We start from the raw sequence: 135,148 nt of genomic DNA, 5'->3' as shown, positions 1-135,148 counted from the left end.
AGCCAGTTTCACAATGTGCTGCACTACAGTCCCCAGCATGAACTGCAACGTAATGTGCTCCGACTCTCCTACCCCAACAACAGTCTATGGGGCAGCAATTAAACCTCAATTCTACACAATTCTGCACAATTCCACACCAGTCAGATTGCCAAAATGCATTTCAGCAGCAGTTCAACCAGCATAAACACTAAACATCAGCTCAGCAGCTCAGAAACTGAGCCCATGTCTTAATGAACTTGCAGCAAAGAAAGGATGCCAGGTGTCTAGTTCAGGTGTACAGGTAGGTTTAAAAGACTGAGCACCTGGGGACGTTTAAATTTTTAATATTTCAAGTGTCCATGTAATATTTCAAGGTCTACTAAGGGTCTGTATTTTACTATTGAGTTTTAGCATATTTTGAATAAACAATGGCCAGTTGGGGTTACAGCACAACATTAATTAAAAAAATTAAATAAAAACTTTTTCTCTGACCCACAGATGTGATGAGATTTTTTAATATGGCCCTTTTACTGGCTGAGTTTGACACCCCTGATTTAGACGTATAAAATTTTCCTTTTTTCCCTTTTCTCAGTGAGGTTCTTCTTGACAGCTACACATCCTTTTAGACCCATAGCGCTGAGTCGTCTTCTCACAGTGGAAGGATGGACAGAAACACCTGTGGATGTTTTCAGATCTGAAGCAGCTTGATTTTCTCCTCTCTCTCAAAGATGGAAGCTTTAAGCACCGTTTATCTGATGGGGGCAGTTTTTGGTGTCGACCACGTCCTGCGTGGTTGTTAGGGGTCCCATCTATTAATCATTTTCCATTTTCGGAAACTCCTTTGTTTTTCATTCACTGTCCTTTGATTTCTCCTTTATGTACGTAGGTTATCTTCTATCTAATCTCTCCAAAAAGAACCTCCTGAATAATGATTAACTTGTACTAAATGGCTGTTTAGAGTGGAAATTAGATGTTGGTAGATAGCAGATTTTTCGCCAAACTAGGCCTATTCCTTTAAAGTGTGACAGTCTGATGATGGTGACCAGTTAAGACAGCACCATTTATAAAGCTTATTTCCATGAAGGCGAGCAGTGGAATTTTCCATAAGGACACTACAAGAGACTTTTTCACAAACGCGCTTCCGGCCTCCGGAGCATTTCAGATGGAAAATCACCAGCATGTAGAACAAGTAGCAGGCCATGTCGAAAAAAAATAGCTTTGATTTAATGACAGACACAGAGAAAGCGGGAGAGAGAGGGAGAGAGAGGAAGAGAGAGCATCCTAGATGAATAATTCAAGCCCATGTCCTCCTCCACCAGTGAGAGAAAGCCTGTCATGCAAATGACCCAGCAGAGCCACTTTAGGCAGGGAAACGCTAACTGGCAGCATGGATGTGCAGTCACGGATGGGCAGGAGAGCCTGCTGTGGACGAGAGGATGGAGGGATGAGGGGGCAAAGAACAGACTGGAGAGTAAGTCATAAAAAAGCAAATGACTGATTCAGGAACGGATAAAGAAGATGGACAATAATCCATCTGTGGTAATTCCATTAGCAGCAATGCCACTGAGTTCATGTGACACCTGTTAAAATCCAAACGTGTGAATAAATGCAGTCAGTCACTGTGTGATTAGTTTAAACCATAAGGAAACATCACACTGACTGACTGAGATACACTATATGGACAAAAGTATTGGGACACCCCTCTTAATTTTGGCATTCAGGTGTTTCAGCCACACTCATTGCTAAAAGGTGGATCAAATTAAGCTCATAGCCTTGCAGTCTCGACAGATAAACACTGGGTCGTATTGAAGAGCTCAGTGCCTTTAAACATGGCACTGTCATAGGATGCTGCCTCTGCCACAAGTCAGTTTGTGAAATTTCTGCCCTGCTAAATCTGCCCCAGACAACTGTAAGTGCTGTTATTGTGAAATGGAAGCATCTAGGAACAACAACAGCTCAGCCACGAAGTGGTAGACCACTCAAACTTACAGGGCGGGACCACTGAGTGATGAAGTCCACAGTGTCTATCCTCTGTTGAATCATGCACTAAAGAGTTCCAAATTGCCTCTGGAAGCAACATCAGCAAAAGAACTGCATGTTAGGAGCTTCACGAAATAGGGTTGCCATGGCTGAGCAGCTGCACACAAGCCTAAGATCAAAATGCACAATGCCGAGCGTTGGATGGAGTGGTGTAAAGCAGGGTTTCTCAACTTGCGTGCCACGGACCACCAATGGGCCGTGAAGCACTCTCTAGTGGTCTGTGGGCCTGAATTTGGGAGGAGGCAATAGGTCGTAACGGGGTATAGAGATGTATAAACAAAAACCCCGCAACTGCAGGCTAGTTAGACGTCATCAGTTTGAGACAATGCAGCCGCCAGTTAGCCAGAGATGGATAGGTTCCTCATGGCGTTGATCCTACCTTGTTCACTGCAAACCTATCAAACTATTTTCTTTCGTTCGCTCCGTTTTGACATGTGTGAAGACTCCACCTGTATTCAGGTCTGAAACAAATAGCTGAAACCAGGGTCTCGATCTGCTTCCAACCAAACCCTGTTCGGTTCACTGCTGGTGGGATGCACTTTATGATCAAACGAGGGAATTTCAACAGTAGAGCTGGCTTTCCTCTCCTTCTATGAGCACGTCAGCACTGTACCGTCAGTATAATCTGCCTGTTTTAACGTCTGACTTATTGCTCTAATATCGTTCCTGCAGCTCAAGCTGCAGCTGATAAAAACGACAGATGAGCCATAAAATAATAGCGAAGATCTGTGTTCGATTTCTGGCCAAAGATCAGCGACCAGAGTAGCTAAACTCAGCTTGATAAACTAATGACAAAGAAGCAGAAATGAAGTAAGCCTTATTATTATTGTTGACTGTAGCGACGTTGATTCAAAAGCCTGAGTGGAGTGAGGTTTATTTCAAATGAGGCCCTAAAACCCTCAAAACTAAAGAGACTCCAGACCAAACAGTGACTCATGTGGGAAAGACACAAGAGCGTTTTCAGTGAAATCGCGATGGACTGCAGCTCCAAATCACAGTCCACATCTAGATCTACCTTTTTTCCCCCCCCTTTTTTCACATCTCTGCAAACATGTGTTTTTTTTCAACATAACTGCAAATTTTGGTTTCTGTAATTGAGGTTAAATGGACGATCTGATCTTTTTCAGGCCCTCATTCACAGGTTTTCAGTGCAAGCAATTAAGAAAAAAAAGAAAACTATTTTAAAAAAAGTTTATTTTAGTTTTTCTGTGGGCCGCTATGCTTTATAGTTATAAACAGGTGGGCCTTGGGGTGAAAAAGGTTGAGAACCCCTGGCGTAACGCACGTCGCTACTGGACTCTGAAGGAGTGGAAACTAAATCACATAGTTTGTACAGTAAAGTTTGGTGGAGGAGGGATAATGGGCTGGGGCTGTTTTTCACCCTTAGTTCCAGTGAAGGGTGATGTTAATGCTACAGCACACAAAAACATCTTAGACAATTATAAGCTCCCAAATGTGTGGCAACAGTGTGGGGAAGAACCTTTCTAGTTCCAGCAAGACTGAGCACAAAGCGAGCTCCATAAAGACATGATTTGGTGTGGAGGAGCTCCAGCGGCCTGCACAGAGCCTTGACCTCAACCCCACCGAACACCTTTGGGATGAATTGGAATGTCAATTGCAGGTCAGGTCTCGTCCAACATCAGTGCTTGACCTCAAAAATACTCTTTTGACCGAATGGGCATAAATTTCCACAGACACGCTCCACAATCTTGTGGCAAGCCTTCCCAGAAGAGTGGAGGTTGTTATAGATACAATAGGGGGCCAACTCCATATTAATCCCCCTGATTTTAGAAAGGTATGTCCAAAAGTGTATGTGTATGGGTCAGGTAACCACATACTTCTGGCCAAATAGTGTACATAAAAACCACCCATCCCCTCCAAAACACACACACACACACACACACACACCAACACACCCTTGCTTATTATACTCATACATCTAAATGCCATAAACAAAACTCTTTACTATTCACCCACACAACACTGAAGTACCCTCACACACAGACACAGCATGGCCTCACTACCCCATCACCCCATCTAAATAATAACAGCATCCACACCCTTAAATAAACAACTCACCAGAACAAAGATGAATATCTCTCACTTTGTCTCTCATGCACACACACACACACACACACACACACATGTATGGCCGCCTGTGGAGCCTTTCTCCAGCCTCAACACTCACCACCCATATTAAAAAGTGTACCAGGCCACTGCAAGTTTACCATCCACACACAGTCTCGACTACTACCAGCTCCTATTTAAGTGATTCAGGTACATGCCGGATGCAATTATAGGATAAATTGCTGTTTATCTTCCTGTTGCATTAAACAAGTACAATAGCTATTAAATACATGTAAAGTAGTAGGAGCAAAACAAACTTGTTTTATCTACACTTTATTATGAATGCATTATCTAATTTATTAGAAACCCCTACCTTGTACTTCCACTAACCGGCCACTGTATTAAAAATCCCTACCTTGTACTTCCACTAACTGGCCACTGTATTGGAAACCCCTACCTTGTACTTCCACTAACTGGCCACTTTATTAGAAACCACTACCTTGTACTTCCACTAACTGGCCACTTTATTAAAAACCCCTACCTTGTACTTCCACTAACTGGCCACTTTGTCAGAAACACCTACCTTGTACTTCCACTAACTGGTCACTTTGTCAGAAACACCTACCTTGTACTTCCACTAACTGGCCACTGTATTGGAAACCCCTACCTTGTACTTCCACTAACTGGCCACTTTATTAGAAACCCCTACCTTGTACTTCCACTAACTGGCCACTGTATTAGAAACCCCTACCTTGTACTTCCACTAACTGGCCACTGTATTAGGAACCCCCATCTTGTACTTCCACTAACTGGCCACTGTATTAGAAACCCCTACCTTGTACTTCCACTAACTGGCCACTGTATTAGAAACCCCTACCTTGTACTTCCACTAACTGGCCACTGTATTAGAAACCCCTACCTTGTACTTCCACCAGCTGGCCACTGTATTAGAAACCCCTACCTTGTACTTCCACTAACTGGCCACCGTATTAGGAACCCCCATCTTGTACTTCCACTAACTGGCCACCCCTACCTTGTACTTCCAACTTCCACTAAGTGGCCAATTTACAAGAAACCCCTACCTTGTACTTTCACTAACTGGCCACTTTATTAGAAACCCCAACCTTGCACTTCCAATAACTGGTCACTTTATTAGAAACACTTGCGCTTGTACTTTTCAATCATTTGCCACTTTCAGAGCCCAATCTACCTCATAGGTCCACTATAAAGGTGTATAATTACAGACAGTAGCCCATTTGATACTACAGTCTTCGAGGGGTGGAGATATAACGTAGGAGATTCCGATAAAGTGGTAAATTAGCACACTTGTAAGCACATTTAGTCTAAAAGTTCTTCAAGTACATTCTATTAACGCTAATGGGGATGTTTCTAATTAGATGCCACATTTAAAGCTTTGCCTCAGGCACTTGAACAGCCCAGCTAATGAGTGCAGAGCATAACGAGGCTAGCCATACTTCAATTTCTTACTCTCATGATTTGACTTGGACTTTATAATTGAATATTTCAGCCTGAAGAAAAAAGGGCAAGTTAAACGGACTGAATCAGGACTGCCAACCTTAATGCAGTGTTTCATCTCCAATTTTACATGTTTGCCTGTCAGTTTTGTTATGGACATGCACAGTCACTACTGCAATGTCCCTCACCCACAGCTCACAGTGGCCTCAGGCTAAATACAGCTTCAAATAGCAAGACTTTCATTATAGAACAAGCTTTAGTCTGATGAACAGGGCAAAGTGCTACTTGCAGAAAATGAAATATTTAAAAGAAAGAGGCAAAACAACTTGAAATGGTTGGCTAGATTGTGGGTTAGCAGGTATAGCAAGTATGTTAGCTGGCACAGTAGCTAATTTAGCTGGTTATTAGCTGATATAAGTTAAGTTTTAATAAGCTACAGATCATCTTTATCGCCCCTTTCCTTTAAACACTGTATTTGCTGCATGTAGCATTTCAGTGCTTGAAGTGTTTTCTTTAAGGAAAGGCTTGTTATTTGAAGCCACATCAAACTTGACAGGTTTTTAGTAGGAATTTACTTTTGGGCGATGCAATACCTGTATTAAGGACTACCAGTGAATCAAGACTCGACTTGGACTCACACCATAGAGACTCGAGACTCCACTCACACTCCAGAGACTCAACTCAGACTCACAGTCTAGGAACTCGATTCATACTCACACCCCAGATACTTGGCTTGACTTTACTTGGAGTCACACCCCAGAGATTGGAGAGTTGACTTGGACTCGCAGCCCAGAGGCTCAAGATTGGACTCAGACTCACAATCCATGGACTAAAGAGTCAACTCAAACCTGCACCCCAGATACTCGAAAACTTGACTCGCACCCCAGAGAACTGATTTCCACTCGCACCCCAGGGACTCCAAATTTGACTCAGACACTTACAGGGTCGACTTGCACTCACACTCCAGAGACTCAAGGTTCAATCCAGAGTCTTGAGACTCGATTCGCACCTAAGACTCAACTCAGACTTGCACCCCAAAGGCTCAGTTCGACTTATTTGCACCTCAGAGATTTGACTCACACTTCAGGGACTTGACAGTCAGCCTCGCGTTCAAATGACTCAAGACTTGACTCAGAATTGCACCCAAGAGACTTGACTCACACTCTGGGCCTAGAGAATTGAGACATGTCTTGGACCCCAGAGACTTGACTCACGCTTGCATCCAGAGACTCAACTCGGACTCACAGTCCAGGAACTCGATTTACACTCACAGCCCAGATACTTGGCTTGACTTGACTTGGACCCACAGCCCTGAGGCTCAAGACTTGACTCAGTCTCACAACCCATAGGATCAAGATTCAACTCGAACTTGCATGCCAGATCCTCGAAACCTGACTCTCAAACTTGACACTGAACTTGCACTCCAGAGACTTGATTTGCACTTACACCCCAGAGACTCAACTGTCGACTCAAAACTCTGAGATTCACACTCCAGAGACTTGAGATTCAATTTGCATGCCAGAGGCTTGAGACTCAATTCGCACCTAAGACTCAACTCAGTTTTGCACCCCAAAGACTCAGTTCGACTTAACTGCACCTCAGAGACTTGCGACTCAACTTGCACCCCAGTGACTTGACTCACACATCAGGGACTTGACAGTCAGCCTCGCATTCAAATGACTCAAGACTCGACTCAGAATTGCACCCAAGAGACTTGACTCACACTCTGAGCCTAGAGAATTGAGACTTGACTTACGTTTGCTTCCAGAGACTCAAGACTCAATTTAGACTGATACCCCAGAAACTCAAGACTACTCAGACACCAGCGACGTGACTCTCACTTCCACATGGACTGCACATTAAAAAAATGTGATTTATGAAAATTCATTAAAATGGAGATCTGTTTTTGCAAATGAACTCTTTAAATAGACTCTGGACTAGAGTAGATCAATTCATTCAAATTCATAAAAGACCAGAGTAGCTGAAGCTTTCTGGTGCACATTTAATTAAGTGTGTGTGTGTTTTAGCCTCCCGGATTGTGAGGAGTAAGCAGGTCAGTCCTGTCAGAATAAGCTCTGAGCCCTTCTGCCTGTATTTTGGCTCAGGGACATCCTGGCAGAAGCGATGAGGAAGTGAGTCTCTCTAAAGCACAACCACCCACCCACACACACACACTCACACACACCCACACTCACACTCACACACACACACACTTACGATTACATCAGTGATGGCCAGACCTTCATCTTCCACCTTTCCGTTCCTCTATTTTCTCTCACTCACTAATGCCAGGTCAGCATGCATAAGCAGATGAACCGTGACTGCCAAAAAGGGGTGTGTCGGACACACACACACACACACACATACACACAGGATGGGTGTATGGTTGGATACTCTCACGTCATGGGTCAAATGTATAAACCTGCACAATCACTGTAACCCTTAACAACCACATGAGGACTGTGGATAGACTACCGTTCTTCATATTTAACACATAAACAGCCTATAAACATTTAATTTACTGAAGAAAAAAGTTTTAACTGTCCTGTGTGACAAAGTAACTGCCCTCTTAGTCACTTAATCAACCAATTAACCAAATTTAGTTGATAATTGGGATCAATTAAACTAGACGCACCTAATCTTACCTAGGATTACCGCCAGCCCTGCTTAACCTAAATATCACTTACATTGAACCTTTCCAGGAATGTGAAGGAGGTTAAAAGGTCTCAACAAGCAGTAAACATTGCTGCATTCAAACGAAATTCCGGATAAGATGAGAAAAAAGTCAAATAAGTCAAATATATCAGTCTGGAAAGAGTTACAAAGCCATTTCTAAGGCTCTGGGACTCCAAACCACAGTCAGAGCTTTTATCTTGAAATGGAGAAAACTTGAAACAGTTGCGAATCTTCTGAGAAGTGGCAGGCCTACCAAAATTCCTCCAAGAGGACAGTGACAACTCATCTAGGAAGTCACAAAAAGAAATCAGGCCTCACACACTTCAAGGTTAGACACCGAGTGATACATGAGGGAATTGCAAGGCGCAAATCGCTGCTAACTGGTAAAAGGGAACATAAAAGCTCATCTCACAGGGGTACAGTTACATCTGCTGTAAAGCTAACACAGCATTCCATTATCACAACATCAAACCAAAAGTGAAACATGGCGGTAGTAGTATGATGCTGTGGGGATGCTTTGCTGCTTCAGGTCCTGGGCGACTTGCCACAATTAGTCATTCTCTCCAGCTGAAAATCCTCCCTAACTTAAAGGCACCTCCCTCAAATTATCAATCAACCTCCAACCCATACGTTCCCAACCACTGGGCCATTGACCAGTATCAGGTTGTGGATTGTTTGATACCAGGTCACAACAATGCAGAAGTGAGAGTGGGTGAGTGATGCAGCTGCTGAAATCCACCATTTCATTGTTAAAATTATTAATGGACTTAATATTATTACAGTATTTTTATTTATGGCCTAATTCTTGCCATTAAAATGTTCATAAAGTAATTTTATGTGTTTTTAAGTAAGAACTGATAACATTAATAAACCTTATATTGGGGCTGCAAACCCAGTATAAAGTGTATTAGATAAAAACTAAACCAAATAAAATATGATGACAGCTATATAAAATATGATGACAGCTATATGAAATATGGATTCGCAGCCACTGGGGATGCTAATGGTCCAAATTTACTGTGTGTGTTATGCAGAGAGAAGCTAGCAAATGAAGATATGAAGCCGCCCAGTTCAGAGACAAAGCATTCGTCAACAATGGCAAAACGTAGGCTAAACGTGTGCATTGCAGCACCACCCCCCACCCTCGAGCTCCCCTACCAATCTATCAAAACTGTTGTGGGCTGCGGTTTAGTCAGCGCTGTTAAAGATGTTGCTCTACCTCATCCACACTGGTCAGTGTTTGACCACAGTAACGCCAGATCTGGGCAGCGGGCCCAGAGTGGTTATAGTCTCTAACCGTACATCAGCAAAGCAGAGCTACAAGCTCACCTCTTCTAATAAAATGTCCAGTGATTGTACTTTATCATGAAAGATCAAATAAACAAGAAAGCCCAGATTTTCATTTATTTTAACGTGAGCCCCGGCTAAAAAGGCTACACACCTGAGCGAAACAGATTCCGGGCAAACACAGATGGGACAGATAAAGCAGTGTATGTGCGTGCCTTTGTGTCCAAAGCCTCGCAAGTGACCTAGCACAGGCTGACCTTCCAGCCACTAAAAACACTGTACACTCATTGTAAGAATTTGCAAAGTTGCCACTCGTTATTTTTTTTGATTTCCAGTCTATATAAACCAATCAGGCATAATATTATGACCACCTCCTTGTTTCTACGCTCATTGTCCATTTTATCAGTTCCACTTACTATATAGGTGCACTTTGTAGTTCTACAGTTACAGACTGTAGTCCATCTGTTTCTCTGCATACTTTGTTAGCCCCCTTTTACCCTGTTCTTCAGTGGTCAGGACCCCCATGGCCCCTTACAGAGCAGGTACTATTTGGGTGGTGGATCATTCTCAGCACTGCAGTAACACTGACGTGGTGGTGGTGTGTTAGTGTGTGTTGCGCTGGTACAAGTGGATCAGACACAGCAGTGCTGCTGGAGTTTTTAAACACTGTGTCCACTCACTGTCCACTCTATTAGACACTCCTACCTTGTCAGGCCACCTTGTAGATGTAAAGTCAGAGACGATAGCTCATCTGCTGCTGCACAGTTTGTGTTGGTCATCCTCTAGTCCTTCATCAGTGGTCACAGGACGCTGCCCACAGGACGCTGTTGGCTGGATATTTTTGGTTGGTGGACTATTCTCAGTCCAGCAGTGACACTGAGGTGTTTAAAAACTCCAGCAGCTCTGCTGTGTCTGATCCACTCAGACCAGCGCAACACACACTAACACACCACCACCACGTCAGAGTTACTGCAGTGCCGAGAATGATCCACCACCCAATTAGTACCTGCTTTTGAGGGTCCATGGGGGTCCTGACCACTGAATTGACTAGGCCTAGTATAAAGTATTTTAGTGGTAAATGTAGGTGCTGACACTGTGCTACACTGCTTACAGCTGTATAACTGGCTTTATTATGATATTAATGTTAAAATTATTCACTAAACGTATTTACAAACGAAAACGACAGGAAAAAATGAAGGAAAAAATAAGTAAATTGGACTGCGAGTGCAAAATCAGTGCTGAATAGTGGCATTTGTCTAAAGCTCTGCTGAACCACTGGTGGGCCGCCTGAAAAACACTAAGCAAAAAGCCAGTGGGCCGCCAGCTTTGCTGTCAGTGGGCCAAGAGTGGCCTGGTAAACTGACCAGGGTGCCCAAACTTTTGCATATGACTGTATCTATGAATCTGATCAAGAAGAACTTTTTTTCCTTTGACTTTTCCCTTCCTTATACAGCTTCCTACAGCAAATGTGAGTAACTCATGCTTAATGGCTGTTTTGACTGGATACTGAATAAATGAGGGGTTTGTGTGTGTATTTGTGTGTGTGTGTGTGGGTGTGGGTGTGTTTGTGTGTGGGTGTGTTTGTGTGTGTATGTCTGATCCAGTCTTTTCTGGAGTTCTTTCCCACAGGGATCAGGAAGGGTTCTGTGACTGACTGTCCCAGACACACATAAGCCAGAACACACCCAAATTAAGAGAAGGACAAACATTCTCAGATGCAGGAAGATCCGACTGTAAACATCAAAAACACTAAAAACACTGCAGCACTGATAAGATCACAGAGTCAAAGCTGCGGTATTTTTAGCGTTCAGGACAATGATATCAGCAGTGATGATAAAGCACCAGCCTACGTCATGCCTTAACGTCCCTAAAATGTATGTGTGCGTGTAAATGCATAAGGACGCTTCTGTTGTTCTAGAGATGATAAACATGTCATTGTTTGAAAAATGGTCAAAAGTACCCTGCATGGCTAAAAACAGCAACACACAGTGTTGGAAAGCGCATTAGCAAGTCTGTTTGAGATCACTGTACAAGTAAATGCTGTATAAAGTGTGTGATGATTAACACATGCAGTTAGCGTAATGCTAATTAGTGGCTAACAAATAAGCTCATATACCACAAATTAGCATCGTTTAGACTGCAAGCCTGCCTCAAACCATGTTCAGCTGTTAAGTAATCTCAAACAGACTTGCTGTATGACCGTTATCTATAAAAATGGACACACGTGTGGACAAACTTCACACTTCAGGATGGCTAACTACTGTTTTAGCTACGCAACAATGTCATACAGTGTCAGAATCCACATAAGCAAGTCTGAGATTACTTAACAACTCGTCACCGTTTAAGGCAAGTGTGATGATTAAGGCATGCATTTAGCACAATGCTAATTAGTGGTCATAAGCTTCCATTACTTTTTAGCTACCAGCCTAGACAAAACCATATAGACCAGCATGGCTAGTCACCAGCAAAACCAGCACATGGTGTGTTTTGGATGCTGATAACCAACAACAGACCAACATAAGACCAGTACTAGACCAGAATAAACCAGCATACACCAAACTCATCACAGTTCAAGGCAAGTGTGATGATTAAGGCATGCAGGTAGCACAATGCTAATTAGTTGTCATAAGCTTCCATTACTTTTTAGCTACCCAGTCAAACAAAACAACATAGACCAGCATGGCTATAGTCACCACAGTCACCAGCAAAACCAGCATATGTTCTGTTTTGGATACTGTTAACCAACTACAGACCAACACAAGACCACTACTAGACCAGAATATTAGGTTTTGTTCAGACAGCAGTGATATGTTGTGTTTTAGATGCTGGTAACCAACAACAGACCAGCACAAGATCAGTACTATATGGAATACATGCTGGTCTGTGCTGTTTTTTATTTTTTTTATCAAAGGCCTCAACCTCATAGCTCCAGTGACACCTAACATGTCTACATTTGGGCTAAAAGGAAATCTGATTTTCCACTGAACGTATCACTGTTCAGTGAGAAGGAGAAGTACTACAGTGTTTCTTTAGCATCCAAGACAAACATTCGCTACATCAAGCATTACTGAAGCAGTCTGTGATCTCTCTGCTTGAGATTCAGAGCCTTCTCTTGAAAACTGATTAGAATTGCATGCTTTGAAAAGCACCACATGGGCTCTTAACAGTGAAAAGCATGTTCTTAACATCAAATATGAATGTATTCCTCAACCTTCAGTGGATTCTGCGGATGATTACATATCTCAGGGTGAGGTTTTGTAGCAACATGCCTTAAACTTTTAATTGCATGTCCTAAACCCTTAATTCCTAGTTTAGTTTTGGTAGCACTTTACTTGAACCCAGATATATAACATATACATTACCAGGCCAAAACATGTCATGGTAGATGTCATAAATTGTCATAACAGGTTATATCCAGTAACATGTCCAAAAGTATGTGGACAACCCTGTTTTAGCTAAATCCATTGCAAGCCATGTAATCTCCACAGACAAACACTGTCAGTGTAATGCAGGGGTGTCCAAAGTCTGGCCCCAGGGCCATATGTGGCCCATGGACAGATTTTATATGGCCCTTGGCTTGTTTTATAAGTATGTTATAAGTGTTCATTGCAGTTCTTCCTTTCACCTGATGCTGGAAGCTCACCAGATCTGCAGCTTCATTTACTGAATGACATTTAGTCAAGGCTACAGACATAAAGCTCAGACTAAACACTTAGAACTGCCAATTTTGGCGAGATGGAAAACTTCTTATAGAGCAAATTCAGTAGTTCAGTAAATATTAACCCTTTAAGGTCGAAGAAAAATGTGGCTATGCTGCGTTTATTTGATATGTAAAGAATATTACCTAACAAAACCAAAACTTTAGATTTTTGTTTAGTTTGTCTCACAAATTATATTTTTCAACAAATAAACACTTGAATAGGAACATGATTAATACACAGACATGTTGTTTTGTTACTCTTAAACAGTTTAATTATTTATTATAAGCGCTTATCAATCCAAACTGCTCTGAATGAACAATCCAGCAACAGAAGAAGCCCCGTGCATCTTTTATACAGTGATAGGAAACACAGTAGCTCACAGAGAGCTCAGATTCTGTGCGCTGATATTTTGAAAACTTAACATTTTGGATCATTTGTGAATAATATGTCGGCCGACAGGTATTTTAACACAGTACAATCTCTTTGAAAAATGTCTGGATACCCCTGGTGTAATGGGTCATATTGAAGCGCTCTGTGACTTTAAACATGGCACAGTAACAGGATTCAACCTCTGCCACAAGTCAGTTTGTGAAACGTCTGCCCTGCTAGATCTGCCCTGGTCAACTGTAAGTGCTATTATTGTGAAATGGAAGCATCTAGGAACAACAACAGCTCAGCCATGACGTGGTAGATGATGCAAACATATAGCCTGGGCCAGCTGAGCCCTGAAGCACATGTGTACAAATGTGTTGTTACATCACCCACTACAGAGTTTAAAACGGCCTCTAGAAGCAACATCTGTACAAGAATTGAGCATCAGGAGCTTCATGAAGTGGGTTTCTATGGTCGAGCAGCTGCACACAAGCCTAAGATCACTATGTGCAATACCAAGCGTCAGCTGGAGTGGTGTAAAGAACGCTGCCACTGGATGTTGGAGCGTTAAAAAACATGATTTCTAGAGTGATGAATACCACTTCACTATCTGGCAGTCTGATAAATCTGAATGGGTTTGGTGGATAAAAGAACGCCACCTACCGGGAGTTAGTGGAGGCGGGATAAAGGTCTGGGGCTGTTTTTCAGGGTTTGGGCTCGACCTCTTAGTTCCAGTGGAGGGTAATACTAATGCTACAGTATACAAAGACATTTTAGACAGTTATATGCTTCCAACTTTGTAGCAACATGACTGTGCCCCTGTGCACAAAGTGAGATCCACAAAGACCAGTGGCCTGCACAGACCAACCACTGAAGACCTGTGGGGTGAATCGGAACAACTGCGAGACCTGACAAATGCTCTTTTGACTGATTTTCTCACCATATTCAAGCTTAAATACAGTTGTATCTACAGTGGTCTCAGCTTTACCACAGAGAAAGCCAAAGCATATTTTTCTGCAATGTTTTTGACCAAATTACAGGACAAATGTACTTCAAAATCTTGTGGAAAGCATTCCCAGAAGAGTGGGCGCTGTTATAGCCATAAAGAGCACACAACTGGGGGATGTCCAACAAGCTCATATAGATATTCATATATTTTTGTCCATATAGTGTAACAGTGCTATGCTACTATTACTTAATTGTCATATTAGTAATTGATAAATGTCACATATGTTATGTTCTACTGGCTAAATAGAGTATACATAGCAAAAATTAGCAAAAATAACATTAAACTACATTACATGTAGTGGTATCATGACACTGTTATAGTACTGGACAAAATCTGCCAGGACAGCTCTTGACAGCATATGACATCCGCCATGACATGGTTATGTCAATGTTATACAGCAGCAAGTGTAAAGTGTTACTTTAGTTTTATAACATGCATTTACAAGCCACTTTATTACAAACTGCAGCCTTGTAGCTCCACCTTGCCAAATGATATCTGGTCAGCAGAGGTCCTGTGGTCAAAATTGGACCCATAATGAACGAGGCAGGGGCGGCTGACACAATAAATGAGCCACAGTCTGTAATTGTCCGTCTATATAGTGGACCAGTAAAGTAAGTGAACCTCATAATGTGGCCAATGCGTGGAAGCTAGGTAGGTATTTCTATTAATGAGGATGCTAACAGTAGGCATGCCTAATAGAGCACACTACAGTCATTAAACAGTAGATAGTGTCGGTGGGTAGTGGTTCATTGCGGTAAGCCTGTTTGAATGCGGGCTGAAGATCAGAGGCTTCCCCCCCCACCCCTCCTTCCTTTGTGGGAAGTTGTTTGCCTGGAAAAAACGAGCGGCTGAAAACCAAAGGAATATTAAAACAGCCATGAATCATACAAACGAGTTTCCCATTCCGCCCCCTCCCTCCGCCCCCCCACTCTTTCATTATATGAACAAAACTTCTATTTACATCACAGCTTTGGTCGAGGGAACTCTTCCTTTCTTTCCAACACTTTTTCTCTCTTCCTCTAGAGCAGGGGGGACCAACTCAACCAGTGAAAGGGCCAAAACTGGGCATTGTTTATTCAAAATATGCCAAAACATCAACAGTAAAACACAGGCACTTGTAGTAGACCTTGAAATATTACAAGGTCACTTGAAATATTCAAAATTTAAACGTCCCCAGGAGCTCAGTCTTTTAAACCTACCTGTACACCTGAACTAGACACCTGGCATCCTTTCTTTGCTAGTTCATTAAAACATGGGCTCAGTTTCTGAGCTGCTGAGCTGATGTTTAGTGTTTATATTGGTTGAACTGCAGCTGAAATGCATTTTGGTGATATGACTGGTGTGGAATTGCCAAATTGTGTAGAATTGACCGCTGTTACATAGGCTGTCATTGGGGTAGGAGAGTCGGAGCACATTACATTGCAGTGCATGCTGGGGACTGTAGTGCAGCCCACTGTGAAATTAAAATACTTTTGCAGGCCGGAGAGGATTGTGTAGCAGGCCTGATCTGGCCTGTGGGCCTTGTGTTTGACACATGGGCTCTCTAGCCTGGCCGTCACCTTCTCGTTGAGGTCCATCTGTATCTCAGCTGGATTAGTTTTTGTATGGAAAGATAGTAAAAGTGTAGGTCTTCTGTAATTGGCCGGAGCTCCCTCAGTAACAGAGGGGGATAATGAATTAAAGTTATTTAAAGGTTTTTCGAAGTAACTGAACGTCCACACGAAGAACGATTTAGAAACCTTTATTTTTATTAGCAATATCTGCCAGAATTACAACAATGAAGAACATTCGGGATATGACGTTTTAATTTGTGGTGATTTGGGAGAATATTGGTGTGTTGAACTGTCAGTGAAAACTCATGAGATTACCACAAGCACTGAAACAGCTGAGTCGTAAACAGTAGTGGTAAACTTGGGCCAACTCGGTTCCATAAACGCAACATGATCATATGTTTTTTATATACTTGTGTGTTAATAAATCAACCCTCACTACAATGACGCAAATGCATCACATAACCATTGGGAATCCCTGTGGTGTCGACCAATCCTGACTGCTATCCTAGTCGTGGCCCAACTTAATTATCTTGTTCCCATGCCTTATTAAGTTATGGCCATGCATCATTCTTATTTACACAGGATGTCACCAGCTGGGCTCTGTGATCTAGATATCTAGATCCTGGGGGCAGTCGTGGGCTGGAGGTTAGAGAACCAACCCTGTGAACGGAACGTTGCTGGTTCGATCCCCTCAGCTGACAGTACATGACTGAAGTGCCTTTGAGCAAGGCACCTAACCCCCAACTGCTCTCCGGGCGCCATGGATAGGGCTGCCCACCGCTCCGGGCAAGTGTGCTCACTGCCCCCTAGTGTGTGTGTTCACTAGTGTGTGTGTGTGGTGTTTCACTGCATGGATGGGTCAAAATGCAAAACTGTGGGACTAATAAGGGTCTCTTAATCTAATCTAGGTAGATATTTAACTTTTTTAGCCAACTTCAGCTTTTAGTTTGTCCTCATACAACAGGTTAGTTCTGCTGTTTGAATAACAATAACTCTCTATTGTAATGATGAATTGGATATGATTATTATTGTTATATGGCCGCAACTGTGACTTTTGGCTTTTTGGCTTTGACTTTGGCAATCCGGCTCCAGCCCAATAAAAAAATAAAAAATTAAAACAGCCCCTAAAAATCCTTCTTAAAGCAACTGCAGTTTCTCCCAACATCAAGACACATCATCAGAAGGGTGTTTCCAAGTTTTTAACTAGAAAATGGCACTTTATAGACTTCCGCATCACTATAGGATGACAGTACACGTTAACAACAGATGTAGTGATGTTATGATTTGGTCACGTGAACAATAACACATTACAGATTTTCAGGTAAAATTTATTAACTGGTTAAAATAAGTGAGTGGTTGATTTGTATGGGATAAAGTTTCCACAAAATTCCACAGACAGTCTTTATGTTCATAACAGCATTATTATGGAGCAGGTGCTCAATGACAATAACAACACAGAGTGAAACTGTGTCCATTAGCAGATTTTGTTATTGCATTAGTCTGAGGTCAGACTACTGTTACTGAGGGAGCTCCAGGTTCAGCCAATTACAGAATTCCACAATTTTTACTGTCGGACATTGAAGATTAACACTGTGTTTCAATCAGGTCTCGTCAGTAATCATTTAAATGACGGCTGGCTTTAACAGGTCTTCAACAGTGTTTAGATCCATTTTGACCAGTTAGTCAAAACAGTCATGCGAACAATGACTATTTAGGGTAAACGCTGCATCTTTTGATAAGTGCTTGTTCAGTTTTTGACTCATTTCACCGTGTGGTGTGTCTGGTGGGGGTACTGGGTGGAGGATATCCCGACTGAGCCAGGCTGTACAAACAGCTCATTCCAACAGGAAGGACTCCCTGCCCACAGAGAGGAATTTCCCTCTGTCTCTCTCTATCTCTCTCACACACACACACACACACATACATACACACACACATTCTCCGACACCCACTAGCTCACCCTGTCTCGTACATACACACTGTCTCTGTCTCTGACACTCAGTGTCGCTCTCATAACCACCCACACACAACACACACACACATTTACACCCACATAGGATTAGTTAATTATCTCCTCTCACACACTACAGATAAAAGAGATTCTCATCTTTGTTCAACAAGAAAAAATTAAATGCATTATAAAAGGCTCCAACAAGAGATTTCATACAACGTGGCGTCTCTTCCTTAAGCCTTCACAGTAGACACCGTTTTGTCGGGCCCTCGGTTGAACTACGGCCTTTTTCTTCAAAAAGGTTGATAACTGAATAGATTTTCATCTTTAAAGGTGAGACAGGTATGACATTAAACGTGGATTTATGCAAAGATGTTAAGTAGTATAACTATAAGAAAATAACTCGACTTCTAAGGGTCATATTTATTAATCTGGACGATTGTCCTCCCAACAACTCCTAAGTAATAATGACATACAAACATATGACTTGATTGTGTATCTTGATTACACAAAAAGCTTAATGATCTCACATAATCCTTTTATTCAGGTAACCGTGTGGATAAATTACTGTGGTAAATTGTTAAATCAGGGTGGGAGGGAGGGGTGAAGGGGTGGAGGGGTTTGGTGTCAGACTTTGTTGTGCCTTTTTATTTGTTGTTACCTTCAATTTGACCACCAAACTGTACCTAAGCTTCAAATTCATTTCCAAATTGAAACCAAATTCAAAACACTACAAACACACAATATTTGATGTGCTTTTCCTTATGAACCTCATTGTTTTTTGTAAATATACACTCATTCTAAATTTCATGAAGGCAACACATTTCAAAAAGGCTGGGACAGGAGCATGTTTACCACTGTGTTACATCACCTTACCTTTTAACTACACTTAATAATCGTTTGGGGACTGAAGATGCCGGTTGATCCGTTTTTGAAAATGATATTTTTTGCCATCCTTCAGTTGTTTAAGTTTTCAGCTTCGCAGCATGGGGCCTTCGTTGTCATATTTGCAGTTCATAAGGTCAGTCCAGCACCCATTCTCTGATTATGCAGCCATGCTGCAGAATGTGCAGAACATTTCTTAGTGTTGTCCTGTGGAAATAACCATGGACGTCTCTGAAAAAGACGGCGTCTAAAAGGCAGCGCATATGGCTCCAAAATGTGTTGTGTTTATGGTGCTTTCACAGATGTGCACATTACCCTTTAACACCCCCCCACACCATGGCAGACACAGGCTTTTGAACTTTATGCTGGTAACAGTCTGGATGGTCCTTTTCTTGCCCCTGTCCCAACTGCTGCAGGCGTCATTTTCAGAATAAGTGTATACGTACCATCTTTGTACTGTTTTAATTGAAATACGGGTCTAAGTACATTGACAAATCATTTTTTTCTGTTTTTATTTGTATTTCACATACAGTCCCAACTTTTTTGGAACTGCCAAAACCATCAAAACCTGGATGCCAAAACCATCAAAACCATCAAAACCTGGAACAGAACCATCAATGTTACACAAACTTTACCCTCCAAGCGTGTTTTGTCGAAGGCCGTGACGTCTGAAACTGCTTAACCCGATGCCTTTTTGTCAGAGGCTTTTTTGCTTGACGTCTTGCTGTACGAGAGCTGAGACACAATGGTGTTTTCCCAACCCCAGGCTATCTTGTCCGATGTCTAAAGCTGGACACAGCAGTAAATTAGTTTTCACCATCACTGGGGGCTGCTGGCTCCCAGGCACAGTCCTACTATTGTTATACATGAGTCTTTTTTGTCTTAGTGTTCTGTGTGTTCTGCCTTCTACACTCTACCTTTCCTCTCACTTCGGCCATGTCACAGCAGCACCACCACCACCAAAATTCACAGTTTCATCTGTGCAACAGTGATTTCCTCTTTTAAGGTGCAACTAAATATTTTAAAGGCCATATCACCCTCTACACTTCATGTAGTGTACATCGATCTGAATTATTAAATATTTAAATATTTTGTGAGTGGTGCAACGGAGCATTCACCATAACCAGGAGGTTGTGAGTTCGATCTCCAGTGATGCCACAGCCATCCTTAAGTGGGAGCCCAAGAGGGAAAAATGTGTGGTGGGATTGTGAAATATCATTTACATAACTGAGATGCAAAACTAAAAAATGTGAATAAGGGTAATATTTCATTAAGCTATGAAGTTTGAGTTGAGTAAACTCTAGGTTAACTCAATAACAGCAGTGGAATCAGTTCTCTTATAGTTTAAATTTGAGCTGACTTTAATTTTTAACAGGTTGCATCATGAACATTACTACAGAGTCCCTACGGTGACGTGGTGATTATTTTTGGTGCAGCCACAAATTAACATCCTGTGGGCATAAATGCACATTTGTGGCTTCAATATATTAATTCATGGCTACGCCTTATTAAAAAACTATCACCATGACACCTCAGGGGCTCCGTACATTACAGAGCATTACAGATGTTGTTGACTAACTGCTGCAGTTGTATTTATTACTTTAATTGAAAACTCCAATAAACAGATCTTGCCATGTGTGTAAGCCCTATATTTAAAGCTGCTGACTGTTAAATAAAAGCACTGCACGCCAAACTCCATTCACACTCAATACATGTCCGTCTCTTCATCATTCCCTCAGCAAACATACTGCCAGGCGGAAGATACTCACTCCAGGCACGTAGCTGCCATTACAGCAACAGATGTGCGATTAACACTGGCCTAACTCACGTCCAGCAATACTGAGTAAGCCTCTGTCCACCGGAACATCAATATGGTCATTACATGTGCGAGCGCACACGATTTAATCAGAAGCGTAATAATTACAGTTCCCCATTCTGCCTCACACACACAAACATACACTGTCTGAGAGTAGTTGTTGCCATAGCAGCAGCGGCATTCCTAACGGCAGAGCGAGAGGGCATCAGAGCAGGAACAAGGTACCAAACGTTGAAGGACATGGAAAGAGTAATGGACAAAATTAGAACAGGAGACTTGATTACAAAAAAAAAACCCCTGCAGTTAAGGTTCTTATAAAGCTGAAGTTTCCACATTAAGCCCTGCTATATATACAGTTTACAATTATATGACGAAACAATTGTAAAGCATATGAAGAGACTGGAATAGCATGTGTTTGGATCTAACTGAGGTTTTAGTGTGTTTCCTTGCAGTGGTCTGATGAGAAATAAACAGTACGTGACAATTAGAACAAAATGAATGAAATAAAAATGTAATGGAACAGACCTACAGCCTAGACCAGGGGTCGCAACCCAAATGTTAAGAAGAGCCATTTAGTCCTTTCAACAAAAATCTAACCACCTTGGAAGCCACAACGTTTTATGTTCATTTTACCATCTTGGCTGTAAATATGTCTAAGTATGTACTAGTATAGGATAATATAAACAAAAACGCAGGCTTTGCTTTAAGCTTTAGCTCAGCTGTAGCCGCTTTTCTCATATCTCCAGCAGGAAACTTTTCGTCAAAAGTAGAACAGTTTCTTGTAAAATGTCTCTCAACGTTCGATTTTTATGAGGCTGAAGTCACTTCTCATTCGCCAGTTTCTTGTTCGAATTTTCCCGCTTCACCTTAAATGGTACCTGAGGCGCCAGAATGTAACTGCTGCACCATTTAAGGTGGAATGGAAATTTTTGAACAAACAGCTGGTGAACGAGAAACTGACTTCAGCTTTGCAACTTTTTAGTGTCTCGCTGCAGATTAAACATATCAAGAAACTAGCTTTCGTCTCAAAATTATCAATAGTCATCTTAAATCTTTTTCTTTGCTTCTTCATTAGTTACTAATGCTGTCTGTGTTGCTACGGTGACCAGCAGTCAGGTTAAAGGTTGGTGAATAAGTTAAAAATGTGTTAGAACTAAATATCAGCAACTACATATTATTTTTCTACAAAGGATGACTATTTTACATTTACCTACAAATCTAATTCTGCTGTGGAGCCACGACAGGGCAGTAAAGAGCCGCATGCTGCCGACCCCTGGCCCAGACGGTGAAGCAGACTTATAGACTTTAATGGGAGTTTCCCAACCTGGAGCTAAAAAATTATTAGAATATAAAGAGAAAACGACTCTCCTAACAACTGTGCAAGACCTGGTAGACACCAAAACTGTCCCCATCTGATAAACAGTATTTAAAGCTTTCGTCTTTGAGAGGAAATCAAGCACCACACTTGGTTCAGGTCTGAAAAAATCCACAGGATCTGCCCTTCCATCCACTGTGAGAAGACACCTCAACACTCTTAAAAAAGATGGTTCTTCAAGGTTCTTTCGCAACAACAGTGGTTCTATATAGACCCCTTAACACTCAAAGAACTACTGGCATATTTAAAAGGTTATTTGCATGGTGAACGTGTTATTCAGACTGATGGAGAACGTGCCTATGGCTCTATATAGCACCAATAAAGGGTTCTATTGTTACAAGCTTGACATTATAACAATAGCAGAACCTCTTTTTAAAAAAAGGTTCTATATAAAACCATTTACAACACAATTTTCCATCAATCTGAATAACAATTTCCCCATACAAAGAACCATTTAAGCATAAAATGGTTCCACTCACGGAACCATTGCCTTTACTAAACACGCATGACCACTGACAACCGTTGGCCTCTCCTCCAGTCCTGAGTCATTACCATATCTTCTTATTCTTTTATTCTCTGTATTTTCTGCTTCCATGATTACAGACAGTCACCCCCCCCCCACCCCATCCTTTTATCTCATCCCCTTCACTCCCACCAGCTCTCTCTCAAAGTCAAATTCTTCCTGGGTTAATTGGCTTGACAAAGGTATGTGATTCCAGGGCACTAAAAACAACAGGCCCCCTCGCGCAGCTCCGCGACGGGCCCCCAGCGGGGGAAGGGGGGACCGGCCCCGGCCGCCTTCCGCAGGAAATTACCCCCGTCTGGCACGTTCAGACACCGAAAAGCCCAGCTTATGTGTTTAGTGTGCTGGAGATGTGTCTGTGTTGGTGTTATAGCTGAATAAATGCCTCAGCTGGAATGCACTCTATGTGTTTTTGAGGCCAGGGTCAAATATTCATGTAACGCAAAGTGTTTCCAGGCACAAACTTTGCAATTTTGTGATACGTTTGCGTTCAAAAGTGCTTGTGTCATCACCACATGCTGTCCACAGCTTGACATCAGTCAGAAAAGTGCAGGAAAAGAAGACCTTTGGACAAACGTTGTGCTGATGTTTGGTGGCCAACATATACAGTGCACCTCTTTGACTGAGAGAAGTCTAAAGCTGTTGTTCTGCAATGCCATTTAAGGGTCACTGACACAACGTGCGACTTTTGTGTCCATTATTTTCCCAAAAATATAATTTCATAAATACATGGCATATATCAAATTATTCAACACTATCTCTTTTATGTGAAACAATTTTCAGTGCATACATATAAAATTCTTTTTTTCTCCTCAAAAAGTCTAAAAATGTTGGTAAAGTAAATTATCAAAAAAAGGTAATGTAGTTATAAAAAATTCTAATTAAAATAGTTTTTCATGCTTTTAAATTTGAAAATCTTAAAGCACGAAATGTTATCAATGCCATGCTGCAAAATAAAGCAACTTTAAAAGTACTCAGCTCACTGAAAAAAACATTTTCCGCAAGTTCTTACTTCCTCAAAAGTAGTGAGGGACAAACAAAAACGATGAACGTTTATTTTGACATGGTTTTACGAAAGAAGGGTGTTACATCATAAGGAAGACCTCAAGTGAACTTCGTGGTGCAATGCCAAGGTCAGAAGGCCTTTTAAAAATTTGGTAAAAATGCCATTTTGAGTACGATTAGAATGGTTTAGTTTACCATGTCAGGTGGGGTGACCTCAGGACAATCATGGAAATGTGTAATTATTGTAATCATGTTTTTTTATTTGAAAAAAATGGAATTATAAACTCAAGTTTAAGGACACAAATTTCTATAAGTGTCTAAGTAGATGACGTTTAAACTAAAGTTAGTCTGAAAAGTCAGGTGGCAGAACCAGTCAAATGGTGCAACCAGACCAGACCAGTACAGTATAGACCAGTTTTGATAACTGGAATAGGCAAATAAAAGCTTTGATAATACTAACTATATTTAAGATAGAAAATGCACATAGGGCAGCAGTGCTGCTGGAGTTTTTAAACAGCTCAGTGTCGCTGCTGGACTGAGAACAGTCCACCAACCAAAAATATCCAGCCAACAGCGTCCTGTGACCACTGATGAAGGACTAGAGGATGACCGACACAAACTGTGCAGCAGCAGATGAGCTATCGTCTCTGACTTTACATATACAAGGTGGACTGACAAGAAGGGAGTGTCTAATAGAGTGGACAGTGAGTGGACACTCACAGTGTTTAAAAACTCCAGCAGCACTGCTGTGTCTGATCCGCTCGTGCCAGCACAACACACACTAACACACCACCACCACGTCAGTGTTACTGCAGTGCTGAGAATGATCCACCACCCAAATAGTACCTGCTCTGTGAGGGTCCATGAACAGGGTAAAAGGGGGCTAACAAAGTATGCAGAGAAACAGATGGACTACAGTCTGTAACTGTAGAACTACAAAGTGCACCTATACAGTAAGTGGAGCTGATAAAATGGACAATGAGCACAGAAAGAAAGGGAGTGGTCATAATGTTATGCCTGATCAGTGTACCTCAGCCTACTTAAAGGCTTAGTGGCGAATAGATGTGTCTGCTTGCTACTAGCAATTAGCTTGATAAACATTTGTTTCCCTCCAGACAGTGCATGGACGAGACCTAGTGTTCCAGCAACATCTCCATGAGATACAAGTTAGAGAGAAGACAAAATGCTATAATAATAATAATAATCAAAACCAATAATCAAAATCAATTTGAATTGTGGGGAAATTGCATTGTGACATTTTACTTTAAGTTGATGTAAAATCACATCTCAGTGCTAACTACACCTTCTAAAGAGACCGTCAGGTTTGAAAAATCTATCTTTCCAGAATCCTCCACCTCCCCGAGCTGCCCATTGCAGTCCGTAACAATCACCAATCAACCCAAGAGGACCTTAGAGAAACCCAGGCTAATCCCGGCTCAGTAATAACAGCTCCACGGCCACAGTTAACTAGCAGCTACTGACCGCTGGGCCCTGTAAAAACCCTTAAAGCCTGTATTTAACTGAGGGAGAGACACACCAGCGCAGAGGGAAAGAGGAAAAAGAGAGGAGGGATTAGGTGGAAAGAGAGGGAACACAGTTGGAAAGGAATAAGGAAGGTAATAGAATGGTTTAACATGAAAGAGTGTGGAATTGGATCGAGCACAAACACAACTGTCAGACCAGAAAGACAAGACAATTCACCTGCTTCCTGAATCCCACCATTACTGCCACAATGCAGACAGGAAAAACGACAAAGAGAGAGGGGGTGAATACAAGACAAGATAAGAGAACAGTCAAGAGGAGAAGAAAATTACCGAAGCTTTTACTGCACCATGTGACCCACAAAGACACACAGACACACACATACACATACACACTCATATTACTATCTTTATGGGGGCTTTCCATTTATTATTGTGTAGGCCTGCTGCTACCTTTTACCTTAACCTTAGTAACTGAAAGGAAAGTTGTTTTACTTTTTTTTCTTTTTCCAAATGAAAATTTAAAAAAGGCGAATGCAGTTAAGGGTGGTTGACATAAGCAAAAATGTTTTAATGATACATAAAGATGCATCAAGATATTTCATGTCACATTTAAAAAAGTTTGAGGTTATGAAAAAGGTTATGAAGGTTTCATAAAGGTTATGAAAACTATGGAACAATCATTACTTATTCAACACCTGCAAAATAAACCAATTTGAAGGGCCTAATAACTTCACCCTACAACTGTCTTGTATTTTGGATTTTTCCTTATAATCTTTGTGTCTTTATTTGTCAAAAACAGTCACATTTCATTTTTGCACAACCATTTTCCAACCTCTCTTTATCCCTTGTTACTGTGCCCCTAAGACTAATATATGCAAATGACTGAAAATGTTCTGATTGGCTGGTGTATCATGCCTCATTCAAAAAGCAATCCAGGCTGAAACACTCCTTATAACTTCAGCATGAATAGGCGGGGCTAATCTGCCAGAGGCTAACAACAAACCTGCAGTGAGAATGGCGGTGGCAGTCAATCAGTCAGAATTATTAGGCTAAGAAATAATGGGAAGATGTTGCTGAGGAACATGTAATGTTTTAGACACGCTAATCAAGACAGGCAAGACTTTAAGTCCCCAGAAAGACAGTAAAACACAGTACAACGCAGCTCACCCATGCATACACATCCACACACGGCAGCATTCTGAGTCTCCGTCGTCGTCACCTTTTTTACAAGACACACTTCTTATAACTGCAGCATGAATGAGCAGGGCTAATCTGCCGGAGGTTCCCTAACCTCCAGCCCACGACTGCCCAGGGGACTGTTACGTCCCCACAAAGATAGTAAAACACAGCTAACCCCCCCCCACACACACACGGCACTATTCCGAGTCTCCGTCGTCGTCACCTTTTTACAAGAAACATTCCTTATAACTTCAGCATGAATGAGCAAAGCTAACCTGCCGTAGGTTAACAACAAACCCGCAGTGAGAATGGCGGTGACATTAAATCAGTCTGACCTATTCGGCTGAGAACTGCTGGGAAGGTGTTATATTGGGGAACACAATGTTTACACATCCTAATCAAGACGTGTAAGACGTTAAGTCCCCACAAAGACAGTAAAACACAGCTAACCCACACACGGCAGTACTTTGAGTCTCCGTCACCTTTTTACAGCAAGGTGATGAAAGCCGTCTCGCCCTCCTCTCCCCTATTCTCCCTTATTATAGAAACTCTCATTTCAATCCAATTTGCACACAAATGAAATCATTAAAGTGCAACTGTCCCTGAACACGGACCGTCCCCGGGTTATTAACTTATCTCCACTAAACACGAGACAGAATCTTAATGGAATTAACTTCATCTGCCTGCTGTCTGGTGTGACAAGCACAATCAGCGTAAAAGATATGCATGTGTACAGAAGAAGGTCCTTCTAGAGCTGTGAGGTACAGCAAGTCTGGGCACAACAAGAGCAATAAAAAAGAGAGAAAGACGGAGAGACGCTTATTAACTGTGGGCCTGTTTTCTTCAGAGGAGACCTGATCATTTCAGGGAGCTGAAAATACATGTCTGACTGTGACTGAAATCTGAAGTGACCAGCCTCATATTTGCAAGACATATAGCTGCAGGTGATTTTCACAACAGAACAAGAAAAAAAACAGGAAACAACTGGACCATGCTGGACCTGCTGCCTGTTTGGACAATAAAGTGCTCCAAACGGCTAATTAGACTTCAGGTTTAATCTTCAAGCTTAATTAACAAACTCTACACTCTATGTAGCTTCAGTTGTCGCTCCGATAAAGCTCCCTGAGGGAGTCCTGCTCCTGCGTGATTGCACAGGTATGCAGCGCATGTGAAAGTATGAGGGAGATTTTTTCCCTTATGACCCCCCCCCCACCACCTCTCTCTCTCTCTCTCTCTCTCTCTCTCTGCTTCCCTTTCTCAAATCAAATATGCCTTATTTAAATATGCTTTCTCCCTCTCTTTTTTCTCTGTCTCTCTATATGTCTCTCTCTCTCTCTCTCTCTCCTTCTAGCACCGTCTCCCCTCTGTACTCTCTCTCTCTCTCTCTCTCTCCTTCTCTCTTTCACTCTATTTCCCTTTCTCCCTCTCCTTTTTCTGGTTCTCTCTCTCTTTACCTTTCTATCGCTTTCTCGCACCCTCTCTTGTTCTCCATCTCTCTCTCTCATGTTCTCTCCTAGTCTCTCTCTCTCTCTCTCTCTCTCTCTGTCTCTTTCTCTTTCACCCTCTCCCATTCTCTCTCCCGTCTCTTTTCACTTTCTTTCCCTTTCTCCCTCTTCTCTCTCCCTCTCTCTCTCACCGTCACCCAGTCTCTCTCTGTTTCTCTATTTTTCACTCTCTCTCTCTCCTCTCTCTCTCTCTTTCACACCTTCTCCCATTCTCTCCTAGTCTCTATTTCTCTGTCTTTCTCTCACCATCTCCCATTCTCTCTCTCCTTCTCTTTCAATTTCTTTCCCTTTCTCCCTCTTCTCTCTCTCTCTCTCTCTCTCTCTCTCTCTTTGCCATTCTCTCCTTCTTGTACATTCTCTCCTATTCTCTCTCTCTCACCATCTCCTAGTCTCTCTCTGTTTCTCTATCCCCCCCCCCTCTCTCTCTCTCTCTCTCTCTTTCACACCTTCTCCCAGTCTTGTTCTCTCCTAGTCTCTATCTCTCTCTGTCTTTCTCCCATTCTCTCTCTCTCTCTCTCCTTCTTGCACCCTTTCTCTTCTCTGCACTCTCTCCTGTTCTCTCTCTCTCTCTCTCACCATCTCCCATTCTCTCACCCAGTCTCTCTCTATTTCTCTTTCTCTCTCTCTCTCTCTCTCTCTCTCTCTCTCTCTCTCTCTCTCTCTCTCTCTCTCTCTCACACACTCTATCTCTGTATGTGTGTGTGTGTAAAGTGAGAGTGTCTCTGGTTCCCAGGCAGCAGGAATGTTCAGGTAACTGAGCGGCAGAACTTTCCAGAATCCAACACAATAGATTTGAGCAGCATCAACTTACAGTCTGTTCACACACACACACACACACCACACACACACACACACACAACCACACAAGCTCGCACACACACACACACACACACACACACACAACCACACAAGCTCGCACACACACACACACACACACATAAACACACACACTTTGTTCAGTTGATTTAGTGATTATCTTTGTATTTTATGTTATTTAACAAACTACCAGTTGAGCGATGGAACTGAAAACTCACACAGCTCACAGGGTAAAAATGCGCCAGCTTTGTTTCAGCGTTCAGCTTAACATGAGACGGAATATGATACAATCTTTCCTGTCAGATTTCAATGAAATTTAAGTTGCGTCACAGCAGCTTTTTTACATAAGTTCACAAAATATATCATGACATACCTGACACACCTTACACCATCTCTAATATGCTGTAACATTACACTTCACCCAGTATTACACAGTCAACATATACACTGTATGACTGTAATTATATACTTGTGAGTATATGATATACCTGCTCTCTTAGTACAGCTCAGTAAAAGATCAAATTCACACGGTTTTCCACTTACCCAGATATAGTCGATCAGCCAAGACATGTTCAGTGTCCATATTTCACTTCTTTAGTTTAGCGCTGGAGCTACAAGGCTAACATTGCTCACAAACACTAGGAGTCAATAGTCACCCAAATCAATAAATACTGTAAGTACATCCGCCAAACGTCTCTCAACCTGTTCAAACTGCATCCATCTCATTATTAAGGCTGCACAGACTGGTGGATGTGGTTTAGGACACTGTATAACTGACTGTGAACTATAAAACTTCACTGTGTAGCTGAATGTGGTGGGCAGCCACTTTAAACAACAGGTGCTGTGCCAAATTCTGACTCCCTTTTGTGTGCAGGGGCATCACACTGACATATGGACATTCAGATTCACAATTTCTGTTTCTATTTACAAGCATATCACATAATTCAATCGTGAATTCATATGTCTGCTTGATGCACACGCCCATGAAAGGGGGGTGGATTTCGGCTTAATCTAAAGGGGCGGCGGGCAGCGTTCAGCTACAGCTGAAGTGTTGCTCATTTTAAGTAAGTCATACCACTTTGACAAGTCTGCGCAACCTTAATGAAGGCCTGGGTGCAGTTTGAACAGGAAGTTTTGAGGATGTAATTACTGAAAGGATTTGGGTGACTACTGACGTCTATTGTTTATCAACCTCATAGCTCAAACTAAATGTGAACTCCAAACATGGCTTGGCTGATTGACTGTATCTGGGGTAAAGGGAAGACTTTGTAAAACTCATTTTTCACCAAACCAATCCTATAAATAGCAAAACTGACTGAGAAATGAGACTGCCTTTCTCTAAACAAGCTGTTGGAAGGCATAAAGTTCGGTTCACCATGTAGTTTTCTGGTGTTGCTGTGTGTGTTCCAGTCATTTTGAGTCAGTCTCTGACCCTGAGGTAGTTAAAACAATATAATAAATGCCAGGGGTGGATTAAGTGATTCTTGGGCTCTAGGCAAGAGACAGGAATGGGCCCCCTGGACGCATATTTTAAATGAGCTCTGAGCTCCTGACTGGCGCAATTATCTACACTGCAAAAAATGACATAATGGCAAGTGAAGTGATCTTAAATCTAGTCGATATATCTAATATTTTTTGAGATTTTGACTATTACAAGATTATTATATAAGTCTGTGCAAAGGAAATTCAGAGATTTGTTTTCTTTTTTTTCATTTTGGCACATATGGGCAGTTGTGGGCTGGAGATTAGAGAACCAACCCTGTGAACGGAAGGTTGCTGGTTCGATCCCCTCAGCTGACAGTACGTGACTGTAGTGCCCTTGAGCAAGGCACCTAACCCCCAACTGCTCTCCGGGCGCCATGGATAGGGCTGCCCACCGCTCCGGGCAAGTGTGCTCACTGCCCCCTAGTGTGTGTCTTCACTAGTGTGTATGTGGTGTTTCACTGCACAGATGGGTTAGAATGCGGCGGTGAAATTTCCCCATTGTGGGATTAATAAGGGTCACTTACTATATTCTGCATGTCACCTGTGGAAAAGTAATGCATTGCATTTCACTGTTATGGTTGCATTTAATGAGGATCAGTTTAAAGTACTGAACGGTGGAAATCAATATAGTCAGGCCTTCATTTCCTTTCCAAGTGGATTGCATTCAATTCTGACATGAATTCAGCAGTTCGTTCTTCTAATTTAAATCCTCATGCATTGTTTTCAGTAAAGAGGTCATGTGAAGTGAAAACAATGTAACAGAGGGTTTGTTTGTCGTTTTGGCACATACTCTGCACGTCACTATGGAAAAGTGGTGTCATGTGTGCGTTGCACTTCACGTTTTTCCACTTTTCGATCTGGCACAAATTCTTCTCCATAGTTAATCACACTGAAGAACCTCATCTCCATAATGTAGACTATTGCTTAATTGCCTTGTTCATACCAGTCTGTCCTCACACTGTTGTATCATCACACAACAGCATGCACAGTGGTCCTTGAAAGTTTGTGAACCCTTCAGTATAAAACGAGAAAAAAATATTAGACTTGGTCATTAATTATTGAGGAAAATGATCCTCAGTCTGTGTATTTGTGAGTGGCTAAAGTAAGTGAACCATTAGGATAAGCAGCTAATTTGAAGCTGAAATTAGAGTCAGGAGTCCTTAATACCAAAATAGATCTTTTTGGTTTAAATGAGAAGCATTATCTTTGGAGAAAGGAAAGCACTGCATTCCAGCATAATAAACCATATCCCATCTGTGAAACATGGTGGTGGGAGTATCATGGTTTGGGCCTGTTTTGCTACACCTGGGCCAGAACGGCGGGCCATCATTGATGGAGCAATGAACTCTGAATTACACCAGCAAATTCTAAAGGAAAATGTTAGGACATCTGTCTCTGAGCTGAAACTCAAGAGAACGTGGATCATGCAGCAAGACAATGACCCTAAGCACACAAGTCATTCTACCACAGACTGGTTAGTTAATGTTTTGGAATGGCCAAGTCCTGACCTTAATCCTGTAGAAATGTTGTGGAGGAAACCCACCAACATAACAGAGCTGAAGCTGTTCTGTACGGAGGAATTGGCTCAACAGTTACCGGCAATGTTTAGTTGCAGTTATTGCTGCACAAGAAAGTCACACCAGATACTGAAAGCAAAGGTTCACATACTTTTGCCACTCACAGATCTGTAATACTGGATCATTGTCCTCAATAAATAAACGACCAAGTCTAATATTTTTGTCTCATTTGTTTAATGTGGTTCTCTAAGTTTTAGGTCAAAATTATGCAGAAATATAGAAAATTCTAAAGGGTTCGTAAACTTTCAAGGACCACTGTAATAGTCCATTATAACCATGAGCGGGGGAGGGGCTACGTTGCAAAAACTCACTAGAATCGCCACAATCGGAAAACAATTGAAAAAGCTATTTTTGAAATGTGTGTGTATATTTCAGAATAGGTTATTTAAGATGAACATGCATGGTGCATCTAATTTGCCTTTTCATGGGACTCTAGATGGCTGCCTGCCTTTACCTAGTGCAAAGGTGCAGTTCAGTAAATAGTGTACTTAAAGTACACTGTCATCTTTAATTTGCCAATGAAAGCTGACACTGTGGTCTGTGGATGTCTTAAAATGTACACAGTAACACAGGCAGCTTTTTACAGGTACTATATGTAGCACATTCAACCAGCACAGCTCAACAGCCACCTTTATAGAACAATCTCATCCCATGTCAGCTACAATAAATAAGGTAAAATATGACCCAACATGTTTGGAAGTTCAGCTATGTTCATGTGAGGGAATACTAGTGTCCCTCCACGGTTCGCATGAAATAAATCAATAAATAAACAGCATTTTTTACAACCAGTGGTCCAGCTACATGCAAAAGTTTGTGCACCCCTGGGGTCAAATGATGTTTTGTTGATTTCCTAAGTAAAAATAAGTGAACACATCCTCTACGGAATACACACTTCTGCAAGAAAATACAGGGCTGCACAATGCGACTATATTGTTGGACCTATGCAAATATAAGCCCACATACTCATAGAAGTTGTTGTCAGTAATTTATATGAATACAGTTATTCGTGAGATATTCTAACTATGTGCTTTGTGCAATATCGAACATTTCCAGATTGCTCAAACATAGTACATATGCAAATTTTTATTACATTTTTACAAGATTTTTCTTTTAGATTCTTTCTTTTGAAGATAAGTCGAACAATTAAGATTTACAATGAGTTTAGTATGTAAATAAAAAACTTCATTCATGTTATCATTTCATGACACAAAGTTTTAGTCTGTGGGCGGAGCCTTATTTTAGCCCTGTCCCTGCATTTTAGAGCAGGAAGTGAGGCTTCATTCCTGTTCCTCATGGCCACATGATGAGCAGTTAGTCCCACTGATTGAGTCCCAAATGCATCCCAATGTCTGAAAATCAGTGTGAAACATTAAGAATTGTCACTACCGAAACATTTTATTATATATTTTATGTGTGCAACTGTTCCCGGCTGTGTTTGCTAGTCGTGTACTGACTGAGTTCTGCTCAAAATGAGGTAAAACTGTCCCTAACGAAACATTCGGTAAAGTGTGGTAGTGACGAAATGGACTGTTCAATCATTTGTTTTAATAAAATAAACATAAGGTATAGAGTCACTCAAAGCAAAAGGATTTTAGTCTAAAGTCTAATTCAGCTAAAAGTCCGAAATGCATTTCGACTTTGAACCAATTCAGTAGAATGATCTTTAGCCTGATATGAAGAATTAACAGATTAAATTAACAATCATATATTATCTTTATGTGTCTTCTGCTCTGTCTCGGGGCTCTTACTCTGGTAACATGGTTTACCGTCACTGAGCTCAGCACTCGGTTAGTCTTTCCATGTTCGTTCTGTAAGCTGTTATAGAACCACTGCCCGTAAAGATTACTCTAATTAATCTAACTACTCTTAGAAAGACAAAACGTGTTAGCATACTAGCATAGCACTGCACCACAAGGCGAACTTCTGAGATGAATCGGTATGAATATTCCATGATGCTGCATCTAAAAGTACATCAAGATATCAGTAGGTCAAGTTTGCTTGATTTCCTCATTGTGAATTGTTAATGGAGATGGCTATGAATAAATACCCTGAGCCTGAGAGGACAGCAGGTCAGAGAAGCCTGATCTGTGACCTCTGAGGCTGATGAGCCAAAATTAGCATCAGAGCACAAGAGCAGAGAGTGAGAAAGTGCGAGCGAGGAAGAGAAAAAGTGGAAGGCAAAGGTGAATTTGCATAAAACCAATAATCCTAATCCACGTTTCAGGACTGTGCTTGATTACTTCAAACTCCTTTATTTCAGAAATCTCAAGGGAAATTCAGTTTTTCATGATCTGGGCCCTTTTATATAGCTGCTACTGTTTTAGCCAAGCTTCAGACACACCTTTGTGGTAATGGGAAAACTGTGTAAATCAGATTTTTCACCAAACTATCACTTTAATGAACTCTATTGAACGCTATATCTTTTGAAAGAGGACCAATTCTAACCCAGCGCTAAAAGTGTTTATGTATTTATTTGAGGCAACCTTTTGTGGTTTTTCAAACTGGCTTCGGATCAAGCCTGAACATGCCCATTCTCAGCTGCATTCACAACTCACCGACCCCCCCCACTCCCTGGAGAAAGGCAGGATTACAGAGGTGTAATGTACCTAGGGAGTGTTATAAAAAGCTTAGAGAAGAGGACGAGTGACAAGGCCAAAGGAACAAAAGGGTGCTAGTGTTGAGAACCCAACGGCCAATATCATTCTAGGACAGAAATGGACTCTATTAAACATTATACATGGGAAGTTCCCAACGCTATTCCCAATCTCTATTTGCAGCACCTGTAGCATGGAGTTGAATGTTATAGACAATACTCTTGAGACATTTTTTTCGATGTGAAAGAAAAGAAAACCTGATGGCCCAAAACAAACTCACACTCACCATGACCTTAATTAGAAAGCCATCTACTTGTTCATGCAATTATCTAACCAGCCAATCAGCCAGTATGGTGAAAAAGTCTTAGTGATTTTGACCGTGGCATGACTGTTGGTGCCAGGTGGGCTGGTTTGAGTATTTCTGTAACTGCTGATCTCCAGGGATGTTCACACACAACAGTCTCTAGGGTTTAGTCAGAATGCTGCAATAAAGGAAAAAACATCCAGTGAGCAGCAGTTCTATAGATGGAAATGTCTTGTTGATGAGAGAGGTCAGTGGAGAATGGCCAGACTAGTTCATAAGTCAGCTAACCACTTTGGACAATTGTGGTGAGCAGAAAAGCATCTCAGAATGCACAACAGGTCAAACCTTGAGGTGGATGGGCTACAACAGCAGAAGACCATGTTGGTTTCCATTTCTTTCAGCCAAGAACGAAAAGCTTAGGCTGCAGTGGGCACAGGTTTACCAGAACTGGACAGCTGAAGACAAATGGGGCCTGGTCTGATGAATCTCAGTTGGTAGGGTCAGAATTTGGTGGCAACAGCATGAATAAATGGACCTAACCTGCCTTGAATCAGCAGTCCAGGCAGGTGGAGGTGATGTAATGGTATGGGGAGTGCTCTCTTGGCATGCTTTGGGCTCTTAACACCAATCAATCATCGCTTGAAAGACAGAGCTTATTTGAGCATTGTTGCTGACCATGTCCATACCTTCATGGCCACAATCTACCATCTTCTAATGGTTACTTCCAGCATGAAAATGCACTAGGTCACAAAGCATGAATTTGATAATAAGGTCGGTATTCTAATGGCCTTCCCAGTGACCGGATTTGAATCCAGTAGAACACCTTTGGGATGTGGTAGACGGGAGATTTGCAGCATGAAAGTGCTCCTGAAAAATCTGCAGGAACTGCATGATGCAGACATGTCAACATGGACCAGAATCTCAAAGGAATATTTCCACCATTTTGTGGAATCCATGCCACGAAGAATAGAGGACAGAGTATTAATTTAGTGTTCCTAATAAAGTGCTGGGTGAGAGTATAATCAGCAACTGCCCACAGATGTCTATTAAAAGTGAAGGGAAGTCCTGAACCATCTTTTAAAACAATACTCTGACATTTTTCAATCTAATCTCTACTTACACCATCTGCGACATACTGTCGATTAATGTGGACAGTAATTTTGAGACATTTCCTGTGCTTAGTGAAAGAACAGACAACTCCTAGGCCTGAAACTCAGCAATTACTCATAGGCTTCTACTGACAGTAAATGGATCTGCCCAAACCTGAGCATCATCTACTGAACTGCCCTTTAAGAGAATAATTTGGCATTTTCCAACCTAACTTCTATTTGCAGCACCAGCAACACAAAGTCAAGTACCATGTACCATGATTTTGAGACATCTTCCTGTGCTGAAAAATGAATGAAAAGAAACCATGTTGGCCCGAAACACACTTATAATCAACTGCCCTAAGCCTCTATTAACTGTGAATGGAAGGCCCCAAAGCTGAGCATAATCAGCAGACCAAACTACCCTTTAAACGGATACTCCGGCATTTTTCAAGCTAATCTGTATTTATAGCACATATACAGTTGATTATTATGTACAATAATTTTCCCTTGCTTAGTAAAAGAACAGAAAACACATTGGCCCGAAATTCAGCAATCTCCATTTAATCTCTATTTGCAGCATCTGTATCATACACTAGATTACCACAGTAATTTTGAGACATTTTCCTGTGCTCTGTGAAAGAACAGAAAACTTCTTGGCCCGAAAAACACTTATAATCATTTCTTGCCCAAAGGCTTCTATTAAAAGTAAAGGGAAGTTCCCAATGGACTGAAATGCCTTTCAAAGGAATAACCCAGTATATCGCAACCTAATCTCTGTTTGCAGCACCTATAGAATATAGTCAATTATTATGTACAATAATTGTTTTGTGTTTAATAAAAGAAAAGACATCTTGCTGGCCCGAAACTCACTTATATTGTCCTTAGGTTTCTATTATAAGTGAATGGGAGTCACCATTGCTGAGTGGGGCTCAACGAACTGAGCCACCCAGCATAATAACCTGGCATTTTTCAACCTTCTTATAACTTGCAGCATCTGTAGCACACAGTCAGTTACCACAGACAATAATTTTGAGACTTGAACAGAAGACTTGTTGGCCCAAAATGCATCAACTACCCATAGACTTCTATTATAATTTCAAGTCAATAAGTTTTCTGATTTTTTCTAAGTGCAGTGCTAAAAAACACTGGAGTTTTCCCTTAAACTACCCAATTACACACATTACTATTCAACAAGTCTAACTCTGAACTACACTATAAAACACAAGGTGGACTAAATAAGCCAAAGTTGAAACAAACGTTCGCAAAGGAATGATGGACACCTCCGCTGCCGTTCACAGCCATTCAGAGAGAAAATGGAACTTGATCTGTTTTGGGCTTGACTCACTGCTATACTGGTGCAGGAAGGTAATTGAGAATAATGTCCCAAGGTAATTGAGAATAATGATCCAAAAGAAAGAGAGAGAGAGAGAGAGAGAGTGAGTGAGTGGTGAGTTAGTGTGAGTATTAGTCTCACCCTTGTGCCCAGGTCACCCATTGACCTTTGTTTTCCCCTCCAGGCTAAAAGCAACCTGACCCTTATTCATCTTAATGGCTCAAAGCCTACAGCCTGAGAGACTTTGAACAAACGCACTAAGTCCAACCACACTAGACCACACCAAACGGGAAGAAACGTCTCTCTCCCTCTCTCACACACACATTTACTGTCCCCAGGCATTTATCAGCCGCATTTATCAGTTTTCATCCTTTCTCTTCTTCTCTTCTGTCATCCAAACAGTAGAAAGAAAGAGGGATGACTTCATTGGGGACGGCTGTTTTGGTCTAGTCTGTCATCACGGAATGGCCCTGGGCTGCTCTCAGGGCCTGCTATCTATCCTCAGCGAAAACTTTAATAAATGCACATAGAGAGAGAGAGGGATCAGGAGGAAGGTGGGCAGATTGCGGAAATAGGGAAGGGTTTTACAGGTCATGAAGGAATAGTTTTTGAATAATCTGAAAAATCTGGTTAACGTTGTGTTAAAATGTCATGGGGCGATGCTGCTATCCAAATAAAACATTTCCACAGGAGAAGAAAGAAACGTTTTTAACTTTTTTAAATTTAATTTTAAACGTTTTTAATTAATTTTGCAAAGATGTATTATTATAGCCATGATTTAGGCTATATGCATTGCTGAAAGTTAGTTTTCATTAGTAGCAAAATAGTATTTCATTAGAGAAATGTCATTCTCCCACAGTTCCACCAGCATGATTTGGATTTTCTTTTTCTTTTTCAGGACCAATAATTGTTGCCCCACCACTTTCGGAGGTGTTGTGCTTGTAGCTTCAGTGCAAAACTAAAGAAGCAAACTTCAGACAGAAAACATCCGAGGTGACGAGGAAATTGTGTACATTTGACTTTTTGCCAAACTGTCGCTTTAACACTCTCTCATTTTCTTTGTAGTTTTTCTACTAATCTCTTTAGTGTATTGGTGTGTGTGTGTGTGTGATTGAAATAGAGAGAGAGAGAGAGAGAGAGAGAGAGAATGAGAGAGAGAGAGAGAGAGAGAGAGAGGGCTCAGTTTTCCTCATAATAACTGGGTTCGTCTGTTCGTGGCCCACCTGGGACTACGGGACACTCCCCCCCAAAAACCACCACACAAAGATGGGCAGATAATGTGGCTCTTTCAGTTCACCAGCTCATAGAAATCTCTCTCTCTCTCTCTCTCTCTCGGGCCAGCCCGCCTCTCAGCCCTGCCCTGAAACTGAACCGGATTGGTTTTCTCCAGCTGAATTTTCTCACACTCGCCGACCCCCCCCACCCTTTATACACACCAACACGCAGTAAGGTGCAGGCATTCACAAAGGTGTGTCTGAAACAATACAAATCCAAACGGAACCACACAATATGTACACACAGCACACACATCATCAAAGAGCAAGAGGTGTTTCATGTAAATTTCAAGAGAAGGATAAAGAAACTCTGATGTTGAAGTGCCTGAGCTGATGACTGGTCACAGTGCCTTTGTGAATAAGTGACAGAGTCACATCTCTTTGGCTTGTTGACCACTGTGTGTGTGTCAGATGTGAATATGCAAACTGTGCATGCGCATGTATACTGAAGTCTTAAAGGCTACAGCTGTCATTGTCACATCGTTAAACCAGCAGCATATTTACAACGATGACACAGTGATACGACCTGGATCAATCACAGTTAGGAGGAGGGATAAAAACAAATGATGCAATGATTAGGACCAATCGCAGTCAGGGGGAGGTCTCAGAACAAATGACACAGTGTTTGGAACAATTACAGTCGGGTTGAGGGATCAGAACAAATAACATTGCGATTAAAACCAACTGCAGTCAGTGGAGGCATCAGAGCAAACAACACAGTCATTAGGACCGATCACAATCAGGGGTAGGTCTCAGGACAACTGACGCAGTGACTAGGATCAATCACAGTGAGGGGAAGAGATCAGAACAAACAATATTATGATTAGAACCAACTGCAGTCAGTGGGAGGGATCAGAATGAATGACACTGTGATTAGGACCAATCATGGTCAGGGATAGGGGTCAGAACAAGGAAGGCAGTGATTAGGACCAATCACAGTCAGGGATAGGGGTCTGAATAAATAATGCAGTGATTCGGACCAATCACAGTCAGGGATAGGGCTCTGAATAAACGATGCAGTGATTCAGACCAATCACAGCCAAGGGGAGTTCTCAGAACAGCAAGGCAGTGATTAGGACCAATCACAGTCAGCTGGATGGATTAGAACAAACAACATTATGATTAGAACCAACTGCAGTCAGCAGGAGGGATCAGAACGAATGACACTGTGATTAGGACCAATCACAGTCAGGGATAGGGCTCTGAATAAACGATGCAGTGATTCGGACCAATCACAGTGAGGGGAAGAGATCAGAACAAACAACATTATGATTAGAACCAACTGCAGTCAGTGGGAGGGATCAGAATGAATGACACTGTGATTAGGACCAATCATGGTCAGGGATAGGGGTCAGAACAAGGAAGGCAGTGATTAGGACCAATCACAGTCAGGGATAGGGGTCTGAATAAACGATGCAGTGATTCGGACCAATCACAGTCAGGTGGCGGGATCAGAACAAACAACATTATGATTAGAACCAACTGCAGTCGGTGGGAGGGAGCAAAACGAATGACACAGTGATTAGGACCAATCACAGTCAGGGGGAGGGATTAGAAGGAACAACACAGTGATTAGGACCAATTTCAGTCAGGGATAGCGGTCGGAATGAACGATGCAGTTATTCAAACCTATCACAGTCAGGGGGGGTCTCAGAATAAGCAAGGCAGTGATCAGGACCAATCACAATCAGGGGAAGGTCTCAGAAGAAGCAAAGCAGTAATTAGAACCAATCACAGTCAGGGGGTGGTCTCAGAACAAATGATGCAGTGATTAGGACCAATCACAGTCAGGGGGAGGGATTAGAACAAACAATACAGTAAATAGAACCAATCACAGTCCAACGATGGATCAGAACTAAAGACGTAGTGATTAGAAGTTTAGCAGCCAACATACGACAATGTATAAACTCAAACCAGCACATTGTTTTGACCAAAAACACCTAATTTTGTCTCTAATTGCTGTTTTTTTAAAATATACTCCCAGCTTTAGATTCAATTTTCATTCTGTATCGACTGGTTCAAATTTGTACTTTTCCCAACCTTTTTTTTGTCATTCTGATCACATACATTGTGAATTCCTGGCAAATAATGGTTGGGATGGGATTTTTGTTCTGGAAAACAATCATGTCTCATCAATTTCAAATCATAAAAAACTAATAGGCCTATATTCTGCACTCAGGACAGAATTTCTCGGCATGTTTCGATTAGTTACAAGCAAGAGATAACTAAAGAAAGTGTAAAAAGAGGGTGTAGCGATGAAATACGGAATCTGGGAAGGTTAACCATGTACTTTGTTATGATTGGTCAACTCAAGCTGCTTTTTGGGAAGGTACTTCTACTTTTACATAAATAATTACTTCACCATGGTAACAGTACCTGTAGTTGAGTATGGGTTTAAGCAACTCTATCCACCTCTGTGAATATGTGTGTTTATGTTTGTGCACATAAACACACACACACACGCACTGAGCCCTCTTACAGACACACACAGCCCTGCACAGGAAAGCTGGCCTGCATCACATTATTTCCCTCTCCCCCACCAAAGCCCCAGCCGGCTTTGGACTTTATTGAAAACGTTATTACGACTCAATGCGACCATAATTATAAACATAATATCAGCTTTCTCGCCCTTATTGTGATCCTCTGCTTATGAATAGACATCCAGCCTCGCTGCAGAGGTCATAAAACGCTCCCAGACAACAGTAATAAAAGCAAGACTGAGCGACTCTGCGTTCGGGACGCTAACAAAGAAACAAATGGAGCAGTGAAGAGCAGATCACAGTAACCCATTAATGTCCCGCCAGGCGCCGAGCCATTTTTAAAGGATTCCTCCGCCCGAGGGCTGCATGGCTGCATGATTGCACTCAAACAGACAGTGGGAATGGAGAGAGCGGCCCTCTGTTTCAGCGCTGTTTTTAACATGACCTTGCTGGCTTCACCTCACAACTTGGAAGTGTGGAGCACCTACCTGGCCCAGAGGGACGGGATAATGAGGTGATTTTTTAGCAGAAATGTGCCCTTGACTAGGCCAGCCTCAGCGAGCTAATTAGAAGTCCAACCGTAAGATTCATAAACTTGAGTTTTACGTTTAGAGAACGGTGGTGGACGTCTTTTTGTTGCCTGTTGTGTTGTTGTTGATTAGTTTACTAACTAGTTTGCTAGCTAGAGTGACACTTTATGGTCAAAAGTGTGTGGACACCTTGCATCACACCTGTATGAGCTTGCTGGACATCTCATTCCAAAGCCAAAGGCATTAATATGGAGTTGGTCCCCCTTTGCAGCTGTAACAGCCTTTCCACAAGATTTTCGAGTGTGTCTGTGGGAGTTTGTGACATTTATGATGTCGGGCACTGGTGTTGGACGAGCAGGCCTGGCTTGCAATTGACATTCCAATTCATCCCAAAGGTGTCCGCTGGGGTTGAGGTCAGAGCTCTGCGCAGGCCACTGAAGTTCCTCCACACCAAACTCAGCTAACCATGTCTTTAAGGAGATCCCTTTGTGCACAGGGGCTCAGTCATGCTGGAACAGGAAAGGGTCTTCAACAAACTGTTGCTTCAAAATTGGAAGCAGATAACAGTCTAAATTGTACTTTATATGCTGTAAATATATATGCTTTATATGCTGAAACAGCCCCAGTCCATTATCCCTCCTCCACCAAACTTTACTGTTGGCACTATGCATTCCGGTAGGTAGCGTTCTTCTGGCATCCACCAAACCCAGATTCATCAGACTGCCAGATAGTGAAGCGTGATTCATTACTCCAGAGAATACGTTTCCACTGGTCCAGTGGCGGCGCTTTACACCACCCCAGCCAATGCTTGGCATTGCGCATAGTGATCTTAGGCTTGTGTGCAGCTGCTCAGCCATGGAAACCCATTTCATGAAGCTCCTGACACAGAGTTTCTGTGCTGATGTTGCTTTCAGAGGCAGTTGGGAACTCTATAGTGAGTGATGCAACAGAGGATAGGCAATTTGTACAAGCTACATGGTCTACCGCTTCATGGTTGAACTGTTGTGGCTCCTACATTCTTCCATTTCACAACACTTGCACTTACAGCTGACACAAATAAGGTCACAAATAACAGAGCTATTCACAACCTTAAATATATGCTTTCGGTTTAGAATGACAACTGTGGCGCATTGTGCTTCTTTTTCATTGTTCCTAGCTGTGTAGTTGCTGTGTGACTTGCAAACTAGCTAGCAGAGTGAAGGAGCAAAGTTACACTATATGGCCAAAAGTATGTGGACACCTGGCATCACACCTGTACGAGCTTGCTGGACATCTCATTCCAAAACCAAAGGCATTAATACAGAGTTAGTCCTTCTTTGTAGCTGTAACAGCCTCTGTTCTTTGTTCATCTTCGTAAGCTCCTAGCTAAGCGTGACTGTTGCTATGGTGACCAGCAGTCTGTGCGCCAAGCTTCAGGGTTAAAAGTTGGTGAATAGGCAGTCATACATTTCAATGTTTAAGACCATTTATTGTTAAAACTGTGTTAGAAAAATAAGCAGAGCTTTATTTTACTGTAAAGGAGGATTATTTTATTTTTACCTAAATATCTGATTCTGCTGTGGAGCCACAACAGAGTAGTAAAAGAGCAAGATCAACCAAAAACCTATATGCTGTGGCATCACAACCACAACTAACTTGCAGTCTGTCATGTCCAGTGTTCAAGCCTAAACTAGAAAAAGTGGATGTTCTGGAAGTTCTTGGCCAAAATACCAGGTCTGGACTTCAGTTCACAGAAAGTAATCGCAATTTAAATCACAATAAGTTGCAATACTAATAAGAAAAATCGCAATTAGGTATTTTCCCCAAATCATTCAGCCCTAGTTAGGTCTGTGTTTCTAAGATCTCTGGGAAACTACAGACAGTGGTGGGGGGGTTGGAATTGACCCCTTCAACCCCCGCCCCCCCCAACCAGACCCCTCCCCTCCACCACCACACCACAACACAGCCCCAACCAAACTGCTGAGGAAACTCAGCCTTTAAAATCAATGATTGAAACCACAAGACAAACAAGCAGACCCAACCCAGCTCGGGCTGTTGTTCTGGCTTACTTTTATGGACTGAGCTTGTGGTCTTGCATCAAACTCTCTCTCTTTTTTTTCCGCTTGCCTCTGTCTCTCTCTCTATCTCTCTCTGTCTATCTGTTTCTCCTTCATTGCCAACTATGCTAAGCGACACATAACTGGCAGACGGAAAACTGGTACTGAACTGTAGAACGACTCTGCTGAGCTGTAATTGAACAGAAATAGCCCGTGTGAGTAACGTTAGAAGGGAATTAGCCTGATCCATTATGGATGATAGGACAGGAAAGGTCGAACCGTCTGAGAGAAGAAAGAGAGAAAGAGAAAGTCAAAGTAACCAAAGATTTACAGGTAGAGGGTAACAAGGACATGAGAAAAGGGAGTGGAGTTATTTAAATAGGCTTTAAATAAGACCAGTGGAGGGATCCATTCATTTCATATGTGAAGGGTTTTAGAACGTCAGCAATCTGACCGTATAAGTGAGGTCACCTTGTATGAGCTTCTGTCCACCTCGCAAAATTAAAGATGTGGTTCAGTAGATGATCCACCAAGACATCTTTGTTCGAAGTGTTCTTCTTTAGTTTTACACTGGAGGCTAACAAGTAATGAATGCATGCTAATCAGCACACGGCACACTGTGTCGAGTTGTTAAGGAATCTATAAAACATCTGTAAAAGTAAACAAAGGTGACTTACAGAATTCAAACCTTCTTCTGTACAGTGTCAGAAAACCACATCCGCAAGTCTGTTTGAGCAGTTTGTTGCAAGAATGTATGACTGAGGCACTCAGTTTGCATGCCAGCCTTGTATATCCAGTAAAAACTACAACAGCAAAATGAGAGTGCAAGTATGTCTTAGCTGATCATTTAGGTTGATCACATTCTGAAGAATTTGATTTTTGGTCAAACTATCACTAATAAACATCTAATGAATGTATCTCTCTCCACTACTGTTGTTGTAAATCACTTATTCCATTGTGTTTTTCCATTTCAAAAACAAATAAAGACAAAAGTCATTAAAAAGCACTGATGAGAAAAAAATGAGAAGAGAAGAGAACTTAAAACAAAAGAGAACAAAAGAGGAGAAGAGAAGAAAACGGGGGAGAACTGGGAAAAATGGAATAGATGAGAAGAGAAGAGAAGAGAAGAGAAGAAAACAAGAGACAACACAACAAACCAGAACAGAAGAAAACAGAAGAAAACAAGAGAAGAGAAAACAAGAGAAGAGAAGAATGTAGTAGAAGAGAAGAGAAGAGATGAGAACAGAAGAGAAAAGAAGAGAAGAATGTAGTAGAAGAGAAGAGAAGAGATGAGAATAGAAGAGAAAAAGAGAAGAGAACAGAAGAGAAAAAGAGAAGAGAAGAGATGAGAACAGAAGAGTAGAGAAGAGAAGAGAAGAGAAGAGAAGAGAAGAGAATAACAGACAAGAGGAGAAGAAAACTGACGAGTACAGAACAGAGGAGAAGTACTGCAGTGAGGACTGACTGTAAAGAAGGACAATTTAGTCATTAAGGTCAAAGGTCAGACGTTAGGGGAAGCCAATAATGCACTGTCCGGCCGGCGGCTCACCCAGAGAAGAGAGTCGGGAGAGAATGTGCGGATGGGAGTAGGAGGCAGAGGCGAGGAAGGAAAAAGAACATAGAACACTGAGTAACACAAGTCCAGCCTCAGTGCTGCAAAGGAAGCCCACTAGGCGACTCGCGCCGCACAGCCATCTCTCCACTGCACTTCATCCACTCTGATCAATGAGCGCCGGGTGAAAGAGTGTAATCAGCTTAAAGACTTGGGCAGTTACGAGCCAAACGCTGACCGCACCACTCCTTCTGTCACAACAGCGGCTCAGAGCAAGGCCACTGCTGGGGCAGCGCAGGGCCATGCTGAGCTGATGTCTTGCCAAATGAAGGCCAGTTCAAGGTCAAGCGAATGCTAATGTATTAGCAAGTCAGCAGCAGCAACAGGCAGACTTTAATAGCAACTTTGTAAGATGTCGATTAAAAGCCAGCGACTCTGAGAAAGTCTAACACTGTCAGAGCAGAACAAATACAAAATCAGACGCAGCCCAAATAACAATGGAAATTTCCACAATCATATTTTAAAGGAATAGTTACAGTTTATAGTTAATAGTTAAATCTACCCCATTGTCCAGTTTACTGCTCTCTGTTTATACAGCACTTATGAAAATGTAGCTAACAAGTTATAGAGGTTTGTGCATCTCCAATTAACATTGTGCAAGGGGAACACCACCACAGGGGGAACTCCACTGATTTTTCAAAATTTCTGCATAATTAAATTGTTAATGTGTCAACAAAATCATCTAGAATGATTTGGCAGAAAATGCTTCATTCCAGAGAAACTTACTGTGTCAAAATTGTTCATAGTGGTGGTGATAGGAACCAGACGTCTGAAGAGTTTAATGCCGCTAAAAGCCAGCTTACAGAAAGTTATTGAGAAAGTTTTTACATGAAATGGTTATGAATACGCTGCCTGACGCCTGAGACATTGTTTAATAAGGTGTTAAAATCAATTTATTTTAATTGTTTTATGGTGGAATGATACATGAAGGGTGATGTAAGGCAAAATAGTCCCTAAAGAAAACTTGTTAAACTTATTTTTTTCAGATTGACCTCTATTTTACCATCAACAGTATATAAATAAAAATACATAAAAACTAAAAAAGCATGTGTAGGTTTACTGGTGATTTTGGATAGTTAATAAACTGACTATATTTGCACTGTAGACATCAGGACGTCTGGTTCCTATCACAACCACTGTAAAGAAATCTAAGTCAGTAAGCCCACCCTCTAAAATCCACCATAAAGCAGTTGTAGTCAAGACACATCATCAGAAGGGGTTTTCCTTGTCTTTAAACCAGAAAATCTCACTACAGAGCCAAATGCAGCACCACTACAGGAAGCAACTAAGTATGTTTACAAAAGATGTAACAGTGGATACACAGTGGTCATTTTATCCAGAGTGTCCAAAGATGAGGAAAACTGTGTAAATTAGATTTTTGGCCAAACAGTTCCCTTAAAAAAATCCTCAACAGCAACATTTAAGCTATGTATAATTAACAGCAACCAAACTGAAGCTGAACTGACCGGCCAGGCGTATTTGAAGGGGAAGATGATGCGGCCTCCCTCGGCCCCCTCGTGTCCATGGTGCCGTACTGTGTGCGAGTTTCCACCCAGGACGGGCGTGCTGCTCGAGCCGAACGTGCAGGAGCCCGTGGGGGCCACACGAGCCTGGTACTCCTTCAGACACACCTTGAAGAACGTGTCACACTGATCATTGGAAGGACACTGCTGAGCCCCGCCGGCCTGGAGGTCACAGCACTGACCGCTCTGTAGAATGCCCAGAGAGTTTTGCCATTGGTGGATCTGCAGCTCAAAAGTGCCCACTGCACACACAACCTGGACAGAGTGATGAAAGAGAGGAAAATAATGAGTTTAGAAACAGGCAGTGAACTGATGAGTGCATGCAGGATTACATCTGAGAATGAGAGAAAATCACTTGAGGCAACAATTTGAGAGCAGTCTAGCTCTTTTTCTGTATTAGCAAAAGAATCTCTAATCATCAGTTTTGATTATTCATATTTCATCCCATATCATTAATATACAATTAAGAAGTCTGGCCTTCTTCTAATGCTATGTATAAAAATAAATGATCGTACCAGAATCACATCGTTATGGGCAGACGGTCATTTAAATTTAAAGAAATTTATCCAAGGCTTAGATTTGACGACTAATTTTAAATCCACTGAATCATTCAGTTACACGGATTGTGAGAATCAAAAAAAAGCAACCATCTTCCAAGACTGAAAGGTGTGGAAAAGTATCCCAGCAGATTTCCTGGAAAAGCTGAAAGCAAAAAGAATGGAAGCAGAAATAAAAGCAAAGGCTGGACACTAAATACTAGTACTAAATGATTAAAAATTTGAAATTATATTTATTTGTGTATTTTTTTGTTACATATACATTTTCTGTTTTATTCTGATGTTGAAAAATGAATAACTCGTACTTAATGACCTTTTTGACTAGAAATTAAATAAACGAAGGGGTGGTCTCTGACTTTTGCACAGCACTGCATGTTCCTGAAAAGTACCGGACATCATCGTTGACCTAGAATACCCAAATCGGTGCATCCCTATGTGCTCTTTAATATCATGTTACGTTGTAAATACGTCATCAGTTCAGTACAACCACACTTACTGGCCACTTTATTAGAAACCCCAGCTCCACTTTGCTGGTGTAGAGTTAGAGACCTTTTTTTCATGCATAGTCTGTTAGCCATCCTCTAGCCCTTCATTAGTGGTCAGTTACTGACCACTGAGCTGTTCTTGCTTGGATATTTTTGGTGGGTTGGCCACTCTCAACCTGGCAATGACAGTGATGTGTGTAAAAACAGTCAAGGCTGTGCTGAGAATGGTTCACCACCCAAATAATATTTGGTCAACAGCACGTCCTGTGGCCAGAAACTGACCAATGATGAATTGGGTAGGGGGTGGACGAAAAATTGCCTACGACAACAGATGGGCTACATATGCTGTAATTGTACACCTATGTAGTGGATCTATAAGATAAGACATTATTGATCCCAGGCTGGAAATTAAGGAAAGTGGCCAGCGAGTGGAAGAACAAGGTAGGTGCTTCTTGGAGATTAAGTCAAAGCCTAGAAGAACAGATGTTCAATGACGGCTCACCACTGGAAATTCAAGTCAGTCCTAGACCAACTACGTCCAGGAAAGCAGCCCTAAAAGTGTAGTAATAAATTCTTGCTTAGATATAAACCGATCAGGCGTAACATTATGACCACCTCCTTGTTTCTACACTCATTCTCCATTTTATCAGCTCCACTTACTATATAGGTGCACTTTGTAGTTCTACAGTTACAGACTGTAGTCCATCTGTTTCTCTGCATACTTTGTTAGCCCCCTTTTACCCTGTTCTTGAGTGGTCAGGACCCCCACGGACCCTCACAGAGCAGGTACTATTTGGGTGGTGCATCATTCTCAGCACTGCAGTGACACTGACGTGGTGGTGGTGTGTTAGTGTGTGTTGTGCTGGTACGAGTGGATCAGACACAGCAGTGCTGCTGGAGTTTGAAACACCTCAGTGTCACTGCTGGACTGAGAATAGTCCACCAACCAAAAATATCCAGCCAACAGCGTCCTGTGGGCAGCGTCCTGTGACCACTGATGAAGGACTAGAGGATGACCAACATAAACTATGCTGACACACATGAGCTGCTGTCTCTGAGTTTACATCTACAAGATGGACCAACAAGGTAATAGAGTGGACAGTGAGTGGACACTCACAGTGTTTAAAAACTCCAGCAGCACTGCTGTGTCTGATCCACTCAGACCAGCACAACACACACTAACACACCACCACCACGTCAGTGTTACTGCAGTGCTGAGAATGATCCACCACCCAAATAGTACCTGCTCTGTGAGGGTCCATGGGGGTCCCGACCACTGAAGAACAGGGTAAAAGGGGGCTAACAAAGTATCAGAGAAACAGATGGACTACAGTCTGTAACTGTAGAACTACAAAGTGCACCTATATAGTAAGTGGAGCTGATAAAATGGACAACGAGCATAGAAACAAGGAGGTGGTCATAATGTTATGCCTGATCGGTGTATAACCGATGACCTGAGGTTAGAATTGACTAAAAGTTCAAAATAAAGGGGACAAAAATGGTTCTTTTAATAATGGACCTTTCAACTGATGCTTCTTTGAAGGAATACTCCAACATATCAACCCGATCTCTATCTGGTGCTTTTGTAATATATGGTCGATTACAGCAAAGAATATTTTTACTGTGTACTTAGTTCACTTATTCCAGTTTACTCAAAACAATGAGGGTTGCCAGCTCTCACGATTTGGCGTGGGTCTTTTCTCAGGTTCTCACGCTGCACGAAAAAATCTCAAGCCAGTCAACGGCCAACTAACACTGAACAAACTTGTAAGCAACTATTCTGAACTTTCTGTATGATGACATTGGCCGTGTCTCCCACAGAAATGCCTTCTTTGTGTCACGAGTGCGGGAAAGTATGTGAGCGGTGCAGAGTGGAAGCAGAGTGGCACGGTTTTTCCCACAGTTGAGGGGCTTTTTTAGAAAGCTGAAGTCCTCTCTATCTTCTCGTCTCACTCAAGGTCTTGAAGTTCCACAGCTAAGCTAAAAACATGCTGATGTTCAAGTTCCTGTTTGGTTTTACTCCTCGTCACATGCTGCTAACAGCGGCCCACGTTGATCAAGAATCTCAAAGTAAGAGAACTGATCTAAGATCAGGTCTCATCAGGTAATGGGATGTTATTCAGTGTTATATAAAAAACATCAGCTGATCGTAGATCAGTATTATTAGTCTAAGAGGTTTGATAAATACGAGTAATTACTCAAAAAAGTAAAGGTTTTCTAAGTTATTTCTAAATTTCTCTTTAAAATACATACAAATCTGAGCCAACTGGAAGGGAACCTGACTTATAAAGAGAGAGCCTGTCATAATAAGCATAATTTAAAAAGCATGTCAATATCTCTTTGAGAACCACGGGTCTACGTGCTACTGAGTGGTGTGTAAAAATACATACACATTTGTGTGCAACATTTACTCATTCCGGTCACCTCCTCAGTTTTGTAACCTCCATAACAACACTTATAATAGAAGCCAATGGGCAGTTTTAAGGGTGTTTTTCCAACTGAACCAAATGGGAACCAACAGATATTACAGTTCTAGTTGTCCTATTTGAGACAGCTGGAACTATGTAACCACAGCTAACTATCTTACTGTCTTTTGGTCATTTTACTCTGAGGCATCTCATTTGGCTACTTAGCTACTTGCAAGTAGGGCTGAAAGATTAATTGTTTTTACATCGAAATCGCAATTTAAGGCAATTTAATTTAATAAAAGGCAATTTAACTTTTCAAATCGCATAAGCTGCAATTTTTTTATTTTTTATTTTAGCACACATTTTTAAATGTGTGCACTAACAAAACGGTTGTTTTAAGTTTACAGAGGGGAAACTGAACCTAACCGAGTTTGTGAAGTGCCTGCAGACGAGTTAGACCAATCAGAGTCAACCAAATTTCCATGTGTTGTGACATCACAACCACAACTTACTGGCAGTTCAGCACGCTGCGTTCAGGGGTCGAGCCTCAAGCCAGACAAGGTGGATATTCTGGTCTTCCTGGCCAAAAAAAATCAGGCCGGAATCACCATTTATAAAAAAAAAAATCGCCATTTAAATTGCAGTCGCAATATTAGTCCGAAAAATCGCAATTCGATATTTTCTCCAAATTGTTCAGCCCTACTTGCTAGTTAGCTTAACTTTGTCAATGTACTGCATTGTACTGCAAATCAAATAAAACACATTCTTCTCAAGTATCAAGAGTGAAAATATAAGCAAAACGTCAAACTTCTGTGGAGGCTAGAATCAATGCTAATGGCATTAGCTTCCAAGCTAGCTCACCTTAGCCAACTCTTCATATCAACATACCTTAGTTTACATTCTGATGCACTTACTGGCCACTTGAATAGAGACAGCTGGAACTATGTAACCACAGTGAACTCAATCTTACTATCTTTTCATCATTTTACTCTGAGGAATCACATTTGGCTAATTAGCTACTTTGCATGCTAGTTAGCTTAACTTATTGGCTGATATGAAACAATGTAGTTCATGTGCTGCGGTCAGTACCACACAAAATTATGTGCAAAATCAAATAAAACATTTTTCTTAAGTATCAAGTGTGAAAATATGAGCAAAACATCAAACTTCTGTGGAGGCTACAATCAATGCTAATAGCATTAGCTTCCTATCTAGCTTAACGTAGCTACCCCTAACATCAATACAGATTGTTACATCAATGAAACAATACAATAACGTCACATGTTTTTTACAGTTTTATACGCTGAATTTTAGGCTGAAAGATGAGTTACGGAAAACCGGAAGTGAGGTGGTCGATATTGGGGGACCCCCATCATTCTAGCGATACTAGTGTCAAAGTAAACACATTAATCTACACATGTATCTCTCCCAAAAAAACATTGATTAGGGTGAGTAAAGTGCTTTCAGTCATTTACAGTTAGCTTAGAGAGTTTTGAGGTGGCCAGTAACAGGGGTACTTACGCTACCTTAGCCAACTCTTCACACCAACATACCATTCTAGTGTACATTCTGGTGCACTAGCTGGTCATGCAGTAGTGCTTGGTGACTTTATCTTCACATGGAAGAGTGAAATTCACTAAGGCTTTAGCTGCAAGTGTTACCTGAACAGGCACCAAAAAACATAAAACTAGAACCTTTGCTATGGACCAAAGGCCAATGGAAATAAAAAAGGCACAGCTTCAGTTTTCTGGTACCAGAGGTTCTGGTACTATGTACTAATACGGCCTATGCATATTTTGAGTCAACGGGTTTTATGATCTTTTATGTTTAAGTACAGTCAACATTGTCTAAATTACTACCCATGTGACTGGTGGTTCCTCAGGGTTCTTAAAAGGAAAAGGAATACATAGTTCTACATAGAACCATTTCATGCTTAAATGGTTCACTGTTGGGTGAAATTGCTGTTCAGATTGATGGAGAATGTAACAATGGTTCTATTTAGCACCAAACATGGTTCTTCTATTGTTTCAAATTTGACATCATAACAACAGAAGAACCCATTTTGGTGGTGTACAGAACCATTTTCAAAAAGGTATTCTCCATCAGTCTGAAGAACATTTCACCATGCAAATTTAACTATTTAAGCATGAAATGGTTCTATATAGTACTCATGGCTCAAAACAGAACCATACCCTTGACTAAAGAACCTTTGAAGAACCTTCTTTTTTAAGAGTGTATGATACAGATGTGCTACAGGCAGGCAGGGAAATGCTGGCGTAATCCTTTAAATAACTTTCCACTGAAAGGTTCTTTAGGGAACCTAAGGCGGTTCTTCTATGGAGAGTGAAGGTCTTTGTGCATGTCCTTGATGAACAGTGTTTCTATGCTCTGACTGAGAGGAAACTGCCCAGTCAAGACTGATCAAGGCCCCTAAACCACTGCCTTTGTTTTAAAGGTAGATAAGGAGGCAGGCTGAGGTCCAGACGGGGGGCGATAACACTGACCCCGCGTCCACTCTCACCGCAGAGCGGAGGGAAAAAATCGAGTTCGTCCAAATGGACGCTTCCTCTCCTCATCTCTGCTACAAGCTCAGCCTCTATCTGCTCAATCATCTCACCTTATCCGGCTCAATCTTTCTCCCCTCAGGTTATTTACCCCCCCTTTCCCCTCCACTCCCTCTCTCACGCTCTTTTTTCTCCTCTCTCTTTTCTCTACCTCCTCCCATGTGGCGGCTACTTCCTACCCTTCTACACCGCACTCTCTTTAGATTCCATTCTTTCTCTGTATCAATACCACTCCTTTCTTTTTCTCTCCACTTCTCCCCAGGGACGGCAGACACTGGGAACACGGCTCTTTCCTTTCTTTCTTTCTCTCTTTCCTTTGCTCTTTTCTTTCCCTCTCTATCTCTCTCTCCTTTGCTCCTTTCTTCTCTTTTTTCACCGGAGCTGGGAACTCTCTCCATCTCTGTTCATTGTGCAGCATGTTCTCTCTTCACTGCTGCTATTCTTCTTTTCATCTCTCATTTTCAGAGATGGGGAGGTGAGGACACACACACACACACACACACACACACGCACACACGCACACACACACATGCACATACTTTGAGCTAATAAGCTCCGCAGAGAGGCGAGGGGTCAGAGCAGGTCCACTCAGATGCCGGTGCACACACTGTCAACAGCTCATTTGCGGTAAACAAAACGAGCACAAACAGACGATATAGACTCGCTGGCCACTTTATTAGAAACACTGCCCTTATAGGAAGCCGTCTAGGTGGACAACACCATAGCCAGTCTGTTGTCTCGCACAATTCATTGGTCATCCTCTGCTTTTTTCATCATTGGTCAGTTTCTAATGATTTCATTCAACCTTTCACATACTGTACTGCATTAAATCAAATCAAACAGGAATGGTTGTGATCTTTTTGTTGTCAAACGTGCAGCTGGCCAGCATTCGTGAAGTACTGACGATGTGTACGATGTGCTTAGAAAAGCATATTGTATTGTAATTTTTCATGATAACGATAAATATCATTGTACTGCCCACCCCATCTGAAAGTATCTATTATTATTGTGATGGGCTTGTTTGCAAAATACAAGTCCTGACACGCCTCTCAGCCAAACACACTCATCTCTACAGGCTACTTCTTCCACAAGTGAAGGAAAAACTCCTCACAACAAACCTGCAGTGAGAACGGCGGTGGCAGTAAAAGAGTCAGAATTCTAAAACTGTGGCAAAAAGGTGTCAGTGGCTGTGTTTACATGCAAAGATTTCTGCCAATCCTATTGAATGCAATCCGATTACAGATTCAGACTGAGGTGTTTATATGCACACCATGACAGCAAACATCACGTGAGGTCTTTGTATATGTCCTTGATGAACAGTGTTTCTATGCTCTGACTGAGAGGAAACTGCCCAGTCAAGACTAAACTACTGCCTTTGTTTTAAAGGTAGATAAGGAGGCAGGCTGAGGTCCAGACAGGGGGCGATAACACTGACCCCGCGTCCACTCTCGCCGCAGAGCGGAGGAAAAAATCGAGTTCGTCCATATGGACGCTTCCTCTCCTCATCTCTGCTACAAGCTCAGCCACGATACATCAAACATTTTCACGATACACGATATGCATCATGATATTTAGCTTTTCTGAGATTTCAGAAAGTTAGGACAAAATATAAGCTCTACCACTAAAAGTTCCATATTAAATCTACATTCACCAACCGTTCTTGAGAAGAAATTTCGTCTTAAAACCCATTCACACAGTTTTCACAAAGATTCTGACATTCACCAGTTTTCTTATTCGGGTTTTGTTCTAAGAACAGAATCTACACACTGTAGATGTGTTTCACAAACTGCACTGCGAATAAACCCAACTAAACAGTACTAATTATACTCTCTTTGTAATGAAACATGTTCTTGAAGTACTGATGATATCCACAATATGCTCAGAAAAGTGTATTGTGACAGAATTTATCACAATGATGACAAAATATCATCATATTGCCCACCAATATGCTGCCTAGTGCCTAAACATGTCAGCAGCGGTGCACCTCTCCCACTCAACTGTCCCTACATTGAGCGTTCTCTGAACTAATCAACCCATTCCTTATATTCAAATGGTTTGACTGCATAAAACACAGCAGATTAATCTTCATAAGAAATGCTAAGACATGAAAATGCTTGGATACATGGACACGTTGTATGAATAAATAGGTTTAAGGACAGACGTTTCAGTTGCAATTAAGCTGTTTTGAATCCCTGGTGTTTAATGGAAGCGTTAATGATTATAGGGTGTGTAATGAAAAAGTCTAGGCTGCATAGAGATCTAGATTCATTTGCAACAATCAGTCAAAAACACTGTTGTTGGCAGAATTTGAGTGTTTTTTGTTCTTCTACTTCAACAAAAAAGGTCAGAGACCCCTGATATGCAGTAATAATACTTCTCGAAGAAAAAATATTTAAGCTTTTGAAATATCTTAGTGTTTGTAAGGCTGGAAGTGCACTAGATTAAAGCATTAATTGGTTGATGATAAAAAAGCTATGAATGGATCGGTTATTTTATGGTATATTTTAAAGTATATTTCAATGTAAATAGCCATTTCCAGCCGTGAGGGTAAATACTAGGGATTAGACCTGTGCCAAGGAGTCAGGGGTGCCCAACTCTGGTCCTGGAGGGCCGGTGTCCAGCACAGTTCGGTAGCTTCCCTACTCAAACACACCCACTAACCCTGGCAATTAACAGACGAGTTGAATCAGGTGTGTTTGAGCAGGTAAATCACCAAACTGTGTTGGATTACAGCCCTCCAGGACCAGAGCTGTGCACCCCTGGAATAGGTGATTGGCCTACACATGAGAAAGGAATGGGGTGTGACGAACCTTAAAAGAAACTCCAAAGAGAAAACATTACTTACACATACACACACGCTTAAGGAATTCCGAGCATTGTCGGACAGTAAGACATGGTGGTGCCTGTCCTCTCTTTGTGACTCCCCGCCCAAAAAAATCCCGGCAGAGCATCTCAATGCCCACACTGTCCTCTCACTGTTGCGCTGTGCCATACTGTCCCATTCCTGCTCCTAAAACCCACCACACTTCAAACGCTCGGCACAGATAAAGAAGCGGTCATCACTCCCCATCCTTCTTTCTTCCTCTCCTGCCATCCCCTGCCAGGCTCATTCCCTTCATACCTGTCTTTCAGCACTCCCTCTCTCCTTTTCTCTCTTTCTCTATCTCTCCATCTCACTCTATCTCCGTCTCACGGTGCTGCATCACAGGGCTTTTTTCCAGGAACGTTAAAGGGCAATTTTCAAAATTTCTGCATCATCACTGAGATATAAACAGAGGTTTGATGTGAAATGGTGCAGAGAAATTTGCTCAGATTTTCTTACAGTGGTGCTGATAGGAACCAGGGGTCGCAAAGTCTACAGCACAAACACAGCCATTTTATTTACTGTCCAAACTGACGAACCTGCATGTGTCTTCAGAATTTTTACATGTAATGTTGATAACGATCAATTCAAAAATAAACATTTTCTAATGACTATTTTGCCTAACATCGCTAAAAAGACCGAAATCTCATCTCAAAACCACCATAAAATGATGTCTCAGGCATCAGGCAGCATATTCACAAACATTTCATGTAGCAGCTTTCTGAGAGGGAGTTTTCAGAGGCATTCAGTTCTTCAGACGTCTGGTTCCTGTCACCACCACTGTGAACAACTCTCTCTTGGTTTCTCTAGAACGGCGCGTTTCACAGCAAACCACTTTGTGTAACTTTGTGGGTGGAATTCCCCTTTGAGCCCACCAGCACTGAAGACTCCAACACTACTGTCTGCCGTGTGACAGTGGACAGAGCATGACTTCTATTGATTCAGTACAATGGTTCGACTATTAGGCTTGAAAAACTGACCATATTACGTTTTTGTGCACTGACCAGTAACAGCTGACTCAATAGAAAAATAAACTCCATTTCCAGAAATACTGACCATCTCTTTTCAGAGAAAATTATCAAAGAAAAAATAATGTTCAAAAAACATTCAATTAGAATGGCCGTCGTCCAACTCTCAATGGACGACTGCTCTCCAAAGCCTGAAACGAGGACAAGAACTGTTTCAATGCTCTACCAAAAGTGGTCAATCATAAATGAGGACCATTTACTGTTCATCATGTTTGCAGACCAAATACTGTGTATTTACTGCCTAACATCTGTCTAAAGCCCTATTTGAGCTGGATTAGTTGTACCAGAGGAGGTTCGGTGATGTAATTTGCTCATGACTTGACTGGCCAAATCGTATGCAACGAAGGATCTGTGTGGTTTGCTCAAATTACACCAAATTGCCTGGATCGAAACATCACCACGAAAATGTTTATGTCAGCACTGTGACAGGCACCACACTTCTGAACAATAACAACAGGCTGTGTGGCCGAAAAATAGGGCCAAAAAAAGAACAAAAGGGATCGCTGGACGAGGGAGGAGACTTAAAATGTGAGAGGCACTTTCATTTCCCTCTCCTTTTAATTTGGCCTTCACTCAATTGTTGTGGACTTCAGTAGTCTTCTCAGGAACTTGAGGATTAAGAAATCGAGCTCCATTATAGCTGTAAGCCTCATCATCAGGTTGCAAAAAACAAAAAAAAGGACGCACCATTTTGCATAACGCAGATTTGTTAACTGTGAGGTCAATTGATATAGGACTGCAATTACTAAGGAAGCTCTGAGTTCCGTGGATTATTAAAGGTAATTCACTCTGGAATTATTCCTTAGCAGACTTGTTAAAACTATGGATACTGCAGATTCATACCGGATTAAAATCACTCAAATTAGCACTTCCCAAGATAACACTAATCCAGCTCGAATAGGGCTTAAGGCTAGGTCGGCATTATAGTGCTAAATTACGTTACAGTACAACTTTCTGAGTATATCAAGTATTTTTTCCAGCGGTAAACAGCGATTGCTGTGCCTTGAATTCAGGCCATAAATGTTAAAACTAAATAAATAAACAAATAAATAAATAAAAACACCTCAGTAATATTGCTCATTACTGCTAGCCTCAATATAGAACTTCAGTAGTATGCTAGCGCTAAGCTAATAGAGATTAACATGAACATTTTTTCGCCGTTCTAGATTAAACGCAGAGTTTTAAAGCTTGTAAAAGACATTCTATGTTTTATTTGAAAATGATCATAGTTATATCAACACATTTTTACAGACAGTCTTTCACAGCTCTGGCACAAAGCTGCCTCTATCTGTCAAAAATGCATTGGTCAGTGATGTACCTAGAACTTCCAGAAGTCCTGATGCTACATTTTTTCTCACAAAATTACTTCCACCCATTGTAAATCAACATGTGCTTGGCTAATTCTACTGTCAGTTCCTAATTATGTTAGGTTTTAATCATGTTAGGCCTTCATTTCAGCTCCTGAAGGCCTAACCAATGGGAGAAATTGCTCGGGTGTATCTACCCAGATACCACACAGGAAAAAAGTAGTTAAGAGGCTTGGTCAGTTGTACAGTACATCTGAATGACCTCAGAAATCTATTGTCTATTTTCATGTGAGGTCATTTTGATGTGAGTGTTAGGTTGCTATTAGTAAGGATGTAGCAAATATATTGGCTCCTTCATGACCATGTCATTCAGAGGATCCAGTGACATTCAGAGTAAAAATGTATGCAGGACAAAACGTTTCGGTTTAGAACCTTTTTGTTTACCGCAGAGTGTGAAAGTAGGGCTGAACGATTTGGGGAAAATATCTAATTGTTATTTTTCTGACCGATACTGTGACTGCAATTTAAATCGAGATCATTATCCATAAGGTTCAGGCCTGTTTTCAGGCCAAGAAGTTCACAATATCCACCTTTTCTGTCTTAAGGCTTGACCCCTGAATGTAGTCAGCCAAACTGCCAGTAACTTGTGGTTGTGATGTCACAATACATGGAGATCTGGTTGCCTCTGATTGGTCTAACTCATCTACAGGCAGTTTTACAAGTTCTGTGTTATTACCAATAAGACAATGTTGTTGATAATGTAGACCAGGGGTCTTTAATTAAAATTCAATAAGGTCCAGTTAGAGAAAATTTCCTTAAGCGAAGGTCCAGAACATCATAATGTCTAACTTGCATCATGACTCAGTGCCATATACTGTTTACTGAAGTAGCCTAGTAGGTATATCAACATCTTATACAGTCAACAACTGAATGTCAAATCAAATAAAGTACAATTCAGTCATATTTCAACAATATTTACTCTCAGTTTTCTGTTTTTAGATCACGGCCATGTGAAACAATCTGGCTCACTTTCTTCTCTGACTGCTGTTTCTCACCTCATCCCTCCCCTGTGTGTGCGTCACTCACTCAGGTCTCAGTGTTTCATTGTAATGCACAGATCTGATAGGCTGAGTAGCGTCGCATGATATTTACAACACATGTGATTGGTCTGTTAGTCTCCCGGGCCGCTAAACCAGTACCTTAAAGGCTAGAAAAGTTATGCTGATTAAAATAGGACCACCCCATCAAAATTAAATAATTTATAGATTATCGGTTATAGGTCCAGGTCCGCATAGGACAGTGTCTGGGTCCGGACTCGAACCGTGGTCTGCCTATAAGTGACCTCTGATGTAGACTACGATATTTAATATACTGCAATTTGAAAACTGCGCTCGCTTAAACTGTGATTTCGATATAAAAATGATTAATTTTTCAGCCCTACATGAAAAAGTCGATTTTCAAAAGTTCCATTCATTTTTCCCTTAGAAAAATCCAGCTCAGACCCGGAGCTCCAAATATGACACCAACTACAAACTACTCATATGGAAGACAAGCGTCAAGACATTTCTCTGTCCTGGCACCCAGGCGGTGGAACAAACTTCCACTGGCTGTGCGAACAGCAGAGTCCCTTGTCTTCAAATGGCAACTGAAGACACGTCTCTTCGTGAAGCACTTAAATGAACCCTATTGTGTGAACTATTGACCTTGTATTGCATTGTACTGCACTTACGCTATCTTTAATTCATTATCTTTCTTTCCAGGCATGAGGCTTTTGTTTCTGGCCATGTCTGAGCTCAAGGGGAGGTTGGACTCTGACCTATTTGTTCTAGCTAGGATATATTCTCTGAATGGACATCAAAGCACTTGGACATCAAAGATCATCTGCTACAAAATGCTGTAAATGTACAGAATGACTAATGACCTCAGAGATCCATTGTATAATTCTTTCTTCAGTTTTTTCTTAAGTAGCTTGTTGGTGCAAATTAAATTGACTTTAAAAATTCTTAATTACAGATTTTGATCATTCAATGATTTTCTTTAAATGAAGCTCCAAGTCGGCACATCCGTTTATTCAGGTTTATGGATAGAACGGCGAATGTAGTGTTTTACTAGGTTAAATTTCTCCACTTAAAAACTGTAAGGACAACTATGAATTTGAGCTCTTGCCACTGAAATACAAAAACAATGATTCATTCAGCCCCTACATATCGTCCACCGCTAATTAGTAGCTTTTATGTAGCACCGCATATATATATATATAGTGGATCAGACACAGCAGTGCTGCTGGAGGTTTTAAACACTGTGTCCACTCACTGTCCACTCTGTTAGACACTCCTACCTTGTCAGTCCACCTTGTAGATGTAAAGTTAGAGACGATAGCTCATCTGCTGCTGCACAGTTTGTGTTGGTCATCCTCTAGTCCTTCATCAGTGGTCACAGGACGCTGGTCACAGGACGCTGTTGGCTGGATATTTTTTTGTTGGTGGACTATTCTCAGTCCAGCAGTGACACTGAGGTGTTTAAAAACTCCAGCAGCACTGCTGTGTCTGATCCACTCAGACCAGTGCAACACACACTAACACACCACCACCACATCAGTGTTACTGCAGTGCTGAGAATGATCCACCACCCAAATAGTACCTGCTCTGTGAGGGTCCATGGGGGTCCTGACCACTGAAGAACAGGGTAAAAGGGGGCTAACAAAGTATGCAGAGAAACAGATGGACTACAGTCTGTAACTGTAGAACTACAAAGTGCACCTATATAGTAAGTGGAGCTGATAAAATGGACAATGAGCGTAGAACCAAGGAGGTGGTCATATGTATATATAAAAGCCTTAAATCATACGTCCTTGCAGCTCTCGTAAATGCTTACACATGCATCAGCGGTCATATTTCTTCCACTCTTCAGGGTAGAAGTGCTGACCAGAGATCATATTTTGTCTTTCCCACCTTAACGAATATCATTATCTGGACCCGGAAGCCACTTCTTTGCGTACTGATACAGCAGCTCCGTAATTCTGTGGGCTTTGCTGTGAATCAAATCTCTGCGCTTGGAGCAACAAACTGCAGACCAGCACAAAGAAGACCGCAGTGTTTCTCACGCCCTCAGTGCCGGGGCAGGCATGTCCACCCGCTGCAGGAACCTCCAGTACACACACAGAGTCTCTCAGCTCAAAGGTTTGTCCCAGTCAGGGTCTGGTCTTCACACTGTGGGCCGCAGCCCCGAACCCAAATACCTGAACCCGGGGCAGCAGGGGGAACGACTGGAGAATACAACAGGAGTTCTATGGAATTCTTTAGGGGACCAAGCACTTCACGCTGCTACTTACAATACAGTAAATCTGGCTCATGGAGACATTTACCCCAGTTACCATGGTTACCGTGATCACGAGAGTCTGAAAATTAATCAATGCTTGAAGTGGAGATTCGACGGAACTGATTTTGGAATGCTGGAATTGATTATAATTGATGCAAAATGATATCTGATCTAAAATTGATCAGAAATGGATGACTGCATAATGCTAATAAGTCCTCATAGTGCTAATTCTAGTGAATTTAGTCTCAATTTCGGTATTTAATAAATGTTTGTGTGTCAGCATTGACAGATAAACTGTGCAACAGTTAAAGACGACCATTTAGTTTCATTTCCAGGCAAAATGGCAATTAAGTGAAAGTTATTTATTTTTCAGCATTAGAAAAAAAAGCTGAAAATATATTTAACAGAAAATTACAGAGGCCTCAACAACTAAACATAATTTTCTGTTATCTAATGCTTCCATTCTTTGCATTCATTACAGCGTTCAAGTTTTTCAGCACTTGCTTTTAATTTTTCAAAGAAATCTGCAGGGATATTTATCCACACCTCCAAAGTTCAGTCTTAGTAGTTGGTTGCTGTTTCTGCTTTTCACGATCCAAATAATCCCAAACACGCTCAGTGATGTTGAGGTCTCAGATCTGAAGCAGCTTGATTTTCTTCTCTCTCTCAAAGATGGAAGCTTTAAGTGCTGTTTATCTGATGGGGGCAGTTTTGGGGTCAACCAAGCCTGGTATGTTGTTATGAGTCTCATTTTCTTTATATCTTTTAATCACTTTATGAACTCCAGTTTTGGAAACTCTCTTTTTTTTCTTATTAACTTATTTTCCTTTGACTTCCCCCTTTCATTATCCAAGCAGATTATCTCATATCTGATCTCTGCAGAAATATGAATAACTTGTACTTCATGGTTGTTAAGACTGGGAATTAAATGCACTTTATACTTTTACACAGTAGTGAATGTGCTTGTTTTCAGGCCAAAATAAAAGTTGGATGCTACATCGATCAGGCATAACATTATGACCACCTCCTTGTTTCTACACTCATTGTCCATTTTATCAGCTCCACTTACTATATAGGTGCACTTTGTAGTTCTACAGTTACAGACTGTAGTCCATCTGTTTCTCTGATACTTTGTTAGCCTCCTTTTACCCTGTTCCTCAGTGGTCAGGACCCCCATGGACCCCCACAGAGCAGGTACTATTTGGGTGGTGGATCATTCTCAGCACTGCAGTAACACTGACGTGGTGGTGGTGTGTTAGTTTGTGTTGCACTGGTCTGAGTGGATCAGACACAGCAGTGCTGCTGGAGTTTTTAAACACCTCAGAGTCACTGCTGGACTGAGAATAGTCCATTAACCAAAAATATCCAGCCAACAGCGTCCTGTGGGCAGCGTCCTGTGACCACTGATGGAGGACTAGAGGATGACCAACACAAACTGTGCAGCAGCAGATGAGCTATCGTCTCTGACTCTACATCTACAAGGTGGACTGACAAGGTAGGAGTGTCTAATAGAGTGGACAGTGAGTGGACACAGTGTTTAAAAACTCCAGCAGCACTGCTGTGTCTGATCCACTCAGACCAGCACAACACACACTAACACACCACCACCACGTCAGTGTTACTGCAGTGCTGAGAATGATCCACCACCCAAATAGTACCTGCTCTGTGAGGGTCCATGGGGGTCCTGACCACTGAAGAACAGGGTAAAAGGGGGCTAACAAAATTACTCCGGTATGCTACGTTTGGCTATTTTAATACTTGATCTAATAAACTGTCAGGAATAAAGCATTCATTTACTACAGTGTAACTAATTACCCCAGTCTCATCTGTGTATTTTTGAGTATTTCTATGGAATAATTCTTACTTCCAAATTGGGAAATGTAACCTTTAGAGTGAATTGGAATAAGCATTTATAAACATTTATGTAGGGTTATGTCAGTTGTCATGACAAGCATATCACTGTTGTTGGAAGAGAATCTCCAAAATGGTAACTTTACAGGAGAAGGAAAAAAACTGCTTTACTTTTAATGAAAGTCAATGGAACCAGACGTTTTTCCAAGTCGTTTTGGGTCGTTTCTTTTGTTCCATTCATCATGAAATTTACACACAATGTAAAGGTCAACAGGCTTTTTCAAATGATGTCAAAAACTGAAAAATGTTTTCTTCCGACAACAGAGATATGTAGGTGTCATGTAGCCCAATGAACAGCACCCAACAGTACAGTGTTACCAAAAACTGTTACTATTTAAGATTTCATGAAGCAGAGACACATATTACCCATCTACTGCCAACGTGACGAGGCTGCACCTTTACGGTACAGTAATGCTTTTTACATGCATGCTTTGGACAGTCACACAGAACCAACGTCAGAGAGCAAAACTGAAGACCCCAGGTCACCTCGCGCACCCTCGGCCACCTCCTATCAGCTTACTGTCACGAAATAACGCAGACGACCTCCGATAGACCTGAAAATGACTGCAGCAGCTCCAGTAACCCGCAATATACTGCGCATGCAGACACATCTTTGTCTGAAAGGAGAAGCTGCACTACACGCCCATGCAGGAGCAACAAGTGTAACAAAGAAAGAAGCACCAACAGGTGGTTCTAGATTGCAGCTCATGCAAAAAAACAGCTCAGACAGTGGACTAACACACCTCTGCTTTATAAAATAAGAGAGAACTGCAAGCAAAATAGTCATATTTGGAGCATTTAGGGTGTAAAAAACAATGAAAAGGCAATGGTTCTACATAGAACCATGAGTTCTATATGCTTAAATGGTGTTTTGCATGATGAAATGGTTCTTCAGATTGATGGAGAATGTGTTGTATATGGTTCTATATTGAACCTTTCCAAAAATGGTTGTGTATCGCACCAAAAGGGGTTCTCATATTGTTACTATGTCAAGCTAGCAACAATAGAAGAACCCTTTTTGGTGCTATTTAGAACCTTATACAACACATTCCCCCTATTTCACCATGCAAAGAACCATTTAAGCATGAAATGGTTCTACATACACTCTTAAAAAATGAATTCTTTATTAAAGACAATGGCTCTATATAGAGCATTTGCATGCTTGAATGGCTCTCTGCATGATTGAATGGTTCTTCAGATTAATAGAGAATGTTATATATGGTTCTATATAGAACCTTTTTGAAAATGGTTCTCTATAGCGCCAAAAAGGGTTCTGCTATTGTTATGATGTCAAGCTTGTAACAACAGAAAAACCCTTTTTGCTGCTACATAGAACCACCGCCTTTACTAAAGAGCCCCAGAAGAACCATGGTTCTAAATAGAACCATTGCCTTTACTAAAGAACCCAGTGAGACTGCGTGATTCACATTTGGGTACCACTAAAACAGACGACTGCAGCCACGTTAATGAAGAGCGGAGCTGAAAAGTGGACTTTGCAGCACTTTCTAACTGGACCAATTGGTCTTTTACGCGCCCAGCGAGAGCAAAAAAGTCTTCAAGTCACGGCGCGGCTGAAAATAGCGCGTCAATCCGCGGCTTACCTGCGCGTGCGCGGCGAGCGCAAGCAGTAAAAGCGCGCTGCCGGCTTCCCCGTGCCAAACCTTCCTCATCCTCATCCTCATCCTCGATCACCCTAAAGCCGGTGCCATCGGGCGCTGCTAGTCGCTCGCTGCTCGTGGTGACAGTGGCGAGAGCGCGCAGGTGGGTGACGAGAGCGCGCGCCCCCGGGATGGTCTCGGTCTCTCTCTTTCTCCTCCTCCTCTTCCTCCTCCTCCTCCTCCACCTGCTGCCGTTAAGAAGCTTTGTGTGTCCGGCTTGATGCCTCACTGACCTGATCTCTCATTCTCATTCTCTCATCCTGTTTTGCTCGCGCGCTCTCCCTCTCTGGGTGCTGTGTGTGTGAGTGTGTGAGAGTGTGGGAGAGCGCTGCGAGTGCGGAGGGAGTGTCCAAGAACTGGCCGGACCAAGTTATACTTTATTTTCTATGGGTAGTAACACCAGCTCCATTCAGTTCCATGTACGTGAAGGGGAACTCCACCAAAATATCTACGTGATTAAGCGGTTAAGATGTGAACAGAGTCGTTCAGAGTGGTTTGGTGTGAAACGCTCCGTTCTAGAGTCAGAATCGTTCACAACGGTGGTGATAGGAACCAGACGTCCACCTCTAAAAGCCCCCTCACAGAACGTTCTTACTTATAAGGCTTATGATTACGTTGCCTGAGTCAATGTTTGTCGACAGTTCTATGTTTAGGTTTTATCCTAAAACCTCTTGTTAATTCATTTATTTTTAATCCACGGTGGAGGGATACATGGATTGTGTTCTAAGGCAAAATAGTTCCCAAGGAAAGCGTATTGTTTCAGATTTTCATGCTTTTTTCCATCATCAACATCCCATATACTCATTAGACTCGTGTAGGTTCACTGGTGGTTTGAATAGCACATACAATGGCTCTATTAGTGTTGTAGACGCTGTGCCCCCTGGTTCCTATCACCACCACAAGGGTCTCCACAACGAACCGTTTCACATCAAACCACTCTGAATGACTCTGTTTACATCACAACAATGGAATTATGCAAAAAAAAAATATTCTTAGAAAAATTGCTGGAATTCTCCTTATTATATTTAGCACCATGACAGAGAAACGTGCTTAGCTAAAGGGGTCAAAATGAAAAACCGTTAACCGTTGCTACGTCTGCTGTAAACATACTCACCTGTTAGCTACACTGCTCAGGTAGTTTGTCTCTAAAGCAGGATTTTGATGATGTAACTTGAAAGTGGAAGTGAATTTTGAATTATTAAGTGTTTTGGGATGGATACTTACAAGTTTTGACGACCGGTTGAGGTTAGTTTCAGCACCACAGATGTATTTATTAGCATCTACACCGATCAGGTATAACATAATGACCACCTCCTTGTCCTGACCACTGAAGAACAGGGTAAAAAGTATGCAGAGAAACAGATGGACTACAGTCTGTAACCGTAGAACTACAAAGTGCACCTATATAGTAAGTGGAGCTGACAAAATGGACAATGAGAGTAGAAACAAGGAGGTGGTCATAATGTTATGCCTGGTCAGTGTAGATCAGTGGGTAGCAGGCAGGATTAGTTAAGCGCCATTTGGGTTTCCAATGATGTATGCAGTTTGGGTAGAGACAAAAACACTAAAATGCTACAAAATCATAAATGTTGTTGAGGGATGGAGCTGAGGGGTGCAGTTCTGCACCAATAATAATATTACAATAAGCATTAAATGCTAGTTTTAGGCCCCTAAATATACGCTTTATGGCAGTAATATGACCCCAAGGTCTGAAGTGGTCTTTGGTGAATTATTCAGATGTGACTTTTTCTACTGCTCCAGTATATTTTTACAGAATCTAATTTCTCCTCATTTGTTTCAGTTCTTCACTTTTAGTTCCTTTTTTGGGAGGTTTAATTTCATCCTGTTGATCTGTTTCAGCACCTGGACCATTTTGATGTTGCGCCCACTCTTCAATCTACTTTGCAGCTTTAGCGTTTTAGCAGTTTGTTGGCATTTTAGGTCCAAGGATCCAAAAAGGCAACAACTCCTAACAAACCCCAGTTCTAATGGATGGATGCTGGATGTACTAAAAAGTTCCACTCCAGTTCTGTGGAGACCTCAATGTTTTTTTGGCCTGTTACTTTTACTTCGCTGACACTTTCGTTAGCTACGTTCACGTCTGCTCGAGTCATCATTTTGTTGAAGTAACTGAACGTTTTACTTGAGGTTGTGGGCTCTTCAGTGTCCCCCTTCCCTCCTTTCCAGAAAAATGAGCAAGACTTCAAACCAATTTTCTGCTACATGTCATGTTCAATAGAGCCCTGGCCTGCCCTGTAATCTATTGTATGGGTGGCCAAATTCTCAAAAAGGGTCACTGCTGTCCCCCTTCACTTAATCTGGGGGGCGGGCGAGCTCAGAGATCAGAGGAGCACAAAAAACGAGCGGAATGCTTTCGTCATTAGGTGGTTGGGCGAAGACAAAGCAATGAAGTCCAAGCTGATCAGTCCACTGCTTGGGCCCCTTGCTGTGATTGAGGGGGACCCCCTTTTTTCCCAGTGGACATGCATGGTTAGGCATGCAAGTGACTGCTGAGCGCCAGGCAATTTATTTATTGCTTTGTTTATTCAATTGCTAACATGTGCTTGGCTGTTCAATGTACGTACTGGCCAATGAAGTTACCTCACATTGTGGATTCCATTGAAAACACGGGAAAAAAAAACACAATTACAAAATGCACACCCACGTTTCGGTCACTGTGGTCAGTCACTGCAAAGCAACTGCTTCATGCTCACAATCGAATGGGACAGTTTTATTGAAGCCCCCCACCCTCCTTTCTCATGGCAACCGGGTGTTTCCCCAAAGCATAGCAACCAAGGGCCAGAACAGAAGGCTCTTTAGCACAAGGCCAGGATTAGCATATAGTGGTCCTGACCCGGGCCATGGACGGAATTTCAATCGCTACTTATGCTGACTTCCAGACTGAGAGGCGATTCTCTGGCTGGGTGAAAGTGTGAGAAACGGGGCAGTCGTCCGTCCAGCCTCCTAAGACAGGCCTGGGGAGTGGACACCTGTGATACTTTCCACGTGCGCTCTGGATGAGGGACTGGCGCCATCTGGCTGCAACAGCTGGAACGGCACTCTGTATGTATGTTTGAGGTATCTGGATTGTTGACTTGTTTGAATGTAGTGCAGAACATGAAACCCACCGAAAACAAATCAGGATGGGAAAACTGTGGTATTTACCTTTTAACCAGTTTATAATTTCATTACTCATAACAACAAGAAAAATAATAATAATAGTCACAGTGTGAAACCAGCAATATGAACCATTTCTCCCCCTTGTAGCCCCAAACAGGCTAAGGTTTGAGACAGAACTGAATTTGTCTATGATTGTGAAAAATGATGACCTGTAATGATCATTAAAATACCGCTAGGTTTGACACATCACCACAGTTTTTACAGTACAAAGCTTTAGAGTCACCAGACCAGAAGTGGGCAGAATACCCCAAACGGAAGTGCAGTTATTTAAAGGTACATTCTGAAAAAATTAAACATGTAACTATCACTACATTTGTTTTAAATATGCGTATTCGCGTCCTTCTGTTGTGCAGCAGTGGCCTCTTAAGTTAAAATTTGCGCTTTAAAGACTAGGAAAACAACCTTCAGCACTGCTGTGTCTGATCTATTCAGACAAGCGCAACACACACTAACACATCACCACCACGTCAGTGTTACTGCAGTGCTGAGAATGATCCACCACCCAAACAGTACCTGCTCTGTGAGGGTCCATGGGGGTCCTGACCACTGAAGAACAAAGTAACAAAGTACGCAGAGAAACAGATGGACTACAGTCTGTAACTGTAGAACTACAAAGTGCACCTATATAGTAAGTGGAGCTGATAAAATGGACAATGAGTGTAGAAACAAGGAGGTGGTCAGAATGTTATGCCTGATCAGTGTATTATCATTTGGAAACTTAATTTCAATAAACTTTGTAAACGTAACCATTTACCATCCACCTCTGCACCAGACCAAACCCACGCATGAAGGGCATGAGATAAAAGTTTTGATTCAGTGAATCAAAGAGTGCAGTGTTGGTGGAAAAGGGGGCGCCAGGCCCGTTGCCAGCAGCGTGGAACAGACATATACATATCTCGTGGTGGCCCAGCAGTTAAGGTCAGCACTTTCTCAAGGCAAAAACAGAGGGGTGTGGGTAGGCCTGGGGAAACTGCAGAAGAATGCACATTTTGTGCTCACTTTTAAGTTGAATCGATGAGAACGACTCAGGACACAGTCTAACGCAACACAAGACAGTGCTTACTTGTCCGTGCAACAATACAGGCCCATTTAAAACCCATTTAGGCTTAATTGAAACCCAAATTACCTGAATCTCCTGGTGCGGCACATGTTCATTTTCCTCTGAATGGCAATCACTCAGTACTCCGTTATTACAAAGAAAGAAAGAGAGCAAGAGCGAGCAACTGTGACTACTAATTTCCTAAGCTGCTGAAAAACAGGCATTACACACAGACTTGACCAAAACACACCCCTAACTGCTTCCATCTGGCTTGAGTGGGTTCATAAAACACTAAGCATCGCAAAGAAACCCTGAAAAATAACATGCACATTTGTTGACTTGGGGGGATTTACATAAATCTCAGCATTAGCCGAGGCTGTGCTGTTCAAATGGAAAGAAAAAGGTACCGAACGGGACAAAGGAAGCGAACAGGCAGGATCACGAACTGAGGCCGCCTGAGGAGAAAAAGCTGCAAACGATTGCGACACTCGAGGTATCAGGCACAAAAACGTGGAAAACGTAGCACAAAGGGATTCTTTTAAAAGCCCCATTCTTTTCCCTTACGCAAACTTAATTTGTGGTTTGGTTTTGTGCACCAAAAACAGTTTCAGACTTCTCATTATGCCTTAGAATATCTAGAATTTAATCCAGGAGAAGAAAAAAAAACTAAATCTAAAATAAAGTCAGGGTGTCGTGTGGGTTTTTCGTGGGTTTTTCAGACCAAGTCACACATCTTTACGTATTAACATCACACACAGACTTGAAAAGAAGGCCCGGCTCGATAGATCTCAAACGTAAAATCAACATACTGATGAAGATATGATGACAATAGTAGATCATTTACTCACATCCTCTGACGTGTCCTTCACCAGGATTTCACTTTGACCGAGTTCTCTTTGAATACTATTTCAACGCACTAGCAGTCAGATTCATCCGCTCCAGGAGGGGGTCTGAAGCACAACCCATGTTACAAAATGTTCTTCCGCATAATAATAATAATAATAATAATAATAATTTTTATTTAGCTCAAAGCGCTTTACAGACAGGTGATAAAACATACTTATACAAGAAATCATGAGTATTTATTTAGAATCAGAATGACAGATCAAATTAGAACATAAAAACCACAAAATGTAGTTTTAATTAAATGCTGAGTTAAAGAGAGACGTTTTTAGATACTTCTTAAAATTGAGCTCTGAGCTTGACTGTCTAATAAAAGCTGAGCTGAGCTCCACAGTTTAGAAGCAGAATAACTGAACGAGTCTCTCCATGTTTTCTGTATTTTACTGAAGGTGGTTGCAGAAGGTCAGTATCTGCAGATCTTAGATTACGTGCTGGAACATGAACAGACAGACACTCTGTGATGTAAGCGGAGCTTTAAGGTCATTTAGGTCACACGTATGTTGCATGCAATTAGGCTGTGTCCAGACTGCCAGCCCAAATCTGATTTTTGGCACATCCATGTGGTATCCAGATTGTTTTGGATAATCTGGACAGTTAAAAACCACATTAATTCTGATTTTTGCCAAATCGGCAAAGTACATTTTTGCCTCCACATTTAGAGGTAGTTTGAAATTCCAATCAGGGGCCGGATTCACTTAAGCTCCTGGGTACATTTTGGTTTTTCCTTCTGAATTTAAATGCCCAAATCATGAGGCAAATTATTCAGTAACTGCATGAAATAAATGTAAAGTTTTGGGGTTTTTTTGTAAAAGCTCCCCTCAGATTAACAGAACATGTGTTTTATGATCATAAACATGTTGCTATATGCTTACAATTTACTGCCGAAAGCCAAAAATCTTAGACGCTCTTTGTATTATTTTATAAAAATAATTTGTACAGAGCAGATCACTGAAGAGACGCCATCTGTTTATAGTTTATAGCCCAGATTTGTGGGAAAATGGGTCAACTGAGTTCAGCTTCTTTTATTATAAGGGTTTAAAATTACATCACCCATCTATTTGACTGGAAAGAAGACAGTTACAGCTCTCATACGACCCCCACCTTCTGAATGTAGCTTATGAAATATGGAAGTTATGAAGAATATGACGAAGTGCGTTTTGGAACCACCGGTGGTCTCAAGGAGTTGAAGAGGTTAATAGTTTCCCTCAAACCTTCTGCTCCAGTAACTCTGCTGCAGAGTGTCTGCACACTCAACACTTCACTGTTTGTGGCTATGACATCACAACCATGTTGAATTCAAAGCAGTTTTTGCAGCTTTTGCTTTCGTTCATGCGCCGACAGAATTGATGGTGTATATTTAGAATCGCTAAAATTCCAGTTATTCACAAAAGACCCCGCAAAGGCCAACCAAAGCTGAGGGCAGTCCAGACGTGGGGAAACCAGGTCCCACTTCAAGGCTGTTTTAAAAGGCCGGCGGTGCAGCGGCGGTCGCGTCCTACCCCGCTTGACCCTGCTTCATTGTAAACAGCCAGAGAGAAGTGGAACAGAAAACACTCCCCGAGCTCGTTGGCCACCACTTCAAAAAGCTGCAATGGACAAGGACACCCACAAGTAACAAGGACTGGCACTTGCTATGATGACCACATAGTGGCGTGGATGCAGCAGACTTCTCTGTGAACTGGCCATGCTGGAGCTTCCAGGGAATTGGAGCACTGCCTAATGTAATAAGACCATGAGTCAGGTCAGTTTCCTAATAAATGTGAAAAATATGTTTTAGAAACCGGCCTACAAACCCAATAAGTGAAAAGGTTAGGGAGCGAAGGAAGACCGAGATCGTCTAGACAGCAAACGGGAAGAGGAATATCGCTTTTGTCCGAAAGGCCACATAAGGACACAGGGATCAAACGAAATCAGATTACGGTTTTGTTTTAAAAGCAACTTCTCAAGCCACAAAAAGGAAGAGGCCTTAAGCTACATATGACAGCAAATTGGCTCTTTTGAGTTCTCATGTCTCTCTAATCACCGTCTTTATCAAATGTTACGGTTTCAGCAAAATCAAATATAAGTTGGTGTTGCTGCAAACGGGTGTCGTGCTCGAAGCCGAAAGATGAGTCGTTTACTTAACAGATATGATGTTTTCCTTCAGAGCAACACACTCACCATGACTTTTGTTGTTTTAAGAAACTCATGATCGTATCTCCCCTATTGAAACAGTACTCCAAGCTGAAAGAGCCAAGTTTAATAGCATGTAGAACAGACAGTTTCAGTTCTGAAACCGGCTGAAAGCCTTTAAAAACCTTGCTTGATATACAAACATTCTACCATACAGATCAACAGAATTATCAACTACACCTATCAGGCATAACATTATGACCACCTCCTTGGTTCTACACTCATTGTCCATTTTATCAGCTCCACTTACTATATAGGTGCACTTTGTAGTTCTACATTTACAGACTGTAGTCCATCTGTTTCTCTGCATACTTTGTTAGCCCCCTTTTACCCTGTTCTTCAGTGGTCAGGACCCCCATGGACCCTCACAGAGCAGGTACTATTTGGGTGGTGGATCATTCTCAGCACTGCAGTAACACTGACGTGGTGGTGGTGTGTTAGTGTGTGTTGTGCTGGTACGAGTGGATCAGACAGCAGTGCTGCTGGAGTTTTTAAACACTGTGTCCACTCACTGTCCACTCTATTAGACACTCCTACCTTGTCAGTCCACCTTGTAGATGTAAAGTCAGAGGCGATAGCTCATCTGCTGCTGTACAGTTTGTGTTGGTCATCCTCTAGTCCTTCATCAGTGGTCACAGGACGCTGCCCACAGGACGCTGGATATTTTTGATTGGTGGACTATTCTCAGTCCAGCAGTGACACTGAGGTGTTTAACAACTCCAGCAGCACTGCTGTGTCTGATTCACTCGCACCAGCACAACACACACTAACACACCACCACCACGTCAGTGTTACTGCAGTGCTGAGAACCTATTTTGTAGGTTCAAATATTAATTGGTGCTGCATAAACAGTTAAATTGCTTGTTAATACAAACAATTTTTAGGTTAAACAAACCATTTTTAACAGATTTGTTCGACAAACACATCCGACTGTAAAACTATGTTAAATCTTGCTTGGTGTACGAAGTGTTTTTTGCAGCGTTTAACAACAAATTATATATAGTCTCACTCACTCATATTAAGTAACAAGTAATGATAAGCTATGCATTAAAGCGAGATTTTAGGGGATGTCATTGGGCACGATGTGAAAATAAAGGTCTTTCAGCCTTTCACTGCAGTAGGTGCCTCTCAATCCTTCACACCATGCTTCCATGCATCATGTAAATACTGACAATCAGCCATGTGTGTTTAAAAAGAACATTTTTAATTAAAAAACAAAAGCTCCAGGTACAATGTCTGGGAATCCAGACTCTGGGTGCAATGCTTTTGAACAGAGATTTAAAGCAAAATATAAGTATAAAAAAAAACCCCAAAAACAACAACATCTACTTACAAATTCCAAGGCTCATCCTCTTGACGAGGGATTGAAAACAAACACGCTGAATGTGCCGTCTGTATGAAACAGTCCTTACCTTTCTCAGGTTATCAGAACGTGTGCTCATAGGGACACTCAACACTGGCAGGACCATCAATTACGATCAGATTTACCTCTTGACCCTGAATGCAACTACACAGTAGAAGGTGAACGACCCTGGCAAGTGATCTTTTCCAGCGGTTGGTTATTTCTTGGCAAAGGAGATCTTCATGGCGTTGGTCTGAGTGATCTTAAAGCCCTGCAGTGCTTCCCGAGCTGCACCTGCCTGCACTTCGTTGTCAAACTCCACAAACGCGATGTCATGACGACCAGGAACGAGACGCACCTCTTTGAACCCTGGGAACCTTGGGAAGAGACAGAGGAGAGACGTTAGTGCTAAAGAAACTAACCACAATTAACTTTAACCAGGCCCATCACTATTGACTGTATTAGTCATTTAATAGTCTAACAATTATTCTGATTGTTTAATTGATGAAATTATCAGAGAGCAAACAAACACGAGCATTAAATAATGAACCATGCAGAGCCTTTTAAAGAATGAGACAAAATACTAAAAGGTTACAAGTAAACCAAAAAACATCTGGCTTTTCGTGGAACACTAAAGGTCACAAGTTCAGATAAACAAGGAAATATTTAATTAGATTGTTTGAGACAAAAATGCATTTGAATTTAGTCCATCAGGCTGTATGTCTTACAGTAAGACAGACTTTAAAATATGCATTACCTTCATACAAACTGGCTTCTTGTTGCCAATAATTGTGTAATAGTTAAACAATTACAGTATATTTGCAGAATTCAGCATATAAGGGGGAAAAAAGCAACCTGTGCAAAAAGGCACATTTTACTGGGTCCCAATATATTACACTAAACCAAATCACTGAGTGCACTAAAATTAGCAAAAAGGGCCATATTCGAAGGTGTTCCCTGTAGAGTATGTATTAACTTATTTCCAAAAATCAATAAAACATGTAATTTAGCCGGGGGGGGGTTACAATTTTTGCCCACGACTGTACAGATCCAGGAGCACTGAGGTGAGAATGAACAAAACCGAGTAACGTACTGATTGAAGAGCATAGACAGCATGAGCTCGTTTGTCTCCTCTGGAAGGTTGGTCAGGAACAGGATATGGTTTGGTGGGTTCTCCGAGACCTTCGGGCAACAAAAGAGAAAATATGAAAGGTTAACATCCACTGCAGTAGGAATACAGCTCATTCCCATGAACTGCGCTATGCTGCAGACACTCTCTAATGCAGGGTTTCTCAACCTGTGGGCTGCGGACCACCAGTGGGCCGTAAAGCACCTTCTAGTGGTCCGTGGGCCTGTACTCAGGGGGAAACAGTCAATCGTAGTGGGCCGGTAAAGATGTATAAGTAAAATATCGCAGTCGCTGGCTAATTAGACGTCATCAGTTTGAGATGATGCAGCCGCCGGCAGTGCAGAGTTGGCCAGAGATGGAGAGGCTCCTCGGGGTGTTTGTCCTACATTGTTTGTTGCGGACCCTTAAAACTTTTTTTCTTTAGTTCGCTCTGTTTTGATGTGTGTGAACACTCCACCCGTATTCAGGTCTGCATTAGGGCTGCAACTAACGATTGTTTTGGTAGTCGACTAATCTGTCGATTATTTTTTAGTCAACGATTACGTCTAACAAACATTATTAACATCAGCGGCTGAAGAACGAGGTGGTAGAAAACACTCTGACCTTTTCGGAGTAGCGTTAGAGCTGATTCACACATGCTGTCTCTGCATGGCGCGAGTGATGCGGCAGCGCAAGCACTACAGCTCGAACGCGCTGGCCTTTCATTCATACAGTGTTCAGTGTTTGAGCTGCAGAGCACCGACAAAGTTATATATACAGATTTATAGACAGTCCTGTTTCCAGACAGATAAATGGTCACAGTCGCTCTGATCAACAACAGTATAATTTAGAAATGTACATGGCATATCTGTTTATCCTGGACAGCGTTCTGAATTCTGATAAGGCAAAGGTTTCAAGCCTGTTAGACCAACCAGGAAATCGGTTTGCAGCACGGAATGTTTAACTAAATTTCGTACTGAATTAAATTAAATATAGCATTTTTAAGTACGATTTTCATGTATTTTGCTGTGTGGGAAAACGGCGCCGGGTCTATTCTCTAAACACTGCTGCTTCAGTGCGGCGGATCTGCCGCTTCACATGCGTAGACTGTGTGAAAGCGCTGATCAGTTAACTTGAGCGCCGAAATGAAAATCAAGACTTTGTGTCGCTCACGCCATGCAGCCGAAGTATGTGTGAATTGGACATCACGGCTCCACGTTGCTTGCGTTTCAGAAGCTCTTGCATCACCGTAGTGCTGCATTGAAATGACAACTCTGCTTTACAGTGTCTGCATTCGACTTGTTTCACTGGTTTATTTCCGCTGAAATGTTCCCAGACTTTTTAAAGTTTCAGTCTTGCTCTTTTGCCTCGCCTTCCTCAAACTCTCTCCGCCGCACCATCATTCAAGATGTTCATTAGTACAGAATGCAGTCGTGCCAGACAATGGAAGTGAAACCGGCCTCACGTCCTGTAGTGCACGTTACAAATTAATGACGTGTCGAAAATGAAATTCTAAGTCGACAAATTTTTATAACCGATGTTGTCGATTGCGTCGACTAATCGTTGCAGCCCTAGTCTGCATCAGCCGTTATTATTATTGTTGATTGTGATTATTGTGACGATCCAAAAGCCCACTGAGTGGAGTGGGTTTATTTCAAGTGAGGTGTTAAAACCCTAAACTAAAGCGACCAAACAGCTACTCCTGTGGGAGCCACAAGAGTGTTTGCAGTGAGAACACGATGGGCTGCAGCTCCAAATCACACAGTCCACATCTACCTTTTTTTCTTTGACATCTCTGCAAACATATGGGTTTTTTTAACACAACTACAAATTTCGGCTTCTGCGATTGAAGTAAAATCGACGATCTGATCTTTTCAGGTGCTAATTCAGTTTTTCAGTGTGAGCAATTAAGAAAAAAAATACACATTAAATAAAGTTGATTTTAGTTTTTACAAACAGGTGGGCCTTGGGGTGGAAAAGGTTGAGAACCCCTGCTCTAATGTGTGTGTTATGTCACACCTGCTGAGGCATCTGTCCTGGCATTTGCCCTGGCATCATCTGGCCAGGAGGCATAGCACCCGGGGGCATCTGTCCAGGGGCCATACCTGGGGGTGGCATCATACCAGGAGGAGGCATGTAAGGAGGCTGGCCTGGCATTGGCATCATACGTGGAGCTTGACTCATTGGAGGCATTCCCTTTGAAAAGACCCAAGAACATTATTAAACATTAACTAGTTAATATTATATATTAATCCCACAGGAAGTAAAAACTGAAAAGCTCTGTTGCCAATATGAACTCACAGGCATAGCAGCAGGAACTCCAGGCATGCCAGGAGCAGCAGCAGGCACAGCCTTCTTTGAGGCAGCGGCATCAGGACCTTTAACCTTCTTCTTCTCCTTCTTACGGTCCCGTTCCACATACGTACCCTTCATCTTTGCAATAATGTCTGAGTCTGTCTTGGCATACTGAATGCGCTGTTTAAGAGAAAATAAATAAATATTTTCACATTCGCATCAAGTCAAACCCACGTGATTGGATATATATGATTATCAACAGGGGCGTACCATAGGTTTATCATAAAATGGAAAACCCTGCATAGATCTCAGAGCGTTGGAGGCACTGTTGACCTCTTTGAAGATCACGAAGGCCTGACCCCTCATCTTGAGGGTGCGGGACACGAGGATGTCCAGGATTTGCCCAAACTGGGAGAAAATGGCGTAGAGTGACTTCTTCAGTTCTGCGTTAAGTCAAAAGACAAATAACAAGAAACAACTTTTAGACTCAAAAAATTACTGATAACGAAACAGGGCTTGGGAACGTACGTCACTTCACGCCACACTGGCAGGGGTCAATCTCTGCTTGCATGCTCCAAATACTCACATACACTGAGAAATCTTAACGAAAAAGCTTACGTTTTATTGTTTTTTTTAGGCTTGTCATGCTCCATATTGAATCAAATTAAAAGGAAAGTGTATGTTAACCAACTCCACAACAACTAAGGCTACATTCACATAGCAGGTAAAAGTGGCCCAAATCTGATTCTCACCAAATCCGACTTTCTTGTTTGGCTGTTCACATTATCTTTTAAATGTAATGTGTATGTGGCATCAGTCTGAACAGATCAGCTCCTAAACTGACCCACATGCGCAAAAGAACAGAGCTTCATGTGGCTCATCCAGAGGTAAACAATCATGATGGCCAGTGAACCCCAGTTGCTCCCGGAGCTTCAGTTTCGTCTTCACCAGCATCACAGGAGCGATTATAAAGTTCCAGTGGTTAACAGCTGGATTCATCACCCACAATGTGTTCGAGTTCACCGTAAAAAGGGCTCGTTATTCGGCCACGGCCACTTCTTTGGTTCGTGTCCTCAGATTCTTTAAACTGTTCTCTGATGCCGCAGCCTCGGTCTCCTCCGGCTGCGCTCGGCCGTTTCGTTCAAAACCTCTGTTTTGGTACAGAAACATCAGACTAAATGTTTATAAGTCTGAAATTACGACGAACGTCGAGTTGGATTGACGTAAAAGTCGCATGAATTCCGATCTGGCTGTTCAGACTGAGTCGCATTGCCGCAGATCGGATACGGATCAGATTTCGATACCACATATGAAAGCGTCTCAAATCGGAATTGAAAATGTCAGATTCAGTGTGTTTATCTGTTCACACTGACACACAGACACACATCTGGGTCACATACGGAGAAAAAGATCGGATTTGGGCCACTTTTACCTGCTGTGTAAACGTAGCTTAATTGACAGCCTGGATCCACAACGACTGTAGTAATGATCTGGTGTGGCTTAAATGCCTCTTCCTTTAAGTAGGTTAAACTGTTTTAAGCACCTAAAGCCCATAACTAAGGAAACTGTTCATTTCCCTCAGCCACCGTCAGATTCACTCAGCTAACTCAGACGTCTTTCGCTCAGCCACTGCCGATTTAACTGCATCACTGGTGCATTTCAGTCAACAACTTGCAGATTTAACATTATTAGCTCAGCTATGGCAAATTTACAGTAGGAGAAGATTCTTATGATCTCAAACTGAACTCTGAACTTTTAACTCTGCTCGCCTTGCCTGGCTAGTTATCAAACTAGTCACATTATTGTTGTATTAACCCCCCCATCAATATCCCATCCATTTTAGATCTCCCAAATCAAGTCAATCTAAAGTCTTTAAGAGAAGCAGAATCATAAATTCATCTGGCAGCTCAGCTAACATTAAAAGCCCAGTTGCGGCTTAACTTACTTCACCTCACACATTTTAGCTGGAAACCTGCCCATTTTGAGAAGACATTAAATTTGTTGATCGATACTGGCAGGATCACCGCATGCTTCACCACCAAATCTGCCAAAACTTAGTAAAAAAACTGTTTTTCCAGCTGTTCTAAACCAGCCTTGACTGACGAACCCTGCCGCAATGGCGGATCACCCATAAAGCACTGCGTTACGACGTCACATTCCCGAGCCCTACAGAAACACAAAGTACCAATGCTGATCGAGTAAAAAGTAGATTTGTACATAAATCACCATACCATCTTTTTTGATTTTCTCATTCAAGTTGTTGATGTAAATGGTGTGGTTCAGACGGAGCTCCGGGGCCGCCATATTCCTAAGGAGAGAAAAGAAACAACAGATTCTCAGGCCCTGTCCCATTTGACCCCTCGCCCTACCACTCAGCCCTTAGCCCTCTGTTTTGCACGTTCACGTCTAGGGGTAGGGTGTCCCGATTCTTGTTGACATAGAGGGGTAGGGTGAAGTGTTAGGGCTACATGACCCTCCAAAGGGGGTTTTTCAGAGGCTCCAAACAGAGAGTAATGAGAAAAAAGAAAAACCAGCCAGATGGCTGAACAGGAGACCAAATAAACCCACAAATGTGAGAATTTTCTCTGTTAAAAATTACAATAACCACTGTATTATCTTAGTTTAATGTCGTTTCAGTGTATTTTGGTCGTTTTCTTCATAATAAGCATAAAACAATCGCTAATGGTATGCTAATGTCTCAGTAGCTAGCTAACTTTCCCCCTCCACCTTAAATAGTCCAGCAGTTCTAACGCCTGAAGCGCCAGAATGTAACTGCTGCTCTGTTTAAGGTGGAACGGGAAAATTCGAACAAGAATCTGGAGAATATCTGACTTCAGCTTCATATCACTGAAGAATTAGTGGGGTGATAATAAATAATTGCCCCCTCTTTGAAGGCATATGATGCCCTAAATGTAACTAAAGCCCAGCAGTGAGGAGCTGAACTTTACCCTCCTCTGATATCACTGCAGACTGGCAGGGTTGCCTACAGAGCAGCGCTAGTAGCTGTTAATGAAGTAATGTTTTTTTATTTGAGGGTCCCACTTCAGAGGGAAGATTTCAACCACTGCCCTGTGACTCAGTTCCAGGGGGTTAGGGTGACACTCGAAAACAAGGGGTAGGGTAAAAGGAAGAAATGGGACTGGGCCTCAGTTAACGTTAGCTGCTAATGAATGAAACAGCCATTAGCTGCTCACTTGCTATCAGACTAACTAGGGAACAACGTGGTTAGCCAGCTTAGCTGTGCGAGTGACCTTAACACTACATGGCTTAAAATCAACTTGGCTAAATACGGAACTTTTTAGTTTACAACGACAAAATCTCAGTAACATTAACCGTAGCGAGAGTAGTTAGCCAGCGCCAGAAACCAGCCAGAAGGCGCCTTTCGCTACTAAACTAGCTAGCTAGCTAGCTAGCTAACTCGCTAAGGCCCAATCCCAAATGGCTATATAGTGAACTACCGCGGCGCACACTTCGAATGTAAAACCCACACTGCGGTGTCCTACGAAGTGCACTACAAAGGGCTTTAGGAGCCATTTGAGACGCGACCTAGACGTAGCTAGCCAACACGAACAAACGCGCTCTAACATTCATTTAACAACAGTTTCATACAACCACGCTAACATAAACAGCACCGTGTACTACATTTATGAGCATAAATGTAAAGAATACAAAAAAACAGATACTTACGCTGGCCAAAATACAAATAGCGTTTAAAGTCAGGCGGTTTGCACACCAACCAGCAAGGCGCTGGAAAGAAAAGACCTTTCTAGAAAGTCCCGCCTCTCAAAAAGTAGCCTTTCGATAGGACGTCCGTCTCCAGCCTAACTCGCTGATTGGCCAGTGAAATGGCCGAGTTTGATTTTGATTGGATGTTGAAGGCGCCGTTTGGCGCTTCTTTCATCTGATTGGTCTACTGCCCTGTATTTTTCAGCGCCGTAGTGTTTTACAGCTCAAGGAGTATTTTGAATTATGTTGATTTTTGTCGCGATTTAAAGAAAACTGCGGTGTAACTGTAGAAGTTTCTTAAGAGAAAATGGTGTTTTTAAGAGATAAGACAGAGTTTTGATGTGAGACTGTATGTATGCGGCGGCTACCGGTTCATTTCCTTATTTGGAAGAGGTTTATAGTGGTGGTCTGCAGGCTGTCGTGCTCTCTGTGTGGCCGGTGCTGGAGTTAAATGGACTCTGATGGAGGTCAGTGCAGATGTTTCGCTTTGTTTTTGAGAAGGATTGTTGTATTCGGCCTGTATTCATTGTTATGTAGAGCAGCAGTGCCTTATCCTTTATGTCCACTTCTGACATTTACGTTACGTGGGTTCATGTTCCAAAAACGCCCGGTTATCCCTTATAATTACTCAGGCTGTTTGTTTCTGTGCTGTAAAACAGATACATACACTAATCAGCCTTGTTTCTACGCTCACCGTCCATTTTATCAGCTCCACTTACTATATAGGTGCACTTTGTAGTTCTACAGTTACAGACTGTAGTCCATCTGTTTCTCTGATACTTTGTTAGCCCCCTTTTACCCTGTTCTTCAGTGGTCAGGACCCCCATGGACCCTCACAGAGCAGGTACTATTTGGGTGGTGGATCATTCTCGGCACTGCAGTGACACTGACGTGGTGGTGTTGTGTTAGTGTGTGTTGTTCTGGTACGAGTGGATCAGACACAGCAGTGCATTGAAACGCTGTGTCCACTCACTGTCCACTCTATTAGACACTCCCACCTTGTCAGTCCACCTTGTAGATGTAAAGTGAGAGACGATAGCTCAACTGCTGCTGCACAGTTTATGTTGGTCATCCTCTAATCCTTCATCAGTGGTCACAGGATGCTGCCCATCGGACGCTGTTGGCTGGATATTTTTGGTTGGTGGACTATTCTCAGTCCAGCAGTGACACTGAGGTGTTTAAAACCTCCAGCAGCACTGCTGTGTCTGATCCACTCAGACCAGCACAACACACATTAACACACCACCGCCATGTCAGTGTTACTGAAGTGCTGAGAATGACCCACCACCCAAATAGTACCTGCTCTGTGAGGGTCCATGGGGGTCCTGACCACTGAAGAAGATGCTAACAAGTATGCAGAGAAACAGATGGACTACAGTCTGTAACTGTAGATCTACAAAGTGCACCTATGTAGTAAGTGGAGCTGATAAAATGGACAATGAGTGAAAAAACAAGGAGGTGGTTTAATGTTATGACTGGTCAGCGTATTAAAAAAAAATACTGATCTGATTGGCTGCCCTGTATTGTGCCTCATTCAACAACCCATAACACTCTTTATAACGTCAGTGTAAGTGGGTGGGGCTAAACTGCAGCAGGCTAAATAGGTAAGTATATGGATTTTGTGACATCACAAAAACAATGAATAAACCAGCGATATTTGCAGCTTAGTTTCCATAAATTGGACTGTGGACAATGAATGGTCTGTTATGAAAAATGGGCCCTTTAATATCCACTGTATTACTTTCTTTCTGTCTTGTACTCCAGTGAACTGTAGTTCATGCCTATGAGTGTCTGTTCATTGCTCTGCAGTGTTGTTACTCAGAGTCTGACAGGCTGAACAGGGACCATGTCAGAGGTTCTCCCTCCACCTCCACTTCCACCTCCACCACCTCCTGCCCCTGCTCCGGCTCTGGCTCCCTCAGTGCCCAGCAAGAAGAAGCTGTACCAGGCTATAGCCGAGGGGAAGGCACCTGTGGAGGGCGACTTTGAGGAGGCCCGCTTACTGCTCACCCAGAGAGAGAGCAGGTATTGAAAAACCCTTAAAGGGAAATTCCACAGATTTTTCAAAATTTCTGCGTAATTAGATCTTTATGATGTAAAGTCATTCAGAGTGGTTTCACGTGAAATGCACCATTCTAGAGAAACTTACAGAATTGTTCATAGTGGTGATGATGGGAACTAGACATTTGAAGCCTCTTACTGCCTCTAAAAGCTATCTCACTTGCAATAGCTACCTATGAAATAGTTACGAATACACTGCCTGAGATATTGTTTTACAAGAAGGTTTTGGCCTAAAATGTGATAAAAATGTAGGCAGGTCAAAGAGGCACATTCAGGGTATTATAAGGCAACTGTTTTAACTATTAACAACATTACATATCGCTGTTGTCGGAACAAAACCTTGTATCTCCATTTTTGTCGTTTTTCAGATTTTGGCATAATTTGAAAATGTCTGTTGCTGTTTACATTTTGTGTAAATTTCATGATGAATGGACCAAATGAAACGGCCCAAAATCACTTGGAAAAACGTCTGGTTCCATTGACTTACATTAACAGTAAACTAGATTTTTTCCTTCTCCTGTAAAGTTACACTTCTGGAGATACAAGGTTTTGTTCTGACAGCAGTGATATACAAACTTGGAAGATGCATGTAGGTTCACTGGTCATATTGGACAGTAAATAAAGTGGTTTACATTGTAGACATTGTGACCCCTGGTTCCTATCACCACCACTGTAAAGAAATCTGATAAGCTGGTTGTTTCTCTGCAGTCAGCCGTTTCAAATCAAACCACTTTGAATGACTTTGTTTCCATCTCAGTGATGCAGAAATTTTGAGAAATGTAGAATTCCCCTTTAATCGGCCCAAAGGGAGATAGAGGAGGGGGGAAATAAAGGGTGCTTGTAGTTTCAGTGCAGACTGTTTTGTGGTTTTAAGAAATAATTAGCATTTTTCATGAGTATTATTCTTCATGAAGTTTCAGGAAGGACCTACAGTGGGTGCTGTGCAACAAATATGTGCCTTCGCTGATTCAGGACGGCCCCAAGTGAGTCATATTTCTCCTTTTCGAATCACACTTTCATGTTTTCCAGTTTTCAGACATTTCATTCAGTCAGATATCGTGTTCTTGAGCAGTGACCAGAGCCATGCAGTACTGATGTTTGAGAACTTCATTTTATTTCACAACCTTCTGTGTTAAAGGCAACATATCCTAAATTTTTCTTGCATTTTGTTCTTTTCTTTGAAGCCCACTTATGACATGTAGGTTCATGTACCAAAACTAGTCATTAATTTTTAGATGAACATTTTCCATCCACTCTTCATCCCTTAGAATTAAACAGGCTGTATTTGTGGCTGTGCGTCTGAGACTGATACACCGATCAGGCATAACATTATGACCACCTCCTTGTTTCTACACTCATTGTCCATTTTATCAGCTCCACTTACTATATAGGTGCACTTTGTAGTTCTACAGTTACAGACTGTAGTCCATCTGTTTCTCTGCATACTTTGTTAGCCCCCTTTTACCCTGTTCTTCAGTGGTCAGGACCCCCATGGACCCTCACAGAGCAGGTACTATTTGGGTGGTGGATCATTCTCAGCACTGCAGTGACACTGACGTGGTGGTGGTGTGTTAGTGTGTGTTGTGCTGGTACGAGTGGATCAGACACAGCAGTGCTGCTGGAGTTTTTAAACACCTGGATGGGCAGCGTCCTGTGACCACTGATGAAGGACTAGAGGATGACCAACACAAACTGTGCAGCAGCAGATGAGCTATCGTCTCTGACTTTACATCTACAAGGTGGACCGACAAGGTAGGAGTGTCTAATAGTGTGGACAGTGAGTGGACACAGTGTTTAAAAACTCCAGCAGCACTGCTTTGTCTGATCCACTCATACAAGCACAACACACACTAACACACCACCACCACGTCAGTGTTACTGCAGTGCTGAGAATGATCCACTACCCAAATAATACCTGCTCTGTGAGGGTCCATACGTCAAAGCTTATTGGCTGCCCTGTATTGTGCCTTATTCAGAAAGCAGTCCAGGCTGAAACACTCCCTAGAACTTGCGTGGGAGGAGCTAAAGTGCTATAAGCTGATGTATGACGTCACAAAAATAGTGAAACATTCATCTTCCTAACTGAATTATGTGGTTCTGTGTGATGAAATTTTGTTCAGTTTCTTTTAGTGATTAACATTTTACTGGTCATTTTTGTGGTTTAAGATGCGGCCTAGTGGCCTTATGGATGGCAACCCATCTACTGAAGCCTGTCAAGACCACGTCTGTGGAGAAAGTCCTACAGACAGCATTGGAAAAAGGCTATACTGCCCAGGGAGAGATGTTTTCGGGTACGTATTGGTAACAGGTTGAATTGATGAGTGCTATTTTATTAGTTATTTCTAGCAGTGTGCCAGCACAATAAAATCTGGGGCTTCCCTGGCCACCCTATTCTAAAAGTTGTAGATATCCCCTGGCGTGGATACATTTTTGCACCATGTACCACTGAATGCAAGTGAAAAAAAAGGGACTTTTCATAGTAAATATTGTACTATATTACATCAAAAAATTAGTCATTTTCCTTTCGCAAGGTGTAGTTTTAACTGTAACGTTTTGGTTTGTTTCTTAGCTGGAGATATGGCCCTTCTTGCAGAGGAAGTGTGTGGCTGCAGAGTTCAGACGTTATCCGGTGGCATGATGGGAGACAACGCTGCACTGGTCCTGAAACATCTCACGGAGGGACGGCCGATCTTAATACCGTATCCTGCTGTAACTTACAATCGTGTTCTTTCACAGCGACTCATTAAATGAGAAATTCTACCAGTTTCTTCATAATTCAGAGGCTGACACATAAACAAAGTCAGTCAGAGTGGTTTGATGTGAACTTGTGAAGAAACTGACCAGGGGTTGCGATGTCTACAACACAAATACAGCCATTTTAGCAGAGTCCTTATGGAAAAGTCTGTCCACTCAAAGGCCATCTTGGCAACGCCCCCAGGCAGTTATTTCCAGTCTTACAAGACCAAACTCCCCATCTCTTTAAATGGGCGAAAGACCTATAAAACCATATCTTAGGCCCAATCCCATTTTTTATTTTTACCCCTATCTTTGATTTCAAGTGTCACCAGTGGTTTGACAACCCTCAAATAAAAAAGAACATTACTTCATTAATGGGCTACTAGCAATTTTCTTTTTTTCTCATAACTCTCTGTTTGGAGCCTCTGAAAAACCTCCGTTTCGAGAGCCATGTAGCCCCAACACTTCACCCTACCCCTCTAACTCAACAAGAATCAGGACACCCTACTCCAGAGGCCGGCCCCAGGGCCAAATGTGGCCCACGGACAGATTTTAATTGGCCCCTGGCTTCTGTTTAAAAGTGTGTTATAAGTGACCTGCCAGCCAGTACGCTGCAGTTTCTTCTTTCACAGCAGCAGTAAAATTACAGTGCAATGTGCCGCACTGTGGTAATGAAGTTTGAGCTTTTTGTCTCTGACTTGACCTGCAGCTTCATTTACTGAATACCTCTAATAAGAGCAAATTCAGTAGATCAGTAATTATTAACCGTTTAAAGTTGAACAAAAACGTTGCTGTTTATGCTGTTTATTCTGCTCTTCTTGGTAAACAAAGCGTCTGAATACGGTTGCTGTTTACATGACATGTAAAGAACATTATCTAACAAAACTACGTTTTTGTTTAGGTTTTCTAACAAATTATATTCATTTGTTATATTAATTATTTATTAATTCATTATATTTATACAAGTAAACACTTTGAAATATACTTAACACATCAGACCAATTTTATTGCTCCTTTTAAACAATTTATCTGTCATGAGCGCTTATTGATCCAAACTGCTCTGACCAATCCAGTGATAAAAGAAGCCCCGTGCATGTTTTATGCAGTGATAGGAAACACAGTAGCACAGAGGAAGCTCCAGTTGTACACACTGATGTATTGAAAACCTTTGTGAATAATATGTCGGCCCTCAGATATTTTGACACAGTATGACCTGGCCCTCTTTGGAACACGTTTGGACACCCCTGCCCTACCCCCAGGCATGAATACGCAAAGCGGAGAGGTAAGGGCTTAGTAGCAGAGGCGAGGGGTGAAATGGATTTGGGCCTAAAAACCAACATTTCGAAAACAGGTTTGAAATCAGTGCTCAAATCTAACAAAAACAGCATTCATTTTCTAGTTTTTCGGCTCAAAATAACTCAAAAAACGCAAAATTTCAGCTTGTTCTGGCTACGCCGACTGCGCATGTCTCCACATGAAGAGAGAACTTTTCCTGCTTGTGGTTTAAACAACAAGCTGATTGGCTCATTTTATTGAAGGGCGGGACTTTACTCATAAACAGACACCATAACGAGTGTTACACGCATTCCTATTCAAATTTAAACCACTGACCGGTCTCCTCCTTTATAACTGATTTTAGTTACCACCAGTGAACATACGGCTACGTTCACATTACCAGGCTGAAGTGGCACAAATCAGATTTTTTTCTCTAATATGACTCCGATCTGATGTTTTCAGAGCTGTGTGGACACAAATCTGATCTTTTCAAATCCGTCACTTTCATATGTGGTCCTAGATTGGATACGTATCCGATTCGTGGCCATGTGACCTTAATGTGATGCTCAGATCGGAATTCATGTGCTGTCTTTTCCACTGCGCCATCATTCAGCGTTACCATGGCAGCAGCGCCGAACAGAAGTTAAAGCCTGTAAACGGTGGAAAAGCAGCTCATCTCACCTTTTTCTCCTTCGTCTCGCTCTAATAATGAAGCTGAGAGCTGATCAGAGTTAATTATCTTCTCAGTGAAGCTCGTTCTGCTCGTTAGTTTGAGCTGATGATGATCGTGATTCATCCACGTGACGTTACTGAGTAGGATGTGCTCATGAGGGTCATTTCAGGACGCCGGTTCGTCACATTAATGACAGATTTGAGTCACCTAAACGAGTGTGAACCATCGTGTCAGAAAGATCAGATTTGAGCAGCGAGGCTTGTAATGTAAACGTAGCTAATGTGTGTGTATTCTGAGTTTTTATCCACCTTATTCTTGAGCCCCATGATGCTTTGAGTGACTTCTGGACAGAACTTCTGGCGAAGCGTAAACGGACAATATGTTAAATGCCAATAAACATGTGGGAATAAATAAAAATATAAATAATCTTTATTGTTAGAATGATTAAATGTTTGTAATCGATCTGTCAACAGGCGCCTGAACCTGCATGAGAGAAGTGCTTTAGTCAGACGATTCAACCTAAACCAGATATAGACAGACAGTGTCAGGTAGAAGCAGACAACCCCAAAGCAATGCCATTATATAGCAGTAGTTTAATGTAGATGTTATGTTTTATTAAACCAACACTACTACAGTGCTTATTTTCACCATGGTGAATGCAGGATTTAGCTCAGCACTACACTGGATTTTGATGTCAGCTCCAGTTTAAATAGTCATAAGAGAAGAGAATATAATGTGTAAACAAACCAGCAATTTTTCATCTGGTTGGATTTTGCACATGGATTTCAGTAATAACTGAACTTTTTCAAGAAGTGACTAAGAAGCAACAAGCACTGCGCTTTCTTATAAGGGTTAAGCCTGTAAAATTCCTCTTCTTGCCTTACTTCCAGCTTCAGTCGGCTCTAATGAAAGCTGCAAAACTGCACGTTGTCCCAAAAACACCTTAGAGACATTTGATGGGACGTGAAACTTATAAGCACACTTTCTTTGACTTGGCTAAAACAGTAATGAAGGATACTTCCGTTCCCCAACCAGATATTTCGGCCATAATGTTGAAATACAGCGGCCATGTGAAAATAAGATGGGGGCAGAGCTTTGTGGTGCTGGGGAAGGTTGTATAAAATGGCTGACAGGAGGTCGGTGTAAATTCAGATAGGCCCTTGCTCCGTTTTCCTGATGGGGTCTCTCAGGCCAGTGCTGATGCCAATGCTAAAACAATTATTTTTAATCATGTTCTATATATTTTGAGGTTATTTATACAAGTAATGAAATAAATAAACTGACTGATGCACCTTTAAATCCTCTTTTCCCATTTTTCTGCATGATGCTATTTGTCTCAGTATCTGTGTTGCTGTTTATACCTTGACTGCTTTGGCACAGATATGATGAGGATTTTAACCATGAGCCGTGTCAGCGTCAGGGCCATAAGGCACACTGGGCTGTGGCTTCAGGTAAGATTGGGTCACACACACACACACACACTTTTTCTAATCTGCTTATCCTTCTGGGTCGCAGGGGGAGCTGAAGCCTATCTCAGGGGTCATTGGGTGGAAGGCAGGAAACACCCTGGACAGGTCGCCAGTCCATCACAGGGCAGAGATACAGACATACACATTCACACACACACTCACACCTAGGGGCATTTTAGCATGTCCAATCAGCCTGACTGCATGTTTTTGGACTGTGGGAGGAAACCGGAGCACCTGGAGGAAACTCACACAGACACGGGGAGAACAGGCAAACTCCACACAGAAAGAACGCTGGTCGCCCGGCCGGGGAATCAAACCCAGGAAGATTGGGCTGACAGACACCTAGTCAGAATCCTGTTTAAATAAGACAGTAACAATTTCAATACAGTATCAATATGTCAAACAAGTGAATGTCCCCCTTACTTCCTTCCGGCTGGGCAACATGACAATATTTATCAATATCATGATAAATTACATCACAATATGCTTTTCTGAGCATCGTCTTTACTTCTAGAGCACTGAACATGTGCATGTTTCATAACAGTGAAGGTTTTTATTAGGCCTGTTTGATTGTATTTAGAGCAGTGCAGTTTGTGTTCATAGTTTTTGTTCATAGTCCTTTTTTGTCCATTCTAACTATTTATTTATTCTTTGTCATGATATTGTATTTATGCAATAATCTATTATGGAAATCGCCTACAAAACCAGGCATCTGGATGCATCCAGTCAGAGTAAAGTGGGGAGAAGGGCATGTCTTATGCTGTGTACAAGACATTGATGCTCAAACAACTGGGCTTTTTTTTTTTTGCATATAAATTCAGGGGTTTATTTTGTTAGAGGGCACGTATTCGTAATTGTCCAAGCCGAATCAAATCTAGCATATAGTTAGAGCTCTGTAGAATCTATAGGACATAAAATATGGCTACTGTTATTAGTTGACTACTTCCTTTTTTATATTGCAGTACAAGTAGCTGTAGATGTATTTTTTCAGTCTAGATTTGTTATATAAACAATTAAATTGGACACAAAATGCATTTAAGCCTTTCCTTTTTTAGGTGTACTACTTGGCCTGGTGCAAGGGAGTGTTACCAGCAAACAGTTCCCCGTGGACCCCACTTTACCCTGGCTACATCTTTCTGAAGGCAGCGCTCCTGCTGAGCTGCCACTGGACGCAGCTGAGGAGGTCTATATCTTAGCCAAACAGGGGAAGAGCCTCCGCTACCAGCTATGGAAGTTAGAAACAGTGGCGCAGAGTAATGCCCAGCTGAAAGAGATGGATCCTCAGAGGGCCAGTGATGGAACCTACTATGTGCTGCCCCCTGGTGGAGTGGAGGAGGGACTGGCTGGTCAGGTGGTGCTACTGTTCTCACAGACAAACTGATCATACAAGGGCTGAGCGGCCCAAGAGTGCCTCTGATGACTGGATTTTATATGGTGGGAATGCGGTGGTAAGTGTGCAATAAGCTTCCAACTGTGTTCTCACCATTTAACTCCTTTCAAATAAGTACATTTCAGTTGAATGGCTGCTATTGCCAAGCTAGCCTGTACTATGCCTTTCATCCACTAGGTGTCCTTATGTCTGTACATGATTACCTCGTGCTCTAAGTGCAGATGTTTTCTGGGAAATTTTGAAGGAAATTCTTTCCTGTTTTCTTCAATCTGGGTGCCTGGAGATTATGGTGCTGTAGGAGGCCGAGCTGGATGTTTTTGCTGCCGTGACTCAGAAGGATTATGACGCTGGATTTACCCTTTAAAAAAGGGGGCTGAGCCTTGGATTTTACCTCAGTTATTCAACATCATGGTTTTATACTAGAAAGGCTGTAATTCTGTAACTACTGGAATTGCGATAGGGTTCATTTTGACTGTTTGAACTTTACATGCATATTTATACCACAACAGGAAATAACTATAAACCCCTGTACTAGTACGAGACAGCACAGGCTGTACAAATACCACATATTGTTTCTGTAAGAAAGATTACTTTCTGATGAACACAGCACAAAAAATAACTTAACTTAAAAGCAACGTTTCTGTTGAGTTGGGTGAATTTTTTTATGTTACTGTGGAGTAACAATCTTTCTTTTTACTGCTAAATGGCCAAATGGGCTAATTATCCATCACAAAAACATCTTGAAATGAACATGTTCAAACCTGTGTCGTATTATTTAAATATTTTAGTATACCTGGGTAATTAAAATGAAATTAATTCATAACAGATCATTCTGTGGTAAACGGTGCATTGTGTGGGCTGACCAGTGACTAGACGTTGTTGTTGGAAGTAGTCATAGTAGGGAAAACATTACAGTAGTGGCAGCATATGGTGCATTTGATGCTGCTGCCATTGCAGTACAAAGGTTAAGTTTTTTTGTTTTTTTTCCAGATGAGGCTCAACCATCTCTCTTCTAGTCGCTGATGGAGTGTTTGCGTGTCATTATTGTCCAGTTATACTGCTCTATATATTTGCATCCAACCAAACATTTGATAAAAAAAGAATTTGATGGGTAGCTACCTTAGTATTGTGTGATCTATTCCACTGTATTGCTACTGTTGGTCTATTTTGGATCATACTTTGTAAATCAGTGGTTCCAACCACAATCTGCCAAACCTGCTCCAGCTAATTAACTTCTTTAAAAGTCCTTGTCTTGCTGGATTAGATACATCACTGCTAGGTGCTCTACAGGGGAGAAGGGCAGCATGTTAGCTGCAGGTTGGAGCTAAACTCTGCAGGAAAGCTGAGCTTCAGGATGGTTGGTGGCCACTGATGTTCACCACTTGCCAATTCTTTTCAAATATTTTGTGATGTAAATCAGATGAGGCGAGTAATTAACTGTACTAATTACGCTGCTTACTTAACGCCCGACTTGCTGGAATAGAGCTGCAAAGATCCAGCTTATGGAAACTAAATGCACAGCTTTTGAGTACTTTGTAATACTGATCTTATAACAATAATAGTACAATCGTTATGACAAAATAACAATAATAATATAACCGTTAAAGCGTGGAAAAGGATGGCATGCCCACTCCAGGTAAGGGGAAAGGACCTGCCCCAGTTGGACGTGTTTAAGGCCCAATCTCATTTCTTCTTTTTATCCCTGCCCCTTGTTTTCGTGCGTCACCCTAACCCCTTGGAACTGAGTTAAAAGGGGCAGTGGTTGAAATCTTCCCTATGAAATGGGACAAAAAAACAAAAACATTACTTCATTAACAGCTACTAGCGCTGCTCTGTAGGCGACCCTGCCAGTCTGCAGTGACAGCAGAGGAGGGTAAAGTTCAGCTCCTCACTGCTGGGCTTTAGTTACATTTAGGGCATCATATGCCTTCAAAGAGGGGGGCAATTATTTATTATCACCCACCCCTAATTCTTCAGTGATATGAAGCTGAAGTCTGATATTTACCAGATTCTTGTTCTACTTTTCCTGTTCCACCTTAAATGGTGCAGCAGTTACATTCTGGCGCTTCAGGCGTCAGAACTGCTGGACTATTTAAGGTGGACTGGGAAAGTTCCCTAGCTAGCTACCACGACATCAGCATACTATTAGCGATTTTTTTATGCTTGTTATGAAGAAAAGGACCATAATACACTGAAACAACATTAAACTAAAATAATACGATGATTATCATAATTTTTAACAGAGAAAATTCACACATTTGTGGGTTTCTTTGGTCTCTTGTTCAGCCATCTTGCTGGTTTTTCTTTTTTTCTCATATCACTCTTTTTGGAGTCTCTGAAAAACCGCCGTTTGGAGGGTCATGTAGCCCCAACACTTCACCCTCCCCCTCTATCTCAACAAGAATTGGGACACCCTACCCCTAGACGAGAACGCACAAAACAGAGGGCTAAGGGCTGAGTGGTAGGGGCGAGGGGTGAAATGGGATTGGGCCTAAGTATCTCGGGATCTTGTTCATTAGTGATGGGAGGAGTGATGGTCAGATTGGCCGCAGGCTGGGACAGGCAGCAGCAGTAATGCGCTCAGTGTACTGGACTGTAGTGGTGAAGAGGGAGCTGAGCCAGAAGGCAAAGCTCTCTGTTTACCAGTCCGTCTACATCCTGACCGTCACCTCTGGCCATGAGCTGTGGGTAATGACCAAAAGAATGAGATCACGAATGCAAGCGGGGGAAATGAGCTTTCTTCACAGGGTGGGCTACACTCTACTTGATAGGGTGAGGAGCTCAGAGTAGAGCCGCTAGTCCTCCACATTGAGAGGAGCCAGTTGAGGTGGTTCAGGCATCTGATCCAGATGCCCCCTGGATGCCTCCCGGTGGAGGTTTACCAGGCTTGGCCTACTGGGACCCGCTGGAGGGATTATATCTCCAAGTTGGCCTGGGAGCGGCTTGGGGTCCCCGGGAATGAGCTGGAGGAAGTTGCGGAGGACAGGGTCGTCTGGGATTCTCTGCTCTCCCAAATGCTACAGCAACCCTACCTGGACTAAGCTGTCAATGATGATGATGATGATGAATATAATCGTTTCAGCAAAGTAACCCCCCCCCCATATCTACTGTTCCCTGATTTTCACTAAATATTACAGTAGATATTTGGGTTATTTTGTCTAAACGATTATATTATTATTGTTTTGTCGAAACGATTATATCTCAAAATTGCAGGATGGTATAAATGACCGCTCAGCCTTTCTAGCGTCAACAGTGTGCCAGATTTTTGCCATCAGATGACATAATTTTGACATGTTTATAAAAAATGATAGTGGTCTTTATCAGAACACTCCTCATAAACATATACAGTCCAGAAAAATTAAGAGGTTAAAGACAGCAAACATGTTCTGAATACCTGCTGTGACTGAGTGAAAGGGAAGGTCACCACTTACTGCATGTTTTGTCTCTGACTGTATCAGGAAGTTCTGAGTTTAATGATCATTTTGGTATTTAGAGAATTGCAGAGTTGACATCAATGCAGCTGCCAGGAAACAGTAGGAGGAGCGCAAGACCTGCTAGGAAAACCTCACTTCTACTTCCTCTGAGTCGCAGCTAATTCAGTAAATAAGATTCGACACCTGCTGTCAGTGGAGCGTAACGGTAAATTACACTGATTTTTCAGAATTTGACATAAATTGTTGAGATGTGAACAAAGTCATTCAGTGGTTTGATGTGAAACGGTTTCATTGTAGAGAAAAGTACTGACTCAGATTTCTTTACAGTGGTGGTGATAGGAACCAGGGGTCACCATGACTACAACCCAATTATAGCCACTTTATTTACTATCCAAAACCACCAGGTTGTGATTTTTTATATGTTGAAAATGGTAAAATAGTGGTAAAATCTGGGAAAAACATGTTTTCTGTGAGAATTGTTTTGCCACACAATGTCCTCCATGTATCTCTCTGCCATGAACTGATTTTTGTATATCTTTTAGGCCAAAACCTTCTCAAAACTAACGTAAAGACATGTCTCCTACATCAGGTGCTGCATTCATAAATACTATTTTGTGTAATTGCTTCCTGTGAGGGAGCTTTTAGAGGCATTAAGCTCTTCAGACGTCTGGTTCCCATCACCACCACTGTGAACAATAAATTCAGTGTCTCCATAATGGAGCATTTCACATGAAACCACTCTGAATGACCTGGTTTACATCTTAATGATATATATTATGCAAGAATTTAGGAAAATCAGTGAAACGAGAAAGTTTTGTGGAAATTATTAGTCCTCTCAAAAATATGCCAGATTTCATTACGATGTGTCTGTATGACTATAAAGTGAAACTGATAGAGTGAAACTGGTGTTGATCCTATATTATTCAGCACTTACACACAGTCTGACTGGTAGAAACAGGTTCTACCCAAGTTGCTAAATCTGACAACACACCTGTATCACTTGGCTGACCAGTTGCTAAGTAACAACATTGCCTCACTCTAAGCCAATGTTTCATAATTCATGCCTCGAGGCTAGGGCTGGGTATCGAAATTTAATAGTCTAATGCACACGTGTCAGGCTCCAGTCTAGAACACGGCAGACTTAGCACACACTGCATCACCAAACACACCTGATTCGGCTCGTCAGCTAATTGGCAAGGCCTTCATGAGCTGAATTCAGAGCGTTAGGTGAGGGTAAACACTGATCTCCGCAGCAATTTAGCCCGGAAGGTCCCCAGTTTGACATGCCTGCTCTAGTGCTACAGACTGAATTACTTCAGCACCATGAAAAATTCCATCATATGTAACCAAATTTCAATCCAGTAAGCATTTTTTCCAAATCTAGACAGCTGATTGGCTGTCTCAATAACATTCTATGTGCATCTTATTGGCAGTGCATGTACCTTTTTTACTGACGGTGTATCAGGGAAAAAATTAAAAGGTGAAAAATGAAATGTTAAACTTTTTAATTAAACTTTTGTACTGTGTATTACAAACCATTGTAAAATGTCAAACTCAGCACAGGGTGAACGAATACCACAAATTATATCTTTCTGTAAGAAACATGAACTTTCTCATGAACACAACACAAAAAATAAAACCTAATAGTAGTGTTTCTGTTGAGTGGTGTCAACGGTTTTATGTTACTATTGAGTGAAAATCTTTCTTTTTACCGTAAACGGCTTAATTGTCCATCACTTTAATTTACCTGTATCATATAATTTAATTAGTTTAGTATAACTGGAGATTGTTTAGTATAATCAAAATGGAATTAATTCATAACAGATCACTGCGGTAAACTGTGCATTGTTTGGGCTGACGAGTGGCTAGACGTTACAAGAATATAGCCGTTGGAAGTCGTCATAGTAGGGAAAACATTACAGTAGTGGCTGCATGTGGTGCATTTGATGCTGCTGAAATTGCAGTAAAAAGGTGATGTTTCTGCTTTTTCCAGATGGGGCTCAACTATCTTCCCTTTCCTAGTGGCTGTTTGAGTGTTCTTGTCCAGTTATACTGCTCTATTCATCATATTTGCCTCCAACCAAACCTTTAGAAAGAATTTGATGGGTATATACCTTAGCCTGTAATGTCTGATCTATTCTAATGTACTGCTACTGTAAGTCTGTTTTGGATCGTACTTTGTAAACCAGTGGTTCCAACCATAATCTGCCAAACCTGCTCAAGCTATTACTATTACTATTGTCACATTAAATTCAGCAAATAAACAGTAATTCCACATTAAAATGCGCAGTGTGTTCTCTGTAGGGGATGTGTAACTTGTCCTTGAGCAAGGGGTGCCATAACTTTTGCATACAACAGTATTTGGCTTGGTTTAGGGGGTTTGGGAGCTGAAAAATGTGAAGTATTTGGTGGATGAGATGACTGAGTTGACACACTGCTTTAAGCAATGTGGTGGAACTACTTTCCAGCAGATGAAACTAACAACATTAAAAGCTATTTGAAAATAATATTCGGGGCTTTTTTCTTCACTTTGAAAAACATTTGTGTACAACCAGTAAAAACACTTGATGTCATGTATTATGACGGTTATGATCATCAACAGTTAGATGTGTTAACCTAGTTGCCACATCACAGCCACGTTGTTATGGGCAGTAATTCATTCTGTTCACACTCGATTACTTCATCTTTGGTTCAAGCTGTATTTGTTGAGCCTTGGGTGCACTGGAGGTCTTCCTGTGGTCACTGTTGAGCAAGTGTTTCTTCTACTCAAGGAAGTTATGAAAGCAGAAACATGAGTTCACTGGTCTGTAATGGAACAAATATCATCATGGCCTGTAAGTGTGTGCACAAACGGTTAGTCACGTGATGCGGATCTTAAAGGACCTAAACTTTGTTTAAGCAGCAGAATTATTTCGTAGCTGTAGCAGCGTTTATGTTAATCATTGGGAATTCCCCTGAAAAACATACAGTGGGGTCCAAAAGTCTGAGACCACTGGTGCAAATGCTTCTATTTTGCGTTCCTTTCTACAACCCCATTTCCAAAAAAGTTGGGACGCTGTGCAGAATGTAAATAAAAATAGAATGCAAATGATATGCAAATCATGTGAACCATATTTTTAAAGGAAAATGCTACAAAGACAACAGATCAAATTTAACTGTTTTTTTTTTAAATATATGCCCATTTTGAATTTGATGTCAACAACACATTCCAAAAAAGTTGGGACGGGGGCCTGTTTACCACTGTGTTTCATCACCTCTTCTTTTACCAACACTCTGTAAGTGTTTGGGAACTGAGGAGACTCTGCTGTAGTTTTGAGGGTCTTTGTTTAATACAGGATTTCAGCTGCTCAACAGTTCGGATGGCAGCATACGTTGCCAAAACATGTACATATCGCTCAGCATTAATGGTGCCCTTCACAGATGTGCACATCGCCGATGCCATGTGCGCTAATGCTCCCCCTACACCATCATGAATGCTGGCTTTTAAACTGTGCACTGATAACAAGCTGAGTGGTCTTTAGCCCAGAGGACACAGAGTCCATGATTTCCAAAAAGAATTTCAAATGTTGATTCGTCGGACCACAGGACACTTTTCCACTTCCCCTCAGTCCATTTTAAATGAGCTTGGGCCCAGAGAAGGTGGCAGCATTTCTGGGTCCTCTTTGTATATGGCTTCTTCCTTGCATTTTAGTTCTAGCTTGCATTTGTGGATGCAGTGATGAACTGTTTTCATAGACAGTGTTTTTCAGAAGTGTTTGAGCCCATGCAGTGATTTCCACTACAGAATCATGTCTGTTTTTAATGCAGTGTCGCCTGACGGCCCAAAGATCACAGCCAGCAAATACTGGTTTTTGGTTTTTGTTTTCATTTACATTTTGCACAGCGTCCCAACTTTTTTGGAAATGGGGTTGTAATTTAATTCCAAGTTTTTCACTACAAACTATATAAGCTTAACAATTTAAGTGAAAAGTAGAATCTTTCAATGTCTACATGGATTTCAGAATTCCTTAGCATTGGATACAGTGTGTCCCCCTCTTGCTTTAATGATGGCGCACACTCAAGCTGACTCCATAAACTTGAGTCGTTTGAACACTTTTCAATGGATGGAACTGGACTGAAAAAACAATCTGACCTTTTTGTACAAAGGCCTTATCATGGTCAATTTCACAAATGTATGAAATTGAATGGTGACCCAAGAATAGTGCAGAATTTTGAATATTTCTTAATTGTATAATGATGTCATAACTTTTCTGTTTTACATTTTCCAAAAATATAAAACTTTTAGACTTTTTGTTGTTTATTTCCAAGTTTGAATGAAAAAATACCAGATTTCCAATGTGGTCTCAGACTTTTGGACTGTGTTTTACTGAAAAGCGTCCAATATTAAAGTATAATATCAAATTTAATCAGCATTATAGTTGTCCAGTCTTTACTTTTTTTGCACGCTACTGCTACTTTAACTCTTCTATTCTACAGAATCTTAAAACCAACCATACATCCATGTCCTCCCAACAAAGACAAGAATCTGCTACTTGACAAAACTGGACATTTTACATGTGGAGTAAAGTTTTATGCAGTCTAGAGTCTAAATTTAATTGGGATTACATGAGAGGCAGAAAATGCAACCAACTTCTAAGACTGAAATTTGGAGGTGTGGAAAAATATCAAAGCAGATTTCTGTGAAAAACTGAAAGCAAGAAGCTGTAATAGGCAAAGTGTGGACACAGTACATACTGAAAAAAATCTGTTTTTTCTGCTGTTTTCTTAATGATCAATAATAAGCAACTTGTACTTGATGGCTGGTTTGATTGTAAACGGTAATTTAACATTTGCACAGCACTTTGTATTACAAATAAAAATGCATTACAAATGGTAAACGCACATATTTGACCAACTAATGATGCAACAAAGCTCTCGTAATGCTCCAGTTTATTGTATTGGCATTCAAGATAAAGGACATTGGAGAATATCTGAGCAAAGTCTGACTCGATACATCTTATACACATGTATATTCTCTATCCTGGATAAGCTTTCCTTCCCCAAAACATAAAACAATAAAAATAATAATAATAAAAAAATAAATAAAAGGAAAATAACCCTTAAGCTGTCCAGTTCTTTCTGTATAATACTTCACGCACTTTATTAACACTTTGTCACTTTGGGAATTTCGAGAATAGGCGGGTCATCACACATGATCGGAATGACGGAATGCTGACAGACAAACCAAGGCACATCATGCAGGGCAGTTCCAGTAAAGAGGACCTTCATACTACAAGATCTGACGTTAGATAGAGCAGCCGATGAGACTCGATCCTATCAAACAGTTTCTCATTACCCAAAGTTAGATGATTCTACCTTTTTAATAAATAAAAAAGATCGAGAGATGTTTAGATTAGGCTGAGATTTCAAATATTTTCAAATATTTAGATATGTGACATATGTATTGTATTCTGGAGGCGCAGAATATTTAGACAACGCTAGGCTACTGTGCTAAAGTGTGTGCATTTTATTCATTTTACTTCATATGCAACCCAAAACAATACTTCTTTATTTCTAAAAATGTACATTTTATTCCTCCATAACACTAATCCAGGTGGATTTGGTCCAAATTTTACAGAATGTTTATGTATCTGCATCGGCAGACATACATGAAAAATATCAGATATCGGATATCGGCATTGGCACACAATTCCCATATCGGTGCATCCCTAAAATATGTCCTTGCATGCAGTTTGAAGACCAATCCTGCTGATTTGAGCTGCATTTGTTGATTTACTTCCGGGCCCATGCTTAGGCTGGTCATTATATTTAATCTAACGATTAATTACCATAGAAATAATTGCAATTAAGTGGCCAAATTGGCTGATTAGCTGTTCATACTTAGTAGCTCTCAATTGACAACAGGCAAAGCCCCAGCTCAAATAAACTCTACTCACCACTGCCCTCTAAAGGTGTTACAGCGCTAAGTAAGAAATTGCGCAAGACCCATGATTTGCCTTAAACACAGTGATGAAAACGCACTCAATTCACATCCTGCTTGTTGTGATGTGAACATTTGATTGTGAAAGCCAACACCTATGGAAAATAATTGTGACAGGCCCACCCGCATTCTTAAAGCTTCTCAGAATAGCAGTGCTGATCTCGGATAAGTTTTCACTTTTGTTTACGATTATCGTACTGACAGGAACAGATCCGAGATGAGCGCTCCTACTCGGAAAAGCTTCATGAATACATAAATCCAGTCTAACTTGTGTACTTAGCCAGCATATAGAGCAAAAGCAGTTCCCCAGACCATCTTAACCCCCGCAAAACTGTAAAATAGACCCCAAAACTCCCTCTACAGTGTTATAAAGGTGTCTTTGATAACTAGGCGGGTCACAATTACTGCATGATCACAGTAGTTTAACCTGATCAATTATTTTTCATAGTAATCATTTTCTATTCACAATCATTTTGATATATTTCCTGAGCCAAACAAATGTAAACTGCAGAAATCGGTTCACTCACATTTTCACAGTGTTGAGGTAAAAATGTAAGCTTTGGTTGACTCTGTACCTGTAGATACTTGTTCTGCTCCCTACAGTGCAGTTTATCGTCTAATTAGCTGCTAAGAAGCACGATCGCTAATCAGCCAGTTCAGCTGCTGAACGCAAGTTTTTCCACTAAAAAACTATATAAGCTTAACAATTTAAGAGAAATAAAATCTTTCAATAATTCTCCATAAGCTTGAGCCGTCTGAACATGTTTCAATGGAAGGAAATAGACAGAAAAAAAAGAATCTGACCTTTTTGTACAAAGGCCTTAACATGGTCAACTTCACAAATGTTTGAAATTGAACAGTGACCTAAGAATAGTGCAGAATTTTGCACAACTTTTCTGTTCTACATTTTCCAAAAATATAAAACTTTTAGACTTTTTGTTGTTTATTTCCAGGTTTGAATGAAAAAAATACCAGATTTCCAATGTGGTCTCAGACTTTTGGACTGTGTTTTACTGAAAAGCGTCCAACATTAAGTATAATATCAAATTTATGAGTATTATAGTTGTCCAGTCTTTACTTTTTTTGCACGCTACTGCTACTCTAACTCTTCTATTCTACAGAATCTTAAAACCAACCAGTTACACCCGTGTCCTCCCATCAAAGACAAGAGAGAGTCTAAAATTTAGAGTCTAAATTCTGTAGACTTGTAGAGCAGCTAAACTGGCTGATCAGCGATTATGCTTCTTACGTCTTTACTGCATACAAGAAAATTAAATTGTTAACCACCAATTTTTATGAGAATTGTCATCTAAAATTTCGTGATCATGACAGGCTTATGCATAACTAAGGTGAGTGGCCCACACTTTTAGTTGCTAGCTCCTTGCTAAAGCACTGAGAAGATTCACTTCAAAGGATTTGCACAAATGGAAGTGAATTAAATGCATTCGATTGAAACCAACTGTGTTAATGGTTAAATCACTTAAAGGGCCCACATCATGGAAAACTATTATGAGTTAAATGTAGTACAAAAACATACTTGTTCACTCCTCAGTCCGTACAGTCCATGTATAGAAATTTGGCTGCAAAAATAGCCTATTTTACAGGGTAATCTAGCATAACAGAGATCAGGCACAGCCTGTTTAACCTTAAGGCATAAAGAGAGGTTGGAAAAATGGTAGAATTTTGGTAAATAAACCCAAACAAAATGTCAGAAGTGGACACTAAAGAGGTAAAAGACTATTCCAACAGGCCAGCCAGAGCCTAAATCCAAAAATATGTCACAAATGGACATCAGAGGGGGAAAAAATTGGCCCTTCAAAGGGAAAAACTATTCCAAGAAGCCAACTAGAGCCGATTTTGCATCATCATGCTCATATCAAGCCCTTTTCACCCTACTGTGTGAACATTTCATGATAAATGGACGAATGGAATTGATCCAAAAATACCTAGATTTAATTCACTTTACATTTTAGAGGTTTCCTTCTAAAGTTAGAGTGTAAATGGAGTGCAAAAACACCATCCACACATTTCTCCATCTCCTCATTTCGTGTTACAGGATCCATTTCCTTCCTCTTGAGAAGAACTACGCAACTCGACACTTCTGAGAAGAGTTATGCCAAGCATGAAGCTACCGCCATCAAACTGCACTCGCTCTTACCGAGACGAACGGAGATGAAGATCGCAATAAGTTCATCTGACTTTGGGTAACAATCTCATCGAGAGAATGAAACTAACTTCAGGTATCTTAGATTTATCTGCGCTTATTAGATTTAACACTTCAGCTCATCGACTGCTGGGAAAGCATCGCGCTCGTGCTGATCGGTATCGGCAAGCATCGACACATTCCAGGTACAAAAAGGCCTTCGGCAACTTTCTCTCCACCTAGATCAAATGTCACAGCATGCTTCTGACACTTCTGCACAACAATGAGATGAATTTATTTGATATGAAAGGCAGAAACAGGTTTGTCAGCATGATCCTGTAGGTAAATTCTGTCCATGGGCGCTCTTGAAACACAAGCAGCCTCGTGAAGGAAGCTTGCCGAAAACCCAGTGTTAGTTGATATGTCGAGATATAAGATGGGGTTAGTTTCTCCAACCAGATTCGATTTCCGATTGCATCTGTTTCTTCAAGAGAACTGAGAACTCAAATGGTTCATCTGGGTCAGGGTCACTGACCTACAAATTAGAAGATCAAAAGATTAGATTAGAAATTTTCCACTTAATATCAGATGAAACGCGCCCAATTCCAGGAAATGAAGGCCACAGTGCATAAATAGCCTTCTAAACCAACAAAACAACCCGACAGATGGGGGGGGTAGAGCTAATGCACAGTTGAGATATAGAATAAAAAAAAAGAATCAATAAATACTCTACTACAATGCTTACATGTAATATTACTCACATGCACTGCCTCAAAGTGGCTAGTGTATTGGTGTTCTTGGCTCCAGTCATTTAACATACATTCCCATAAGGATTAGTAAGACATACAAGTCATTGTTCCTGAGCTCCACAATAATTTCTTAGGCATGGTTCCAGTTTGTTTAACTGAAAGGCATTCAGTGCATCACACCTGCTTCAATGCAAAATGGCAATGATAAGCTAACGATACTAATAAGCCCCTCCACCTTCGTATGTGAATCGCTGGTGCACCTCAAAATACATCAAATTCTCTACAACTCTGGTCTGGTCCACAGGCAGCGAGCAGTGTTGTGAACCCTGTGATCAACACGTTTTACCGAGTAGCAACAAGTTTGAAAGGTTATTAGGGGAACTCAGAAGAGCAGCTGTCTAACTGCATTCCAAGGCTTCCAATGTGTTTCCATTCAAAACACCCAAAACTCCCCATCTGCTCTCAAGGGGAGGTGAAAATTAACACTGGTGAAAAATTTCAAACGAGGGAACACACACCTCGTCCTGCCCAAGTTTCAGAGAAGATTCACAGAATGACTTGCACTGCGTTCAGGAATCAAGCCACACATCTACTGACCAAGACCTAAAACCAAAAGTTGTGCTTCATAAATCACTTCCTTAAAGGTGAGTCTCGCAAACACTGAATTCAAACCACTTAAAAGGGGAATTCCACTGATTTTCTTTCCACAAATGACTTCATAAGTCATTCAGAGTGGTTTGATGCGAAAGTCTAAAGAAGCTCACAGAGGCTGGATTGTGAACAGTAGTGGTGATGGGAACCAGATGTCTGGAGAGGTTAATGCTCCCACAGACACCTCAAAGAAAAGGATTACGAATGTTTTTAAGAAGTAGTTACAAATGTGATGCCTTTTTTCTGAAACATTGTTGTTTTATGGTACTTAAAAGGTTTTGGTCTACAGTCCCCTTTTCAGATTGAGCTCAGAAGACACCTGTAGGTTCACTGATGGTTCTTGGATACTGAGTTAAATGCTCGCATTGAAAACATCACAAGTTTCTCATCAAACCACTCTGAATGCCTTTGTTTACACCTCAACCACTCAGTTACACTGAGTGTGTTTACACGTACTCAATAATCTGATAACTGCAGGAAATCAGATTGTCAGTAATCTGATCAACATGTTTACATGCACTTGAGTAATCAGATAATGGGGAAACTCCGGGTCTATATGAATCAGACAGTAATCAGATTTCTACTTTGCAACCAGCCAAAAAAAACTTGTAAAACTTGAACTTCATGCTGTAGCTTTTAAAGCGCCACTTTATCTGAAAAATGGATTTAATTATTTGAGTATTTGGTTTCAGCACTGCTCCAAAAATATTTTGCTGCGTCTCGTGGCGATGCTGCTCGCTTATTTCCGGTACAGAAGTCTGTTCTGCACATGCTCAGACTGAGAAGTCTGAAAGAAATCAGAGTAAGAGTTCACATGCACTGAGAAATCTGATTACTGAGCTAAAATCCAGCCTCTTTATTGGAGTTCCTAATTGGATTTCTAGATTGGAGTGCGGTGGTTACATGACCATTGTAATAATCTGATAACTGCAGAAATCCGATTATGGTTGGATTATTGGGTGCATGTAAACGCATTCACTGAAATTTTGAAAAACTGGTGAAATTCCCCTTCATGGTATTCAGTATTCAATAGTATGATAATGGAACTGATTTAGGGGTAAAAATATAATGTGTCTGAACTCTTCGAAAGGAATAAGGGGTAAAAATGATATGAAATATAGAAAAAAAGAGGGTCCTTAGGGATAAAATTAAATTAATCTATTTACATTACAATAAAAATATCAATAGATGATGCACAAATGCAAAAAGCTGAAAACTTTCCAGTGTTCTAGTGTTATCATATTTCTTAAGTTAAAAAAGGAAAAAAAAAAAAGAACACATATAAAAAGCTTAAAAATTCCTTCCCCCATTTGTCTGCTAAGGTCACTTTCAGAGAGACAACTTAAGAATTCGTGTCTTTCCTTTCATGTTTTGGTCCAAAAGCAGTGTATAGGTTTTTTGCATATGCATCCTGCGTTATTGCTCAGTGTCTACGTGTCTCAGACTGCAGGCAGGTCAGAGAGAGGGAGACAGGTCTCTAGTCGAGTGACTAACCACCCGTCTGCCAAGGCTGGTGATTTGTGTCGACTAGCGTTTCCTCTCCCTCGTTTTATTTATTTAAGTTCTCTCTGTTGTTCCACAGCTCTGAGCCATGAGCAAGGCTTAGCCGGCCCTCACCGTCCTCTTTCCTTGCTCCGTGGAGAGTCTGATCACTCCTTCCCTCTCTCATTCGCCTCATTCCTTCCTTAACTCCAGGCTTCAGAACAGCAGAAGCAGTGCTTGGGCCCCTAGAATTGCTGCGAGGCAGTGTTCGGCAGCATGGCGGCCAGGATGTCGATCAGGTTATCCAGGCCCCACAGGTAGCCGTCCTCACGGTTACCCTCTTTCCAGGGGGTGCGGTGGTCCAGGGTTTGGTGCGGAGGCAGCGGGACAGTCTTCCCGAAGTCGATCATCCACACCCGGGCTTGTCCTGAAGCGTCGTGCACAAAGAGCAGCGAACTGCCCACCACCTGCAGAAAGCAGCAGTGGTCTCTTATCAACTCACAGATGTTAGTACAAGTATAATAGAGACAACAAGGGCTGCAAATATCAATGATTCTCATTTCTGAACACGCTATTGAATATTCTCAAATATTGAAATTTTCTTTAAGCATCAGAAAAGCTCACCTTCTACCTTAATAACTAAATGGAAAAAATATATTGTTCTTATTATTGTAAACAACATCAGCATCAACAAACAACAACAAAAAAATAATTATAGTTATTATTATTAATTATTTTGCTTTTTAATAAAACTTACATGAAGTACAAGGAGAAAATGAAAAAAAAAACCAAAAAACAAAAACAACATCACTATACACAATTATTTTCAAACAGAACTGCATTAAAATACCAAACCAGGGATCCTGCCCAATCTGGCAACTCTAAACAGGCTTATTAGCTATGTGATCCAGAGAAGTAGGAGTAGGAAACTTGTAGTGGCCTCAATTTTAAATACAGGGCACCAAACAATGCTAAACCATGCTTACATAAGCCTTTTCCACAATATGCCACATATACGGTTTTCATTGCACGGGCTTATTAATAATACAACACATATAATTTTTAATAACACCATTCAAAAGTTTGCAATCACTGTGCGAAAGTTTGGAATTACTTACAATACAAAATCGATTTTTGTTGCAGATTAAGTGACTAAATATGCCATTAATATTCGATAGGTTTCAAACAATTTGTAGGAATCTGTAAAAATGAAAACAAAAAAAACAAAAAAAAAAACAAAACAAAAAAACAAAACAAAACAAAAAAACTACACTATCTTTAATGCCTCTTATGTGAAACATGGTGACCAATTAGCTATTCATAGTCAATTTCATGATAAGAAATGACTATAAATAGCTAATTACAGTGTATCATTTAATAGCTACATTCTCACTACTACTTTTTGTTCCCATACATCAAAGTGTGAATAAACCATCAGTCTGGTGTCTAGTTTGTAACATTATGATGTCCACTGTAAAAGTTATTACTGAACAACAAAATTAGCGATTCCAAACTTTTGAACAGTGATTTATGTTAAATTCAACAAAAGCTTACACAGCACAGATCAGCAGAGCAGGTACTATTTGGGTGGTGGATCATTCTCAGCACTGCAGTAACACTGATGTGGTGGTGGTGTGGTGCGTGTGTTGTGCTGGTACGAGTGGATCAGTCACAGCAGGTGTCTCACTTATTATGCAACTGCCTTTAGTTCTATGCATCATTCTGGATGCTACTGAGAAAGATGATGGTTTATGTCACTCCATCTTACCTCATGTGTCCGGAAGAACTCCGAGGTCTCTAGCACGCTGCGCAGCTCCTTCAGCCTCTGTAGATAGCTCCTCTGCCACAGGAGAACAGGGCGTGTTAGCTTAACTGAACCTTCTACTACATTTAAACTTTAAGTGCTGCAATTCTAGACAATGATTAAACCTGAAATCATGCTGGATTTTCCAATCAGTCATTTAGGCTTAACTGTGTCTGGAATATCCGTCCATACAGTGTTGTTCAGTTATAAATGCTCACTTATTCGCTTCGTGATTTTTATGAGAAACATACTGTGAAATGTTTCACCGTCTCAGCACAGCAAACCTACCAGTATCTGTGTGTTCCCATCCACAAAGTCCTCCAAGGCCTTCATAACCTGTTCTCTGTGCTTCGTCTTTTTAAAGTTGGTGTTGCATGTGCCGTCTGCTTTCTACACAAGACAGGAAAATAAGAGAGAGGAGAGAGGAGAGAGAGAGAGAGAGAGAGAGAGAGAGAGAGAGAGAGAGAGAGAGAGAGAGAGAGAGAGAGGAGAGAGGAGAGAGGGAAAGAGAGAGAGAGAGAGAGAGAGAGAGAGAGAGAGAGAGAGAGAGAGAGAGAGAGAGAGAGAGAGAGAGAGAGAGAGAAAGAGAGAGAGGAGAGAGAGAAGAGAGAGGAGAGAGAGGAGAGAGAGGAGAGAGGGGAAGAGAGAGAGAGAGTAGAGAGAGTAGAGAGAGAGAGAGAGAGAGAGAGAGAGAGAGAGAGAGAGAGAGAGAGAGAGAGTGAGAGGGAGATAAGAATCAGGTTAGACGAGTAATACATACAGAGTCTTTCGGAAAAAATGATGTCACAGACCACAGGCGCAGTTTGACGGTCAGCAGCGGTTATGGCTATTTATATATGTCGCACACATTTGCAAATTCATCATCCTCCATTGACTCTCGTGCTGAGATAGTATTTGACAGTATTTGCATCTCTCTTTATAGAGAGAACTACATAAATACTTGCATGACGCAGGCCGAACAGCGAACTGGCCCATTAAAGGATGAAGGATAGGGGCATTGTGCGAAAACCGTACATCCCATCAAAAAGCTATACAACCATATTTTACCCGCTAACGGAACTGTGTCGATAACAGGACGAGTTAGCAGAACTCACTCGAAGATTCACTCGAAAGAGGCCCCGAATATTCTGTAATAACTCTCTCTAGGACGAAGCAATCTGAACGAAACAACATCCAATGTGCTCCTCAGTATATGGAGCTTCGAACAAGCCGGGATGCCCCTGCGTCGGAGCGATGAGGTAGGCGCCGGACAGCCGTCACAACGTTTAACCTCCGTTTGCAGCTTCCGGGTGCATACCCCCGTACCCCTTCATGTGTCTGGCAGGAAACGGAGATCACTTCCAGCATCGCATGTAATGTAATCGATTACTCATACGTCAAGGTATGTAGCGTATTTTTTTGGTTCCGATTGCTTCATCCTAACATGAGTTACAGCAGAATATTCAGGGCCTCTTTCGAGTGAATCTCCGCGTACTCCGCTACTACAAAACAGTGCTTTAATGTGAGCCCGTTGTTAAGGATGAGTTTAAGAGGCAGAGATTGTTCGGCCGGCTCTGGCGAGGCTTTTCTAGCTGATGTTCGTTAGATCCAGAAACTGAAAAATGTATTTGTATTTCTCTGACCTATTAACATGCTGGTGCATCGTCCACTGAAGAAAACACCTCATATAGAAGACCCCGAGTCCTCATCAGCATCCAATGTTGTACAGGCTACATCACTTCATTATCTATATAATTATTTCAATATATGGCAGCTTCTGTTACTAATCCGATAAAAAAGTTTTCCCTCGACTGTTTTTGAATAATAAGCATGTTGCTTGCATGTAGTAAGCCTACAGCTCTATGCTAATTTTGGCTAAAGTGTTTACAAGCTGTGGAAATGATCTGAAAAATTAATGTTTATGTAACTGAATTATTTTATTGCCAAATGACTATATAAAGCAGTGTAACATGCAACAGTAAACTCCTCTTTTGTCACTTATCAAAGATGTGGAGCGATATATGAAACTTTTATTTACCTCCTCCTTTATTTTCTTCTCCTTAGGAAGCTGTGAAACCCTGGAATCTGAGCTCAAATGTTGGTGTTTGTATAAAAATGATTTCTCATGTACCTACATGCTCTGATCCAGACTTACAGACACTAGTCACCAGTGCTATATGACTGCTACTGTATGCAAAGATAATTAATAAATAATGTCAAGGTCATTTTTTTCCTCTTTTTGTTTGCGGTTTACTGGATATCCTTTCATTAACTCTACCAGATACTACTAGTTAAAATGACTAGTGTAGCTCACACCATGCCACAGTGAACACAGAAGAAAGTGGGCATGTAATTCTACAGTAAGTCTACAATATTGCAGCTACTACTGTTAATTTGTGATCCGTTCCGTCCTTTTTGTATAGAGTACGTCATTCAGTGTCAAACCACATAACCATGTTTATTTGCAGTGACGCAACAACCCGACATGGTTTGAGTCAAGTGTGATGATTTACGAATACAGTTTGCACAACGGGCTGGAAGCTTCTGTTACTCAGAACGTGCCTTCCGCAAAAAGCCAAGAAGCAGACGTCAAATGCCAAACGTGTCTTGACTGTTTAACTACTGTGTATTTGGGTGGAGGGAGAAATTTATGTAAATTAGATTTTTCACACAACTGCCGCCGTAATGGCGACAACGTAACCCACCTTGATGCCCTCAATGCGGAAGCCCATCGTGGCTGTGGAGCTAAGCGTCTCTCTCCACTGCATGTAGCGCGGCTTCAGCACGGCCTGCTGGGCTCGTTCCTCTGGACTCGGAGCGTCAGGGTCCACCGCCACCATCTTCTCATACATATCCCTCCTCAGCTTGGGCCGCTCTCGAGCCTTCACCAGCTCCTCTTCCAAATACGTTCTGGATATTGGAAGAGATTGATTTGAGAGAGAGATTAGAAAGCCTGACATGACTACACTAAACGAGAATCCTAACAATGAAAGGGCCCATATCGTCCTCTTTTTGAAGCAACAGTTTGATATATGTAAACACCTAATGATTCACCGTTCATTCCCCAGTCCATACAACCCCTGCATGGAAAATGGAGACGCACTGATTTGGGAATTTTGAGTGTTATGTTTTGCATAACATTATGACCACCTCCTTGTTTCTATGCTCATTGTCCATTTTATCAGCTCCACTTACTATATAGGTGCACTTTGTAGTTCTACAGTTACAGACTGTAGTCCATCTGTTTCTCTGCACACTTTGTTAGCCCCCTTTTACCCTGTTCCTCAGTGGTCAGGACCCCCATGGACCCTCACAGAGCCGGTACTATTTGGGTGGAGGATCATTCTCAGCACTGCAGTAACACTGACATAGTTGTGGTGTGTTAGTGTGTGTTGTGCTGGTCTGAGTGGATCAGACACAGCAGTGCTGTGCTGAACACCTCAGTGTCACTGCTGGACTGAGAATAGTCCACCAACCAAAAATATCCGGCCAACAGCGTCCTGTGACCACTGATGAAGGACTAGAGGATGACCAACACAAACTGTGCAGCAGCAGATGAGCTATCGTCTCTGACTTTACATCTACAAGGTGGACTGACAAGGTAGGAGTGTCTAATAGAGTGGACAGTGAGTGGACACAGTATTTAAAAACTCCAGCAGCACTGCTGTGTCTGATCCACTCGTACCAGCACAACACACACTAACACACCACCACCACGTCAGTGTTACTGCAGTGCTGAGAATGACCCACCACCCAAACAGTACCTGCTCTGTGAGGGTCCATGGGGGTCCTGACTTAAATCAAATCTATGACTTTATCTCTTTTCTCAGCTTCTGCTGAGAAAGTCTCTCCTCTCACCTGCTGCCCATCTTGCAGTCCATGATGGACGGAGAGTCAAAGTCTGCCAGCAGGTCGTCCATCAGGTTGTAATCCTGGTCATCTCGCTGCACAATGCCGTAGTAGCCCGGGACAAACGGCTTCAGCGAGTCGCCCATCAGCTTCAGCAGACACTGCTGCTCACACTCGCAGAACCGCTTCAACAGCTTACCGTCCTCCCCCGCCTGGAAGCTACCTGCACAGGTACGTACACAGATTTCAATGTTTACATTAACATTTACAGCATTTAGCAGAAATAGGTTAGAGAGAAGCTCGTCCTGAACTCAGACACTGATAAACAGGTTCCCAAAAAGCCCTTTAGTGCTGACAGACGGAGGTGATCTCAGATCAGTCATCATCAGAGTCACTCAGAGGATATGAAGTAGCATTACAGTGACTAAAACAATCACACCAAACGCTCCAACTTCTGGCTAAGAGATGAGAAGTTCTGGGAAGTTCAGATCAGACACATGAGGCACAGCATGCTGAGGGGGGGGAGAGAGAGAGAGGGAGAGGGAGAGAGGGAAGCAGAAAAAGACCATACAAAAAAGGAAAAGAAAAAAAAATGGAAAATCCAAAATTATATAAAAAAAAAATAAAAATAAAAATAAAAAAAAAAGTCAAACAAAAAAAGGCAGAAAAAGAAAAAAAAATAATGACAAACAGGAAAGAAAGAAAGGAAAATGGAAAAAGGCTAAGAAAAACAGAAAAAAAAACAAAAAGAGAGAGAAATAGAAAGGCAGAAAAAGAAAAACTAAGAAAGAAAGAAAGAGAGAAAGAAGAAAGAAAGAAAGAAAAAAGAAAGAAAGAAAAGAAAAAGAAAAAAGAAAGAAAAAAAAGAAAAAGAAAGAAAAAGAAAAGAAAAAGAAAAAAGAACTAAAGAAAGGACACAAATTAAAACAAACAGTCAAACACAATGAAAGACAAAAAGATGAAGAAAAAAAAAGACAGAAAGAAGGAGAAAGGATCTGATGTGGAAGTCCCAGAGGAATGGACGCAGTGACAGAGTGGACGCAGACACAGAGTGGACGCAGTGGCCCTGTCCGTACCTGCGTGTCCGGCGAGCTGCACCCAGGGGTAGCGCTTCTTGAAGGACACGACGAAGGGCGAGAAATGAACCATGCTTTTCAACTTCCTCCACGATTTCGCCTGCAGACATGGAGAAACAGTTACACTTGAGATCAGCGAGCAGCAGCTGCTTTACCATCAGTGCCGATACAGAGAGGCAGACAATGTGGAAACCAGCCTCTCTGTCCCGCAGTGAGAGAGAACAGGGCGAGTCATATTTACCCTACTGTGAGAAGATAATCTACAGGCAGGTTTTTCTGGCCTTTGCTGTCCACACGATTGTCTGGCCTCAGTCAAGGGTGTCCAGTTCCAGTCCGGGAGGCTGGAGTTCGGCACAGATTGTCCTGCTCCTGATCCAACTCTGCAGTTAGTTACTAGATATAGATATAGTGTTGGAGCAGGACAGTCACTAAACCGTGCTGGACTAAAGACCCCCAGCAGCAGAGCTGGACACCCCCATCCTAAGACCAGAGCGTTGTTGTTTGGCTCATTTTTAATTTGTCTACTCTATTTATAATTAGTAGCAGCCTAGAACAGGACATCATTTTATGTCCTTTAGGAGGACAGAGGGTTTATTTTCTTGTAATTTTTGAAAATTATTTGAGAATAAAAAGAAGTAGCTGGCATTAATATAAACACAACTGTGTTGCAAATTAAAAACTGACCATCAAAACAAAAACACCCACAACAACAGGTTACAAATTACACCAAGTTATAAGATAATATAGAAAGATAATATAATTTCTATTGGTCCATTTATCATAAAGTTACACACAATGTAGAGGTCAGCTGGTGATTTCACATGATGTAAAAAAGACAAAAATGGAGATAAAATAAATTATGTAAAATTAAATTATAAAACATAAACTAAAAAACAAACACATACAAGCTGAATAGTGAGTCCGATTGAGGTGTGAGGACTTTACAACTACAAGGTGGACCAACAAGGTAGGAGTGTCTAATAGAGTGGACAGTGAGTGGACACAGTGTTTAAAAACTCCAGCAGCACTGCTGTGTCTGATCCACTCGTACCAGCACAACACACACTAACACACCACCACCGCGTCAGTGTTACTGCATTGCTGAGAATGACCCACCACCCAAATAGTACTTGCTCTGTGGGGGTCCGATGAACTACATTTGGGGCATATTTGATTTTTTGCTGAATTGTCACTTTAAGCACTCTCTGACACTTGACCCCTCCACCGTATGCAGCCCGTACTGTAACACACACTGTAATCACTGTCCGTCTGATCAAACATTGACTAGCCAGCCTGGGTTTCTGTACACAGCTCAGCCCCCGAGGGCTCTTTTCCCAGGACTGGCCACAAAAGGACCTGTGCTCATGCTCGGCGGAGGAAGACTTTATCGGCGAGGCGAGGTCACAGAGAAAAAGGCGTGACGCAGTTAGACCTCTGAGGTATTGATTACAGGCAAATGATTAATTGGGGCAGGGATCATGTGTGGGAAATGACAAGCGAGGCTTGTGTGCGAGTGTTTGTGAGACGTAAGGCTTAAAGAGGTAAACGAACGCTCTGTCCCCGTTCAGGTTTTAAGTGGCACTGCTCACTACAAGAGCGCCGATCGAATTCAAGTCGGCTTTATTGGGCCATGTAGGTCACTTGGATTACAGCAAAAGACAACAAGGGTCAAATACAAGTCAGCATCGATTCAAGCTCTTAACCAGATTACAGGCCTTCCCGTCGTTTCACTGACAGACACCTTTCATGTGGTTTGTGTACAGTGAAACACGCAAACAGTGACGGTTCAAAACGGCTTAACAGCAGCACGTGAAGTTGGCCAGGGACATTTTCTCACGCTGTTGGTAACACAGATCACAATTAGTCCTTTTTTATGCATTAGGCAATTTTCCTCCACACACACACGATATTTAACTGTGATCTGCTGTCAGACCGAAACGTCGTAACGCTGAAATGGTAACTTTACAGGAGAAGGAAAAAACATACTTTACTTTTAATGCAAGCCAATGGAACCAGACTTAGTGCAAGTAAGTTTGAGCCATTTCTTTTGGTCCATTTATCTTGAATTTTACACACAATGTAAAGTACAGAAGTCAGATTATGCCAAAAACTGAAAACGACAAAAATGGAGATTCAAGCTTTTGGTTCGACAGCAGCAATACATACATTTTATATAAATATATATATATATATATATATATATATATATATATATATATATATATATATATATATATACACAAATAAATTACATACACACAGTGATTTAAAAAGGTTCATCCGATTTCAATGTGCCATATTTTTTTTTTACAACCGTAAGGCATCTAGGAACCAATCACAATCCAATTGAAAGAGGGGGTCATAGAGTTTCTGACTATCACCGGAAGACGGCTCCCTTCAGTCTGTGAGGAGATGAGACCCCTGAGCAGAAAGCGTTCTGCGTTCTCCACTTCAATAAGAGTGAATCCGTCATAACTGTGCAGCGTGATTTTCATGGGCTGTGAAGCTCCAACAGCTCAGAGTGTTTGGCGTTGGTTCCACAACACTGGATGATCTCCAAAATCGCACTGAAAGAGCCGTGAGTGCAGCGACACTCGACATGCTCAGTCGAGTATGGGATGAGTTTGACTATGGTGTTGATGTTGTCTGTACAGCTGGAGGAGGTTCATACTGAGACCTTGTACAATTACATAATAAACTTTATGCTCATTTAAACCATTTACAGTTTACTGCATTGTTCTGTAATTCTAAGATGCCCAAAGATGCCCAAACGTTCTGTCTTGGGGGCAAGGCAATGTTGCGGTGAGCCACAGGCCAAAAATAGAGGAGGAAAAAAAAATTGTTACTTAAATATTAAATATACATACATACATACATATGTGTGTGTATATATGTGAATGCTGTAATCTAGAGAAACATACAGCGTCAGAACTGTTCACAGTGGCTTTAGGTACCAGAAGTCTAAAGTGCTTATCACCTCTAAAAGCCCCCCTGATGTCTGAGGCACTGTTTTACTGTTGTGAAATAAGATTTTGGTCTAAAAAAAATGTAATACATGGTGGAAAGGAACAGACAAGGGCGTTAAATGGAAAATAGTCCCCAAAGAAACATTTTTACCACTAATTTTACTAGTTTCAGTTTTGCTACTCAATTTCAAACCAAACCACCCTGAATGAACTTGCTTACACCTCAATAACTGAACAATGCAATTTGATAAAATCTGTGAAAGTCCCCTTGAACTTGTGACGAGCAGCGAAAAAGGGTAAAAACAAATAAAAATACACACACATACATTCTGTTCCTACACACACTTGCAGCGTCTCCCACATACTGTATCTGCACATGTTAAAACCACACGCACATAACGTACACCTACACGTGACTATAGTGCGTAAAGCTTAGCACAAACGCAAACCTCCGCTCACACACACACACCTACATGCACACGCACACGCACACGCACTGAACTTTTCCACACTGTCTGGCTTTTCCTTGTTACAGAAGCCACGTGTGGTTGGTCTACTGTAGCAATCTCAATAAACGCTTATATAAGAATGGCAATGAGCCATTACCGAACCACATTTACAGGAAAAAGGAAAATAAATTTGATTATTTCTGAATAACAGTGGTAATTATAGCCTCTTAGGACTGCAACAATCACTGAGTACTACTAAAAATGATTAGCTGTTGAAATGATGAATCACATTTGCATCAAAAAGGAGAAGTAAATGGCATCAATTCTAAGTAAATGCCTAAACCACAGCCTGAAATGACTAATTTACAAATACACACACACAAAATAGTTACTGTAACTAGTCCTGATCTTGACTGCTAAAAGAAAGCTTGTTAATGGCTATTGACTGATATACTGACATAACCAAAGCACATTCACAGCAAAAAGGCCGACTAAACAAAAATTCTTCTATATACATTCATCATGAAATTCGCACACTATACAAGACAGCTACTCTCTAATGATATACACTCCTGGGCAAAACAAATGAGCCAAGCCCAAAATACAGGGTGATTCAAAAAGATTCATCGCCATATTTTTACAAACGTGAGGTGCCTAGGAACCAATCACAATCCAATTGAAAGAGGGGGTCATAGAGTTTCTGACTGTCAGTATAGCAGTGAACCTTCTATATTAATGCACTGAACGCAGCGGACAATTACAACAAAACAATAAACAAAAGCAGAAGCCAGTAGGACTGTTCATTATAGGACGTTTACCTCGTCTCTCCAGATCAGTTGCTCTGCACGAAGAAATGAATCCAACTTCTCCTTTTCTCCCTCGCTGCCTTATCTAACCTTCCACTTCCAATCTACCACATCTTAATCTAATTAGTCCTCCGTCTCCTGCGTTCATCCCCGTCCTCTAGTCCTTCACCCCACAGCGCGTCTAATCCCATCCAGCTCAGCCCCATTCACCCACGCCTCCTCATCTTTCACTCCCTTTCTCCGCACACAGTTGTAATTCTGTCTCTCTCTCTCACTCTGTTCTCCGATTCTAGCCTCCAGGACAGTGGGGGTCAGGGGTCACATGATCTCTCTCTCTCTCTCGCTCTTTATTAAGTTCTTGTGATATACAGCAGGGGTGTAACTACAGGGGGGGGGCCTGGGGGGCCTAGACACTCTCACTTAGAAGCCAAAACTGCTCAAAAGAAAAATTCCAATAAAGACGTTACAAACTGTACTTCATCTTGTGCTATTATAAGTCAGGATGAAGCCAAAAGCTCTGAGCTCCTCGTTTTTTCCTCCTTAGGTAAATAAAAGTGACACCAAATCTTTTATCATTACAGCAACTTTTACACAACTGCAGGTCGCCATCAATAACATTGCAGTTTTAACCAATTCTGGAACAAGGATGCACAGGATAACGGCTACCTGTAAACCGCAGCACCACTACTTGACCGTTTCTCCCGTCCTAGCGGTGGCTACTACTTACCTAGTTCAGTAGAAGTTCAATACTGTGGAAAATCACAACCAACCAACCTTTCACCCCAGACATCTACTCCTAGAGCGGTAAAAGCCAAGCCTCTGGTTATTTAGCCAACACTTGCTGTGGTATGCAGTCAAATGTAGTAACCAGGCAGTTAAATACGTCAGCACTTGTGTGTTGCGTTTAAAATTTACTGTAGTTTTGTCACAATTAGAGAGAAAAAATGTAAAGTAGACAAGTTGGTGCTTGTTAATCTCAGTATAGTGGCGTCTCTGGGACATAACGCTCCTCCTAACCTTCCTCAGGCCAGGAAAAGTTGATGTTGGAGATGATGATTAAGAGGTCAAAACTATGACAAAATGAGGTTTCCTTTTATATTAGATTCTTCAAAGTAGCCCCTCTTTGCCTTTAAACAGCTTTACACTATTTGTTTTCTCTCAGAGACAGAAGAGCAACCTGGCGTGCTTTTTCCACCAGCGTCCAGCTATCATTGCTGTCCAAAGAATAACAAGCATCTCCAAAATGGTGACTTTACAGAAGGGCAAAAGTTAGAAATTATTTACTTCTAATGTAAGTTAGAGATTTAATTCCAAGCAATTCTGGAGTATTTCTATTGGTCCATTCATCATTAAATTTTCACATAGTATACAAGACAGCTACTCTCTAATGCTATACACTCATGTGCAAAACAAATGAGCCAAGCCATAAAATACAGGGTGATACAAAAAGATTCATTTCGAAGAGTCATATATTTTTACAGCTGTGAGGTGCCTAGGAACCAATCACATTCCAACTGAAAGAGGGGGCCATCAGAGGGTTCGTCGTTGGTTCCACAACACTGGATGATCTCCGAAATCGCACTGAAAGAGCCGTGAGTGCAGCGACACTCGACATGCTCAGTCGAGTATGGGATGAATTTGACTATGGTGTTGATGTTGTCTGTACAGCTGGAGGAGGATCATACTGAGACCTTGTACAATTACATAATAAACTTTATGCTCATTTAAACCATTTACAGTTTACTGCATTGATCTGTAATGATTTACAAGTGAATCAAATCAGAATGAAATCAGATGAATCTTTTTGAATCACGCTGTACCTTGGATGTTACTGAATGTTAAGCTAGTCAGCATCCAGATTCGAACCCTATAGAGAATATTTGGTCTCACATTAAACACAAACTAACTTAAATCAATGTTTTTCAGCTGTTTGAAGCCGTCAGTGCTGAGTGGAACAATACTGACTCTTCTTTCTGTGAAAGACTGTCTGCACGTTTCTACAAGACTCCAACATTTAAAGAAATCAAAGTGAAAAGCTCTTCTGTACTAAGTTACTTGATCTATTTGTTTAATGATTTGTTGTTAGGACCATTAAAAGCTTAGTTCTGCCATTTTAAGCTCAGGGAAAAATGAAGATGCATGTTTTTCTCTGGACAGCGATGATATGCTGACACTAAGTGTGTTTACATGCACTCAAGAATCAGATTTCTGCAATTATCTGATTGCTCGAATGGTCTAGTAAACAGCATGCTCTGATCTAGAAATCTGATTAAGAAATCTGATAAAGCGGCTGGATTTTAGCTCAGTAATCAGATTTCTCAGTGCTGTGAACTCTTACCCTGATTTCTTTCAGATTTCTCAGTCTGAGCATATGAGGAACAGACGGCAGTACCGGAAATAAGTGAGAAGTGGCACCGCGAGATGCAGCATAACACATGTGGAGCGACGCTGAACTACATTTCAACAAAATGACTCATTTAAATATTCTTCATCTTTTAGATGATGTATGTTCATATTTTCAGGTAAAGTGGCGCAACGTTTAAGCTGCGGATGAAGTTTTGTTTATGTCGCATCGTCTTCTGTGAGTCTATTGGCTGGTTGTAAAGCAGAAATCCAATTACTGTCTGACTCAGGTAGACCTGGAGTTTTCCATTATCTGATTACTCAAGTGCATGTAAACGTGTCGATCGGATTACTGACAAAATCTGATTTTCTGCAGTTATCGGATTATTAGCTGCATGTAAAAACACACTCAATGTTGGCTGCTACAAACAACTTCTTGTGGAGGAATTACTTTCATTTTGTTTGAGAAATAAATTCATACATATGTATCAACTACTCCATGTACACTTGTCTTACAAACTAAGCATTTAAGCATAAGCCTTTAGGTCAGTGACAAACAGGCATTCATTTAGGCAGGTCCAGACTGATCTGTGGCTGGTCCTGGACATGCTGGTACAGATTCTTCAGGCTATTTATTAATGCTCATCAGTCAAATTGTGGTCACAAGACAGACCAGTAAAAGACAGATATATACCTTTTTAACCCCCTCCCCCAAACACACACGTCTGCTGTCTGTCCAATATTGTAATTGAATGGAATGGAATGTGTCTGGCTGTCGTCACGTTGACGACAGCCCGGCCGCATGAGGCGCCAGCACAGAGATTCCATTCCGGGGGTCAAAGGTTGCAGTTGTTATGGATGAAAGCCACCCGCAAACGTACAAGGGCGGCTCTGTCTGAGGGGTCTGAATGAAATTATGGACATTCAGAGACAAAAACAACAGACAGACAGGGCATTTAATCTCGTCATGGAAAATCCTGGCTTACTGATACTCCACCTCAGTTCCTGTGCAGCTTAGAATAAAAGTGCTTTCTATTCAAAATCACTGACCCAATAATGCTATACATACAATGTACGCAAACCGTGCGTCTGAAACTGAATAAAGCGCAACCGAGCATAGCCAAGATTAAAAATGGCTATTAAATGGGAGTTAGTCATTCTTCAGGATCAGGATAAGGCAGAAAACATATGAAAGCCTAAACAACTTAACAGCACATTTTTCAGCATGTAGGCTCTTCACTTAGCCTTTAATGCAGCTTCCATTGTTTGCCGGAGACTTCGGCTCAGTACCATTCCTTATTTTTACGTTTACATTTATGGCATTTGGCAAACGCTCTCATCCAGAGTGACTTATAATTTTCACTGAAGAATTAAGGTTGGGCGATTTTAAATGACTGCACCCCCCCCTCTTCGAAGGCATATGATTCCTAAATGTTTTTACCCCTTGTTTTCGAGTGTCTCCTTGCCCCCTGGAACTGAGTTACAAGGTGTAGTGGTTGAAATCTTCCCTCTGAAATGGGACCCTCAAATAAAAAGAGCATTACTTCATTAACAGCTACTAGCGCTGCTCAGTAGACGACCCTGCCAGTCTGCAGTGACAGCAGAGGAGGGTAAAGTTCAGCTCCTCACTGCTGGGCTTTAGTTACATGTAGGGCATCATATGCCTTCAAAGAGGGGGGCAATTATTTATTATCGCCCACCCCTAATTCCTCAGTGATATGAAGCTGAAATCAGGTTATTGATTGAATTTTCCATTCCACCTTAAATGGAGCAGCAGTTGGGATGCCTAAGGCGCCAGAATGTAACTGATGACTATTTAAGGTGGAACGGGAAATTTAGCTAGCTAACTACCGAGGCATCATCACTGCTAGCGATTTTTTTATTCTTGCTCTGAAGAATCGACATTAAGCTAAGAGAAAACAATGGTTATCGTATTTTTTAACAGAGAAAATTCTCATTTTTTCACGGTTTGTGTCTCTGAAAAACCTCCGTTTGGAGGGCCATGTAGCCCCAATGCTTCGCCCTACCCCTCTTTCTCAACAAACACTGGGACACCCTACCCCTAGGGCTAAGTGGTAGGGGAAAGGGGTGAAATGGGACTGGGCCTTGGTTTCAGTTTTCCAAAGGGATGTTTTTCCACACCTGCAAAGTTCTGTTGTAGAAGCTGGTCGCATTTTCTGCTTCTCATGATCCAAGCACTTATTTTCCCTTGACGTTCCGCTGCCTTTAGCAGAGGAATATCACAACATCTAATCTCATCAAATATATCTCTTGTGAGGTAAATAACTTGTACTGAATGGCAGCTTTGAGTGGAAAAATAAATGAAGTGTGGTCTCTGACTTTTGCACAGTATGTCACAGTACACTTTTCTGAAGTACATCATAGGTATCAGTACTTGCATCGTTGGAAAAGAAGGAAAAAAAAAACATTAGGCCTTCCACAGTTATTACGTAATAGCAAGATGGTCGCAATTATTCAAGTTCACTGCGTTCATTTCGAAACTGACCACAACTATTTTCAACAGCTGTTAGCTTTCACAACAATCTGTTAAACAAGAATCACACATAATTTTTCAGAAATTCTACATGTCATTCGGTGGTTAGGTGTGACATGCCCCACTATAAAGAAACATCGTCGTCAGAATTACTTTGCAAGGCTTGTGACAGGAACCAGGGGGGTGTGATGCCTGGAACTCGAATACAGCCAAGCTTTTTACGACCCGAACCAACCAGTGAACCTACCTGTGTGTATATGTAATGTGGTGGACAGACACTAGTAAATCCCAGAAAAGGGTTATTTTTCCTGCATGAAAACACATTCGAGAAAACAACAAAAGCTCCAACGGGTGCTACAACACATTGTGAGGGCAGTGTTAAACAATGTTTGCTTATCTGAGCCAAGTACATTGTTAAGCTCAATAATTTATATGGCAATTAAATCAGTTAAAATTATTACAATAAGGAAGTAACGCAGACTCAGAGACTGCAGGAAGGATACAACAAACACTAAAACACACCCAAACACTCACAGCTTGCATCCAGATGCTCTGGAATTCATGACTGGACTGGCACTCACCCAGCATCTAATGGCATCCTATAAACAGAGCAAGCTCTCCTCTCCTCCCCTCCCCTCCAAATTCCCTTCTACCCATCTCAGCAGTCTGCACCCCTCCAACACTCATCAGTCACTGTGTGCTCACTCTGTTCTTTCCCTCATTCTCATCCTCCTCTCCCAACATCCTCTGACCCTAATCCTCTAATCAGAACTTCCTCCACCAGTTTTCTCACACATACGCGACCTGACTCACTGACAGTCACACACACACTCACACACACTCTCACACACAAACTTTCTCACACACACAAACTTACTCTCACACACACTCTCACACACACTCACACACACACACTCACACACACACACTCACACACACACTCACACACACACTCACGGTAATGTGTGTAAGAGAATAGGTCAGATGAGGTAAATACAGATTACAGAGAAATGGAATAATGTGTAATTTTCTGATTTTACTAGGAGAGCCGTCCCCACCCACTGGCTCTACCCTTTTTCCACTCCTCCCCCTCTCTCCACCTCCTTCCCTCAACCTCACACCCTAAGGCTTTCTTTTTTTTCCTCAGGTACATTCCTGAGACACATTTCGACTTTCAATACACAAGACCAACCTGTCCAACAAGTGCACTTCCAAAGCCGGGGAGGGGGGGAGAGCCACGGTATAAAGACTCATTTCAGTGTTTACAGTAAACAGACTGTATAGTGTGATATATACACATACATACACATACACACACACATACATATTGTATATATAATGTATACTGTATATATGATATATGCTTGTTATATGCTTATACCATGTATTTATGCTCGTTACAGACTGTATAGTGTATTTATGCTAATTTCAGATGGTACAGTTATTACAAAACTGGGCACAGATCACAAAAGTCATGTCCACCTTTCATAGATTATTTTCCAGTCAAAACAGTGAGTAAGTGCAAGTTATGATCTGGAGATTAGATTAAATATGCATGAGAAAAGGGGGGAGTCAACAGCAAACAAATGGAGGGAAAAAAAGTATCAAACACTTTTAAAAGATAACGGATAATGTAAAACTCTGTATAGAGTATTCATATTCGACTGTAGAGTGAATATACATTAAATTTCAGGCTGCATGATGTACTCAGTCATTGTGTCATGTACAGTATGGCTCGATACGTAACTGCATAGCGTTGTATGGGAGAATGATGTAGAAGGATTAGAGCTCTACAAGTTCGCTTATATCCAAAACCACGCTGCCGCCCTCACTCTCTTTTGCGTCCACGGGCGTGTGTGCGTGTGCGTTTGGAGCGAGAGTGTGTGAGCGTGTGAGTGGAGTGAAGAGCAAAACTTTCCCCTCATTCTGAAGATTCTTTACTATCAGAAAAAAAGTCTAAGACATGGAAGAAATACTAACAGACATGAAACAAAACAGTCCAATCAGGGCTGAGGGGATTTCTGAGCCATCAGACAGAAAGAAAAAGAAAAAGGAGAGAGAGAGAGAGAGAGAGAGAGAGAGAGAGAGAGAGAGAGAGAGAGAGAGAGAGAGAGAGAGAGAGAGAGAGAGAGAGAGACACGCGGGGTGGGTGGGGAGTAGCTCCATATAAAGCTTCAGTGTAGCTTAGCGACAAAAGGAACCACCTACAATTCAATTTTCCATGACACACAGACTCTCAGCCCCAGCTGATCTGGCATCTTTGTGTGCGTGTAAGCAAGTCTTAAGACGTCACAGCTGAGGTAAGAAGGACGTGTTGGGTCAGTCCTTCACATCCTAACTGCGGTCAATAAGGAAAATAAGGAATAAGGAAAATGTCATTGCTACATATTGAAATGTTTGCTAAATGCAGGGCTGAGCAATGAATTTTCAAATCACAAAAGCTGCTTTTTTATTAAATTATATGCTATATATGCATTAATCAATGCAACAGATTTTAAGTGGGTAAATTGAACTAAACGCTTAAGCTTGTGAACAAGCAGTCCGGCACGCTGCATTCACCGTTCAAGCCTCAAACATGGGGGGAAAGAAAAAATAATCTTATAAATAAAAATATATCTTGAGGGTCAAAAAAAGTCCTGGATGTAACATTATTAGAAAATAATCACAGTTAAATTGCAATATTGGTTTAAAAAAAATGGCTCTTTTTTCCTGCTTTCCAAAAAATCATTCAGTCCTAATCCCCTGAATGTGTTTATTCATCTGAACATCCATCCACCAACATTCATCTGAAGCTCTAACTGGTCAAGATGCCCTCAGCATGCAATAAAATATACTCAGATATACTAAAAGCAGCACCATAACTGGTCTACAGACAGTCTGTGCTGGTAGGAGTGGCCAGTTTAACAGAATATCTACTAAAAACTTACATGCAACGTAACGTAACTGATGCAATACACTGATGTTGATCAACTGATGTTGATGTAATAACACACGAGAGGAAAAACATCAACCTGTTTCACAAAATAACGACTTCCTGTCTTGGTATTTTGACTTAATGTGTCAAAATAGTTACCAAGAGTTATTACTGAAGGTGCAGCATCATCAGTTTCTAATTTCTTTAGAGACCATCACATTTCCAGTACTTTCTATTCGCCTAAGCAACATATATTTTGCTTTTTAATGGGCCAAACTAGCATTTTCAATTTTAAAACCAAATTTTGGTGCCTATATAAAAAGCTATCCGTGGCCAGGAGTCCAAGACAACCTGCCAGGCCTCGCTCTTTGATGGGTAGGATGGGTCTTTCCCCAACACCATGCCAGCCAACGCAAACGCCTACTAGCTGACATAACAGAATTCTGCTCCAAGTGCAATGAAGCTGCTTTAGCGGCTGTTCGGAAAAACGCAGTGGCGCTTCACATGACTCAAAGGCAGTATCTGCTAGCCTTTACTCTCCTAGTGCTGGCAGAATCCTGTGACCTGTGACTGGTGGAGACCCAGCCAGCAGGATAAAATGGGCGCTACTAAAAATAGGGGAGAATTGTGGAAGAACAAAAAATGGTTTAGCAGACATATTCAATTACAGTACGAGTGCTTACCTAATATTTACGTCATAAATTTGCAGCATAAACTGCCAAAATAAAAGAAATAAAGCGTCAGATTCCCATTTAAATTCTACTTTAGTAGTAATTTTTTTTTAAAAGTCAAATTATTTTGAGATAGTATGTTGAGAGAATGAATTAAGTCAAAGTTGGGAAAATGAACATAATTTGGCCATAATTTTTAAACATAAAGGGGGAAAAGGGGGGCATTATTTTCCCCACCTGTCTGAAACAGGCTTCTCTGAGCAAAAACAATGGCAGTGATATTAGCAGCAAATACTAAGTCAAACTATTCGCTGGGGTAAAATAGCGCAGCCTTGCTAAACCAGAGTTAGTGCTTCATCAATCTCCTCCCAGTGTTTCGGACTTTGAGAGAAACTCCTTTAAATGCATATGCGCTGTGACAAAAGTGCAAAGCAGCAGTGCTAATGACCCTAAAGCTCCACTGTATTTACACAGCAAGGCACTTTAACATCAAAGCAGGCTCACAGAACACTGGTGTGCTTCTCAGTAATCAGAAGAGGCTCATTTGCATATTGCACACATTTGTGGTATCAGTATTGAGAAATGACCCAGCAGGTAGGACTGAAGAGCAGTAACCAAACCGGCTCAGGCCAGTCATGACTACATGGCTCAAGCGGCGAAGAGGCTGAGAAGGGCGCTTCAAAAACACGAGACAATGTTATTGTTGAGCTTGACACACTTCCTGAGGTTCATCGTCTCCGTGCTGATTCACTGGAGATACACAGCTACATAAACACCATCCAATATCGGCCACATCTTCACAGCATCATTAACTGACTTAGGAAATTAGATGGAGCGTGTGAGGTTGTGTGTGTGCGCGCTTTCCGAAGACGTCTTCCTGTGTTTAAACCACGTGCCAACGTCTCCTTCGCAACAACCACAAAGGAAAATATCAAGCGCTGGTCTTGTTGCATGCCAAAGTTCACCGACACCCCAAGCAAATCTCTTTCTAGTGAGATTACAGAGCTCATGAACTCAGACTTTGAAGAGCAGCGGCTGCCGTTGCCTATGGCCCAGTGCCCCTAGAAACCTTGGGCCACTAAACATGTAGAGCCTTTGGCCCAGAAACATTTTCCCCCTTTTGGCAAACCTGCTTGGTCAGACATGGGACTGAATCAGATGATCAGAACTGTAACCACTGTGATGGCTCATATGATGGTGCTCTAAGAAATAAGGCTTTATGCAGGATAAAGATTCGGAGGAAATATCTAATTGCAATTTTTTGACCAATACAATACAATAGTGATAAACTCCAGGCCTGTTTTTTCCTAGAAAGAAAAACATCATCAACTTTATTCAATCTTGAGACTGAAACACTGAATATGGTGTGCCGGACTGCCAGTAAGCTGATGTCATGTATACAGCATGTGGGTGTTTGGTTGCTTCTGATTGGTCGAACTCCTCTACATGCAGTTCACAAACTACATTATTAGGTCACTTTTTTCTCCTTGGCCAGCCAGATTAGACAGTCATAACACATCCTTGCAGTCTGTCTGGGTACATAGCTGGAATCATCATCATGGTATTAGCATCATATAACCGCTAAAATATGATCAGAATTGGACTGAAGTTTAGATTTAACCAATATTTCAAGCTGTTATTGAGTGATGTAAGTAGAAGAGCAGCACATTTTGGCAACTGAGGGCTACCACGCAAAAAAATATATATATTTTTTTTTCAGGAAAATACTGATATATAGACCCGTGACTCCAACTGTTGAATGGTTCTTTGATGGGAAACCTAACTGTATATGGTTCTTTAAAGAAAAACGAAAGGTCTGGGTACCATTTAGAACCCTTTTTGCTAAGAGCGTACAGAAATAAATAGTGCTGCCCCAATCAGAGACCACTTTCTGGGTGGTTGTTTTGCTTCTGATTGGTCAAACTCCTCTACATGCAGTTCAAAAACGATGTTAATAGGTTACTTTTTTCCACTTAAGACTTCTTGGGACATAAAGGCTATAACTGCTCTTGCGATTTGAAAATCGCAGTCCTTCAAATCGCGATTTCGATATATAAGTGACTAATCATTCAGCCCTAAGATAAGGTATTAAATAAGCTGGAGTGACACCAAACGTGTATCACTGCACTAGCTAAACGCGTCTAATGAAATCAGGTCCGACCAGATTGGCCGGCAGTGGTCATTATTAATGTAAACTATTTAATAGGTACTTAACATGCTTCTATTATTGTGGCCATAAATTCTTGATTTTGGCCACAAGATTTATTAGCTTAGCAGCACGAGTGACCAATACTGATTTTAATGTCACTCTATCTGTTCAAGAGTCACAGTCAAAATGACTACAGTTTACTGATAGCATCCAGAAGAGTACACTGGCGAAATGATATATCAACAATTATTGTCACTTATGATGTTACGTAGTTTTATTTACCAAAAAACACCATAAATCATTTTAACATGGCCGTTTTCTGACCTCACTTCATCCAGTAGAGTTAAACAGGCTGTGCTTATTACTGTGCCTTTAAGAAAGATGTATGCAAATAAGGTCTGTTCTGACTGGCTGTCTTGTGCTGTGCTGTGCTGTAACTGACATTGTCTGTTGCTCTTTACATTGTGTGTAAATTTCATGATGAATGGACCAAAAGAAATGGCCCAAAATTCCTTGGAAAAAAGTCTGGTTCCATTGTGTTATAAATAGTACAGTAGGTTTTTTCCTTCTCCTGTAAAGTTACCATTTTGGAGATATGAGGTTTTGTTCCGACAACAGCGATATAGAACATGTAAAATATGACAAAAGTGAGGGACATTTAAGTTTTCCTGTTATACAAGTCCTTCAAATAACTAACAATCACAGGCTCAGTGACTCAGAAGTGCCATAAAGAAATTAAGTCAGCTGTTTTGGTCAAGCGGTTCTACAGTCATGCGGTAATCCTGTTTTACAGTCAACAATACACGACTATAAAATCGCCACACGTGACTCGCACCATACTACAGTATCTTTATGACACACGCTTATTGAAAACCACTTACTTCACCTCCACACCTGTCAAGCAAACCAGATGTGCAACGTCAAACCAGTGAGGCCAGAATAAATGTTCCTCAAACAGTTCAAAGTTTATTCAAAGGGAAACAAACTCCACAAGAAGCAGCAAACGAAAACACAAGCGTGAGCAACGGCCACAAATCACACAGCACAGAGTAAACACTGCAGGGCCACCTCCGTCCCCCAGCGTTATCGCTCCGGGAGAGACTAGAATTTAATCATCGCTGACCTTTGACCCCGGTGCGTGAAGCGCGTGGTCATAAAAGGTGGCTCGTAATTCCCACAGAGTTCCTTCTTTATCGTGCTTTCTGAACTCCTGCCCGTAAATGTCGCATTTCTCAAGAGTCAGCTGACGTTTTTCTGAACGTTCCAGAGATTTGGTGTTCAGACTGAGTTACGCTCATCTGATGCACATGATGTTCCAGGCCTTTGGAGATCATCAGGAGACAAAAACAACCTGCACTACAGTTGGATTTGCGGAAAGCTGTTTTGTGACCATGTCTGTTGTAAAACGTGCTCTGTAAATGAATTTAAAGGGAACACTGTTTGCTGTTTTTGTGTAGAGTACAGGGTGTCCCAAAAATATTGACATCATTTCGTAGTCTAATAACAGCCAATTCTCCCTCAAATGACCCCAAATTTTAACAAAATGTGTAAAAACGAGTTTAATTTTTAATGTTTTTTTTTTCAGGTTGAAGAATGAGGTTCACTAGAAATGAAAAGGCATTTAGTGTGTTAGAATATGCTCGAACACAGTCAAACGAGAGTGTGCAGCGTGCATTTTCGAGAAAACAAAGCAGGTTTGGACATGGCACAAAAAAGTTCAAAGAGGAAGGCTGTCTGTGCAGGACAAAGGGATCTGGATGACCACCAGTATCGGAAGATATTGTCAATCAGGTTCGAGAAACATTTGTGCGAAGCCCCAGAAAGTCTGTAAGAAGAGCATCTCTGGAAACCCAGATTCCTCGTACGACGCTTTGGCGTGTCGTAAGGAAACGCTTGCGAATGACACCCTATAAGCTGCAGCTCGTTCAAGCCTTAAAGACAGATATTGAACAGCTTTGTGAAATCGGTTATTAAATCTACATCCCTCTGAATTTCTTGTTCGAGTTTTGATAAATAAATCTTGTTGTTCAACATGAAGCCTATTTAATTTCGTTTGCCTGGACATGTAGTTACTCAGATATTCACATCTCAAATGATGTCAATTTTTTTGGGACACCCTGTTCTTTGCAAGGGCCTTGCCAGGAAAAGAACGCCTGGAAGACACAGCCGAAGGACACTTCTACAAACAAAAGAGTCCCTGTTTCCAAGCAGCTCCATGGCCAGCCAGAGTAGACAGTCATAACACACCCTTACTTTCACCAACACTCCAGCAAATCAGATTACAGAGCTCAAGAACTCACACTCACACTGAGTTACAAGGTGTAGTGGTTGAAGTCTTCCCTCTGAAATGGGACCCTTAAAAAAAAAGAGCATTACTTAATTAACAGCTGAAGTAAAAAAGGTCAAATAAAACTACAGCGCGATAAACCGAAGGTTAAGAATAAGAAAAGCTGTTTATCAGAGCATCGCCGCTCTTCAGTTTCAGTCTCCATTTCCCAAACGCTTTAGCCGAGCGCGCTAACGTTATTCCTCCTAATAAACAGACACACGTTCAGCTCCGTCTCCTCATTATTCACCTCCATCACTGTAATATTTCATCATCAACATTAACACACAAAGGTAATAAGAGGGACGGTGGAGATCGAGTCTGCAGTGTCTGTGGTTTTTAAAATGCTGTTAGAAAAAAACTCAACTCAAAGCACCGTTTTCAGGGTAGATAAATGTAGCGTCATTATTCTAGTTATAGTGAACTGTGCTGCCCATCACTGCATAAAACTATAGAAACAGATGATTAAAACAGAAGTTAAGACGCTCTGGGGTTTATCTTAAGGTTAAGAAAATATTTAGGATGTTTCTGTAACACCGTTTTCTTATCTGGAAATAAAATTATAGACTTAAGAACTCTTGTTCTGTAATGGCTTCTGTCCTAAATTCAGTCTTAACTGAGGTTATCATGACAACAAAGCAAATAAGATATGATCTCAGACTTAAGAAATTTCTGTAATATGGCCCCTGGCCTGTTTTATTTTTTTTCTAGAAGAAAAAAGAAAAAAAAATAAATTAATAAAAACATATCAACTTTATTCAATCTTGAGACTGAAACACTGAATAAGGTGTGCCGGACTGCCAGTAAGCTGCTGTTGTCATATATACAGCATGTGGGTGTTTGGTTGCTTCTGATTGGTCAAACTCCTCTACATGCAGTTCACAAACTATGTTATTAGGTCACTTTTTTCTCCTTGGCCAGCCAGATCAGACAGTCATAACACATCCTTGCAGTCTGTCTGGGTACACAGCTGGAATCATATTGGTATCAGCATCATGTAACTGCTAAAATATGATCAGAATTGGACTGAAGTTTAGATTTAACCAATATTTCAAGCTGTTACTGAGTGATGTAAGTAGAAGAGCAGCACGTTTTGGCAACTGGGGGCTACCACGCAAAAAAAAATTATTTATTTATTTTATTTTTTTTTACAGGAAAATACTGATATATAGACCTGTGACTCCAACTGTTTGAATGGTTCTTTGATGGGAAACCCGACTGTATATGGTTCTTTTAAAAAAAAACAAAGGTTCTACCATTGTTCTAAGTCATAGAAACTGTCTAGGTACCATTTCGAACCCTTTTTGCTAAGAGTGTACAGAAATAAATAGTACTGCCCAAATCAGAGACCACCTTTCCTTTACTTAGATATTTATGGGGAGACTGGATATAAGATGTGAAGCCAAAACCAACCTCTAAGACTAAACTTTGGATTTGTGAAAAAAATATCCCTGCAAGCAAACATCCTGATTGTTGAGGATTCTGTGTCATTTTCCATCAATCATATGTTCTTGACTCTGAAAACAATGAATAACCATTTTCATAATAGCCATTTTGACTGGAAATAAAATAAAAGACTGGGTGATTTCTGACTTTTCCACAGCACTGCATGTGCAAAAAGTCCCATATCCCTAAATACGAAAGCAATACCAAAGAATTAACATTCCAGTGAGCCCACAGGACGGCTAACTCAAGGCCAGCAATTATGCACAATCACTGATTGTTATGCAGTGAATCAGCCTCTCAGTGGAGACTGCCCCAGCTAATCATCAACTCCTTAAGCCTGCGAGGGACTCTCCAGGAGATTAAGCATGTGCTGAGGAGCACGAGAGCAGGATGGGGAGGGAGCTCGGGAGGGAGCGGACTGAAACTCATGGCTAATGATGGAGACACGACTCACACAGGAGCACCGAGAAGGCCTCGATTGCATTAAGCCTGGTTAGGGTGTTAAGGTTTCAGGCCTGTGTACGGAGGAGCCTCGCTGTTCAAGGTGCCTGACTGATTTGGAAAAACTTACCCACACTTCTGCTTCTCAAACACAGGAGGTCTGATTTCCTCAGCAAAATAATGACTCAAGTGGAAGTAAAAGCAGCGACCAAAACAACTTTTCTGAACCTTTTTTAAACTCCTACTCAAGTTCCAAGTGGAACGTCTTCATTCGTCCAGCATCTGTCAGCAGTTAGTGGTAAATCTAGAAGCTCGATTTGGTAAAATTTTGCCCGTGTGTAATTTTCCACCAAGTTTTTGGCCAAAATCTTACAGCAAAACTCATCTATAATAATGTCTCAAGCATCAGGCAGCATATTGATACCAGTTGTGGCGTGAAAGTTGTATGTGAGGCGCTTTTACCCACATTAAACGCTGTGGATGTCAGGCTCTGTGAACGATTCTGACAGTTTCTCTAGAAAGGCGCATTTCATCAACCCACTCTGAATGACTGTTTACATCTTAGCTATAAGGACAGTTTGGGAAAACTGGTAGAACTGCCCAATAACAGTGGTGCTCTGGTCAGAAACTGACCAGCAATGAATAGGGTCATGTTAATGGACTGGCCCAATGGAAGACTTTTGTCTTTGGATTTCCATACACCGATTGCTTTATACTGTAATGCTATAAGGCTCCCCAACTGACTCACCCCTGCCAGCTCCTCTGGACTCCCAAATGGACCGCTCCTCCGGGGGGACAAGCCGGCGGACTCCGCGTCACTTCCGGTCACGTCGTCTTCGGACTCCTCGAACGACGAGGCGGACGAAAGTCCAGCCGACGAGGAGCTGGACAGCTTGCGGAGGGAAAAGTAAGGCACCGGGGAGCCTCCGCAGCCGCTGTCCGAACACGGCGACTCGTCCCCCGCCCGCGGCTCCTGCAGCGCCTCGGTGGGGCTGGGGCTCGGGTCCCGGGTGACGATGAGCTGAGGAATGGTGCCAGGAAAACTGTGATAATCCACCAAACCGTATTCCTCTTCAGGACAGCTGTCCTGGCTCTCCTGCTTGCCTTCGGGAGAGTTTCTGGTCATGTCTGTGGTGGGGACGCTCAGGCTGTTCCCCAGCCAGGAGCTCTTCAGCCGCGCACCTCCCTCAGAAAGGCAGCCCGGCTCGCCGCTTCTCCTCCCCACCGTCCCTGCGCCGTTAACGTTGCGTCCCTCCATGGCCCAGGTGCCCCACTCATGGTCCCTGTGCAGCTCCAGCTCCTCTGCATGGGCGGACGGGTTCGCCTCCTCCTGCCTCAGAGCTCTCTCCGCTCTCTCCGGCTCCTCCACGGAGCCCCGGCCGTCCCCAGCGGCGCCAACGCGCACACCGTCCGAGTCTTCCCGCCCCGAGAACAGCTTTCTCCGCCCGTTCACCTCCCCGCAGTCCCCGAGCACATTCTTCTCCGCCACTCGCCGGTACCCTCGGAGCCTGGACGACTGCTGCTTGTTTTTCATCAGAATCCGGTCTGACCGCTCCTCTCTGCCGCCGACTCGCGCTCTTCGTCTCGCGCTGACGGCGCACTGAAACCAAGCGCGGAGGGTTTGACCCATATTGCATTCCGTACACATCACTCATCAGGAGGCTTTTAACGACGAAGCCACGCCCACTTCCAAGCACAGCTCGCGCTTTTACACAGTTTCTGTGTTTTTAATACAGTACATCTACATATATTTGCTAATATTAAAAACAATATATAATATAATATTTATAATATGTGTTATATTAAAAAAAATCATGCTAAAGCCACAAAAAGTTGGGACAAAGGAAAATTTCCATTTTTTCACTGACCAATTCAGCTGTGTTTTGTAAATATAATCAAATTTAAAATTTGTTTATATTTGCAAAACACAATCAAGTTGGTCAGCCTAAACATTAAAAGTCTTTTCTTTACACCTTTGTCAGTTAAAGGTCCCAACCTTTCCAGAAACTGGGTTTGTATTTTACTGTGCTACTTTTTAATATTTAAACATATGCCAACACATGCACATATATGCAAATATATTCAAATATATGCATATATGTAAATATTGCAAGAGTGGCACTTTAAGGGCCCATTTCCTACATTTTTCCTGAATTTTTGTTCTTTGTTCCCTTGAGGTCCACTTCTAATGTGTGTGGGGTTTCATGCACCAACAGTGGCCTAAACTGACCGTTTTCCAACCTCCCTTTATCTCATAGAATTAAACAGGCTGTTTTGGTTACTGTGCCTTTAAGACTGATATAAGGTAAATGAGCTCTGTTCTGATTGGCTGCCCTGTAATGTGCCTCAATCAAAAAGCACTCAGAGCTGAAACACTCCTTAGAACTTCAGTGTAAACGGGCGGGGCTAAACTGCTGTAGGTAGAAAGGATGGGACTAAACTGCTGTATGTAAAATGGGCGGGGCTAAACTGCTGTGGATGGTGGATATATGTAAAAGAATAAGTTCTTGTGACATCTCAGAAACAGTAAACTCAAAACAAAATTTGTTTTCAGTGATTTTGGCCATTTAATATTTACAAATACATCAATTATACACAGATATTTATTACAAACATAACAAATTTTGAAAAATATATAGAAATACACATTGCACATGGGAATTATATGTTTTTGTACATATTCGACACTTCTTGTTTTTTTTTCTTTGTACAGATTTCAACAATCCGCCCTTATTTTTATCAGATTCAGCACTGTTTGTCCTTTTTGTACAGATTCTACATTTTTTTCTATGCAGACTTCAAGCACTGAGATGTAAACAAAGTCATTCAGAGTGCTTTAATGTGGAATAGGTCACTGTAGAGAAACACACTGACTCAGATTTCCTTACAGTGTTGGCCACAGGAACCAGAGGTCAGGATGTCTAATAAAGACTCAAATATAGCTGTTTTATTTAATATCCAAAATTACCAGCAAACCTACACGTGTCTCCAGAGTTTTATATGTGCTGTTAATAATGATAAAATACTGGTAAACTAGAGAAAAAGTTTTCTTTGGGTACTATTTGGCCTTTGAACACCCTGCATGTGCCCCTCCGCCATGAATGGAGTGGAAAACAATGTGTTAAGCCAAAACCTTATCTTAAAACTATTGTAAAACAGTGTTTCAGACCCCAGGGACGGTATTTAAACCATTTTTGTGTAATAACTTTGTGTGAAGCTGCTTTGAGATGTTAAAGGGGAACTGATTTATCAAAATCTCTGTATAATTAAATGGTTAAGATGTAAACAGAGTGGTTCAGAGTGGTTTCGTGTGAAACGCTCTGCTCTAGAGAAACTGCCAGTCAGAATTATTCACAGTGGTGGTGATAGGAACCAGATGTCCACCTCTAAAAGCTCCCTCACAGAAAGTTATAACATTATATGCTTAAGAATTCACTGCCTGAGACTTTGTTTCATGAAAGTTTTGAGGATTTGCCCTAAAACATATTTTTGTAAAAGCTATTCATGGCAGAGGGGTCCATGTACGGCATTGTGAGGCAAAATAGCCCCAAAAAACCTTATCAGATCACCGGATTTACCACTATTGAACCATTATCAACAACACATATAAACAACTTTACAAACATCTGTAATGAGGAAATAAAAAATGAATAAACAAGAATATGACAGATAGCTTAGTTTACGTTCCACCAGCTTTCAAATGATGTCATTTCCAGTGAGCCAATCAAATTCTATGTCTGTGTGGACATTTAAACAAGACGGACACACTTACAGTGACAGAGCTCACTTGTTTAGAGCATAAATATCAAAACAAACGTGTAGGTTCACTGGTGGTTTTGGATAGTAAATAAAATGTCTATATTTGTGTTGTAGTCATGGCGACCCCTGGCTCCTATCACCATCACTGTAAAGACATCTGAATCGGCAAGTTTCTCTACCATGAATTATTTCATGTTAAAACCCTCTAAATGACTTTTTTGCATCTTAAAGATTTAATTATACAGAAACTTTGAAAAATTTAAATGATAGCTAAGTTTTGCATTCCACCGGCTTCCAAATGATGCCACTTCCTGTGAGTCATTCAAATTCTTTGATTGTGTTAATTTTAAAACAAGATGGACATGCTTACAGTAACAGTGCTCACTCATTTGAAGTATAATTTGCCATACATTATTCCTGAATCAAATTTTTCATAAGAAAACAGGACTATTAATTTCACATTAAAACACTCTAAATGACTTTTTTTTGCATCCTAAAGACTTAATTATACAGAAACTTTGAAAAATCAGTGAAAATCCCCTTTAAATGTATCAGATGTTGGGTTCCTATCACCACCACTGTGATCTAAATCGGCAAGTTTCTCTACCATGAATTATTTCACATTAAAGTGAAATGTTTAATTCCCTTTAAATGTTTCAGACATTGGGTTCCTATCACCACCACTGCGAACAATTCTGACTTCTCTAGAATATTAAACCACTTTAAATGACTTTGCTTACGTGTTAATTACTTAAAAATTTAAAATATAGTATATCAAATATAGCGGAATAAACACTTGCTGTCATTTTTTACAGCTTCAAAACTTTTTGGGTGTTTCTGTCGATTCAACAGATTCTGTAATTTTCCCTTTTTTGTGTCTTTCTACAAAAAGTGGATTCACACCTCCAAACTTTTCAAAATTGGTTTAGACCATCGGTCTTCCAGACTTCTGCTAATCATCTATGATGGCTGGAGAGTCTGAGGCTGAGACTGAGGCCTAGTTGGCCTGCAATGAATCAGTGGTCGTCACCCCTGATCCTGGAGATCTGAGGAGTTTATCTCCACCACAGTCTGACGCACCTTCTCCAGCTAATGGACTTCATCTGAAGTGCTTCACTGTCTGGATCAGATGCATTAGAGTTCGGTAAGGGAAGCATGTTAGATGCAGGATGGAGATAAACTCTGCAGGAAGGCAGATCTCCAGGAGGAGGGTTGCTGACCACTCATCTAC

General features: G+C 41.5%; 4 protein-coding genes across 5 annotated transcripts in view; 1 reads left to right on the top strand and 3 right to left on the bottom strand.

Annotated features, from left to right (window-relative positions):
• The window catches only part of LOC118818317 (protein jagged-1b), a 104,025-nt gene extending 38,301 nt beyond the window's left edge, over positions 1-65,724 (bottom strand). The window contains exons 1-2 of the mRNA XM_036585545.1: positions 64,581-65,724; positions 46,482-46,793 (exon numbers count right to left, since the gene is read on the bottom strand). Coding sequence (XP_036441438.1) covers positions 46,482-46,793; positions 64,581-64,661 — 393 coding nt within the window. The 5' untranslated portion in view covers positions 64,662-65,724. The remainder of the gene's footprint in view (positions 1-46,481; positions 46,794-64,580) is intronic.
• A 7,390-nt stretch (positions 65,725-73,114) lies between these two features.
• snrpa (small nuclear ribonucleoprotein polypeptide A) lies at positions 73,115-79,009 on the bottom strand. Its single transcript, XM_036585504.1, has 6 exons — positions 78,908-79,009; positions 76,947-77,119; positions 76,683-76,856; positions 76,401-76,577; positions 74,367-74,455; positions 73,115-73,650 (listed from the first exon to the last, which is right to left on the bottom strand). Exons 1-6 carry the CDS (start codon positions 78,978-78,980, stop codon positions 73,491-73,493), a joined length of 846 nt encoding a protein of 281 aa, XP_036441397.1. The 5' UTR covers positions 78,981-79,009; the 3' UTR covers positions 73,115-73,490.
• A 1,580-nt stretch (positions 79,010-80,589) lies between these two features.
• cunh19orf54 (chromosome unknown C19orf54 homolog) lies at positions 80,590-90,635 on the top strand. The gene is made up of 7 exons (XM_036585502.1): positions 80,590-80,869; positions 82,212-82,427; positions 83,378-83,446; positions 84,630-84,754; positions 85,033-85,162; positions 88,528-88,598; positions 89,672-90,635. The coding sequence occupies exons 2-7, from the start codon at positions 82,249-82,251 to the stop codon at positions 89,995-89,997; spliced, it is 900 nt and encodes a 299-aa protein (XP_036441395.1). The 5' UTR covers positions 80,590-80,869; positions 82,212-82,248; the 3' UTR covers positions 89,998-90,635.
• A 10,522-nt stretch (positions 90,636-101,157) lies between these two features.
• itpkcb (inositol-trisphosphate 3-kinase Cb) lies at positions 101,158-131,815 on the bottom strand. Of its 2 annotated transcripts, XR_005008049.1 has the most exons (8): positions 130,907-131,815; positions 111,154-111,253; positions 110,087-110,300; positions 108,934-109,138; positions 106,538-106,639; positions 106,214-106,285; positions 104,581-104,912; positions 101,158-102,098 (listed from the first exon to the last, which is right to left on the bottom strand). XR_005008049.1 is itself a non-coding variant. In XM_036584682.1 (7 exons), the coding sequence occupies exons 1-7, from the start codon at positions 131,804-131,806 to the stop codon at positions 104,691-104,693; spliced, it is 1,815 nt and encodes a 604-aa protein (XP_036440575.1). In that variant the 5' UTR covers positions 131,807-131,815; the 3' UTR covers positions 103,764-104,690. The 2 variants fall into 2 exon arrangements, 1 of the variants encoding a protein (XP_036440575.1); XM_036584682.1 differs by lacking the exon at positions 101,158-102,098 and having other exon boundaries at positions 103,764-104,912.
• Positions 131,816-135,148: the final 3,333 nt, after the last annotated feature.

The sequence above is a fragment of the Colossoma macropomum genome, unplaced genomic scaffold, assembly GCF_904425465.1.
Source record: "Colossoma macropomum unplaced genomic scaffold, Colossoma_macropomum, whole genome shotgun sequence".
Taxonomy (NCBI): Eukaryota; Metazoa; Chordata; class Actinopteri; order Characiformes; family Serrasalmidae; genus Colossoma; species Colossoma macropomum.
Note: the sequence above shows the minus strand (reverse complement) of the source record. Positions and strands in the feature narration are given on the sequence as shown.

Coding starts and splice junctions, on each gene's coding strand:
- snrpa (XM_036585504.1), bottom strand. CDS start 78,980: ATGGCGGCCCCGGAGCTCCGTCTGAACCACACCATTTACATCAACAAC. Junction 76,578..76,682: donor GAGTTCCTGCTGCTATGCCT/GTGAGTTCATAT, acceptor GTCTTTTCAAAG/GGAATGCCTCCAATGAGTCA. Junction 74,456..76,400: donor CAGGACAGATGCCTCAGCAG/GTGTGACATAAC, acceptor TGTTGCCCGAAG/GTCTCGGAGAACCCACCAAA.
- cunh19orf54 (XM_036585502.1), top strand. CDS start 82,249: ATGTCAGAGGTTCTCCCTCCACCTCCACTTCCACCTCCACCACCTCCT. Junction 83,447..84,629: donor CTGATTCAGGACGGCCCCAA/GTGAGTCATATT, acceptor TTGTGGTTTAAG/ATGCGGCCTAGTGGCCTTAT. Junction 85,163..88,527: donor GGACGGCCGATCTTAATACC/GTATCCTGCTGT, acceptor GCTTTGGCACAG/ATATGATGAGGATTTTAACC.
- itpkcb (XM_036584682.1), bottom strand. CDS start 131,806: ATGTGTACGGAATGCAATATGGGTCAAACCCTCCGCGCTTGGTTTCAG. Junction 111,254..130,906: donor GTCCAGAGGAGCTGGCAGGG/GTGAGTCAGTTG, acceptor CCATGTCTGCAG/GCGAAATCGTGGAGGAAGTT. Junction 106,640..108,933: donor TCCGCATTGAGGGCATCAAG/GTGGGTTACGTT, acceptor TGTCTTGTGTAG/AAAGCAGACGGCACATGCAA.